The sequence below is a fragment of the Triturus cristatus genome, chromosome 12 (assembly GCF_964204655.1).
Source record: "Triturus cristatus chromosome 12, aTriCri1.1, whole genome shotgun sequence".
Lineage (NCBI taxonomy): Eukaryota > Metazoa > Chordata > Amphibia > Caudata > Salamandridae > Triturus > Triturus cristatus.
Window position 1 is genome coordinate 771,683,896 of NC_140595.1, and position 135,897 is coordinate 771,819,792.

The 135,897-nt window shown below is 46.7% G+C and overlaps 2 protein-coding genes across 2 annotated transcripts; one reads left to right on the forward strand and one right to left on the reverse strand.

The window, feature by feature from the left end:
• Positions 1-37,325: 37,325 nt before the first annotated feature.
• On the reverse strand, positions 37,326-75,798 carry CYB5D1 (cytochrome b5 domain containing 1). The gene is made up of 4 exons (XM_085639157.1): positions 74,792-75,798; positions 70,400-70,476; positions 58,172-58,390; positions 37,326-37,816 (listed from the first exon to the last, which is right to left on the reverse strand). Exons 1-4 carry the CDS (start codon positions 75,702-75,704, stop codon positions 37,586-37,588), a joined length of 1,440 nt encoding a protein of 479 aa, XP_085495283.1. The 5' UTR covers positions 75,705-75,798; the 3' UTR covers positions 37,326-37,585.
• A 158-nt stretch (positions 75,799-75,956) lies between these two features.
• On the forward strand, positions 75,957-109,787 carry NAA38 (N-alpha-acetyltransferase 38, NatC auxiliary subunit). Its single transcript, XM_085639159.1, has 3 exons — positions 75,957-76,113; positions 89,146-89,329; positions 109,315-109,787. Exons 1-3 carry the CDS (start codon positions 76,054-76,056, stop codon positions 109,425-109,427), a joined length of 357 nt encoding a protein of 118 aa, XP_085495285.1. The 5' UTR covers positions 75,957-76,053; the 3' UTR covers positions 109,428-109,787.
• Positions 109,788-135,897: the final 26,110 nt, after the last annotated feature.

Here is a 135,897-nt window from a genome sequence, read left to right on the forward strand (position 1 = left end):
AATAAGAGGTAATACCTAAAAAGGCACGCACCTCTTTTTGCGTACATGGGATAGGCATTTGGGCAATTGCTTGGATACGTTCTGGGGTCAATCGCCGTCCCTCCTTTGACAAGAGATGACCTAGGTAGGTAACGTCTTGGCAGCAATATTGCAATTTTGATGGTGAAACCTTGTGGTTGTGGTCAGTTAAGTGGCGTAGCAGTGACATGGTAGCCTTTTTACAAGTGTCTTCAGAATCTGCGGCCACCAACAGGTCATCCACATATTGAATGAGAGTGGCCCCTTGTGGTAAACACAAAGTATTGAGCTGTGATTTCAATGCTTGACTATAAATGGAGGTGCTCTCGCAATAGCCTTGAGGAGCTGGCTTGAACCGGAAGCTTCGGCCTGCTAAGGAGAAGCCAAAAATATCCCTACTTTCCTCAGCAATGGGAATGCTGAAGAAAGCATTTTTGAGGTCAATGACGGAAAACCAGGAAGCTGAGGCTGGTATCATCGTCAGCAGGGCATTAATATCCGGGACAACAGGGAATTGAGGTATCACAATCTTGTTGACCTCTCTGAGATCAATCACAAAACGGTAGACAGGTGGCTGAGAAGGGTTGGTTTGTTTAAAAACAGGCAGAACAGGGCTATTACATACATTTCCCCTAGTCTCTTCAACCACATCGTTTTGTACCAAATCATGAACTATAGTCAAAAGAGCTTTCACGCCGTCACTGGAAATTTTATACTGTGGAATGCGAGGAAATTTAGTATTAGGCTTGAGTGTTACACTGTAGGGAGGAATCCGCAGGAGGCCCACAGCATTGGGGCCGGTGGCCCAGAGGGTGGCTGGAAGAGATTGTAATTCAGGGGGAAGCTGATCTTTAGACAAGTATATCGGTGAGGCCAATTTCTTACCTAAGGTAAGACGTACACCAGGAAGGGGAACAGTGTAATGTCGCATACAATCTCTTCAATAAATCTAAGCCCAACAAATTTTCACCACAACCAGTTGTTAAAAGGAGCGGGGCAGAAGAGGAAGTTACATTTACGGAGGGAGCCGAAGGTAAGGGAGAGCTCGGCAATGCCTGAGAAAACTGTCTTTGCGGTTCAGGAACCGGTTGAGGAGCGACAGGTGACACAACAGGCGGAACAGGCGGGGCAGGTGCTAATAATAAAGGTGCATTCGCTCCGGGGGCAGGCGGTAATCCAAAAGGTACATTAGCTCCCTGCGCATAGGGCGGGGGTAATCTCAACAGATGGGACATTAAAGGATCCTTCTCAGGGTCCACATTTTTCTCCGTAGGGGAAGTTGGCAACACTGGATAACATTTATCTACCGCCATACGATGTTGCCTATCTGAGACCTCAATCGCATGATCGGTTTCATTATTTTTAAACTGTTGCACAGCTTGCAAAATAGACATCTCCCTCCTATCCCTTTTAGCTTGTTTTATTTCTTTCTGTTTGGCCTCCTTACGCAAGAGGCGAAAAGAGTCAAACATAGCCGGCCGGCCTTTTCGCTTAAACAAAGTGTTCTCCAAATTATCTAAAATATTGAGCTCAAAACTGCCGTTCTGTGGCCATCGTAAAACACCATCTTTCCTAGTACAGCGAACCCATGCCTCATTAAAAGCTATGGGGCCAATACCATGTTTAGAATATACTTCATAAGTGGGAGTTCCGGTCGGAGGAATTGGACAAGAGTCCTCCAGTCGGGAAGCCCTATCGCAATTACAACAAAACCATTATCCAAACTTACTGAAACCAGGCATCGCTACCACAATAGTTTCTTTACAAACTTCAAGGGGTTAATTAGTCACTTTATAGTACAAAACTGCACTCACCCCTCGGTTTCGGCTTTTGCAAAAGTCGAACAAAGAAAAAACAAAGACAAAGGAATGGCCACTATACTTAACTTATCCAGATGTGTCCGTACGCCAACAGAGGTCCGTCTGATGTCTCGCGATACAAAGTACCAAAGGGAGCCAAAGCGTGGCCGCAGTCAGGGCAGCAGGTCTTTTCAGCCGTTGGGAGGGAGAAGCCACACGGTAAAAACCTTCGGTCCACTTACGACATGCAGGGGTCGATCACGTGGTGCGCGTCCTCCGGAATTTCCTTGCGGGGCTCCTCACGATCCTCGGGCTGAACCCATGACCTCTGAAGCGGCCTCACAGAGGGCACCAAAATGAAGAACCGGGCTATTTAAGCCTGGCGGCGCAGGGTACGCCTGAAATCTTCTGAGTTCGCCTTCCAAATTACAGAGACACGGAACACTCTGTCTGGCATAGGAACTTCAATTTATTAGCTGCAGCTAGGTACAGTTGTCCTAGAAGTACATCCGTGGTAGGTTCTCAGGAGACTGCCACTTCAATTTGTGGCTCACAGTCTTTTGTAGCGCTTGAATCCCCTAAAGCAACAACCCCCACAAGGTGCAATAAAAATACAAATCATCCACAAGAAAACATTCTTTGTACAAGATACAGGATAATGGGTAATAGAAATTCCTTCCCTAAGGTCGTGCTCTCTCCCCGACCCTATAGGTCAGGTGGCATAGCCATTCCTAGGTTGGATTAATTTACGACAGGACGTGTTTGCATGTTGAAGATGGTGATTCGTAAAACAACTGCAGAGGCCAAGAACGGTCACCAAGGGTCAATAGATGGTTATCTGGGGAATTAGTTGCTTCGAGCCGGGTCTCAGAATGGACTTAGCTCGGGGAAAAGGAAAGGTCGTGTAATATGTGCAACAGTACAGAATGTGAAAGAAACGCTATGAATGTTGAAGGGGCCTGAGTGAGGGGAACAGCGTAGTGGTGTTTATAAGCAAAGATGGGGCTGTATTTTGAATTTCCTCAGGCGGACCTAGCCACGCCTGAAGATAGCTGCACTCTGAGCAAGCTCCTTCGGCCGTTCAGCTAATCCTTAAATTATCCTGTGTCTATAACCAGAACTTCTAGCAACTCATCACGGATTAATGCATTGGAAGGCTAGGGCTTCCAGACAATACCTTTGTTGGCCCGCTATCGAAGACTGAAAGAGCTGTTTGCATCGCCTGAGATTGAACAGGCAATGGTAAGGCCCAGCGCGTGCGCACAGGGACGCGGACGATCCCCTTGCGGCGAAGCGAGGACTCGCAGGGAGGGCAGACGAAGGACTGGTGCTACACAGCTACTCTGTAAACGCTGCTGGCATTGCCCCACATGGGCGGGACCTGGTTGCGCCCTTGGGCCCGAGTGTGGCATTGTGATGGGTGAGCCATATTAATCACTGCGGTTGAGGGCCCGTATGGTACGGCGGGCGCACGCGGGCGGAGACGCGGGTTGTCCTCCTGAGACACAGCGAGGCCGCAAGATGCTTGGTGACGAGAAGCTGGTCCTGTGTGTCTCCCCTGCGTGCCCTGTGAACATTGCTCGGAGCAGGCCTGGCTTGCTGACACCCTCTATTCTCTAGTACATGCTGTGTCGGAGGGGCCCCGGCCATTGCTGAGCTCGGTCGCCCGACCGACACGAGATCTACGAGCGCGTGGTGGACTGGCCTCACCGGGTGTGGACACAAACAGCGAGGAAGAGCGCGGAGAGCCGCAGATGTGGCAGAATAAATGTAGTAGTTTACCACACACTATAGCAGTCCCCTGCTGACACAGACGCTGTGCTGAGATCCCTACATCAACGGTAAGGTGCCTGAAAACCACTGGGAGAGGCAGCGTATGCTTTGTTCACTGTGCGCTGAGAGGTGACGGCAGACTATGCGGCTGCAAGGTGTGGCCATACCAGACAATATTGCATAAAAGCGCTGCTTTAGAAAGACTTTGGCCACTCCAGCCACGAGGGCGAAGGCACTGGTTGAGGCGGGGGCCACAGTTAAACAGGGCGCTTCACTGTGGGGGAGGGGGGGTTTGACTGATCAAACTTAATAAGTTCCACCGGCCAGATTCCAAACCCCCCCGCGTAAGCATCATAGTAGTGCAATATTCCTCAGGTCGATGACGGCAACGCTGGTACACCACTGAAAAAACACGGAGCCAGCAAATACACCAACATAATCCACAGTCATATGGTCAGGGATACAGGAATAGGCAGACGCCACTTCTAGACGCTGGGAGAGAAGCAGGTGCAGTCCCCACACGGCGCTTTCAAAACTGTGACTCACCCCTCCGAGTTGGTGGTTGCAGATCGCCGTGTCCGATACAACCCTAAAATTGAGAGAGGCCTTATTAACATCATCCTGTGTCAAAGAGACGATCACTCTCTGTCCACTGCTGCTGGGACGAGTATAAAGAGGAGTCGTTATACCTCAGAAACGGCCTGCTACATCTAAGAACTGTGCTGCAGAACTTTAAATCGCACAATCGCAGCACCACATTTATCTCCTCCACACAACTGACTCAAGGCCTCACTGTCTTTTGACTACACAATGGGGAAAACAGATAAAATGCAACCGAAGCTCCATTTTGAACAACAAAAAAAACAATGGGGACACGATCGGAGGACCAAGATACTACAGACGCGGCCGCACCTACAACTACGGAGCTAAGTGGGGATCTCATACACATCTTAACATCCATACAGACCACGCTGTTGACCATAGATGGCAAAATAGATGCATTGACGTACAGAGTAGATCGAATGTCGGAACACCTAGATAAACTTTCCAAAAGAATAGATATGATGGAGCGAAGGATAGCAGAAGCAGAAGATGCACAGCAACTGATGGGAGTAACTCAAGGAAAAATTGAAAAAACACTCCCAGCCCTCCAAGCAAAGACTGAAGACTTGGAAGCGTGCTCAAGGCGCAATAACCTGAGGATAATGGGAATTGCAGAATCGCCAAACACAGGGAACATGGAACGATATGTATAGAACTTGCTGACAGACCCCATGGGCAGAGAGACCTTCTCAGATGTTTTCATAATAGAGCGGGCACACAGATCCTTGGCACCACCTCCGCCACTGGGCGGCAGGCCACGGCCTATCATTGCGAAGGTACTAAAGAATCGTGACGCAGTCCTACGCAAGGCACGAGAACTGGGAAATTTGAGGCAGGAAGGTATGGCAATATCTATCTATCTGGACTTCTTGCCCCAAGTTCAAGAAGTGAGAAAGAAATATCTGGAATGAAAAAAAAGCTGTAGGCTCAAAATGTTCCATACGCAATGCTCTACCCTGCTCGCCTCAGAATCAAGGATGAGGGCAAGACCAAAATATTCAATGATCCCAAGGCAGTAATACAATATTGGTAGAACAGAAGCTCCCAGCAACCACGTCGACGATCACCTCGTGGTGGCCCGGACGACCATGATCAAGCTTCCGGAACAGAAGAATAAGACCGAATCTTGCACTGTGAACACTGGACATGCTCAAAGGCATGAGACAACATAGAAATAGAGAACTGACATCAACAGATAAGTGTTACTGTCTCAGATGGCTAACTTATTGTTTTCAACCCGAACTGTAGTTTTTAGACCCTACTTGGCATAAATGCTAGATCACGTTAGGTCATGATTAGGCTATTGAATAACTTGCCTTCTGATGTTACATAATTTTTAAGGTAGACACAAATGTACATTTTAACAAACTGCCCCGTGTGTCTTCACACCGGGGTATCCGGCTGGCAGCTACCACCCTCATGTGTGCACCACACCAAGTTATTGTTTATTTTGGGGAAAAGTTGGGGGGCTGGGGGACCAGGGTACACAATTGGGGAATGTCTCTGCTGTAATTGGGGCAGCAGTGTGGGAGGGGGGTGGGCAGGGCGGACAATATGAAAATACCGTTGTGAGCATGGTTGGAGAGAACATATACTACATCAGTGCTGAGATCACAGGACAATACATTTGTTTACATAGTAATTATGACAACACCAAACACTAGTGCCCTTACACTCATGACGTGGAATGTGAGAGGCCTTAATAATCTGCAAAAAATTAGAAAAGTCCTCGCTTATCTTGACCTTCATGGCGTGGACGTGGCCTGTATTCAGGAAACTCATCTTACTCAGATTTCCGCAGATAGAGTGGGCACACGCTGGGCGTCGTTCCGCATAACATCCTCCTAGTCCACGTACGCTAGGGGAGTGTTGATCCTAATTAAACGTGGAGTCCCATTCACACCAATTCATTCCACTATTGATGATCAGGGGTGCTATGCTATAATTCAAGGTAATTTTGGAGGAACGGTCCTGACCCTTGTAAATGTGTATGGTCCGAATTCTGAGGACTCTACATTCTTTATGCAAATTTGGGCCAAATTATGAACACTGACGTCAGCGGCAATCATATGGGGAGGTGATTTTAACACATGCATTGACCTCTTAGTGGACAGATCCACTTGTAATGATAAATACGGTAAACAGGCTGCAATTCTACAAAGAGTATAGAGATTTAATAATACCTCACTTAACAGCGATGTATTTTGAATTGTATGGTGAGGGTCTTTTACTCCCTTCATTGCGGGAAGCACTGTTTAATTACACTCCTTAAGCCCGACAAAGACCCTACTAGATGAGACTCCTATCGCCCGCTATCGTTAATTAATATAGATGCCAAAATATTAGCAAAAATGATCGCACTACGGATACAACCCCTAATGCAAAAACTGGTCCTACAGGACCAATCAGGCTTCATTCCAACGAGATCCACAACTCATCATCTATGGACCATCTGTGCAATGTTTCACCACTTAGACCCATAATTGCCAGCAGCTGCAGCCTTATTGGATGCAGCGAAAGCCTTTGACTCCGTGGAATGGCCCTTCATGTTCTGTGTACTGCGAAGGATGGGGTTCCCTGAACCTTTTTTCCGCTGGATAACGCTACTGTACACGAAACCGTGCGCGCGCTTACGGGTAAATGGTAATACCTCCTACCCTATCCACATATATAGAGGGACGAGGCAAGGGTGCCCACTTTCGCCGCTACTTTTCACTCTAGCGCTAGAACCACTAGCATGTAAAATCCGACAAAAACACACTGACACAGCGCTGCCTTTCGAACTCCGGGCTGTGAACATATCACTTTATGCAGACGATATGGTCCATATACACACATCATCCAGCAGATAACCTAAACAAATTCATCAGAGAATATATTCGCTTTGAACACTATGCAGGCCTTAGTATCAACTGGAGCAAGTCCATGGTGATTCCACTGACTCCTGCTACAACAGAACCCCAGCTAGATTATCCACTGAAAAAGCAAGCGGACCCGGTAAAGTATCTGGGCATATGGGTTCACTAAGACCCAGAATTAGTAATACGTGACAACTATGGTACAGCCCTTACAAAGTTAGACGGCCAAATAGATAGGTGGATCAGACTCCCACTATCGCTAGCTGATAGAATAGCAATACAGAAGATGGCAGTGCTCCCACGGTTCCTCTATCTATTCACGAACATACCAGTGCGGCTCACACAACAGTTCTTTACAAAATTACATGCTTCTATGACCAAGTTAACAAGGGTGGGAAAGTAGACAAGAGTCGGATGGAGGGAACTGACTAGACCATATATGCAGGGGGGGTTCGGAGCGCCGGATCTACAACTTTAATATTATTGTGCACAGGCACAACATGCACATTACTGGATACAACAACACGCCCACGTACCTCACATAACGGTGGAACACGAGAGTGTACATGCGACCCCTCTAGTCGCATATATACTGGAGCCTAGACAAAATACACCAAGAGCAGAAACTAACCCAGTCTGCTGCACATTAATGGCGTGGCATATGCTGGCGAAGCGTGCACACAAATTACGAACATATGCACCAGCGCTACCCCTACGTCATTATCCGATCATAAGTGTAACGCATGAAAAAAATATGCTAAAACTACTTGAATAAAGAACAAAATGATTGCCAACGCTAATAAACAATTTAAGGAATAAATAGACCGCGGAGGAACTTCAAAACAACCAAGTCTGTACTAATTAATAGTATTTACTCAAAGAACATCTTTTTTTGATTGTTCATTTGTATTTTGCATAAATAATTTAAACACACCAAAAATCAAAAACACCACGATGAATCATTACACGAATAATGTACCACAAAATTGACACCAATGACTGGACTGCCAATTTGGCAGATATCCCCATTCGCAAATTCCCTAAATCATTCATACAACACTCCTCATTCATCAAAACCACACTCATTCATACATACCGCCTTTGGTTCCCAGTGACAACAATTTTAAATGAACCAAAGGTCTAGCCAAACCCGGAAAAAGGTTGACCAATCTAATTTAATGTGCATCTATCGTATTATTGGTCAATCGTTTTGCAATTTTAACATCATTTGCAATGCACAAGAAGCTGCAAATTAAACCAGTGTTTGGTATAAAGACGAAAAAAGGTCTACGTGTTTCGAACCCACAATCGATTTAAATGAGGGGTTCTCTTCAGGACCAAGGCATGAAATCTCAGCTCACTTAAAGGTGCCCTTTTTTGTATTCTCAAATAGAAACAATATGATGATGAAGAATACTCCCTGATGGAAAAATGAGGCTAATGCCTCTGTTGATCTATTTTCATTTTGACCAAATCAATGAAAGCGCAAGCTCAAAGCTGACGTGTGCTTTAAGCAGATCTATGAAGTACCCAGCAGTCTATGGAAATCCTTACTGGAACCAGCAAATTTGTTTGATGGGAGAGACTCAGTTCGTAGAGCGTTTCTTGAAGACATGGGCTTACGCGTTATGGGAGATATATTCCCAAGGGTCAATTTATATCACATAATGAGGCCTCGTTATTACCTTAGATTGCGAGTGGCAGTGAAAGACCTCTATCCTACATTCCCCAGCAAACCGCCGACACACAACGCCCTCCAAACACTTTTAACTGCACCCACACGCCAACGACTAGTAACAAATGTGTTCAACGCAGCTCAGCGTGAACACTTTAGAGAAGACGAACAGGCTCTAGAGCGCTGGGAAGAAGCGCTGGGCAGCTCCATGTCCAAGGAAGATTGGGGGTACAGCTGTGCACTCCCACAAATGCTCACATCTAACTGCAACTTGCGAATTATACATGTTAAATTCCTACAAGTATATTATACGCTGGTTCAATTATATAAATACGGGCTGCGGGAAGATGACGAATGCACACGATGCAGTGCCCAAAGAGCGGGGTTTCTACATATGGCCTGGGCATGCCCGCAACTCCAATCCTACTGGCACACAGTTACTGGCACCCTCACAGACATGCTAGCTGAACAGATCCCTAATCTACCCCAAGTCTGCTTGTTGGGGATTCACAAAATCAAACAGGCTAGACGGCGTAAGTTCCTAGCGGTGGCACTGCTAATTCACGGAGGGGCAGATTTATGAGCCCCTTGGGCCACTTTTGCGTGACTTTTAACATGGGAAAAGTGACGCAAAAGTGGCGCAAGGGGCTCATAAATCTGCCCCGAATAACTTTGAATGGGAGAGCAGACAGACTCCACAAAGCAAACATTGGATCACAGACATGACATATTGCAAGGAACGACTAGAGACCTACACAGAGGAAGTACCAGAGGCCTCTCCACCAAAAGATTTTTGGGACCCACTTATGCAACATCTAAGATCTATGCAAACTGACGAACAAACGCACACCAGTGTGTAAATGCTATGGCCATTGTGTTGTCTTCTGGGAACTATGCAGATAGCACTGTGTGCTACAGATTGTAAATACGGGTCAATTACTACATTATGGGAATCGGTTAGTGCTGTAACAAATAAGCCTGTGACTGTTATGTACATACTGTGATATGTATATGCTTTGACTCACATATGCTATTGTGAACACATGTAAAGAAATGATGTACGATAGGTGGGAAATGTATGCCATGCTTGACCGTTACTAAATTAAAAACACATTTTTTAAAAGGCGACGTGCAGCCATCTTATACATTGTCTTGTTCCTCTCTCTGGCATGAAGCCATTTTGAGTCCAATGGAACAGGGTACGTATAACCTTAACCAGTGTGTTCGCTACTACCATAGCAAGGAATTTTACCAGAGCTAATCGGCGACATTAGCTTGTAAGAAGCGCACTCCGCCTTGCTGGTTTTTGGTATAACCACCACCCGTGCTCCATGCAAATCATATGACAACTTGCCTTTCTAGAGTGCTTGTTTGTACATTACCTTCAGACGGAGCAAGGGTAGAGGCATATCGCTTAATGAATTTGTCAGGGAAGCCATTTTGTTCTGGAGTTTTCCCAGATGGCATTTCTCTCATAGCCAGACTCAACTCTTCCTTTGATATTGGAAGATCTAGCCCCCCCCTGTCTAATCATGGAGAGATCACTTAACAAAAGGCCTCTCTGGCTCACTAGGTGTCATGGAGGTATAAAGTCTCACATAATAGCTATTACAGGCATTAGACCTGTGGGTCTGCTATCCGGGGACAAATCTAGTCTCCATTTCTCGGTGGGCCAGACAATAGATAAGCTTCTCAACCTTATCACCAGCCTCATATATTCTTGATGCGAGGCTTAGCAGAGATTAGTAATTTGCGCTTAAGTATTTCTTTAGCCATTGCCAAACACTACACCATCTATAAATACGCAACCTGCCCTTTCAGCTCAATAACCTCTGTATCCCCATACCTTTTAAGTGCTGTCGTAAACAACATTATCTCACCACAAAATATATTGTACGAGCTTTCCATGGTATCACTTTAGAGGCGACTGAGTCTTCATTTGATAGTAGATATTCCTCTATTTCCTCTTGGAGATAATCAGCAACATTAGCATCTGAGGGGAGCCAAGCGTGAAATCTCCAACCCCCTACCCAGCTTCCCTTATCCATCAAAAGGGTCAGTTCTAGCGGGGAATGGTCCGATAAGCATCTATACGATATGCACAAGTCACCTACCCCACCAAGTTCCGTCGCAGGCATGAAACAATTATCTATCCTAGACTGTGAATTGTGCGAATATGAATGACGTGTAAACCCAAGTATGCCTGGGCTGTGAACCCTCCAAACATTGCTGAACCCCAATCAGCCAACCTAAGCAGGGCTGTGACCTTAACGTGTACAGAAGAATCACTGCTGTCCAAACCTGGAGACATTGAGGGGCGCCACCCCACGTAAGGGGCGTGGCGCCTTTAGTGGCATCAAAGAGCCCGAGAAAGCGTAGGAACCCCTTCCGGGTCGCGTGACCCGGAAGGGGAAGGACACAAGCAAAGTGACCGGATGTGCGTAGGCACGAAGAGTCTTTGTTCGACCCAGGAAGCAATTCGTTTATGGTGGGGGGGTTTAAAAGTGGAAGGGGCGTGATCTTCGACCTCTTTGTCCGCGATCCTGTTAGGTGGCCGGAGGTCGCGTCGGAGTTGCCCACCCACCCATCCCTGAAAGCGTGGGGTTAGTTAGGCGGGTTCAGCGGGGTCCTGGCCAAGAGAAATGACATGGACTCCGTTTTGCGGTGACTTTTTAGTACCAGAACAGGTCTTGAAGTCTATCAGGGCTCCGGGCTGGCGAGAGAGAGGGGGCTGACCTGCTGGTGGCTCCGTACTCTCTGGCTCTACCCCAGGAAGCCAGCGGTTGTCACAAGAGGTGGCAGACTATTTACCTGCGGCTCTGTTGACCTGGGGGCGGTCAGCTTAAGGAGAGCAGGCTATCTTGGTTGGGGCCTACTGGCACAGCCCAAAGACAAAACCTAAATATGTACAATCTTACAGTCAGTTGAGTTGGAGTGCTGTGGTGTGTTAAAAATTTTATTATAAGATGTTCACGAGTAATTAAAATGGCCAATGAGTACATGGCCGGATCTGTATTAATAAAGTTACACTGTGAAGACCAAGAATGACTCAGGTGTTTCTATATGGGGAGGAAAGGAGGGAAGGTGGGTCAGTGCGCTTTGTATGCCAGCTATGAGGGGCGCCACCCCACGTAAGGGGCGTGGCGCCTTTAGTGGCATCAAAGAGCCCGAGAAAGCGTAGGAACCCCTTCCGGGTCGCGTGACCCGGAAGGGGAAGGACACAAGCAAAGTGACCGGATGTGCGTAGGCACGAAGAGTCTTTGTTCGACCCAGGAAGCAATTCGTTTATGGTGGGGGGTTTAAAAGTGGAAGGGGCGTGATCTTCGCCCTCTTTGTCCGCGATCCTGTTAGGTGGCCGGAGGTCGCGTCGGAGTTGCCCACCCACCCATCCCTGAAAGCGTGGGGTTAGTTAGGCGGGTTCAGCGGGGTCCTGGCCAAGAGAAATGACATGGACTCCGTTTTGCGGTGACTTTTTAGTACCAGAACAGGTCTTGAAGTCTATCAGGGCTCCGGGCTGGCGAGAGAGAGGGGGCTGACCTGCTGGTGGCTCCGTACTCTCTGGCTCTACCCCAGGAAGCCAGCGGTTGTCACAAGAGGTGGCAGACTATTTACCTGCGGCTCTGTTGACCGGGGGGCGGTCAGCTTAAGGAGAGCAGGCTATCTTGGTTGGGGCCTACTGGCACAGCCCAAAGACAAAACCTAAATATGTACAATCTTACAGTCAGTTGAGTTGGAGTGCTGTGGTGTGTTAAAAATTTTATTATAAGATGTTCACGAGTAATTAAAATGGCCAATGAGTACATGGCCGGATCTGTATTAATAAAGTTACACTGTGAAGACCAAGAATGACTCAGGTGTTTCTATATGGGGAGGAAAGGAGGGAAGGTGGGTCAGTGCGCTTTGTATGCCAGCTATACTGCATTCAAATCTCTTCCCATTAAAAGCCTTCCCAGGGGGCGTGTAAGGTACAGCGTAGGGAGGTCCAGCAGTGTGGCGCCTTTCATAGCAGGCAGATGGTACGTACGCACTCACCATGCTCTAACTCAACCCATCCACCATCCCCGTTACTGATGTTCAGCGGCCTCGGGAGCTTCTAAATCTGTCCTCAACAACCATGGGAAAGGCCTTATGTGGTAGAACCCATTCACATGTATCCACTTTAAGAGTTCTCTCCTTCTAGCATTTCTGGCTGGATTTGTATTTAAAGTAAATATATTGTTCCATTGGTCTTCTTCTAGCTGTATGCTCCTTCCCCTTTACAACACAAACTGAAAGGTGGATCTGTGCTCCCTTTGGGGTTTTCATAGAATATATAGATATTAGTGATAACATGGCTCATATCCTCTTGATTTCATAAGCATTTCCCCATGTTCTTGAGGTTTCTAGTTGCCCTTGCTGGATTTCTGGATGGAGTACCCAATGTTTCACTTGAGCGTATCTGAAGCGTTGGTCTTCTGCTATCTCTGCTAATTGTTTTTATTGTTATCTTCCTGTTAACAGGGTTTTAAATCTAAACAGCACCTTTACCTGTTATTTGTTTCTATCTTTTATTTTCTACTTTTTAATCTTTAATATTCAAATTCTATTTCGATGCTGTATTTTTAATCCTATCTTATTGTGCTTTTATGGCAGTAATTGCCGAAATAAAGCTTTTGACTGACTGACTGGCTATCTCAAATTCATGTTTAAGCTCCTTGAAGCTCTTCACCTGACCCTTGGAGAATTTATCTTCTAATCTGAAAAGACGGCCTGCTTCCATTTTTAAACCCGCCTCTGTTTGTCCCCGGTGTAAAAGCTGTAATGTCTAATAATGAGGTAAAAGGTGACGGGTAGGATGTCATTTTGGTCCTTTAATTTTCTGCTTCCCAGGTTCTTATGAGCATAGATATCACTGGGGATAAATACACACAACTTCCTTGATATCATGTGTACACAGCACCAAGTCACACTATGCTCCCACAGACTGGACAGCAAGAGTTCGGGCCTGGAGCAACTGTGTATGAGAAAAGCACCCATGTGTTATAAATCTGGGTAAAACATTGATGCATTAGAACTCTTAAGCGCACTGGCGTAACAAAACTTGAGGGGGCCCCCCTGCAAAGTACATGTAGGGGTCCCCTGGCGAACTCGCTCAGGAGCTCTCACGCTAGGGTACTGTGCTGAGGGGGCTCCTGAAGCTCGCCCTCCCTGCACTGCAGGGGCTGCGGGGGCCTTTGTTACACCACTGCTTAAGTGCTCCACAGCTGTTGCAAGAAAAGTGCTCCACGCTCACACAAAGAAAACCCAATGACTCAGGCAAACCAGAACGTTCCTTATGGTGGCAATGTTGGTCCCATGCCAATAAAGGCCACACTCAGTGGACCACGTCTTGCTTGGCAGGTTTCCTGTCCAGCAGCCGCTGGCAGCTAGAACTGCGACCTATGAGGATCCAGAGAATTCAGATTCTGGTTCTTCTGGCACTGCTTCGGCCCCCAAAGTCCAGATCGGAAACTCTCAGTGCATCCACCACGATTTTCATCAACCTGGAAAAACAAAGAAAGAGACAGAAAATTCACGAGTACATGTTTGGGCGCTTATTGCGCAACAATTGCTAGTGTTTGCAAAGACTTGTAAGATATTTATGAGACTTTCAGTAAAAGTACATAGGTGAACCACAGGAGCATTTCTCATACAAGTTCAGAGACAAAAGCCAAGAAAGACCTTGACTCTGATTACGAGTTGGGCGATTCATTTCAACCCATGTGTAAACCTCTGTTTACGCATGGGTTGGAATTGGGAGTTGTTAGGTATTTCACACATTCGATAATTATTGGATGCATTAAATACCTCAACCATCGTTACATTTTAGCAGCTCCAACCAGACGAAATTTACTGGGGGAAACGTACGGTATATACTGTATCATGCGGATTTTGGTGCATTAAACACAAATGGTATTCTCCAACTACTCATAATAAGTGGTAATTAACTCACTCGACAAACAACATAGTCCATGGTAAAGTTATTTATCATGTGCGATGCATACCACCTACACTTGTAATTAGGGCCATTGTGTTTTAAATTACTCTTTAGATACAAGGTGAATGTTTAGCACGGTTTCCAAGTATTAATAGTATGTATGTAGAGCATCCCCAGAAAGCCATCCTCTGTGAAGTAGAGCTGTGTGAAGAAATACACCAGGTTCTGTGCTCCTCCAGAGTGACACCGGTACAGCTGCTGTCTTCTCTCTTTCTCATCCCACCCCCATCGCCTTCTCCTTGGAACCTTTCTGTGAGAGAGGTAACAACATTCATCTGCTGGGAAAGTGCTTATCGTCCATCGCTCCTGCTGGACCAGGAACTGCGAGGTTAGGGGAATCATTTCCTGCGTAATGTGGCAATATTGTCGTCTGTGGCGTTGTTGTTTTATTCACTTTCTTTTCTTTCATGCTCACCAGTCAAATGGGGGCTACCTCATGTATCCCTTCTGTCCCTTTTTAGGTCTCGCCTGACCCAGCGCATGCGCTGGACTGGCGAGACATTTTGTGAGGGCTCCAAAAAGTGCTACCATGGCCAGCCTAGAGCTACAGTGCATGTGCGCGGGCACGCGCGCCGCGCTTGTTCGCGCTTACTTTCACTTTCGCGGCTGCTTTGATGTTTGATCGCGATTGCGATCACTTTCGCGGCCGCTTTGATGTTCTCCGTGAGGCTTCAATAGATTGCAGCAGTTAAAACAAGCATTGGCATAGCCAATAGGTCTCGCTTTTGGGACCTTATAAGTGTTTAGTTATGCACCTGTTGCATGGCTAAACACTTATAAGGTCCCAAAGGTGAGACCTATTGGCTATGCCAATGCTTGTTTTAATGTCTATACCCACCAGCTCATGCCCTTCAAAAAAGACGAGTAAAATATATCTATGCCAATGACACCCAACTTCTTCTGCATTCTTCTGTCTCTTTGTTTCATGGCCGAAACATCCTCCTTTGCCGGGTCTTGCATAGCATTTAATTTCCTATCACTTAAGCCCACCAAGACAGGGGTTCTGGTCTGTGGATCTTTGTAATCACGACCTCTGGGCTCTCCCTTTCACCCAATGAAAGCAGTAAAAATATGGGCATCATTATGGCTCTTTAGGACCTCATGTTTTTCAACTGTCAAGCATTTGCTTCGGACACCTGAAAAGTGTCATAAAAATCCTGCCTTTTATTCCTAGCTCGTCCCATAAGATAGTCATTGTTAGACCGGTCAGCCCTAGGGTGGTCTTCCCTGTATTTTTGCCCTTGCCTCATTTTTTCCACCCCCTTTTTTCGTTGGCCTTAGGTCTCCGAGCGCCTCTTCACTGCTAATCACTGTTAAGGTGCAGGTGCTCTCTTCCCCCAAGATGGCTGCCACAGGCCCCTGCTACTGCGGAGTGGCCTTTTTAGTAGCACCTTAGTTGCCAGGAGCTGGCTGGGACCCTACAACAATGTTGCAACACCAGCCCGCCTTTTTGTCCTATAGTTAGAGTGGGGAAGCTCCTGGAACTTGCTGGAACCTTCTAGAAGAAGGGTGGGGTTTTACTTTTGCCGCCTTAGAGGGTGGTCACCTGACCTAGGGCTACTTAAGGAAAGGAGGGAACATTTTTTAGTCAGTTGGGGCGACGCAGACCTGGGGGAACCTACGCAGGAGTTTTATGCGGTAGGGCCTAGTCAGGGACCTATGCCTCTGAAAGTGACAGGGCTTAGGTTCTGCCTTTTAAGTGAGTGAGGGATCCTGAACTAGCCCACTGATCTGGCCCAGTGGGAGGGGAACCCAGGGACAACCTACCAAGCCTGACTAGGAGCTATCTAGTCACCAACTCAACCTACCCCCTTCCCCCGAAGAACCAACCTACCAAGGGCGCCAGATACAACAAGCGCCAAAAGGACGAAGAAACTTACCCAAGAACTTACCACAGAAACTTACCCCAAGAACTTACCACAGAACTGCTGGGGGATCAACCAGGTCCCTGCGCTGTGCCATTCCTGCGCTCCCTGGCGTCGCCTGGACGCCCTTCCTAGCTTCTTCTGCCACTGGCGTGTGGCCTGCCACCTCCCAACCTACCTGCCCTGAGCTAGGGCGTCATCGTGAGAGAGAGGGGGTGCTGGGCGCCAAATCGATCGCCACCCCTGAGCTGCAGGCCACCCCTTAAGTTCAACCACCCCCGTCGGGGTCACCAAAACGAAGAGCTCCCGCTGCGGCCCCGGCCGTGTAGATTAACCTCTGACCTCCACGGGGCCCGCGGGGAAGACCGGGGCCCCGCCGCGACCCCAGACGTCCATGCAGTGCTGCCCGTGACGAGAAGAGGGCCGCCGTAGGGTAAAGAAGGCCTCGCTAGGCCTGGAGGCTGAAGCCAAGGACTCCGGTCACCTGACGGGGACGGACTGCCAAACGCCGCCCCCGCCGCTGTGCCATTCGTTCGTTGGGCCGTGCCCCCGCATGCCGCGCTGTCATTGGCGGCTGCGGGCGCGGGCCCCTGAAGCCTGCAGGAAGTCCCCGCGGAGCTCCCTGGCCACGTCTGGCCCGTCCGGGAGCCCCGTGCCATCCCCCTCGACCCGGACTTCGCCGAGAGGATTCCAGGAGTGCCGCTTCCCCTGCCCCGAGCAGAAGGAGCCCTTCACCGGGACCCGCGAGGGATCGTCGACCAAGGTAACCCCCGGGGGAAGAGGGCGGGAGGCCCACGTGGAGCCCGGAGCATGCCCCTCCCCAAGGGGGGAATCCTCTGACAAGTATTTGGCCCCAAAGCCCGCCGGATAGGGCCCGACACAGCGGCCATAACTATCGAGGCCAGTGGGGAAGATAGGGGGATCACCCCCCCCCCCTGCCTCAGACTGCCAGGACTCAATGGTAAAATTCAAGGCCCTAATTCAGGGCTCTGATAACACACCTCACTCCATGCGCGGATGCAGCGCTTTGTCCCCGGGCTCATAAGCAAACATCACGTGTAGTGCTTCTGTGCGGTCAGATGTTTAGCGCTCCAGGGTTATAGGCTGTTTAGCGCTTCAGAGAATTACCATGTTTAACAGTGTCATGAAATGCCATGTGTCAGGCTTCAGTGTAGTGCCATATTTAAAGCGCTATTAATTTGCTACGTGGAGCGCTACGTTGAAATGCTCTAGTTGAAGCGCTATTAATTTGCTATGTGCAGCGCTACGTTGAAATGCTCTAGTTGAAGCGCTATTAATTTGCTATGTGCAGCGCTACGTTGAAATGCTCTAGTTGAAGAGCTATTAATTTGCTATGTGCAGCGCTATGTTGAAATGCTCTACTTGAAGCGCTATTAATTTGCTATGTGCAGCGCTATGTTGAAATGCTCTATTTGAAGCGCGATTACTTCGCTATGTGCGGCGCTATGTTTAAAGGCTGTGTTTGACGCTCTCCAGGATCACCAGGTGTCGCACCTTTAATTCAAGGCCAGGTTTTGATGTTGAAATGAACTGCTAATCTATTCATAATGAACTGCTAATCTATTCATAACGAACTGCTAATCTAAGGTTGATCTAGATAAAACTGATTGGTTTTATTCAAGCTACTGTGTGGTGACAATTATTGCGTGCGTTTCCTGTCTCAGTGGATGTGTGTGCTGTATGGTCACTTTACATGTAAGCCCTTGGATGCCTACTTGCCCGCGCCACGCTACCCCCATAGGGTCTGGCGACCCCCGGTCCTACATTGGTGGCAGCGGTGGGATAAGGACCTGTGACTATACAGCACCCTCCAGTGAGACGGAGGGCGCCGCAATTGGACGCCTATTGTGTATTTTAACTCTGCATGTTTTCTTGCTGCATTAATTGACTCCCACTGTCTAGACTGAGTGTGTAGAGTCCTGGTTAGCCTAACACTGTACCTGCATCCTAGTATTTTTCCTTGATGTCTAGGTCCCCACCTGTCACAATGGAGTTCCAGTTAGCCGACCTTGAGGGGTATACGGTAAGGCAGCTGAGAGAATTTGGGCAGGGGATGGGGGTGCCTGGGGTGCGGAGAGCCAAAGGACGGGAACTCCGTACAGCCTTGAGGGCATGGGTAGAGGCCCACCCAGAGGAGAGAAGGGATGGGATGGGGGACAGGAGGGGCAGGGTGCACCTCAGGAGGAGAGCGCCCAGGAGGAGCTAGACCTGCTCAATGTTGATGTGTCTGAAAATGTGCCACCAGGGAGACGTTCCGGGGCAAGCAGTAGGACAGGGTCTAGGAGGAGCGCGTCTCCAGAAGAGTATGAGGACAGGAGGGAGGAGAGGCAGTTGAAGTGGGAGCTTGCCAAGTTAGAACAAGAAAGGGAAAATAAAAGATTAGCGATGGAATAGAGGAAGCTGGCGCACGAGCTGCAGATTAAAGAGTTGGAGCTGCGTGCTATACAGTTGAATGCGTCCAATAAGGACAATGGTGGCAGCATACCAAAGGTTCATCAGGAGCCAAAATTGTATCTGCCCAAGGATATAATTGCCAGTTACACGGTGGGGGATGACATCGCCAAGTGGCTGGAGGCGTATGAGGTGGCCTTGACAGCCCATGGGGTACCTGAAAGCAACTGGGGGGGTGGCCTGTATCGCTACATACCTCCCAATGTCAGGGACACCATTTTATATCTAGCAAAGGCGGATCAGGTCAGGTATGCCCCCATGAAAGAGGCGCTACTTAAGAAATTTGGCCTCAACCCTGAAAGGTATCGGCAGAAGTTCCGTGGCAGCCATAAGATGTCCACGCAAAAATGGGTGGATTTTTTTGATTATTCCCGTAAGGCGCTAGATGGTTGGGTGCGTGGCAGCGAAGCACATGATTACGAGGGCTTATACAATCGGTTTTTAAGAGAGCACCTCTTGGATAAGTGTTTTCCGGAGCTGCGCCAACATCTGGTGGACCGCAAGTTAACTAATCCCCGTGAGCTTGCGGAAGAGGCGGACACTTGGGTTAGCACCCAGGTGTCTCACAAGGGCCCCGGGGGAGATGGCTCGAAAGGCTAACAGGGTTTCCCCCAGAAGAAAGAGGGGGGAGATAAAAAGGTGAAGTTCTCCAGAGGCCCACAAGCCAGACAGTTTGGGAAAGGAGTATGGACCCCACCTCAGTCCAATTCCCCAAAGCCCACCTACCCTGACAAGAGTCAGCAGCCAAGGATTGTGCGGTGCTATGAATGTGGGGAGATTGGACACTACAATGGCGATCCTAAGTGTCGCAAGAGACCCCCAGCCCCAACGGGCGGGAAGAGCCCCGGGGTGGCTAGTGTAGCGCTTGGGGTGGAGCTGCCCCTAGATAGGGAAGGGGAGTGGACAGGCCTGACCCTGGTTTCACTTGGGGATAGAGAGATGGTCCCAGTGATGTCCCTACCCCCGAATACTGCTAAATACCAGCAGAGGGTGAGAGTTAACAGGGAGGAGGTGGAGGCTCTGAGGGACACAGGTGCCAGCATGACCACCGTAGTGAGGCGGCTGGTGTCCCCAGAGCAGGTGTCCCCGATGAGTTCCATCCGGCCGTGTTGGCTGACGGCAGTGTGAGTCACTATCCAGTGGCTCAAGTTCCCTTTGAGTGGGGAGGAGTCAAAGGCCTATTGAGAGTTGCGGTGAGCCCTGCCTTGCCTGTGGGGTGCTTATTAGGGAACGATCTGGAGCACACCGACTGGAAAGATGTGGAATTTCGAGCCCATACTGAGATGCTGGGGTTACCAGGATGGACTTGCGTAGTCACGCGGTCCATGGCTGCCCGGCATGGAACTCGACCCGGGTTGGAGCCTGGGATAATGGCCCAACCCAACGCTGATTTTGGAGAGGAGGAAGTGGTGGAGGACACGCCCCGTGTGATGGATGGGGAGCCTGCGGAGGTACCCCCGGAGTCCGCGGAGGTGGATGTCGTTCCCGTGGGGGACCTGCCGACCCTTGCCGACTGGCATGTGGAAGGAGGGCCTACCCGGGAGGAATTTTGTCAGGCGCAAAGGGAGTGCCCCACGCTTGATGGCATGCGGCGGCAGGCTGAAGCCCAAGCGGCCAATCAGGAGACTGGCGGTTAACACGTATATTGGGAGGATGGCCTCCTGTACAGTGAGCCTAAGGTTCCGGTGCATGGATCTTCGAGGGCCTTAGTGGTCCCCCAATGCTACCGGGCCTTCCTGTTGGAGTTGGCACACGAAAAACCCTTAGCCGGACACCTGGGCCAGGACAAAACCTTTGCGCGGTTGGTCCCACATTTTTATTGGCCCAGGATGAGAGTTGCCTCTGACACCTATTGTAAGACCTGCAAGTCTTGCCAGGCGAGTGGCAAGACTGGGACTAAACTGAAGGTCCCTTTGGAACCGCTCCCGGTGGTCGGGACCCCTTTTGAGCGGGTCGTAATCGACATTGTTGGGCCGTTGAGCTGCTCTATGGCCATCCCGTTAGAGGGCCCCTCAGCCTAGTGAAGGAGGGGTGGGAGAAGACTTCACAGAAGCTTCCCCGTGATATTGTCAGCTATATGCTGGCATTCCGCAGCCAGATGGCCAAGCTGTGGAAGGCAGCCTCATAGAATCTGGAGGCTAGCCAAGCCATCATGAAGGATTGGTATGACCGCAACGCTCGGACGGTAGAGTTGGACGCCGGACAGAAGGTGTGGGTCATGAAGCCTGGGGAGCTCAGTGCCCTCCAGGACCGGTGGACTGGTCCGTACGAAATTGTGGAGCGACGAGGCCAGACCACCTATGTCGTTGACTTAAAGACCACCCCCGTCAACCCCATCGGGTGTTCCACTTCAACCGCCTGAAGCCGCACCATGAGCGATCTGAGCTTTCTCTCCTCATGGTGACGGATGGGAGCGAGGAGGAAGAGAGTGAGGCTCTTCCTGACCTTCTGGCGGCACAGGAGAAGGATGGATCGGTGGAGGGCGTGATCCTCTCCCCATCCTTGACCCCAGAGCAACAGAGGGACTGCCGCCAGGTGATGGGGCAGTACGCCTCGTTGTTCTCACTCACGCCTGGAATCACTCATTTGTGTACCCATGATGTGGACACAGGAGACAGCCCACCGGTGAAGAACAAGTCTTACCGGTTATCTGACCGAGTGAAGAACAGCATCCAGAGTGAGGTCGCGAAAATGTTGGAGCTGGGGGTAATCGAAACTTCCAGCAGCCCGTGGGTTAGTCCGGTGGTGTTGGTGCCGAAAGCGGCCCCACCGGGCACCACACCAGAACTTCGGTTCTGTGTGGACTACAGGGGATTGAACTCTGTCACGAAGACAGACGCTCACCCCATCCCACGGGCAGACGAGCTGGTGGACCGGCTGGGAGCAGCCCGGTACCTCAGCACCATTGAGTGGCTCAAGTTCCCTTTGAGTGGGGAGGAGTCAAAGGCCTATTGAGAGTTGCGGTGAGCCCTGCCTTGCCTGTGGGGTGCTTATTAGAGAACGATCTGGAGCACACCGACTGGAAAGATGTGGAATTTCGAGCCCATACTGAGATGCTGGGGTTACCAGGATGGACTTGCGTAGTCACGCGGTCCATGGCTGCCCGGCATGGAACTCGACCCGGGTTGGAGCCTGGGATAATGGCCCTACCCAACGCCGATTTTGGAGAGGAGGAAGTGGTGGAGGAAGCGCCCCCTGTGATGGATGGGGATCCTGCGGAGGTACCCCCGGAGTCCGCGGAGGTGGATGTCGTTCCCGTGGGGGACTTGCCGACCCTTGCCGACTGGCATGTGGAAGGAGGGCCTACCCGGGAGGAATTTTGTCAGGCGCAAAGGGAGTGCCCCACGCTTGATGGCATGCGGCGGCAGGCTGAAGCCCAAGCGGCCAATCAGGAGACTGGCGGTTATCACGTATATTGGGAGGATGGCCTCCTGTACAGTTAGCCTAAGGTTCCGGTGCATGGATCTTCGAGGGCCTTAGTGGTCCCCCAATGCTACCGGGCCTTCCTGTTGGAGTTGGCACACGAAAAACCCTTAGCCGGACACCTGGGCCAGGACAAAACCTTTGCGCGGTTGGTCCCACATTTTTATTGGCCCAGGATGAGAGTTGCCTCTGACACCTATTGTAAGACCTGCAAGTCTTGCCAGGCGAGTGGCAAGACTGGGACTAAACTGAAGGTCCCTTTGGAACCGCTCCCGGTGGTCGGGACCCCTTTTGAGCGGGTCGGAATCGACATTGTTGGGCCGTTGGACCCTCCGACCTCAGCGGGACACCGGTTCATTTTGGTATTAGTGGACCACGCCACGCGGTACCGGGAGGCTATCCCTCTGAGGACTATCACTGCACCGGTGGTGGCGTGGGCCCTGTTGGGGATTTTTACCCGAGTGGGATTCCCCAAGGTCGTGGTGTCAGACAGGGGCACGAATTTCATGTCGGCCTATATGCAGGCCATGTGGAAGGAGTGTGTGGTAACCTATCGGTTCTCCACTCCTTACCACCCTCAGACTAACGGGCTCGTAGAGCGCTTCAACAAAACTTTAAAAGGGATGATCCGGAGCCTACCAGAGGACTTGAGGCGTAAGTTGGACGTCCTCCTCCCTTGCCTGCTGTTCTCATACCGTGAGGTGCCGCAGAAGGGAGTCGGGTTCAGCCCTTTTGAGCTGCTCTATGGCCATCCCGTTAGGGGGCCCCTCAGCCTGGTGAAGGAGGGGTGGGAGAAGACTTCACAGAAGCTTCCCCATGATATTGTCAGCTATATGCTGGCATTCCGCAGCCAGATGGCCAAGCTGTGGAAGGCAGCCTCAGAGAATTTGGAGGCTAGCCAAGCCGTCATGAAGGAGTGGTATGACCGCAACGCTCGGACGGTAGAGTTGGACGCCGGACAGAAGGTGTGGGTCATGAAGCCTGGGGAGCTTAGTGCCCTCCAGGACCGGTGGACTGGTCCGTACAAAATTGTGGAGCGACGAGGCGAGACCACCTATGTCGTTGACTTAAAGACCCCCGTCAACCCCATAGGGTGCTCCACGTCAACCGCCTGGAGCCGCACCATGAGCGATCTGAGCTTGCTCTCCTCATGGTGACGGATGGGAGCGAGGAGGAAGAGAGTGAGGCTCTTCCTGACCTTCTGGCGGCCCAGGAGAAGGATGGATCGGTGGAGGGCGTGATCCTCTCCCCATCCTTGACCCCAGAGCAACAGAGGGACTGCCGCCAGGTGCTGGGGCAGTACGCCTCGTTGTTCTCACTCACGCCTGGAATCACTCATTTGTGTACCCATGATGTGGACACAGGAGACAGCCCACCGGTGAAGAACAAGTCTTACCGGTTATCTGACCGAGTGAAGAACAGCATCCAGAGTGAGGTCGCGAAAATGTTGGAGCTGGGGGTGATCGAACCTTCCAGCAGCCCGTGGGCTAGTCCGGTGGTGTTGGTGCCGAAAGCGGCCCCACCGGGCACCACACCAGAACTTCGGTTCTGTGTGGACTTCAGGGGATTGAACTCTGTCACGAAGACAGACGCTCACCCCATCCCACGGGCAGACGAGCTGGTGGACCGGCTGGGAGCAGCCCGGTACCTCAGCACCATTGATTTGACGTCGGGGTACTTGCAAATTGCCATGGCCGATGGAGCGAGGGAGAAAACAGCGTTCTCCACCCCCGAGGGTCACTTCCAATTCAGAGTGATGCCCTTCGGGCTCAAGAATGCTCCGGCCACCTTCCAGCGGTTGGTGAACCAGGTGCTATCTGGCCTGGAGTCCTTCTCAGCGGCATATCTGGATGACATAGCTGTCTTCAGTAGCACCTGGGAGGACCATCTGCAGCACCTCCAGGAGGTACTGCAGGCTCTGCAACGTGCTGGTCTAACTATCAAGGCCAGCAAGTGCCAGATTGGACAGGGATCTGTCGTTTACCTGGGACACCTGGTGGGCGGGGGTAAGGTGCAACCCCTCCAGGCCAAGATTGAAACTATTCTGGCCTGGGAGCTCCCCAAGTCCCAAACTGCGGTCCAAGCTTTCCTCGGCCTCACTGGGTATTACCGCCGGTTTGTCAAGGGATATGGTACCATCGTAACCCCCTTGACAGAATTGACGTCTAAGAAGCAGCCACATAAAGTGATCTGGACGGCTGCTTGCCAGGAGGCATTCGAAACTCTGAAACATGCTATGTGTACTGCTCCGGTGCTTGCGACACCGGACTTCGCAAAAGAATTCATTGTACAGACGGACGCCTCAGAGCACGGCATAGGTGCGGTGCTCTCGCAACTCAACACCGAAGGCCAAGACCAACCTGTGGCCTTCATCTCCAGAAGACTCCTCCCTCGGGAACAACGATGGAGCACCATTGAGCGAGAAGACTTCGCGGTGGTCTGGGCTCTGAAGAAGTTGAGGCCATACCTCTTTGGCTTTCACTTCCTGATTCAGATGGACCACCGCCCCCTTCGCTGGCTCATGCAGATGAGAGGCGAAAACCCCAAGTTGCTAAGGTGGTCCATTTCCCTACGGGGGATGGACTTTCGGGTGGAACATCGGCCCGGAGTTGACCACGCCAATGCTGACGGTCTCTCCCGGTTTTTCCGCCTTAGCGATGAGAACTCCCTAGAGGTTGGGTAGCTCTCCCCTCTTTCGGCTGGGGGGGACGCGTGTTAGACCTGTCAGCCCTAGGGTGGTCTTCCCTGTATTTTTGCCCTTGCCTCATTTTTCCACCCCCTTTTCTCGTTGGCCTTAGGTCTCTGAGCGCCTCTTCACTGCTAATCAGTGTTAAGGTGCAGGTGCTCTCTTCCCCCAAGATGGCTGCCACAGGCCCCTGCTACTGCGGAGTGGCCTTTTTAGTAGCACCCTAGTTGCCAGGAGCTGGCTGGGACCCTACAACAATGTTGCGACACCAGCCCGCCTTTTTGTCCTATAGTTAGAGTGGGGAAGCTCCTGGAACTTGCTGGAACCTTCTAGAAGAAGGGTGGGGTTTTACTTTTGCCGCATTAGAGGGTGGTCACCTGACCTAGGGCTACTTAAGGAAAGGAGGGAACATTTTTTAGTCAGTTGGGGCGACGCAGACCTGGGGGAACCTACGCAGGAGTTTTAGGCGGTAGGGCCTAGTCAGGGACCTATGCCTCTGAAAGTGACAGGGCTTAGGTGCTGCCTTTTAAGTGAGTGAGGGATCCTGAACTAGCCCACTGATCTGACCCAGCGGGAGGGGAACCCAGGGACAACCTACCAAGCCTGACTAGGAGCTATCTGGTCACCAACTCAACCTACCCCCTTCCCCCAAGGAACCAACCTACCAAGGGCGCCAGATACAAGAAGTGCCAAAAGGACGAAGAAACTTACCCAAGAACTTACCACAGAAACTTACCCCAAGAACTTACCACAGAACTGCTGGGGGATCAACCAGGTACCTGAGCTGTGCCATTCCTGCACTCCCTGGCGTCGCCTGGACCCCCTTCCTAGCTTGTTCTGCCACTGGCATGTGGCCTGCCACCTCCCAACCAACCTGCCCTGAGCTAGGGCGTCATCGTGAGAGAGAGGGGGCGCTGGGCACCAAATCGATCGCCACCCCTGAGCTGCAGGCCACCCCTTAAGTTCAGCCACCCCCGTCGGGGTCACCAAAACGAAGAGCTCCCGCTGCAGCCCCGGCCGTGTAGATTAACCTCTGACCTCCACGGGGCCCCGCCGCGACCCCAGACGTCCGTGCAGCGCCGCCCGTGACGAGAAGAGGGCCGCTGTAGGGTAAAGAAGGCCTCGCTAGGCCTGGAGGCCGAAGCCAAGGACTCCAAACGCCGCCCCCGCCGCTGTGCCATTCGTTCGTTGGGCCGCGCCCCCGCAGGCCGCGCTGTCATTGGCGGCTGCGGGCGCGGGCCCCTGAAGCCTGCAGGAAGTCCCCGCGGAGCTCCCCGGCCACGTCTGGCCCGTCTGGGAGCCCCGCGCCATCCCCCTCGACCCGGACTTCGCCGGGAGGATTCCAGGAGTGCCGCTTCCCCTGCCCCGAGCAGAAGGAGCCCTTCACTGGGACCCGCGAGGGATCGTCGACCAAGGTAACCCCCGGGGGAAGAGGGCGGGAGGCCCACGTGGAGCCCGGAGCACGCCCCTCCCCCAGGGGGGAATCCTCTGACAAGTATTTGGCCCCATAGCCCGCCGGACAGAGCCCGACACCGCGGCCATAACTATCGAGGCCAGTGGGGAAGATAGGGGGGGACGGATCATCCCCCCCTGCCTCAGACTGCCAGGACTCAATGGTAAAGTTCAAGGCCCTAATTCAAGGCTCTGATAACACGCCTCACTCCATGCGCGGATGCAGCGCTTTGGCCCCGGGCTCAAAAGCAAACATCACGTGTAGTGCTTCTGTGCGGTCAGATGTTTAGCGCTCCAGGGTTATAGGCTGTTTAGCGCTTCAGAGAATTACCATGTTTAACAGGGTCATGAAATGCCATGTGTCAGGCTTCAGTGTATTGCCATATTTAAAGCACTATTAATTTGCTATGTGGAGCGCTACGTTGAAATGCTCTAGTTGAAGCGCTATTAATTTGCTATGTGCAGCGCTACGTTGAAATGCTCTAGTTGAAGCGCTATTAATTTGCTATGTGCAGCGCTATGTTAAAATGCTCTATTTGAAGCGCGATTACTTCGCTATGTGCGGCGCTATGTTTAAAGGCTGTGTTTGACGCTCCCCAGGATCACCAGGTGTCGCACCTTTAATTCAAGGCCAGGTTTTGATGTTGAAATGAACTGCTAATCTATTCATAATGAACTGCTAATCTATTCATAACGAACTGCTAATCTAAGGTTGATCTAGATAAAACTGATTGGTTTTATTCAAGCTACTGTGTGGTGTCAATTATTGCGCGCGTTTCCTGTCTCAGTGGATGTGTGTGCTGTATGGTCACTTTACATGTAAGCCCTTGGATGCCTACCTGCCTGCGCCACACTACCCCCATAGGGCCTGGTGACCCCCAGTCCTACAGTTATGACCACACCTATTTAAGTGCCCCTAGACTACGCCAATGCAATGTTAGCTGGACCTTTCCAAAAAGATAATCATAAGACTGCAATTCATTCAAAATGTTGCAGCTAGGTTAATGAGACCATTCTATCTCCACTGGCTGCCAACTGAATTTCATATGGTATTCGTGGTTATGGCTATCATGCATAGATCATTCATGGCCAACCTCTGCTTTCCTTTGTAATTCCCCCTCATTCTCAACGTTGCACCGTCAGTTTTCTGGTCATGTTTCCCAAGATGAGAACTTCTACCTAGGATCAGAAAGCTTTTTCGTTTGCCGAGGCTAGGAAATTGAATACTTTTCCCAAGAAACAAACAAACATTACTGTTCAGAGAAGCGATTCCTCACCCTTCGGCCATCAGCCCCCTTCTATCTACAGCGTCCTAGGGACCATGTGCCATGAATACTATAAAACTTCGACATATGCACGCTTTACTAATACCCCCAAACATAACATAAACAAGTATCCACGAAGCCTCCCAAAGCAGTTTCTTAGCCAAATTATGATTTACCACACACCATCCCTTCTCTATCCCACTTACATCCATTCCACCAAATTCTAAAGTTGTCCTGCATGATAATATCTAATAATGCTTGAGATTTCCAGTCCTCCGTTCCATGAATGTAAGGTGCTTTGTGGCCTATGCATTCTTTGTCTACCGCCTGCCCGACTATAATCCTCAATGAGCTTATTGGAGTCTCAACAGGTCCCTCCTTGTCTCCTATAGAAGTAGTGCTTGGAAGATGTACATCATTTTGGGATGGATAGTCATTTTAATTCCTTGTATGTGCGCGACCCAGGAGGCATTTTAGGCTCCCCAGCTTTGTGAGTTGACATTGATAGATTTATATAGTGTAATGTAGTTTCTTTGCATGGGGTGTACGGTCAACTCTTAGCTAATGTATATGCTCGCATGGAGGACCAACAAAAGGGTATAGCTTGCCTTATTTCTTCAGATATTCCCCTGTCTGGCTCAGTGGAGAAGTGTGGCTCAATGATTAGAGCGGCAGACCCTGATGCAGAGGTCTAGCCCGGGACCAGGGTTCAATTCCCCGCCTCGGCGGGTCTTGGGTTCAAAAATTCCACGGACCTGATAATTCTCGCCTCGGTGCCTATTCCAATCATGGAGTCCCACTCTGCAACTCTGGGCAATAGCTTGCTTAATCTCCACAATGGGCCCCACAATGCTAAGGGTGCCTGGCCTCCACCTTGGGGGTGCCCAGGAGTGGACGCCTCACAGGGAAAGCCAGGATGGGTTCCACAGCGGTATTCGTACAAGCGCCTTGAGACCCTTGCGGGTGAGTAGTGCGCTATACAAGTATCAAATTTAAATGTGTCTACTGAGATTAGATTAGATTTTGTTGTATTAATCCTAAAGCCTACATGCCCTTGATATTCTCCTAGCTCCCCTGTTAGGTGTTCTGTAGAAGTGACTGTGTCGATTAGGGTCAGTGGGACATCATCCACAAGCAGTGTGCATTTAAATTTGTCTATACAAATTTTATCTGGTTGTTGTGTCATACTCTGTGTGCCAAAGTTTCCATACACAATACAAACAGTAGTGGAAACGGGGTACCCATGCCTCTTTCCGCTATTAATAAAGCCAACCTATCCTGTCAGCTCTTCTCCAAAGCCCATAGAATTAAGCGTTCCCTTCGTGATGGACTAATCCTCCCTGTCAAATGCCTTTTTTGGCATCAAAGGAAAACAAAAGCAGATGTTTCCCTTGCTTTTCAGCCATATCAGTGAAATGTAGAACTTCTTTTATTGTTGTCATTGGTCTCCCACCTTAGATACATTTTAGTTGATCAGGTTGGACTAGCTTGAGCAATATGTGTTCCAGTCAGGTTTCATATATCTTATGACCAGACTATAATCAGTGCTCATGAGAAGTATCAGCATATATGAGGAGGGTGTTCCTGGCCCTTCCCTGGCTTCATGAGAATAATTTTCACAGCCTCCTCCATGCTATTTATTATGTGTTTTGTGGGTTTAAAGGAGTTGAAAAATTCCAAGAGTGGTTTCAAAAGGGTCAGGCAAATGTTTTGTGGAAGGCGGCAGAAGTAATGTATTCACTGACTCCAAGACGACTGCAGTTTGATTTAAAGTAGGCTTACACCTAATGGAAGATTGTATGGGGTAGAGCCGCCGCAGCGACGGAAGGAGAGAGATACGAATGTCTTTATTGCCATATATTTTCTTTTGAATCAGTGACCATCGTACTGAGGTCAATTGGATAACCTGTCGGACACAAGAATTTGTCCTGATTTTAACTGTCGGTTTTGATATAACCTCTCCTCTGAGTCCAACCGGCAAATACATTAGGTTGTGGCCCTGCCCACAGACAGCGCCAGCACGTTCAGGAAATAGCATTCACTGACTGGCAAGCTGCAAGCAGTGTGTGCACAATGTTTTTTTAAACCCATAGTAAAGAGAATGGCTGACCGGGGGTGAAAGTAAAGGGGGCGGAGCCCCGACGCCCTTAGCCAGAAACCGCCACTGCGCCTCCTCCATACTCACTTAGAAGTAACACTGGTCCCACTACATGAGGTAGACTTTTTGGTATTTTATGTTTTGTTTCATAACCGCTTCAAAGGATACATGAAATGTATAATTCACGCTTGATGGGTGCTTTAGTGATAGGGGTAATCTAATCAAGGGCATTAAGGAGGTTTGCTCTCTCTCTCTTTTAGATACGTGCCTGAACTTCGATGGTATCGGTGTATGCCTTTGGAGCTTCAGATTTGCTTGTCACTGACACTTTGGGCTCATAGAGGGAGCATGATGGGCTCTTTTATTTCAATGGAAGCGCAATTAGCATGTGGCACAGGTGCTACATGTGTATAACCATGCTGACAGTGTACCACCCTTGGTTTTGGAACACTTACGTGTCCTGTGAGGAGCACAATGTGCATGACAGGATAATTTCTAAATAGTATGGTTACATACAATATTTTTTTGTGTATGGTATTATAACTAGATCAGATGCTTTATGGACACTACTTACGTTAATGAAAATTATAGATGCATGGGTGTCCTCCATATGTCGATTGAATGGCCCATGTATTGGCCATGACAATTTTACCACAGGGACATTCTGTTCGCGATAGGGATATTTATTCATATTTGCAAGTGAAACTGACTGAGAGCACAGGACCAATTAAGAATGAATATGAGAAACAATATGGACTTTTGAACAATATGTGTGGAAATATATGGTTTACCTTTTAGCGAGTGATTGGAGGCTTGCTAAGTTCTTTAATTGTAAACTAACTTTTATGATTCACTTTTCAAGAAAATATTAAACAAATGTTCGTACGACAATGAAATGGTTGATTTTTCATTTATTTGCTTCTTTTCACTGTTAAGAAGGAAATTATATGCAGTTCTTGTGGTTTCATCCCACAAATATTCAACCAATAGTAAATGCTAAAAAATATTAATCCTCAATTCATTTCGGACCTAGGGTCCTTCATCAGGAGGTAATTAAATATGAATTTATATGAAAGCAGCATATTGCGGGCTGCTCATATTTACTTGGATGTCAGTATGTGTCTTCTTGCGCCAATCACGAGCGTGTTCAAACCTGGTAATTGGCAACTATTCACCTTGTGCACGTGGCAATCTCGGAGCCCCAGGTTGTCCCGCATGCGCAGTGAATATAAACATTGAGCAGCGGGCAAAACGCCATTTTCGTATTTAATAACCTCCTGATGAAGGACCCAAGGGCCGAAATGCATTGAGGATTTTTACTTTCGAGCATTTACTATTGGTTGAATATTTGTGGGATGAAACTACAAGAACTGCATATAATTAACTTTGTAACAGTGAAAACAAGCAAATAAACAAAAAATTCAACCATTTCATTGTCGTACCAACATTTAATATTTTCTTGAAAAGTGATCCATGAAAGTTTGTTTACAATTGAAGACCCCTACTTGGGACTAAAAGGAGTGCGAGGGGAGACACTATACCAGCTGAGGTACAGTGCAAATATAATGTTTTGATGATGCCCAAGATCAGTGGGTGATACCCTATCAGAACCCGACTTGATTAATTTATTGTTTCCCACCTGATTAACCGGGAGTGCACAGATAGACTAACAATATTCCTTTCCCACTAAATAACATATTATGTGGCTGGCCTCACCAATAGCATTTTTCTTGAGTGTCAAAAAGACTATTACCCTTCAGAATGATTGAAAGGTTCACCACTGACAGATCATGGTAGGTTGGTATAAGCAGTCCATTATATGAGATATAGGATTTCAGCAGGAGTGCTATCTACTGGTACTTCCAGATAGATAGAGCAAGGGTTTCCCATGGGGTGGTGGGTGGTTTAGGGGGGCACGAGGGGGTGTGTTAGTCAAAACTGAAAAAAAAGTCCTCATTTTTTGCCTATTGTTAATTTTTTTGGTAATGGAGAGTTATAGGTCCGGAGGTAAATGCTGGTATTGCCGGTATAGGTCTTTCTTTAGTTTATGGGGTGATTATTTGGATGGTAGGGAGTGATAACTGCCTCTATGGATAAGTTAAAAATTATTTCATGGAATATTAACGGCCTGCGTACTAGTCCAAGGAAGTGGAAGATTATGCAGTACCTTCGTGATTCTGACGCTCAGGTACTCATAATACAAGAGACCCATCTCACAGAAAACGAGATCCTTTCCCTAGTTAAAAAAAACAGCTGGGTCGATTTTTGTGTATCCACCACACAAACCTCTAATACTAGAGGGGTCGCGATCCTTTTTAAAAAATCACTAAAAGCAAGGCTAGTTGACAAACTTGCAGACTCAGGGGGCAGGTGGCTTATTGTCTCGGTAGTTTTAGCTGGGGCCCCAATTTCGATATCAGGCTATTATGGGCCTAACCAGGACGATCCATCAGCTTTAAGTTCTGTGTTCTCTCATCTCCTTCTATACCCGGAACCGATTATTTTGGCTGGAGATTTTAATGTGGTTTTGGACCCTAATCTCGATAAATCACCGTCTAATAGACCTATACCTTTATCTAAAACTAGGGTCTTTCTACTTGAAAGAATGAAGGAGTATGGCTATGTGGACATATGGAGATTTAAATCTGGCCTAAAACAAGGCATTTCATTCCGCAATTATAAATACCACCATCAGTCAAGGATAGACTTAGCGCTGGTCAGTCAGGAACTAGTTAAATTGGTTATATCGAAATCAGGTTGGCTGGGATAAAATGTCTCCCGGCCATGAGATTCCGTTGCGGACTACGCTATCAGCCAGAGTGGGGTTGGGTCTTTCTAGATTTAAATACCTACAGATAGCGAGTTGGGCCCATACTGAGAGCTCGGTTAGGGGTAGATTCCAATTGGGAGGAGACAGCAGTATATTGAACCTGATGATCGACAAACCCCCAGCACCTAAGGAGATCTCGCTCTGGTATAATATGCTACTAGAAGAGGTTGATGGGGAGTTTGTCTTACCTGAGACTTTGTGGAGCTCCTCTTTTTCCGGAAAAGATCTTGAGAACATTTGGTACTCCTCTTTTCAGATCTTGTGGGACATAGTGAAGCCGGCGTGGCTGCGTAGGAACCATCTTTTTACGCTACATAGGGCATATTACTCCCCACAGCGGTTATCGAAATTTTCTACTGACTCCACTGTGGCATGCCCTAAGTGTGGGCTGCTTGCAGCCTCGGACCTACACATGTTCTATGAATGTTCATTGTTGCTACCTTTTTGGGACTCCATCAGTACTCTGTTGTCAACATCTTTGGGGTATCAAATCTCAATTAACGCAATGCTTGTTATATTCGGAACATCACTGGAAGTCCAAGGTCCTGTCAAAAAACTCCTCTTTTATTGCATTTTATTAGCAAGGAGAGAGATCTGTAGAAAATGGAAGGAACCTCTACCTCCCACCTTGTTAGATTGGCGTATATCAGTACTGCAAACGTCAAAAATTGACCAGGCAAGATCAGGTAACCCTGAAAAACGAGACTTTTGGCGCCTTTTGAGTTGGGCCTAGGTGACCCCCTTTTTTTTTTTTTCACTGTCCGATGATTAACGCTGCTTGGTCGGCTCTCCTCCCTAAATTTACCCAAAATCAGGGTTTTCCAGATTTTGTATTGGGCACTTAATAGCAGCTATATTGCTCCTTTATGGTTAACATCTTGAGGCGCATCCCTTGGAGAGTATGAACTATATTGAGTGCCATTCTAGTTGGCGATGGCACTACCAGTTCATCTGTGACAGTACGGTTCATTTTTCTCTCCTAGTGCTCCTATGTGACCTTCCAAGGGCAAAATGAGGACACAGAAAAAAAAAGGGGAAAAAAACAAGAGATATAGGATTTTCATCATCACTCATTACTTATCCTCATAGTAGTGGAATCTTGCTATGATGTTGGGTAGGAAGTAATCAGATCTGCTATTGGGGGCACTCTGTGGATCCTGTCTAACTTGAATTGGGAACAATCTGGCTTCTTAAGAAGTTCCGCCATGAGGTTCTACACAAACTCTTGAATATTTTGTCCTTCTTTCCATCCTTGGATTCCACAAATTATGATATTATTCCTCCTAGGGCGATTCTTCAGTTCTTCCTGGTTTTCGTGAAGTACGATTACTTGCTCTTCCAAGGGCTGCAATCTGGTCCTGGGCTGTTCCAAGTCCAAAAATGATTTGTCTGCTCTTTCCATTAGGGTGTGCTCCCAGTTTCGAGACTTCTTTGCTAATATCTCGAAGATCTTTTTTTAGTTCTGACTTGACAGCAGTTATTTTGTTATTGACATCCTGAAAAAGTTGCTCCATGAAGCTGCACGGTATTTGCAAGTCCATATTGTCTGCAGGCTGTATTTCTTTCCCGATGTAACAGCAGTACGAGTTCTTCTTCTTTTGAAGATTAGCTTTCTTGGATTTAATTGAAGAATGGATTAGATGTTTTGGTTTCTTCCTCTCTTATTTGATGCTTCCCGGATGTCTGCTGTAGCATTTCTGTTTCTTATCTTCTGAGAATTCTTTTATTCGTAGCAGACAGTCACACTGGAGGGCTTTTTTAAACTTTCTTCTGGAGGGGATATGTGATTTTTTGAATGGCCCAGGCCAGCTCTCCTCTCTGCACAGTGCCTTGTACTCTAGTTCAGCTTAGGTTACGTTGTCTGTGTCTGCGATTCAGATCCTTGTCTCACCTCTGTGAACTTTCAGATAGAGGTGTCTTTGGAGAGCTCCTACATCAGGTGTTTTTTGCTGTACCACTTTTGCTTAATTCTCTCGGTCTTCCTGTGGAGCATTTCTTGTAGGCCCATTAACTGCATGTCTCTGCTACTATTGGAGTGATCAGTGTTTAAGGACCCACCTGGATGTTCAGATGGTGAGATCCAACTTTTTGATCTGAGTTAACCAGTTCACGGATACTTCTTGGCCCTGCATACTGCAATGCAGGGCGTATTTCCTCCATTGTGGTACAGTATCCCATGGTCTGGTTGCTGGGGTCTCTTCTGTGTTTAACTTTCCAGCTCATTTTCTTTCAGCTCCAGGCACTATTCCACCTTCCAGTGAATTTCATTGCTCCTGCATCACAAGTCACCTGAAATCTTCTTTTGGCTGTTATTGCCCAATTCCGCCTCCTGGATCCAGTTTTGGCAGGTCATGAGGAGGGGGTAGGGGCACCAGTCCCATACCTCTTCCACATTTTAAAGCTATGTGTTCCTGTGCACTTCAATATGGGCCTTTTGCTGTTCAGTTTCCACTCTGGTGCTTTCGCTGTTTTTCTGGGTGCCTCGGTGTCTGCTTTGTTAGTTAATGGTTTCTCCAGTGCTCAGGCTCCATTTTGACTCCATACACATCTTTTCTCCTCATGGTAATGCAGAACCGCCAGCTGGCCTCCTGCAACTCTGCTGCTGTTTTCATGCTGCTCAATCTGCCCCGGTTTCTTTCCATCCTCGCCGGGATAGGGGGCACTCCTTCACCATTCACTGTCATCTTCCCAGCTCTTCCTTTTTGTCCCTGTTAAATCCTTAATGTCTAGGAGCAATTCTTTAAATTAGTTATTGGCAAATTATGCAGGTACATTGGATGTAATTTACTTATTCCAATAACTATCAAGTTGCCTAAATATGACCCTGAAGGAACCATTGTTTATCCTTTAGCATTAAACATACCCAAGTTCCAAGGGGTTTTTGGATGCCCTCTCTTTATTGTAAATTTTCAACTGCCACAGTATTGGACATACCTCCTAGATGCTCCAAATTTCCATACACAGAGTCTAGATTTAAAGTCTTTTCACATTAAAACACTCTTACCTTTGGTCTGGGGGTGCTCCTTTCTCCCATAATGTCCCTAGAAAAGACTAAGTGCACCATATAGTACTACCACAAAGCTTCTGTGACTATGACAGCCCGATCTCACCTATGAACCCCTCAACAACATTAATGGTATTTATGCATGTATTTACCGCTTCTAAATCCCACTAACTGTCAGTTTGTATAACTGCCTACTTCTCGTGCACTCTCAATTACTAGTCCTTTTGCACCAGGATGGAGGAAACACAGACTCAAACCAGACTGAAAAGCATACTTCACCTAGCAGCACGACTTACCAAGAGACTAAGAAAATATGACTGTATCACCCTTCACAGAATTTGAGTGGTTCACTCTGCCCTCTTGCACTTTCAAGGTGGTAAACTCCAACCTACCACCAGTAGCGGTCCGTGGAGGGAGTTCGGTGGGGCAGAGAGGCAGGGCGGGGGAGGGGCAGGGTGGGGAAATGTAAACACCGGAATTTCGTTGCGCGCCCTGCATCGCATTTTGCGATGCAGCGTGCGCAAAGGAATTCGTTTTATTTATTTAAATGTGTACTTACCTCCGTTCATCAATATTCAGGTGTTTACATTTCCCCACCCTGCCCCTCCCACGCCACGCCTCTCTGCCCCACCAAACTCCCTCCACGGACCGCTGCTGCCTACCACTGAACCTGACAAGCAGCGTCAAGCACGCTAAAGGCCTATGCAATACACACTGCAGCAATACTGCTAGGCTTAATCAGTGCAATAAGGTGAAGAATGTTTTACTGTCCTTTTGCTGTTATGCACCCAGGACCTGGAAGTCCATCCCGACATAGATCTGATGAATCTACTACTTCCACCACTTCTGGAAGAAGCTAAATATGCATCTCATATTGGCTGACCTATTGCACCCAGGCCTACGATCCTTAGTTTAAGAGCAACCTTATATTCAGTAAGTTACACTTCACTTCACTTTCCCTTCTTTTCTCCCATCTCCTATCTGATCTCACACGTTTTGTTGCTTTTAGGCTGGGTCCCCCCTTTAAAAACACAAACACATGTGCATAATGTAATAAATATCATAGTGTTTCTTGTTAAGATGCTATGTTATAGCAAAAAAATACCAATTAAATGACAAACATGATTATTCACACAATGAATTTACAAGAGCAACCCCTAAAGAGTCTGGTGGTGTTGACACTAAAAGTGACATCTCCCTGCAGGGGTTGGGAAAGAAGTTCCAATAACGATGTCACAACTTTTTGTGTATAATAACAGTTGCCGTTCTTGCCATTTATTAGCTTGTGGGGCAAAAGCGAGTTCTATTTTCACACCAGCTTTATACCATCTTTTGTTATAAAATAAGAACACCTCAGATTGTTAGTCTTGAGAAGTTGTCACTGTACATTTGGAAGTCTGCAAAATTACTATATATATGCAGCAGTAGACCTCAAGTTCGAAAAGCGGATGCTCTGTAGCCAACAGGGGTGAGGCAGGAAGATAAATGAGGGGGAGAGAGAATTTATTTTGGAAAAATCTTATTCTATGGCACCATCTTTCAAGTAACAGGAATTGCTGGATAGTGAAAGGGTGGAACCTCTAGGTTCAGTGGTACATTTACATTCCTGTTTGCATCTTTTAGGTAAACCTTTTCTTTAGGATTTCCTTAAAATACAAAATTGAACCAAGAACAGAAACCAATCTGGTATTCTGTTGCACCAGCTAGGCATCATGACTGTGCTGGCAACCAATCACATCGATTGATTTCTAAAACTCAGTCAAGTCGTCGTTGAAGTACAGGTGCAGGGCCTGCATGTACTCGTCGGCGTCCATGCTGAGCTCCTCGAACTCCTCGTCTTCGTCGTGCACCCCATTCTCCTCAAGTGTCTTGTCCATGTCCAGGTTGACACCATTGTACTTCCAGGTGTAGCTGGCAGCGTGGCTATTGTAGGGCAGATATCGCTGGAGGATCTCCTTGATGGTCTCCTCATTGCACACCTGCACAGGAGACAAAGTCAGACATGTGATTCTACTCCAATCCTTGGCTACTGGAATGGGCAACCACAAATGTACATTCATTACAAACAGTATGTTGGCATACGCATACATCATACTGCCCTGCATTAATGATCCAAAGCCCTTCCTGTCCTCACTTTCACCAGGAAAAACTGATTGATTCCTTTTGACATAGCGACCTACTAAATCATAAAATAATAAAGAAAAAGATACGTATCAGGACTTAAAGGTGCAAGGATAGGAAGATAGTCAGATATCTTATAGCGAAATGAATATCTGATTAGCATCCTTAGGTTTTTGTTTTTGCCAAGTTTAGTCTTCTGATTAACAAGGAATAAACTCATATCAGGCACATAGTGTTGCAACCCTCATTTAGTGATAAAGGTCAAAGAAGAATGTTGATTAACAAAATCAGATTTGTAGATATTTATATCCGCATATGGCACTTACGGTCCAGGCAGAACAGTAGATTTTCTCAAGCAGTAAGGACACAGCTAGAGTTAGGGGAGAGAATAAGGGAATCCGGAGGGGCAAGGCCACTGGGATGGCAATGCATTTCCTGAGAGTTTTATCTTTGTAGATATTCAGAAGCAGTACTCACCAATAATATTTGACCTTGTTTACACGTGTAAATATCTTCTAAATACCTGGAGTAACTGTGGAAGAGTTCCCACACACATCCATGATTCAGAGGGGTGAAGGGCAGGCAATCTCACAATAGAAAAAGAAAAGATTTCAGGTGGTGACGGTTGTATAACATTACAGCACTGTAAATTACCACGCATATGCCTTTACCACGCATTCCAAGTCCATTTAAGGTAAGTATAATTAAGGTAAGTGTAGTAAATATAAATACTTTTTTTTCACACAAAAACACAAGTTACAGGGATGTTATAGTTAGGTTCTGAATTTACACACACTAAACTATAACATAACATAACCGGTGTATTTGTAAAGCACACGTTCACCCGTGGCCATCTTGGTGCTAAATAACAGAAGTTTATTGTTACCCAAATCAATGGTACTCATTTTATCGACCTCAAAAGGATGAAAGGCTGAGTGGACCTGCTGGGATTTGAACCTGTGACCATGAGGTCGAATACAGGCCCCTACACTGGACGCAATTAGTCCACCAAGCCATCAGACCCATAGAAATTCAGCAGTCATAGCTACAGTTATCTCAAGAAACTATAACTCGTGCCCTAAGATAACTATAACTCAATGCACAGTTTTCTCATCAATATTTTCACAGCAAATGTTGCAGTGATATTATCAATGACGTCATAGAAGATGTTATGAGTGATATAATATGGGTGGCAATTAGCAGTGCATGGCAAGGGCGGGAGTTATGGTTATATTAGGGCACGAGTTATAGTTTCCTGAGATAACCTTAACTATAGCTGCTGAATTTCTAAGGTTTTGTGTGTGTAAATTCTGAATCTAACTATAACGTCTCTGTAACCTTTGGTTTTTATTTTAGTAAATTTTCAAGGTTTTTAAATTCTATTTCCTAACTATAACATTCTTGTAACTTTTGTTTTTTTTAGTGAATTTCTATGTTTTTTTTTTTTTAATGCAGAAGGGGTTGGCCAGGCCCTGTGGCCAATCCCCTGCATGCAGCCAAACCAACGCCGCACTTGGCCGTAGGCCATGTGCATCATGGGGTTGGCCGCAGGGCCTGGCCCTGCGGCCAACCCCCGCATACAGCAAACGCCGCACAACAACCACCTTCAGCTATGTGCGGCTGTGGATTGGCCACAGGTCTGGCCTTCAGCCAGGCACTACGGCCAACCTCCACATGCAGCCAACCCTACGCCACGCACGGCCAAAGGCCATGCCCTGTGGCCAACCTCCCACAGGCATCCAACAAGGGAGGGGGGCATGTAGCCCGCCTTCCTCGGCCCGATTTCAGCCCCGGGATCCCATCCTCCACCACATTTTTCTAGGGGAGTGTGATACGTGGCCCCCTCCTCAGGCCATATTTCGGCCCTGGAAACCCCATCTCCCAAGGCACTGCCTTATTGTAACCTTGGAGGGAGGCACGCAGCCCAGTCACCAGGCCAATTTCTGGCCCTGGGGACCCCATCTCTCGGGGTCCAGTCATATTTATAAAATGGGAGTGGGGCAGACAGCCCCAGTCTCCAGGCCAATTTTGGCCCTGGGGACCCCATCTCCGAGGCCTCTTCTTTTATTAATTGTGGAGGGGGGCCATGCGCCCCCCAAGCCAATTTCGGCTTGGGGGACCCCATCTCCCTGGGCCCGGCCATGTTCTGATGGGGAAGGGGGGCACACAGCCTCTCGCCCTGGGCCAATATTGGCCCCAGGGACCCCATCCCCTTGGACATGGCTAGTACAGTATGGGTGCCCTGGAGCCCACCCAGGGCACCCATTTCTTCTTTGTTAAGGGCTGTGGGGGGAGACCAAATGCCCCCGCGGCCCCAGCCAGTTCCCCGCCTCCAACAGGAGCTGCATTGCTCCCGCCCACAAGGAACAGCAAGCAATACTGCTCCCTGCAGGCGGGAGCAATTTTCTCATCTGTTTCCCTGCCCTCTTCAGCTTTAAATTTGCTCCCGCCAAGCGAGATCAAGCACACTATGTCCAGGCGGTAGGCATACCGGGGCATAACAGGAGCCCGCCTTGGGTGATGGGGTGCCCAGGGCCATTAATGGCCCTTTCCTATCTACAGCCAGGCCCTGGGGGATGGGGTCCCTGGGGCTGAAATCAGCCCGGGAGGGGTGGCCACGCAGCCCCCTCCCCGTTGTAAACATCGCCTGTGCTCCTGAGGATGGGGTCCCTGGAACCGTATTTGGACCGGTAAGAGGGGGACACATGGCCCCCTCCCAGTTTATGAAATCAGCCAGGCCCAGGAGAATGGGGTCCCTGGGGCCGAAATTGACCGGGGGGGGGCACATGTGATCCCCCTTCTCCTTGATATACCTGGGGAAATGAAAAGCCAGTGCGGGAACCAAGCTTGCTTTTTTCCCCACAATTTTGCTGTGGACACGCGGATCCTCCACAAAGTCACAGCAAAATTGAAAAAACTAAACATTTTTGGGCCTTGGAGGGTTACCAGTTGGACCCCACCACCAGGATTAGATGGTTTGGATATTTCTACCCCGTGCAATTTTTTTCTTCCTCTTTTTTCTTGGAAGTCCCAAGATGGCTGCCAACATTTCCTGGTTCCTCTTCAGCCGTAAACAAATGTGTAGCCTCTCGCGGCCGGAGTCCAAGCCGCAGCCAAAAAAACCTGTTCCCACCGCGACTGGCCCAGGCAGATCGCTTGCTGCAGACTGTGAGGCTGGTCCCAGAAGCTCGCTGTAACTGTGAGAGGCACTTCTGAAGAGAACGCCTAGCATCTGAGGATCTTGGAGCTCAGAGAGTCCTGTTCGACCCCTGGAGGGGGTGTGCGGTGCAGTCACGGGGTGATGCGAGCTGTGGAGCCCTAAGGCCAGGCCCGCGAAGTGGTGTTTGGGAGACGGCGGGCCCGGAGGATAGCAACGAGGCTTAGCTGCGGCCAACCGGACCTTGCCAGTTCTTCAGAGCAGGGAGGAATGCCTGCACTGATATCAGGGACCCTGCGTGAGGAGCGGGGGGCACAGTTGTACTTTGACACATCTGTGAGCTGGGGTAACACCCCAGGATCCCCTGCAGCGTGGTGCAGGTTTTTTGTGTGCTTTTTAGCGTGTTATATAGCACAAACTCAACCCGAAGATATCAGGTATCAGAGCGCTTTACATGAGCACCAGTTTTATTACAGATGGACACATTAATTTTGGTTAGGCACGGGGAAATTAAGTGATTTGGCCAGAATCACAGGATGTGGAGCGTCATTGCTGAGACTCGAACCGGGTTCCCCAGATTCGAGGTCGCATGCTCTAGCCATAAGGCCACATCCCCATTGCGAGAAGGAGACAGGGGTTCCCGCCCAGGTGAGTGCGGCAGCCTGGTGCGCCAGCTGCTTGCTCTGCCCATTGCCCTGAAACAGAGGGGCACCCTCTAGCCTCATATCTATTCAGTGTAAAGTGCCCTGGGACAAGTCTTGGCTGGCATTGACACTGATTCGACATAGTATGTACATTGGATCTTTCAGGCAAAAGAGGCGGTGTTAGTGAGATCGAGGTGCCCTCGGGAGGAGTACTGCCCTGTGTCTGGTGACCTGCATTAGTGGTGCCGGGTGCTGCATGTGGAGCCCCGGGAGTCCTCATGAAACATTGTCTGGAGGCCTGCCTCTGTGTGGGGTGATTGGCTGGGCACAGACCTTATTTCACGTTTTGCTCCTAAATGCAGCTGGACCTGTGGCAGTGCAGACTACTCTCCCCTTACTGCAGGGCTGTGCCACTGCAAGGACCGCCCTCTGGACTGCCACCTGAGTATCTCAAAAGAGTTGGATGCCCTGTGAGGTGGGCCTGGCAGGAAGACCCTACACCATGGGTAAAGCAAACAAGTCACAACCTAAATTGCAGTTCGATATACGTAAGACCCCTCAAGCCTGTGTCGATCGCACGGCCACGTCGGAGACTGGACGAGAGGATACCGTCTCGGAGGCGGGCAGCAAGCTGTGACAGATCCTGGCTGCTATGCAGCACAGTCTAACAAAAAAGTCAGCATGATCGGCGCTGTATCAATCTGCATGGATCGCTTGTCAGAGTAACTCTACAAACACGCAGAATGACTAGACATGGTAGGTAGACATTGCTCAGAAGTGAAGGATGAACAGGTCACTGCCTCAACGGTTCAGAAAAAGATTTTTAAAGTGCTTGTCGTATTGCAGGCTAAGGCAGAGGTTCCTGAAGCCAGATCACAATGCAACAACCTTAGATTTGTGGGGCTGGCAGAATCCACTAATGTTGGCAATATGGAGTGATTTGTGGAGCAACTCCTTACTGATCTGCTGGGGCGTGAAACATTTTCAGACATTTTTGTGGTAGAACGTACCCATCGCTTCCTTGCACTGTGACCCATGCCTGGTGCGAGGCCTAGTCTTATCATTGTGGGGCTCTATAATAACAGGGACCGCGATGTGGCGCTCTGCACAGCTCGTCAGCTTAAAGTGCTGCGCTATAATGGTGCTGAGCTATCGCTCTATCCGGACTTCATGCAACAGGCCCAGGAGGCAGTTTATCCCATTCAAGCGCAAACTGCAGTAGTTGCAAATGTAGCACAGCATGCTGTATTCTGCACGTCTGTGGGTAATGGTAGACGGGAAGGCAACTATTTTAGATGACCCCCAAACAACTTCAGCAGTTCCCTAAGTGGTGTGGGACAGCCTGGGCACCGTGGCGCTCGCCCAGATTGAAGGATGGGGAAGCTGCAGCATCCCAGGACTTGGAGGAGCAGGATTAACTCTACCTGTACTATAAGCCATGGCTCCCTACCCTGGTTACGAGTCTCTGTATCCTTTGGGTAGGAGGTATCTCACTATGATTCTCTTGCAGCAGGTGGTTCTTGGCTACAAACATTGGACGATGTAGTGTCTCACAGTATTGGGGGCAAAGTCTCCGTGGACTGGTGCTGGACTACCTTCGAAGGGTAAGTGGACAATGGTCCTTTGAGCTGCCTCCTGCAGCTACTGTGGAATGGCTGTGCTTCCAATTTGTGGCATGAGTGGATAAGACATTCAAATGGGGTTGTGAGAGAGAGGCACACACTATGTTTGTTGTATGGCCCACTGTGACACAAAGTGGCAGGGGGTGACTGGCTTGGTTACATATTTCCCCATGTATGCACCACCTGGTTTTGTTTGGGGTTCTGTTGGTTGGTTAATGGGTGGGACTGGGGAGGAAAATGTATCTGTGTGTCTGTTACTGGGGTTCAAAGTGTGGGTGAGGGGTGGAGTTTATGTATTATAACTGTTCAACATGCATTGCCGTTGGTTCCAGACCGTGAGTGCCTTATTAGATGGTCTGTCTTGGCGATTTGTGTTGCATTCTGATGGAGAACGGTCTGCAAGATGAAGCAAGGGGCACCACTAGCCCCTCACTGTTGATGTTCCTTACCTGGAATGTCAGGGGTCTAAATGATTGCCGGAAGGTACGTAAAGTGGTGGCATACTTACAGAGGTATAGCAGAGACATGGCTGTCCTGCAGGAAACACAACTGCCACCTGGGAGCAGGTTAATAATTCAGCATCTCAGGCAAGGAGTCTGCTGTGCAGTCGGCTTTACCACACACGCCATGGGTGTACTGATATGGTTTTGGAGGGGCTCCAGTGTTAAAATCCAAGAGGTGTGCATGGACCTGAGTGGTAGATATGTGGTAGTGTGCCATTATAAGGAAGATATTGTGGTTCTATTGGTGGGGGTGTATGGTCACAATTATAACGATTGTTAGTTTTACCACACTCTGCACGCTTAGCTGGCTCACTTTCCTCAGATGTGGGGTGGTGACTTCAATTGTATGCTGTGCCCAGACCGGGATTGCTACCGGGGACCGATTCGGCAGCCCTCATCTGCGGCTCGTGCCCTGAGTGAGATTGCCGACCAGTGCAGCTTGCTGGATGTCTGCCCTTATAAGTTCTCCACAGGGGTGGAATAAACCCACTACTGCACTGTGCACAACATCTACACACGCATTGACTTTTAGTTGATGTCTCGGTGTTTAGAGCCACGAGTACAGCGCTGTGAAGTCCTGCAGCGCACTTACTCAGATCACTTGCCGGTGTCGCTGGAGTTAGAACTACACAGTCCACGACCTCCTGCATTTAAATGGCTGTTCCCACCATACTCTCTTATGGAAGCAGTGTTTAGGGACGAGTTGGTACAAGCCACAGATGAGTATTTTAGTACAAATATTGGTTCTGCTGAAAAATTTGCCAAGGTGTGGGAAGCCTTTAATGTTTATTTCCAGGGGGGGTCACCATTTCCAAACATGCCGGTGTGCTACAGTCACTACATGGTCGGCTGTCGCAACTGGAGGTGGAGATTGCGGATTTAAAGTGGAGGCACAGGAAGACAGCAGAGTAGGGCTCATGGGCACATAAGGGTCAAGATGGAGGAATATCCCAAAGTGGCACAAAGTGAAGTTAATAACTTTGGGAAATACGTAACAGAGATGGCATATGGTGAGGGATAGCATCCGGATGCCAAGCTGGCGACACTCCTGTGACCTCAGCATGAGGATGCCACAATTCTGGTGGTATGGGATCAGCAAGGGTTGCCCCTGTGTACGGAGGGATAGGTATTGGAATGGTTCCTCCATTATTATGCGGACCCCTATATTGTCCCACGATGGCCAGGCCATAGCAGACTATGATAATCATGAATTGGCTCATGGTGTCACATGGGGAACGCCTCATGGCCCCTTTATGTCCTGCAGAGATAGTGGCGGCACTGAAGGACATGCCGGATGGGAAAGCGCCTGGTACTGACGGACCGATGGTGGCCTTCTATAAGGCATATCAGGACAGACTCAACACCCATCTGGTCACCTTATATAAAGAGATGGTGATGTAGGTTGTATGTTGTCCTCAATGCATGAGGCTCTGCTGGTCACACTGTTGAAGCCATCAGATTGCTGCTCATCCTACAGGCCGCTGTCATTATTGAACGTAGACATGAATTTTTGGGCGAAAATCCTAGCCAATCGTTTGGGTCAATTACTCATGGGCGTGGCTGGCCCAGAGCAGGCTGGATTTGTCCCCGGCTGATCCCTGTCTTACAATCTTCAGACGCTCTTCGGTGTAATCTCCCGTATAGACCCGAAGGTGCGTACCACAGCTGTATTTTCAGATGCTGAACAAGCATTTGATTCGGTAAAGTGGGGATTTATGCTGGCATTACTGAAACATATCGGAGTAGGAGATGTCTTTTTTAAATTTGTGTTGGTACTCTACATGAAGCCGACGGCTCCTGTCAGGGTCAACGGCATGGTCACAGGTGCCATAGATATCAAGATGGGTACTAGACAAGGTTGCCCCTGTAGCCATTATTGTACACCCTGGTGGCCGAGCCGCTGGCTTGCGCACTCCAAGAATATCATGCACACAGGCTTCGATTTCCGCACTACAATCTGATCATCTCCGCATATGCAGATGACACTCTACTCTACGTGCGCAATCCCGAACATAACCTATCCCCAGTTCTGCGTCAGATTGTACAGTTCAGCAGGCATTCTGGTTTGCGCATTTACTGGTAGAAGTCCCTGATATTTCCGCTTATGGCAGTCACAACGCCGGTACAGCTGGAATACCCATTGCAATGGATAATGGACTTGGTTCGTTATTTGGGGATACAGGTCCACACGGATCAGTCTGTGGTTTTACTGGATAATTATGGCAAAGCGGTGCAGAAGCTCTCGGATGCCATCAAACTCTAGATAAGGCTGCTGATATCACTCACTGGGCGTATAGCCATCATCAAGATGGTGGTGTTGCCCCGCTTTCTTTTCCTATTTGCGAATATCCCTGTTCTCCTACCCTGAGCAGTGTATGACAACTTACGGACCCTCTTGCTCCAATTGGCATGGCCCGAGAAGCAGCAGCGGTTGAGCTGGGACATGGTGACTTTGCCTTATGACATGGGTGGGTTGAATGCTCCAGATCTGGAAGCACATTATAGGGCAGCGCAGGGTATGTTTGTCCACTATTGACTGCATGGTCCAAGGGATCTACCGCATTTGTGGCGTATTATAACACACATTCGGATACATATTGCAAACTGTTACCTGTCTGCAGCCGTCTGACAGATATATGGGGGCTCTATCAGGCTTTCCTGGCTCGACCTAGTGAGGTGGCACCTACAGATGCGAGGGAGGGTGCGCCAGCAGACTTGTAGGCGGGTCCGCAGCAGACGATAAAGAATGTAAGCGTTATTTAACGTATAGATTATTCACTGAGGTATGTGGCTAGTGGAGGAGTTGTGAATGACTGGCTGTGATTGCTGTTAGCGGGATATCTCAGGTCTGTTTAGAATTTGCACAGGAATGTAGACTCAAGTATTCACAAGAGATTGTAAGGCTTTTATTCGTGAGATGATATTCAACTTTTCATATCGAAACTCGATGGTGCCATCTTAAATGTATCTGTATTACATTTTAATCATTTCTCTCAATGCATATCGGGCAGTCATGGCCCTTCGTCAGGGGAAAATCTCTGTGCGTCCCACGAATAAAAGCCTTACAAACTCTTGTGAATACTTGAGTCTACATTCCTGTGCAAATTCTAAACAGACCTGCGATATCCCGCTAAGTGGCTTTCCGGCTGTACTCAGGGGGACGTCTCCTAACACAGGCGACGCTACCTACGTACCATGTTTGATCTGTGCCATGCCTATGAACCACAAGCCATTATTTTCTCTATGGTTATCTAAACTTTAAAATAAAGCACAAAAAAACCCTGTATGCAACCGTTTATGTTGTAACAATTCAACTCCGTTGACCACAAGACCCCTGTTCCCCTAAGATAATGCACATGATTCCTGCACAAGTGGCACAATACCATGGCCTTCTACTGAATTCAATGCTAGCGGGAAGAACTTTCCCAACACACTGGAAACATGCATCCATTCTACCTCTGCTAAAGAAGGACAACTTGAATGCACTGTATCCTAATAACTACCGCCCGATCTCGAGGCTCCCTTTTGCTGCCAAGCTGGCAGACAAAGTTATGAATCAGCAACTCTCAGAGTACTTAGAGGAAAATCTGCTTCTGGAAGATACACAACATGGTTTCAGAAAAAAACAAAGTACTGAATCGGCCTTGGTAGCAGCTATAGAGGAGATCCAGGAAGTCCTGGACAGGAGAGGGATCGCGGCCTTTATCCTGTTGGATCTTTCTGCGGCTTTTGACGCGGTTAGCCACGATATTCCAGTGGATTGTATGCGCAGCCTAGGGATCGCGGATGCAGCATTAGATCTCCTCAAATCCTTCCTGGTAAATAGACAGCATACTGTGTCAAAGGGCAACTTTACATCTAAGCCTTTCTCCTTGCCCTGCGGAGTCACTCAAGGATCATCACTGAGCCCAACACTTTTTAACCTTTATGTGGCACCACTTGCGACAATCATCAAAAGTGCAGGCTTTCACCTGACGTCCTACGCCGATGACACCCAAATCGTGGTGTCACTGGCAAAGCCCGAATACAACTCAGGCATGGCACTCAGAACTTGCATGGTCAATGTAAGTAAGTGGATGGATTACAACTACCTCAAACGAAATGCCACTAAAACTGAGGTCATCCTCTTTGGTAACAACCCATCACTCTGGATGCTGGAATGGTGGCCACCTGAACTGAACTCACTTCCTAAACCCGTAAACAAAGTAAAAAATCTAGGCGTGTTGATAGATAAAGAACTGAAGTTCAGGGACCAAGTTAACAAAATTACATCAGCCTCCTTCTTTTCGTTAAAGCTCATAAAAAAAGACTGAAAGATTCCTGCCCCATGAACTTCTGAGAACGGCTGTCAGCGCATTGGTTCTTACTAAGATATATTATTGTAACAGCCTCTATCTTACTCTCGCAGTGGGTCTTGAAAAGAGGCTCCAGACTCTGCAAAACGCTGCTGCCCGGTTCCTCCTCAAAATTCCCAAACATGAATCGGCAAGAGGAGCCTTCAGGAAACTGCACTGGCTGACGGTTAAACAACGATGCAGGTTTAAGACCCTCTGCCTGGCCTATAAGGCACTGCATGGCCTGGGACCAGATCATTTCAGAGAAAAACTCAAATGGTACATCCCAGCTAGGACACTACACTCAGGCTCCGCCATGAACTTGATTGTTCCCGCTTTCAGGAGAACCAATTTGGGTGGAAAGAGCTTCTTCAGGGCCACAGCAGTCCTCTGGAACAGTCTCCCAATGACACTGAAAGCTGCTCCCTCGCTACTCACTTTCAGAAAAGCCCTAAAGACCTGGTTGTTCCCTCAGGAGACGTAAGGCACCCGGCCCTGGCTAAACCTGATGAGGTCATCTAATTCAGCAACTTTTATTGGTTCCTACAGCGCCAAGACGCCTATCGGCATTAGTTGCGCTTTATAAATTATATAAATAAATAAAAATAAACTCTCACATCTTGGGATACTTGTTTGGCCTCTAGGAATGCTTATGCACACTTTTGGTCTTCCAGCGCCTCATTTTGATCAGTATTCCAAAAGTGGCTGCTTTTATTTTCTGCCATGCATTTGCATAATGCGGAGATAGGTTCATCGCCCAAGGGACAGTAATGCTTGCAGTATCACATCAGCTTCAGCTAGTTCCAGAGTCTAAACCCAGAGCTGTCTCAACACCCATTGCACATATTGGGCACTGACTCTTGGGAAATCCTGATTTGGTTGAGTTGTCTGTGAATGGCATCAATCTGTTCAACTCAGTTCAGTTCAAAAGCTTTTTTTCGGTTTGTATGAATACAACCATATAAGCTAAACAATAAAATACAATGAAATATTATTCCACATAATCTTAAACAGTTTAAAAAAGGTTATTCCTGAACCGGCCCTAATATCTCCTAGGGAATGGTGATACACTAATCATAAATACATCAATAAATAAACAATTATTACATCAATTGAGGATAAAATCAAACAAATGTCAATACTACATATATTAAAGTGCTCAATGAACGTTGATTTCCAACAGAGTAGAGTGCTCCACCTTACTGCAATAAAGTGACTTGTGCATAAGTGCAAATTTAGGAATGGGGGTCAGGGAACCCCTGGCCTGCGTGCCGCACTGCTGGGGGACACTGAGGTCTCTGTGTTTAAGACTGATTAATCACTCTATTGCCAACTTCTTAATGGTAGTGATACATACTATAAATACAAATAATCAAATTTTTCATTAGTCAAATCATATATTTTGTTGGCTACAAGTTGAATCAAAAAGTATGTTGTACATTCACATATTTTTGTAATCGGTTACATACTTTCATCAAACAACAATCTCATAAAAACGAAAATAACTCCCAATGCATTTCGGGTTCTGTAACAACCCTTCTTCAGGGGATATATGAGTACAATATGTAACTCTGGGTGTTTATAATATTGTCCTTAACGTCGTCTTCCAGATCTACAAACAACAATCGAAAAAAGCTCATAAGTATCAGAGAAAAGAAGCGTTTATAGTTTTTACACGTACTGTGATTAGGATTTGCACATCAATAGACCCGATTGCCAAACCAAACTAGTGCTCGAGCGAAAAAGGATCTATTGTTGAAAAAGAATTGTCGTGTAAAGTGTTAAGTAGGGGTGAGAGCGATACGAAAACAAAGTGTTTTAGATCCAAATTACTCCCATATGAGCACCGCGTGTGTGAGCTAGAATGTCGGACTGAGTGACCCGAGTTCAGAGATATATTTACCGATCAGTGCATTGTATTTCTCTCTGAATTCAGCTAACAAGTGATGATCTGTAAATAAACACGTGGAAATAAACTTAAAAACCGGAGTGCACGACCATTAAAAGTTGAGAAGTGATCTCAGGAAGCGTACTCTTACCAGCGATACAATCGCGGATGCAATATCTCTGCCTCAGTGAACCTGTTTTAATGGGGCATCGTGCGGGCTGTAGAAGTGTAAAATGTAGATTTTTAGAACTAGAGTTTATATCGGTAGCAAGAGATTAGTCGGTAAAAAGTTACGGGTTGCGAGGGCAAAACCGCGTCTTACCTAGGTCCGTTGTGCGAGAACGTCTGCGAAGTGCGAGTGAAACCTTCGAATGATTCGCGTGGGTGGCGTGGCGTGTAACGCCTGTTAGAGGTATTTGATGACGTGTTCATCTAATATGGAAATAGAAAACAGACTCGTTTTGTATGGAAGGGGCGTCACCAGATGCCCCGTGTGTTTGTTAAAAGAAAGTGCCTGTTAGATAAGTGGCTATAAAGTTTTTGGTGATGAAATGAAAAGAAAAAATGAGTGAAATGCAAAACAAAAATTTAGAAATAAGCGAAGGGGTACTGTGTGCAAATCCTTTACAAATGCATGAATCTCAGTTTAAGAAACTGATTTGAACAATACTAAGTAATTAAACAAAACATAACATCTCGTTATGATCATTAAGGCCTCCTGGGATCACAGTACCCAGGAACTTAATCCAGTGTGTCTCTCTGCATGCTAAAACTGTGTTGGTGTCTGTGTGAGTAGATGAGCAAATGCATTCAAGGATTGTGAACCTGAGTTGTGGAATTGTGTGTTTTGCTTGTACCCAATGTGCTGCTAGGGAGGAACTCAAGTTCTTATTACGAATTCGACTCTTGTGTTCTATGATCCTTGTTTTGATTCTGCGGCTGGTTCTACAGACGTATACCAAGCCGCAGGGGCATTTAATGGCATAAATTACCCCTTCTGTGTTGCAGTCCGAAGTGTGATGTAAAGGAATTGGTTTGCCTGTGTGGGTATGAGTGAAAATGTTGCCTGTAATCACATTGCCACACTGGCCACAGTTGTGGCATTTTTTCATACCTGAAAATTGTGTAATACTTGTGTGGGATCTTATTTTAAGCAACTCCTTCAAGTTTTTAGAACGAGTATGAGCAAATATAGGTGGTTCCTGAAATAAACCAGAAAAATCTGCTTCTGATTCAATGATGTCCCATCGTTTGAGGATGATGGATTTGATTTGATGAGCTTGGGCTGAAAATTTGAGTACAAACACTTCTCGTTTGGTTGGGTTCTTCTTCGTTGTGGACAACAATGAAAAATTTGATTATTTGTATTTATAGTATGTATCGCTACCATTAAGAAGTTGGTAATAGAGTGATTAATCAGTCTTAAACACAAAGAGACCTCAGTGTCCCCCAGCAGTGCGGCACGCATGCCAGGGTTTCCCTGACCCCCATTCCTAATACGTCTTACCCTGGGATGCAGACTCACATCCCACACGTGCAGGCACGCTAAACCAGTTTTTCACTTCAGTCTTCAATTAAATCTTTATTGGAAGTACAAAAACGCGAAAACAGGTGTGCAGGCTCACTCCAAACCCGCTATTTATTACAATCTTAAGTGCAAATTTAGCCATAACATCATATTATTACACCAATTTAGAAATAAAGTAAAATCAAACATATGTCAGTACAACATATATTAAAGTGCTCGCTATAGTAAAGTGACTCATGCATAAGTGCAAATTTGGCCATAACAAAACACAATTTCACATATGTTCATATTATTATAGATTTCCTAGCAGCTCTACATTTCAAAATAAAAAGTGCAACATGGAAGCAAACATCTGAACTCTGAAGAGAACATAATAATTTCGTGGCATCTGCTGTTAAACGAATATTGTATTTTAAAAGGATAGGTTTCAAGTAAAATTTCCTTAAAAATACATAAAATTTACAAAATAACAAAAAATGACAACAACTCTGTTTGGAAACATTATCACAAGGGCACTTTAAGTTAGAACCTGCCCCGATTACAGGGAAGGATACAAGATGGTGTGCAATGCCCAACCTTAGACGTACTAGTACAAATCGATGCGATTGTCTGGACACGTCCATCAAATATGTCTGGAGTCCACTCTTAAGATTTAATTGCCTATAAAATACAGAGGTCTTTTGGATCCTAAGCAGTTTATTTCTTTCTTCCCCCTTATAAAACAGAAACAAATCTTTTATTTCTTTTTTGGAGAACGGTACTACATAATCTGACTCCTTAGAAATAATAGAATCGAATAGTATGTTATACCAATGGATAATATAGTTCAACCACGGAATGCGGGAGCAGTAGTCTAACTTAAGGCAGTCTTTAATTATGGACTCAGTTCCCTTTTTATGCCAAATTGAACGCCATAATAATAAAGGGCGTAAGGCAGCCAGATCTGATATATATTTAAGACCAGTTTCTTGATGTATTAGGTCAATTGATGCTGAGGCCGGGACATACAGCATCCGTTTAAGGAAATTATTTTCATTTGTTTGGAGTTGGGCCGTAGAGGAATAACCCCATAATCCAGCTCCATACAAGGCTGACGAAACACATCTTGCGTTATATATAGTTACCATATCTTTTATTCGATGGTCCCCTATTTTCGCGGCAAAACGAAATATGCCATTGGTATTTCTAGTCACTTTATGTGTAATATTTTCTTGCTCATTAGTCCATTTACCATTACCATCAAAGCTGATGCCTAAATAGCAAAAGGTCTTAACAGCTTGAATCTTCGAGCCTTCTAAAAAGAAAGACCGCGGTGACTTTAATTTCTTGCCACATATCATGGTATATGTCTTTAGTTTATTAATTAACAATTTCCTACCGTTAATGAAATCAGTAAATGCATTAATAAGGCGTTGGAGACCTAAAGAGGTACGTGAAATTAAAACAGCATCGTCCGTATATAACAATACAGACACGACAGTATTATCAATTGTGGGGGCATCAGCCGGGATGTTATTTAAAACCATGGCTATTTGATTAACAAAAAGAGAGAATAAAAAAGGTGCCAGTACACACCCTTGTCTAATACCTCTTCACACATCAAAGAACGGGGTTCGCTCACCAGTAGACCCATATCGTACGCTGCAGGAAAGTTTCTCATATATCCTTGCTAAAAAGAACACAATCTCCTTTGGTGCCCCCGATTCGAGCAATACTGTCCAAAGGAGCGAGTGGTCCACTAAATCAAACGCACTGCTCAGATCTGCGAAGCATAAAAACAAATTACCCCCTTTCACCACTGTGTATTTATTAATAAGTAGGTCCAGATTTAAACATTGTTCAATGGTCCCTAGGCCCTTCCTAAAACCATACTGAACTGGAGTCAATATTTTTGAACCTGTGGCCCATGTTTCCAGTCTTTTTAAAAGCACCCTACTCATTACTTTTATTGAAGAGTCCAGTAGTGATATTGGGCGATAGTTACATGCTTCAGAGCGCGAACCCTTTTTATAAAGTGGAACAATTAATGATTGGGCCCATGATGTTGGGAAATTCCCCATGGCAGCAATATTAAAAATTCTTGTAAGGATTGGTGCCCAAAGGTCCATTACGTCCTTCTATAAATCAATCGGGACACCGTCCGGTCCTGGTGCTTTGCCCCCTTTGCTGTTTTCTATCCCTACCCGCACCTCCTCAACACTAATTGATAATGCTAATGTAGGCCACGTAAAATCATTGGATGAAAAAGAATTTAAAAACACCATATCCGGGTAAAAAATGTTAGAAAAGTGTTCAATCCATTCCGTACAATTAACATAAGACGTCAGTTCAGGAATATGATCATCCTTTAAAAAAGGGCTATTTACAATTTCCCAAAAAGGTTTTGTGTTGTTGGTTTCACTTGCCATGCTTAATTTGTCCCAGGCATCTGATCTCATCACCTTTTTGTGCGCCAAAACAGCTTGTTTATAATCGGTTCGCAACTTACGGACAAGTATTTGATTACGGGGCTTAGTCCTTCGTGCTGATTTTAATTTAAATAATACCTCAGTACATTCAGAATCAAACCACTTCTTTCCATCTTGTTTCAAACCTTTAGTATGTCTAGTTAGGATGTTCCTAATTACATTATTTATATTAGAAAATTCCATATATAACATTTCAGGGGTAGCCTCTTCGCTAAGACAGTAATTAATACTGTCTCTACATGTACTGACCACATCCAATTAAATCTTATGTGGGTCCACGCCATCCCACTAAATTCTCATACCATTCGGCCTAATAGGGAGGATATCTAAGATTGTATTAGCAGTATTAGTCAATCTGTTACCCCAGGCCAACAGTACTATAGAGATACTATTATGGTCACTAACCACCTGTTCTGATATCCAAACGTTCATATAAAGACTATTCTTCGAAATTAAGATATGGTCTATATTACTATTTGCATTCCTACCAGTAAATGTTGGACATTTGATATGGCCCTTTCTCATAGTAAAATCTAACAGCTCAAGATCAAATTTTGCCATTAGTGTATTAAGGGTCATACCATATTCACAATGTGGAAAATGTAGCATATCATCCTTGGACCCCACTGCAGTAGTATAGGTCTTCATAAAGCCACATGAGTTAGTATATGTAGCGGGGCACGCTTGGATATTAAAATCGCCTGCCCACAAAATAACCGCAAGTTTATTGGAAATATTCAGTACCCTATCTATCTCTTTTTCCAATGGGTCCAAAGGAGCTCCCCTATCTTTATGAAAGTTATTATTATAATGGTTAATTAACACCAAATCCTTGCCCTTTGGGAACGATAGTCGCAAAACTTGACTATGATTACCAATAAATGAATAGTTTACAGTTTTGCATCCAATCAATTTGGTGGAAATAAGCATCAGTAATCCACCCTTTGCTCTACCTATTAGGGAAGGTGTAGCATTTAAACAATATGATGTATAGCCTTCGACATAGTCTGTGCTCCATGTTTCTTGTAAGCACATTATATCGCTACCGAAAGTGATAAAATCCTGCCAAAAAGGCGTACCTAATTTTTTCCCGAGACCTGCGATATTCCATGTTGTCAGTGTATACCCTTCTTGTATTTTTGCTCCTTTAGGATTATTAGGGTTTGTGGGCACGTCCACACTCGTTGAAGGCTCTGCAGATGTACTAGTGGTTAAGTTACCAGTCTTATTAGTAACAATTGTCTTACCCATCGTAATGGGATCCATATATATGGAATGGGTATTACTTATTTCACTTCGCCTTGTTGGTAAATTAGAACTCACCATCCTCCCCAAGTCAGTGGTCCCCCCTATATTTTTGTGTCAATCATTATCCTCCATTTGGGTCAAACACTGGAATCTATTATATAGTGGTAAAGGAGATCGCACTGGACGGGTTACCGATATTATGGGCAACCAGGTGTTACTGGGATGGTAGGCCGTGTGGTCAGTGACAGAGTTATTTGCCAACGAATGTCTATAAAAATAGGCAAGTGGCAATAAAGTTGTATTAAATTCCCAGCAAGAAGGTTGAGGGGCCCTAAGCAAAGTTTTATGAGCCCAGAAGGGTGACCTAAAATTAACTATGATGCAGTCCCCATCAAATGTTTTCGTTGTAGGACCTATCCAACCCACTCTTTGTGTAAGTATAATCTGATCAGCGCCTAATGTTGAAAAGCCACAATCAAGGGTTTTATTTTTGAGGGTTTCATTAGTTTCAAATTGCCCTTCCCGTAATCTGGGAACATTACAAAGGACTGTGACATATGCTCCACATTCTGGTGGTAGATTTATTACTGGTGGTACGGTGTTACCTTTAAAATCTTCTAAGTGACGTAAGCCCTTGTTCTGGTCTGTTGTTTGGTCCCCTTGTTTCCCATTACCTTCCGTTAAAGTAACGCCATTTTCCATCAATGCTTTATCCCTTTCTCCACATCTTCCACCATCAATACGACGACTAATATTATTACTGATGATATTGGGTAAGTTATTTGGAGCTATTCGTTGTGTAACTGTTCCCCTTGACTTATCCTTCACACCCTCAGTCGTATATGGGACAGATTCAGGCACAACCTTATTTAGAGTGGATACAGATGGGGGGGCGACTGTTAAGGCTTGAGTAGTCTTAGTTAGGCAGGGAATTTGTATTATATGTTGTTCAATTAGACCTACCCTAGCTTCAATAACATTAATTTTCTCACAAATTGGCCCTAAGAGTGTTGATAACAGCGTCTCCATTCTTTCCCAAAAACCCTCGTCGCTAACCTCGATCTTCTTTTCATTAAGCTGAACATCTATAACACTTGACTGGCCTTCGCATTGTTCCCCCTTTCGGTCCAACAAATTCAATGCCATTTTATCATGTGTTCGGCTGCCTTTACCCCTATGTTTATGTACAGGCTGCTCCTTATTGGTGTAATTTTGTTTACTTTTGGCTTTTTGCCCTCTAGTTCTTACAGACGAGCTTTCAGCATTTATTCTGTCCGAACATACAATGTTAGTCAACAATTGAGTATTATTACCCTCAAGATCCGTTGGATCATTATTAGGAGGGAGTTCTACACTTAAATCCTGCGCCTGCAATACAGGTGTAGTAGAAAGTCTGCTTGCCAAAGGGGACAAATCCGAGTGCAAGATGTGGTGATTAGTAAGTATCTCATGATTTTAATCTGCCCCTGGAAGTCCGGCGTATGATGTCATTAGCATAGAATCAAAGGAATTGGCCATTACTGTAGATGAATTAACAGGCAGTAAAGGTGGGGCAGAGCCAATAGGAAGTGAGAGGCGTCTTTCTGTATTCTCTATTGCTGTGGCAACTACCCCAATAGTCTTTTGTAGCATCCTGTCTATGGCAGTTAAACTTGGAAGAGGGTTATTAGTAGATTTGTTCTGCCTGGTGTTAGGACGGGATTGTTCAGGGGCATTTTTCCCCATTTCTAATAACTACACCAACAATATCAGTAACAGTAACTAATATATATAGGATAATACTAACAACACATCCACACCGATCATTAACTAATTCCGTAACGAGTATGTTTAAACAACCAAACCCAAAGTCACTTCAGCGTACTTTACAAGGGTTGGCTGGTTACCGTTGGGTCTTATCTCCACACCGGGCCCACGTACCACATTCAGCCAAGGGGGGAGGCCAAGCCCAGCCTCTACCAGCCCCGGACGGCCACAGACGTCCCGCCCTTTGCCCAGGCTTAGCCCGGCGCTGCCCGCGCGCTGTCCCGCGACGCGGGGGCCGTGCTGCAATTTAAAGCGCCTCCTGGCGCGTGTAATTCACCGCCGGCTTCCGGCGCACTGGAGCCTGGGGATTGAAGTCCCCCTCCACACGGCGGCCGCAATGTTGAAGGATGCGGCGGCGGGAGAGAGACAGGATGGGCACAAGGAAGCGCAGGTAAGTGCAGGTCCCACTTAGATTAGCCACGGACTGGTTATGGCGCCTGGTTATCTGTTCAACTCATAGGACTCTGAGGCTGAGGCATCCTCTCTATGACCACCTGTTTATTCATACCTTTAGCTATCATCACAAATGCTTTGGGTGGCAAACAGCTGTGTCGAGCAAGAAGAGATGGCTAAAGTAAGCTTCTGATCATTTCATTTTCATATGAAGTAGAGTCTTTTAACCATGACAGGGAATACATTTGCTCTAGCCTCTTCTGAGAATGTGTGGCATTCCTCCTGATCATAGGAACTTGCACAGGTTGTGATTCCGGTCACCATATCATCCCACAAATTAAAGTTAGGCCACCAAATAATTCAACTCAGCATCTGATACCATTAGGCCGCCTCCGTTATACAGATGTTTTAATATATGTAGAGCTACTCTCCACTCAGCTGTCATCCCAGAGCAGCTTCATCAACAGCTGATTCAGGGACTTAGAGAATAAGGCCCTAAAGTAATGTGAGATGATTGAAAGTAAATGCACTTGATCCACGTACCCTTTGCGATTTAGGATTAACTTTCTTTCATAAACACTTACTCTGCATCACAAAACTATTGCTGCACCTCAGAACTTACCTCCAACACTTGCTCCTGTGACGTGAGTGTATTGATGACCCGGATGAACCTCGTCTTGGTGGACAAGATTCCCACCTCGTATGAGCTGTCCTTCCACCAAGGCCTGCCAAAGCCGTTGTCCCAGTCTGTGCGGGGCAGGGAAGGCGGGATGTGGATGAAACGGCCTTGAGGTGTGTAGTACTTCAAGCACCCCGTCATGGGGTCAATATGAGTCTTGATCTGTAATACAGGGAGATATGTTAGCAAAACCTCAGCTGTTGACGTGTGACTGTGGAAATCCAAATGACATTGCCATAAGAGGCAAACATTTACCGTTGCAGATAGTTAAATGTTTTATCATAGTCAAAATTCTAAAATTAACTGACAAAGTTCAACTGTTCAGTCCTCACTATGCTAATAGGTTACCCCTTCCACCCAGCAGTATGCCCGCGTCCCTCAGGGTATTCCAAACCACCTATTATGCATGCTAAATGTTTCTCTTTCAGCAGCCACTCAGATGTCTCTGGTCTGCGGTACCAATTCTGGTCCTGTGGATCCGAAAGGGAATGTGAAGAAAATGCTCCTTCATTCAGTGACATTTTTATTTTCAATAGCCAGACTCACAAATTATTTGTGAGACCCAAATGGCAGAGACATACAAAAGTGTTAACATTTTAAAGCCTGCTCTGCAACTTTTTAAAACTCTAATACCTCAAATACAACTGAACAGATTTACATCAAACAATGTTATGTACAGATCTAGGGTGGATCAGTAAATTAAAAAAAAGAATTGGAGTAATTTGCTACATGTACCTCCCAAAAATATTTTTAAAAAGGAACTTGGGTGGAGTGGGGGTGAGTAATGGCGAATGAGCAGGGAAAGGGAAAACAGCATGTGAGGGAGAGCAACACGGGGAGCACAGGGAGAAACACATGGGGGAGAAAGCAACATGGATGGTTGGAGGATGAAGAGAGAGAGCTTGCAGCACAAGGGAGAGAGCTACATGGAGCCTTGGGGACAGATATTTCGCATTTGGGAGAAGCACACAAGATAGAAAACTGGAAAACCCACGCAGTTTTATGTCGTTCTTGGCAAAAAATAAAAACAGATAGTTCCATAAAAGTGAGTAATGGAAGGATACAAGTCAGATAAACAAAAGTATGGTGGTAAAGAAGCTTTGTTCCAGGACAGGGACAAACACAAGCTGGGCATGGAACCATTAAGTGCTACCCACTGTAAATTCTTGGCAAGGCCACAATTTATATTTCGGAACCAGACACTTTGCGCTGTCTGGTAAAAAGACCTAAAAATGACATATAGCTACATCAGTCAAATTCTTTTGGGCACAGGGCTAATTCGTGTTTGTCTGAAAACACACAATACCTAGAGTCAATAACTATGTTGCAGCTTGTGATTATTTTAATTGTCGAATGACCAAGCATGACTTTATAAATGGGAAAGCTAATGAACTTTAAAATGATATGAAGGAATGCTAGGCTTTTTGAAATGTGCCACAGAGTCTGAGATTAGGAGTAGTGGTTGTTTGTATGACTCTGAGTTTGGGGTTACTCATAAACCATCAAGATTATGCCATTGAATTTATTTTTTTTTTGGTAAAATTTTTATTAGAAACCGTTGGTACACAATAAAATACAGACAAGGGCCTACAACCACCAGGGCCGGCCGCTATGGAGCCCGAGGGCCCGCAGTGCAGCACCACACATTCAACTGAACCAGAGGCAAAGCTCCCGGCAGTTCGTAAGCACATGTAACAGGCCGCGGCCATAGGCCAGTAGCAATCGGAATAAAATGCCATTGAATTTTAATCTTTCTGGCAAAGTGGCTAGCTGCAGTATATGGGTTCATGGTAGGAAAGCGCTTAAGGAAACCAACTAACCTCAGACAAATCTGAAAACTTGACACCTGGAGGAGTCGAGAGTGGTGTGGCTTAAGTGAAGCCCACCACATTTTTTCCCCCCGGAATGCCCTGCAAATATCAAACTTTGGCTAAAATTACAGATTCATTTTCCTCACACTTGTGAGAAGGAAAGTTCTGGAATCTGTGTGGATTTACAAGGATCCTACGAGCCAGCATTCCTTCACTTCCCTTGATATACCAGTACCCCACTAATGTTTCTGAGCCAATTGCCCATTGCTGGAAAATGCAACATGGCGGCATCAAGAATTTTCCTTGGAATTTCAGTGTTTCTGGCTAAGTAGGTAGCTGCGTATTTGTCCTCAATGCCCGCCGGCACCTAGAAATACCTTACAGCCCCAGACATTTCTGAGAAAAGACACCTGGGGAAGTCCATGTTGTTGTGTCTTACATGGATCCACCAGTTTTTCTTACCTAGAAGGCCCTGCAAACATCAAACTCTGGCTAAAATTATAGCTTTTCCTCACATTTCTCAAAGGAAAAGTTTCTGAATATTCAGGAATTCACTAATGTTTTGCCATCCAGCATTCACGCATTTCATCCCAAAAAAATAGGACCCAGTTGTGTTGGTGGACCTATTGGCTGCAACAGGAACCAGTCAAAGCACCTTTAGGTGGTTAAAGTTTTGGTCCGATTTGACGTGTGTTAGGTACACCCACACTTAGGAGGCTGTATTTAAATTGGGGTGAGTGTTGCAACACAGGGTGGTAAGACTTTGGCCTTTGGCTGAAAGAGCCAGAGTTTTCTGTTGCATACATTTAGAGAAAATTGTGTTTTTGAGCTTTACTTTGACTTTCACAGGACTTTCTCTGTAAGGAAATGTGTTAGGATTAATGATAGCCAAAACACTCTGGATTCCCATGGCTTGCTAGAGTTAAAAAATGCCCATTGTTGGCAGGGTCCCCTGGTTGTCTTTTGAACCATAGCCTGAATACTGCAGCCATTCTCCAGGGTAAGTGAGAGGAAACTGGGATTGTCTGTGGCTTAGGTTTGATGTATAGACTAGCACAGAGGGAGTAAACCTCCACCATTCTGCCTCTCCTGGGGCAGACATACAGTCTAGTATGCCAAGGTGGACCCGATGCCAAAATGTTCCAGTGCCACACCAAATTATTTTTCTTACTTTTCCCCCCTGGTAGTATGGTAGACTTTCAGCTCCCCTAGGTGGGCAGATTGGGGCATTTATTCTCTATCTACCCACCCCAGGGCAGTGCAGGGAGGAGACCGAAAGCCCACCAGAACATCGGGGAAAACGTGAGAAACAGAATGGGCTGCCGGGCTTGCCACTCCTAACACTTAGTTCCTTCACCTCCTATCTTCCTGGCACAGGAGGCAGAAAGTGCACAAGACACCGGGCGTTGGTGCAAGCACCAAAAAGGAACAGAGTGGAGCATTGGCCCATCTGACATTAGGTCCTACCCTGTGGCACCAGATAGTCGTTTGGCCACATATGGAAGACAGAATGGGGGGGGGGGGTTACCCCATACCTGCAATCAGGGCATACCAAGCACACTTATGGTGTCACAAAAACGGGAACTCTTAAATTAATCTCAGCCACTTACAATGGACTGGAATGCGGAAAGAGTAATAACCAGTGGCAGAGATTAATTCAAGCATTCTGTGCATCACTTTTTTAAATTCTTCATAATACATCACACGCCCAAAGGCAAAGTGCCCAGAGGGTGCAAGGAATGGGCACAAATAACAATTGCGATCCCTGGCTACTTTCTGTTATATAGCCCCCTCATGCCTACTGTGCTCTCTACCGCCACCCGCAGATGGCAGATTGGGGGTAAATCTCCCAAATCTAACCACCAGAGGGAGGCATGAAGATTGTTGAGACTTCAGAGATGCAGGTGCAACCTGATACTAGGATGGGCTGGCCACGCCACATTTTTTTTATATAGAAAATGTATCCATGTACCCTTTTCAACATTTAAAAGACACCACATGCCAACATCTTCTGATCCCATGGCATCAACATCATCTCCTATGCCAATGACACCCAGGTCATCCTCTCCCTGACACACAACACTAACAGCACCAGAACCAACTTCACCAACTGTATGACAAAGGTAGGAGAATAGAAGAGAACCAACTACCTGAAACTTAGCTCTGACTAGACAGAAGTACTGCACGTTGGCAACAAGATCTACCCATGTGATGCCACCTGGTGTCCAACTGAGCTCAGACCAACACCAACCAACCATCCATGCCAGAAACCTGATAATCACCCTTGACAGCAAGCTCAATATGACGGCACAAGACAATGCAGTAAGCAATGCCTTCTTCCACATCCTAAGCATGCTATGAAAGGTCTTGAAATAGCTGCCACAGAACACCAGATGACCAGTCACGCAAGCACTCATCACTAGCAGACTAGACTACGGCAGCACACTCTACAGCGGGGTGCCCAGGCAGCTCACACAGAGACTTCAGACCACCCAGAATGCAGCTGTAAGACGCATCCTCAAACTGTACCCCATCTCATCCCACCTCAGAGAGCTCCATTGACTCCCCATCCACAAACACGGCCTGTTCAACATCCTAACGCACACATACAAAGCCTTGTACAGCATCGGACCCGAATACCTGGATGGCCGAATACACTTCCACCAGCCAGCCAGACACCTACTCTCAAGCCTCACTCTCATTCGAACCCCTGTCTTTGCAAAAGTGCAGCAGGAGGATGTCAGTCTCCTACATTGCACCCTAAATTTGGGACGAACTCCCACATCACATCAGAGCCTCCTCCTTGCTTCTTGATTCTGTAAGAAACTCAAGACCTGGCTCTTCGAATAACTCAGCGGGGACAATACGCCTACACTACTGCTCAAGAGCCTGGGTGCTGATACCCTCAGGTGATTAGCGAGCTTTACAAATCAACATAACATAACATAGTGTATGGTGTGCTTTCTACACCTCACCTTGCTCCCTTGGTGAGGGCAGATTAGGGGTAAATCCTCCTATCCGCCCTACCGCAGGGAGAGAGAGCAGAAAGACTTTGTGTGCTTCAGGAGAGTGGGGGTATGGCCCTATATGAGGATGTATTGGTCCCAGTCATACTATCTCTATTTTAGTTTCACAAAACCGAAACGCTGGTGCCTAGTGTGCTTCTGGTAACCCCCAATTTGCTGCACCCAGGGGGGCACAAAGACTAGGTACTAGAGTTGGATGATGCTGCGCATCGTCAGGACAAGAGGACCCCACTCTTTTTTTTTTTTTTTAAATGAATCCCTAGTGGCTAGTATGCTTTCTGACCCTTTGGCCCCACCCCCGGGAGGGCATAAAGAGGGTAAATTTCCCAATCTTCCACTCCAAAAAAGAGAGGGGGGAGACTGCCTGTGTTGTAGAGAGGTGGGAGATAAAGACTGGTGTCTAGTGTATTTTTGTCATCCTGAAAAGGGCAGATTCGGGGTAAATGCCCAATATATCTTCCAAGGGGCAGAAAGACTATCTGTGCTTTAGGAGTGGGATCTGCCAGATGCCAGAATGGGCCGGCTACCACTATCATTCTTTCTTTTAAAAATAAACACCATGTTGCACTACATGTCACAGTAACAAAAATGCTAACACCAGAGGAAATTCCTCAATTTAGTGGAAGGATGGTAGGTTAATTCCCCCTCACTAGTGTGGATGAGTTGAGCTTCTTGTCCCATAAACAACAGGCGTTAACAGCCTACAAAAGGCTATATTGGTCAATTTTCACCTATTTACTGAAACGTGGCTCTTCAATTGACAAGGAATACCACTCCTCTGGCCTCCCTCACAGCAGAGTGTTCGCAGCCCTTTGTAAGGATCAATTTAACACGCTGTCGTCGACTGCTGTTGCTACCCAGGGACGGACTGGCCTATACGGCAACCAAGCAGTGCCTGATGGGCTGGTCTGACCTGCCAGTGTATGGAACATTTTTTCAGCAGCTTATGGCCCTGTTATATTGACAAGGGGTCAGTCTCCCATACCTTGCAAAATACTCCTACAGAGGTTTTTACAAGTTCAAAACTGGCCTGATTTGCAAATGTGGGCCACTTTTTACTAATCTGCTTTGCTACTGGGTGCCACTTTTATTTTAGTGCAGGGCCTATTTTTTGTCCCAACCCAACATTTCTGCTCCACTGCACTGCCAGTGGCTTTGCTCATCCAGTCTGCCCATCGTCACAAGCCTTGATTCTGTGGCAACAGAGCAAGAAGTTAAATGCACAAAGAAGGGCCTGAGGTGGTTTAAAGACCTGCAGGGGACAGCTCCCCTCTATCACAATTCCAAAACACTGGATAGACCCCTGGGTCTGATATGAGGAAGAGTGCTGGAGTATCCCATTCACAGGATGGTTTCCCTCACCCACCCGAAGGTGGCATGCTTCATCAAGGGGCAACCTCCTCACATTACGAACCTGGTCATATTGCAGGCTACAACCCCCTCTCGGAAAGGGAGGAGCCCAGGCATGTTCTTCGGTGTCAGGAAAGAGGTATCCTAAAACCTATAGAAGAGCAAGAAGCACAAATCGAAACCGAATTGTAATAGGTAAACACTCTTGCAGAGTCCTTGTTTGAAGTGCTCAGTGTTAGATGCCATTTTCCCTAAAGCGTGTTGAGTCTAAGCATGACCCGGGGATTTGCTTTGAAACAGTCAATGATTTGGAAAGAAAGAAATCCCTTGGTTTGTTTATATTTCTTATAACCCCAGCACTAGGGCCACTTCAACCTGTACATGCATATCATATCTTGCATACATTTTGAATAATGTTTACACCAGACGTGTGTCTTTGTTTCTTGTGGGAAATCTTGGCCGGAGTTTTATTTTACATGTATAATACACTTTGCATCATGCCTTCCTAACTCACAGTACCCGGTCATGAGTCAATATGACAGGGGCATAAATCAGAATTACAGTGTCATAAATCATTTCTGACAAGACCATAAATCATACGTGTGACATGCCATAAATCAACACTAATGGCGGGCCATAAATCCTTTTTTACAGGGTATCATAAGTGTGGCAGGTCATAAATCCCAAACAGATGACAGGTCATAAATCATTTATGACATGTGCTGCCCTTACTTCCAGAAAGTAGTTTGTGCAGGGTCAGCGCGGCGTTTATAACCATGTCCCCTTCAGTTGGCAGTGGCATCCCCTCATTGGGGGGTTTAAACGCGTTGTCCTCCATTGGCCCAGTTTTTTTTTTTACACCAACGTGCTCGTGCATTTTTAGCCTGGGGGGGCAGGAACAACCGCCCCCCCCCCCCCCTTTGTTGTTGGGCGTGCTGCAGCGGCCCAAACCAGCTTTGTTGGCGGCTGTTATGGCGCTGGCCCATAAGGCCCCTTTCGAAGGCGGCTTGTGCCAGACCAGCTGCCTAGTGTTTGTGATGAGAACCGCTCTGAAATTATGCCAGGTCAGTTACTAAGATTTCTTTAATGTTTTTATGCTTTCTTGCAGAAGACAATTTCAAACACCATTTCTCACTTTCATGTGAACGCTGATAGTGTTCTAGGGGCTTTGTGCAGATTAACATGGGGAGAGGTCAGTGCTCCGAGGCGTTTGACACTACCATCTGATTGGGTCTGTGGCACTAACATCTGATTGGGTCTGCACTGTAGCAGTGGAATCTGCTCTAACTCAACCAGCAATTCCTCCGGTCTAGGTTGTGGCAGGGTGTTCTGAGTGGCCTGCATAATTCAACTCATTCCACCCTTTACACCTTGTAAGTGAAGCTCTGATTGCAAATCTTGTTGTACCTCATAAGCATTAGCAGGCACCTTTGATCCCTCTTAATAAAAGGTGCTTTATGGTATGCTGCATGTAGGTCTATAGATGCTGTCTAGTTTATCAAAGCTACAAGACACCCTCCTACCTGTTCATTTTATGTGTATCACTGCACAATCTTCCGCATTATAAAGATGTGCAGCATGTGCCCCAGTGTCAAGTTGTACCACTGTGTGAGGCCATACGATTATGGGGGAGATATGATGGCATTTCATCAACTTCACAGCTCCTCTGAAATATGGCAGTTCCTTCCCATCTAAATAGGTAGTTACAGAATCAGTCCCATCTGGATTACTCACGCAGTGTTCCCTAACTCTCTCCAATTCTCATCCTGCAAGAGGTTCTCCTATAGACGTCATTACAACATTCAACAACACCATGGGGAGAGATACTGCAAAGCTTAACGTACCTATCTCAAGGACTCATCCAAACACATCAGCCATCTTTGAGACCCAGCACCACTATTCTTCTGCACCCGGGCCAGTGGTGGCTACCGCCAGCCCAGCAGGGGCAATCCACCTGCCATCCTCATAGGCCCCCTAGTGTCTACTGCACGGTAATGTCACTCCAATTCTCCATCTTCAAAGGTACCTCCTGAAAAGGAGGGTAAGAAAACTCATGCAGTTTCTAACAAGTTCTATGGCAGCAACTGCCATGAAGATGGAGAGTGTGAATGCCCTACTCTGCATTATGATAAATCCCTGTGGGAGACTCTCCATCGCTTTGAGAACAAGCATTTGCAATGCAACAGGTCTCGCATTTAGGCGAGTTTGAGCTATTGACATTGTAAATAACAATTCCTTTTATTTTTGTTTTTAAAACATAAATAAAAGGCATTGTCATTTACATAATGCCAATAGCTTAAACTTGTGTAAATGCGCGACCTATTGCATTGCAAATGAGTGTTCATGTGGGTGTTGCTTATTAAAAATATTTAATAAGCAATAATGAATACAATGAAATCAACATACAGAGAGAGAACACAAGTAATCAGCTATCGATAGAGACCGCCCCACCCCATGGAATGCTACTCTGTTTAAGGGGAGCCCTTCCTGCTCCCAGAAAACGTCCTTTGTGAAACATTAGACGGACACCGCATCTAACCTGCTGTGGGATATCTCAAGCTCGAGCTCTCATGGAGGCCCAAGGAGGAGCTACCTGCCCGTCAATCAAACAACGAATGGGAGGAGTTTTACCAGCTGCACCCACAGAGTTAGCGTCGGCTCACCGCAATACGTATGTGGTGCGGCTGCAAAGTCAGCCATCTTTATTCAGACTGGTGTGTGACTGCTTTAAATCAACGCACACCAAGCAACGCATTTGCTCAGTCCCCACGAAGCATTTTGCAATAGTGCTTTGGAAAAGTCCATTCAACATTTATTTCAACCCCGTTGTCCTAAACTGAAAGAAGGGTGATACAAATGACGGTTAAGGAGGTGAATAGATGAAGATGGGGAAATAGATGAAATTATAGTTGATATGAGAAGACAGGAGATATGAAAAAAATAAAGGACAAGCTCGGCCCCACTGTGTTTCCCGATTAGGTCTCTGTTATTCTGCCGCCAGCCTCTCGCCCCTACTTTGCCAATGCGGCCTCTCCCCACTGGTTATTTTGACATGAAGTAATGGCGACACGTTGGACAGCCCCGGGGACGCCCGAGGGAGAAGGTGACAGGAGGATGATGCGCCACCTGGGGTCCGAGGAAGAGGTAAGAGAGCGCCCGAGGCGCATTTTAAACAAGCTGTCAGTATTGTGAAAAAATATAGTGCGTCCGGACTAATGAAGTAGACTGTGTAACGCCGCCAACAAAAGATCCAGTCCGGAAGGGCCGTCCCAGAAGGAGACAGGGCGGTAACAAGGAGGAAATAAGAAGCCTCATTTACAATCAAAAGCCAGCGTTTAGCATGAACGATGATGCAAGCCAATGGGAAGAAGGGGCGGGGCTTCCACTCCACTTCTGAAACCTACCCTACTACTATATGCTTCGCAGAGCGAGCAGCGCATGCGCGCTGCAACGCTAGGTGAGACCTAAAAAAAGACCTCATGAAGACAGATAGGATTTCCCAGATGTATTACAAAAAAGGATGACAGAGTCCAATCAGGTGATAAGTTCTACTGCTGAGTAAACGGCCCATGGTTATAGTCATGGTCTGGTAATGCATTGGTCTTTTTGGTTCTGATAATTGCTTGCAAACACAGGAAGGATTTTAAACCTGCTATTCTCTGAAACCACTCTGCTTGGGGCCCATAAAGATGTCGAAATCTGAAGCATGAGGGCAAAGTTTGAAAACTATCTCTCCATCTAAGACGCCTTTGTACCAATGAGACTCATCCATTTGTAATTAGCACCTTTGTGATCAAAAAGTAAGTGAAACTGAGGTTTTCCCGGTTTACTTTAAGGGTTCGAAGGGAAGTATAATGTAAGAATACTGTTTAGCCTAAATGTATACCCGACTACATCAGGGGGTTAGGATGTGTTCTTGAGATCTTAAAGATGCATATTTCCACATCTGCAAAATACATAAACATCACAGATTTCTAACATGTATGGGTGGCCATGTGCACTATCAGTATAAAGTCCTTACTTTTTTCCTTAAGTTAGCATCCCAAACTTTTTCAAAGTGCATGGCTGTGGTTGTGGCACATCTCAGAAAAATTTGAGTTTTTACCCCAAAAAAATCTTTCCTAGATGTCTTGTGTTATTGTTTTCATGAAATTGTGACTTTATAAAGAAATATTATTTTAATATCATTTTTTTAAAAATACATTAAAGAAATAAACTATAGAAAAGTTATTCACTGAAATGAAAATGCCCAATGTCATCAATAATGTCATTTCAGATGTCATCAGTGATATTATCAAAGATGTTATAGAAGGTGTCATGTATTATGTTAGGTCGTAAGCACTGCATGGCGAGGGCGCAAATTATTGTTACTTGAAAAAAGCTATAGCTGGTGAATTTCAGTTTTGTTTCTAGTTTAAAATTTTAAGTTTAAACTGACAGTGTCACCTGACTATAAGGACACTTTAACCTTTGTTTTTTCAGTGGATTTAAGAGGGTTTTTTAAATGCTACGTAGGGTATTATTATCATACCTAAATGCAACGTCACTTTAGCCTTTTTTAATAGCCATGCATGGCGTGAGGAAGGCCGCGGGGTCTGGCTGTGCACACAACCCCCCTGTGGGTAGCATGCCCCTCGTGGCACAGCCTTAGGCTGTGCACAGCATGGAGTTGACCGCAGGGCCAGACCCTGCACCAAACCCTCAGAGGGAAGCCAATGCCCCACCACGCATGGGCTTTGGCATGGGTTAGCTGCAGGGCCAAACGCCCATACGCCACCAAACAATCACAGACAGTTACGCTCCAACCTGGTCTTTTTTTAATGATTTTACTCTCCCACTGGGCTTTTGTGGGAGCCGCCACAGCCCCTGAATCCTATGGTACTGGAGAGTGAGATCCTGCTGACTCCTGCAGAATCTGTGCAATCCAAAAAAATGTTTTTTTTTTTTTTTTTATAATTCTGGCCCCGGGTCGGGGGTCTTCTGGGATCCCACCACAAGGTTCAGGTGGTCAGGGTACTCCTACCCTGCCCCTTATACTTTTTGTTTTGGGGTTCCAGGACATGGGAAACGAGTCAAAGTGTCTGGAAATGGTGGCTGCAACATTTTCCATAAGTTATGTCCAGCCAATCAGAGCCCAAGTTCCCCCCAAAACTCATGGGAGCTTCTCACTTCTGCAAGAGCAAAACAGCCAATGGGAAAGAAAGCCCTCTCAGCTAATCAGACTGCTCTATTATTTAAAGTTGCAAGACTCTCACAAGAGCCTGCGGACACAACCGTCCAGTTATACATACATATTGAACCTTCATTTCTCAAAAAGTACTGAGCATATTCACGCCAAATCACAGAAAGCATGTTTTCCGTTTAAAGATCTAGCTTTTGCCAAATTTGGTAAAATTATGTTCAGCCGTTTGGGTTTTAGCGCTGTTCAAAAATCCCTATGGAAATTGAATGGGGACATGGCATTTTTGGATCCCCTCCCCCTTTTTTCCTGGCCCCTGCTTGACAGATTACTCTGAAACTTTCAAGGAAGGAGCTGAGGTTAATGAACATTTTTTGGGAAAGGTTCATGAAGATTTGTCAAAAGGCGCTAAAGTTGTTAGCAAACCATAAAAATTAAGTCTATGGTAACTAGGTGCCAACTATAAATACAAAGTGGCGTCCGCCACTGTGTAATAAAGATTGTTTTAGGTCTATTTTAGGTTTGAGTACACACAGCACAGTAGTGTTAAGTTAGATTTGAGATAATAACCTTCCTATATAACACAATTGCTAATGAACTTTACAAAGAGAAGCTTACTTTGTTTGGTGCTAAACATTCCTGCTGCCAAAGCACAGAAGAGACCGCATTACCAAGTAGACCTTTCGACTGAGGAATACCTGGACTGGGATAACTGGAGTTTGCATCAAAACCAGTAGTGGCTTTGTGCTGGTGAACTGTATGGTGCCATCAAGCTCACACTAATACATCCTATAAATGTACTCACGTCTTTGGTCTTTGGATTAAACCAGTGGCTGATGTCCTTCCCAGCTGCCTCAATGATAGGCTTCAGTAACACATTCCCTGAAATTCACAAAAGAGGGTCTTTATTTGTACGATTGTGGATTGACAGCAGACAGGGTTGTGATTTTTTTTTTTACATCTGTGGATTAACAGCAGACAGGGGAGTGCACCTCCCATCATTTTAATTTTGAGTTGTGAAGATCATCCACTTCTTCAAGTTTCCTCATGAGCTCCAAGAATACAGATCCTTGAGTGCCCAGCAAAGTCCATGAACACAACACGACACCGCTAGATGCAGTTCAGGACATTGAATATTATTGCGTCTTTAGCTGCATGTCTGTGTATTTGTGTTACTCTCACTTTCCTTCAAATTCACAAGTATTATGGCCACTTAGGTGCCTGTGTGTATATTCGAATAAACCGGAGTTTACCTTTTGTGTATGCCAATCCTTGGGTGTTTGTCATCGGTACATTTGGAGACCTGGTGTATTGATAATACTTACATTAATACAACGTGTGTGTTTATTCTGTGTATATTCACATCCCCTACTTGTTTATTCTCCATGCATTTATATCTTATTGTGTCGATCTATTCTACATTTAAATTCAGAGGTGTTTAACATGTATTATTTTGTACTGTAACATTTATACAATGCTTACTATCCCTATGTGGGGCACTAAAGCACTTACCTACACAGGTATCATGCTACATCGTGTAGGGTATGTAGTTAGAAAGGTATTATTTTATATTGAACCTATGTGGTAAGTGTTCCCATGTTATGAGTGATGCCCACTGATTTATCATGTTAACGGAGGAGCGTTTAGCACCATAACGGATAAAGAAGTGTGAGCGATGGATGTGGAGTTTTTGATTTTCAGTAAGCTGGAAGCTTTGAACAGCTATACATGCCCCTTTGAGAGTTCTTATGATCATAGCTCTCAAAGCTGGTTACTGAACTGGGATGTCAATTCTGAGATTTCTAGTTTAAAGTTTATGATCCTGGGCAGGCATAGGTTGGAAACATAGATCTGCTGGGATTGACTGTTACTGTGATCCCATATATGACTGGCATTGTGGGATGTCAAGAAGTGTTCATAGTATTGTCGGAGGGATGGCAGAAACAGAATCTAGGAGGCCTGATGGGGTTCTCAATTTTGGCTAGTTTATTGAACAGTACAACAATAGTACAGGTTTGCATCTTCTTTAGGTTTAAATCTGTTTATTTGAGAAAGACAAAATGCGTTAAACAATACAATGCCCATGCTGTGAGCCAAATAAGTGTGTAGAGCGATAAGGCATAGTATGAATAGGAAAAACAAAATACCAACTCCCCCCTGCCCCGCTTCTCCCCTCCCCACCTTATTTCGTGCCCCTCATCTCTACCACACCTCGCACCACAGGAGGGAAAGGCCAGGATTGTCGTGTGGTGTCTCACGTCGCTGGGGGCTGGGCTGGGTCCTGTGACAGCATGGGGAGTCGCAGTATGCGCTAATATCTGGGGCAGGGGAGCTCCTGAAAAATCAGAGCTCAGCAGTGCAATAAAAGGGCGCCACAAATCTGCAACGGAAGCCCCTTCTCCCTGGAGTGAAAGGGAAATGCGTTCCATGCCCAGCACGTACCACAACCTATGTAGCCACCCCTGGAGAGTGGGAGTCTGGTCTGTGCCCCAGTGAGACAATATATTCTGCAGGGCCACACCCTGGGCGATTCCCATCTGCCTGCCCCTGCGTGAATTAAGGGAAAATGTAAGCCTGAGGCCAAAGAGAACATATGCCGGGAAACATAGTATCTTAGTGTTAAAGTGCTTATCGACCTCATTAAGGATCTGTTCCCAGTATGACATAAGCATTGGACAGTCCCACAAGAAGTGGGTCAGTGTGCCCCCTGACCCGCACTGTCTCCAGCACCCCGGGGAGTGGCTGGGATCGCCCTTGTGCAGTCTGGGGGGTGAGATACCAATAGGTCACTATCTTGGTGGCAGTTTCTATGCTGAAGATGTGGCAAGCCGAGTGTCCAGCCCGATAAAAGATGTCCCCTCCATTCCTTCGGTGAGAATGTCCGCCCCAACTCTGCCTCCCAGTGCCTCGGGCCTGCGGATTTAGCCAGCTGTTCGGGAGGCCACAAGAGATGGTAAAGTTCTGTGAGACGTTTACTAGACTGTTTGGAGAGTAACCATTTCTCATAAGGAGTGCGCAATCTCTCTGCCCCTTGGCGCGTCGAGGGTTGCATCACCCAGTGATGTATCTGCTGGAAGTGATTTCGCTCAGTTTCCGGCAGGGCAAAGTCAGAGCGCAGGTCCTCAAAGGACAAGGGATCCTCCACATCGAAGTGGCCAATCGATCTGTGCCTTTCACCGTCCCAATGTTTGAAGGCTATCAGGTTGAGATGCAGGGTAAAGTTCGGATTGTTAGTTATGGGCATGATTGGCGACGGAAAAGTGGTAAGGCCGCTTCGTGTGGCTGTCGCGTCCCAGGCCTTCAGAGTTGCCCGCATGATGGGTGACCTGTAAAGCCCAGGAAGGGGGGGGGTTGAGTTTTATGAATAAAGGGGATCTTCCACAGGGACTGGCCCGCCAGGGCGCATTCCATGAATAGCCAGTGCTTTTCAGACTTGCTTTGGGACCACTCCAACAGAGCCTACAGCTGAGTGGCCTTGAAATAACGATCTAAGTTGGGGATCCCTAGGCCACCTTCCCCTGGGGGTCTATAACTCAAGTCCTTGCTCATTTTGGGTTTTTTAAACTGCCCAGACGAAAGAGAGGAACTCTTTTTGGAGTTGCTTCAAAGTTCCAGGAGGAGGCTCCACAGGCAGTGTTTGGAAAAGATATAGTATTTTCGGGAGCACATTCATTTTGATTGCTGCCACCCTGCTCAAACAAGAAAGGCCAAATGGTCACCAGCGACCTAGGTCCCAATGGGTCTGTGTCAAAAGATGGGTGTAGTTTAAAGTGATTGTGTCTTGGATGGAGTTCGCCAGCTTTATACCCAAGTACGGTATGGATTTCTGGTCCCATTGAATTGGACAGATCTGCCTAAGGGCGTCCGTGGTAGATGGCAGCAAAGAGTAACCCAGAGCCTGTGACTTGGCCACATTGACCTGGAAGGCAGCGGTGAACTTCTCTAGCTTTGTGAGCAAGGCTGGTACTGACGTCAAGGTGGCCTCAAGTGTGGCAATAACATCATCCGCGTATAAACTAATGGTGTGTCGTTCTCCCCCAAACCGGACCCCTGTGATCTGTTAGTTCTCCTGCATTCTCTGAGCCAAAGGCTCCATATACAGAGCAAATAACAACAGGGAGAGCGGGCAGCCCTATCTCGTTCCCTGTGCTATTCGGAAGGGTTCTGAGGTGAATCCGTTTAACCGTACTGTGGCTGAGGGGCTGCTGTAGGTACTTAAGACCTATTTGCGGAAACGATTCCCCACCCCAAACCAGTCCAGAGTGGCTTCCAGGAATGGCCAGTGCACCCTGTCGAATGCCTTTTCAGCATCGACAGACAGCATCACTCGCTCTACAGACTGTTGGTGTGCCTTGTCCAGGAGGTGAAGTAGCCTCAGTGTGTTGCTGCACTGTCTGGTTGCCACAAACCCGGCTTAGTCCGGTTCTATCAAGCCCGGCATCAATGGTCCCAATCTAGCAGCCAGGATTCCTGTAAATAACTTTAGATCGATGTTCAACAGGGATATTGGCTGGTGGGAAGCCCAGTACCGACTGTCCTTTACGGGCTTAGGGAGGACATCAACTGAGGCAAGGAGCATCGTGGGTGGGCTATCAGAGGTGGCTACAATCACATTAAAGAACTGGTGTATCTAGTTTAACTAGATGGATACTGGATGAGCAGCAGTCAGAAGGTCTCCAAGGACACCTCGTTAGGAATGAGAGCACGCCCTGATGATGTCCGTAGGGACGAAACGCAGTGAGTGGGCTGCGTTGACTGCTTTTGATGATAAGCATTGATTGAGTACAATTTTGGGGATTCATTGAGAAACACAAGACTCCCAAGTGATTATTTTTTTAATGGATTCATGATAATTAAGGAATGAACAGTATTAATCTTTGAATTTTGGAAAGACAAATCATGCATGGACTTTTACACACTCCTTTTCTTCTAAAATTGGAATTGATAACCCACATCATGTAAGGGAGGGTCAATTTTCTACAGGTGATGGAGTACAACTAAACAATCCCAGCAAAGTTGCTAAAAGAGATTCCAAGTTCCATGCACCTGTAAAAGTTCGAAGTGTGGGTAGAGGGGATGTTCTTTTGGAAGGGGAAGGGGGTGACTGGTGGATTAGGAGAAGTTTGATCATGTTGAGTGCTGAACAAACTAATTTGTCTGGCGACACTAGGAACAAAGAAACAGCCTCCTTCCTTACCGGAGTGCTGGGCTGCAAGCGGTGTCAGGTCGTACACCTTCCCCAGGTAGGACACCCAGAGGTCCTTGCTGATGTTGTGCATGGACACCTCTCTCGGGCTATAGAAGCGGGGTCGGTCCGTGGTCTCCACTGCACTGCCCCGCTTTTCCGGGGACCCCAACTCATGGGGCGTTTGGTAAGACACAGAGAGGTCCTTGCTGATGCTGTGCATGGACACCTCTGGCGGGCAGTAGTCGGGGGGTCGGCCCACGGTCTCCATTGCGCTCCCCCACTTTTCTGGGGACCCCAACTCATTCGGTGTGCTACCCTGCTTTTCCAGGGACCCCAACTCATTCGGCGTCAGGTCCTTGCTGATGCTGTGCAAGGACATCTCTCTCGGGCTATTGACAGGGGGTCGGTCCGTTGTCTCCATTGCGCTCCCCCGCTGTTCCAGGGACCCCAACTCATTCGGTGTCAGGTCCTTGCTGATGCTGTGCATAGACACCTCTCTCGGGCTAAACGTGGTCTCCATTGCGCTCCCCCGCTTTTCCAGGGACCCCAACTCATGATGTGTCTGGTAAGACCCCGAGAGGTTCCTGCTGATGTTCTGCATGGACACCTCTCTCGGGCTATAGGCGGGCGGTCGGTCCGTGGTCACCACTGCGCTGCCCCGATGTACCTGCGACTCCAACTCATTCTGGGTCTGGTAAGACCCCGAGAGGTCCTTGCTGATGCTGTGCAAGGACACCTCTCTCGGGCTATAGTCAGGGGGTTGGTCCGTGGTCTCCATTGCGCTCCCCCGCTTTTCCGGGGACCCCAACTCATTTGGCGTCAGGTCCTTGCTAATGTTGTGCATGGACACCTCTCTCGGGTCCGTTGTCTCCATTCCGCTGCCCCGCTTTACCGGCAGCCCCAACTCATTCGGCGTCTCCATCACCCTGACAACGACAGACCCAGCCCCTTGCCGTAGGTATAGAAACAGGACTCTTCAACACTCCAAATTCAACACCCAACAAATCTCGCGAGATCAGTTCGGCCGCCGGGATGCGCATTCCGCTGCTTCTGGGGTAAGGTAATGTCCCCAACCAGAAGTTAGCACTCTAGTTCTGACAGCGCATGATCGTCCTTCCTCTCTTTCTTAACACCGAGCACAGCTAGCTGTAGCAGGCCTCCAGGTGGGACGTTTTCCATACAGCAGTGGACTACATATCCCAGCGCCCTCGCTCATCTCGCGAGATTTGAATTGGTTGCGAACCTTGGACCTACTGAGTCTGCTTATAACAATGGCCGAGGTCTCCCTGGAGGAAAACGGATGCAGCGGGCAAGGTAGTCCGGTGCCGGAGGTACGGCCGGGGATACGAGTGCGAGATGTGGGGATCTTCATGTTGTATAAAGGAGTGGTTTATGTCGGAGGATATTAGAGTCCCCACTCTGGAGAAGCAATTAAGGTATCCCGGTGAACAGTCGTGATCTGTAACTGAGAAACAGAAGGCATGACAACTGCTATCCGTCCCTGTTTCTTGGTTATGGAAAAGTAACGTTTCCAAGCTAGAGAGAAGGAACACTTTGATTTTGTTAAAAAAGCATGGGTGGGATTTATACATTAGCTTTCCTCACTTTATTATCTCCGCAGCAGTTACCAAATTGACTTCTCTGAATAGCAACTCACACTTTCCACGAAAAAAGGGAAAAAACAGGCCTCCAATTGTCAAACTCCTTCCACTATTCGCCTTCATAAAGTCGTGTCCTCCTTCACGCGAAGTGTTCTTCACATGTGGAGCATCAGTCAAACTCCTCATCAACATATTGTGCTCTGCGCTTGTGAGGAGTTAGGGTAAACAGTGTTATCCTGTTTTTTGCCATTATTACAGTGCAGTAGCACCCCATCAAAGAAACTTGCATATCACAAAATAATAGTTGTTCCTGAGCCTGAAATCCATGAATTCTTTGCCTGGTTTATGACATGTAGATCTTTCAGGGTGGGAATGATCATTATCAAAGTGAACTTTGGGTGGGCTAATCATCACCTCCGTGTCCTTAATAGAATCATAACTTACCTTCTCAGTAGCTATTAAAGTTTACTGTCTATCTCCGAAGAAGGTGCAAGTATTATACTTGTTTAAAACTTTAATGTGTAATAACCAAATGGCTAATATGGCTAATACCCCCATTAGCATCGTAGAGCAGAAGACGAAAGTTATGTCAGCTGGCCCTCTGGACACTTATTTTAAAAAGGCGCTAAGAGTGGAGGAAATGGATAACAGCATGGACAAAAGGAGATCTGAGCGTCGTCGCTCAATAGAAAGCTTGAAGCTTAGGTCTTCTGATAACTTGAATCTGCAGGCTGCTCCCCGGCTTGTCGATAGTGTTGGCGCAGTAGTTGATCCTTTTGCACCACCGTGTGATCCCCGCTTGCAAAGGGAACCTGCTCTTACTTCAGTTTCTTTACCTTTAGAGCAGCCCATTCAAGAGAACCTTGCTAGTGTTCATCCTGACCCTCCTATAGATATAACTAGTAGTGGACAAGTACTTGGTAAACAGGTTAAGAAGTTCACTAAGCCACTTAAAGCGGTTAAGATTTATGGGCCACCCCCCATTAAGAGAAGATGCAAGAAAGGGGGAGTTACAGCTAAACCTAAGCATAATTACTCTGAGTTTGGGAAACACGAACCGAAAGGTTTAAATTTATCTAAAGGGTCAGGAGTCGAACCAACTAATTCTCCTAACCCTCCTCCTCCATCGACATCTGTTGCTCTGGAACCTGAATTGCCCACCATAACACCAGGCTTCACTCCTGTCGCCCCTTTGTCATCTCCTTCCCCTTCGGTTGTTTGCCAGGATGTTCTAGGCCAGGTGATTAAGTCCCTCATCTCACCACTAATTGAAAGCTTATTAAGAGTGGAGAAAAAACTCGCTGACCTAGAAGCTATATTAAGTAAGAAAACCAATCAAATAACAGGACAGGGGAAGGCGGGTGTTGGTAGTGGTACTGATGTTACAGCGGTGGTACCTATCTGCCATCCTCACCTCTCCACTCTTCCCCAGGATACGGGAGAGCCGTCTAATTTGTTGGCAGTGTCACAGTGTGTGTCTGTGCCGTCGTCGAGTGGGGGTTCTCAGAGTGTGTATATACGGGACGACATAGAGGGAGGGGGGATTAACCTTGCCCCAACCACTTTGCGGGAAAATAGGGAAAGCTCTAGTAATGGTTTGCCTGCATCAAAGTACATGCCACAAGTTGATCTGCCCCCTGAAGCTGTACCCTTGGTGGTTGTTTTGACGGGGGTTCCGCCTTTAACAGTTGACAAAAGAGAAGGGTTTAGCGAGTTAAAAAACAAAACCATGTTCTGGCTCAGTAATTATAGACCTATCGAGGAGAACTTCAATGGTGAGATTTTACACGTGAGACGTCTCCCTTGGTTGGGTGGTACGACGAAAAACATTGTGGGAGACATCGTGGTAGTAAATTTTAGAGACCCACGTGTAGTTAAGTATATTCTGGAGTGGCCTCCTGAAATAGGTAGTAATGGCATTGTTCCTCGTGCGCTAACCTATTTTTACCCTAGATCATCGGTGTTTCCCCTTTCTGATTTATCTAAGCAAGCCTCCCTATTGCCTATCCCATCAGGCACATTTAGGCCGAATTACTTTTCGGGCCCCTCACACACCCCCTACGCTCCTGACTTTTTAAGGTGGCACTATATCCCTCCTAGATTTAATAGGAACCATAATAGAGGTGTCATTGTGAAGCCTTCTAATCCTTTAGTGTTAACGAACAGGTTTGAAGCCCTTTCTAGCCTGGCTGATTGCGATTGAAGGTTAAAGCCCCACCAGGGCTGCGGGGGGTCAATAGGTTTACTTAGCCCCAAGAACACCGCTTGTGAGAGGAGTTTGGAAGCCCACGGAGCTGTTCCTGCAATCACAGGACTACTAATTACAAGGGGATTTGCTAGTGGCGGGAATGTATCCACCCCTCTTTCTACCCCCTTGGACAATAGTGTTGAAATCCCCTGGACGATAGTCCACCCAGTCCAACCAGAACCCAAAGATATTTAAACCAGGTTGGACTTGGACAGGCCTGTAGTTACCCCCTCAGATTTGCATTTGATAGACAATGAAGGCTTACACCTAGTTTCTTGGAATGTGGCTGGTCTGCAAAGGAAGTTGGTCTTGCCTGAATGGAATGTCTTCATCGATCAATTCGATGTATGTATATTTCAGGAAACATGGAGTGTTTCTCCATTATATAAATCGGGATATACCACTTTTTACATACCTGCCCTGAGTAAGGGTAGGGGTAGACCAGCTGGGGGTCTGCATGTATGGATCAAGATCGCCCTGAACTTGAAAGTAACTACTTATGACTCCGGATGTTGCGACATCCAACATATCTCATTTATGGGGGGAAATAGTAGGTTTGACCTATTTAATGTCTATGCAAGAGGTATCACAGGGGACTTAAATTCAAGTACCATATCTATTTTAGACCAGGCATTGGCTACTTGCCCCCCCTCCTCTAAAATTATAGTGGGAGGAGATTTTAATTGTACCTTTGAACCACTAGAAGGCGACGATCCCTTGGGTATAGAGGAAGTGGACTCTAGATGGGGTATTCCGACCCTGTCTTTGGCCCCAATCAAGAAATGGTCATCTAAGGTTATACAGATTAACTCCCTTACTGTAGAACATAACCTTAGGGCTCTCAATGGCAGGACCCCTTCTGACCTTGATGGGGCAATGACCTTTAATAGGTTAAGCAGCCCATCAAGAATTGATTACATCTTATTAGACGTGAAATTATGGTGCGACTTGGTAGATATGGTGGTGACTCCCTCACAGGATAGTGACCACAATCCCTTATGCATGTCGATAAGATGGGGGAGGCGGAATACCACAGGGAGGATATCGCACCCGAGATCTACTAAGGAGGTGATACCTTTTCAGGGAAATCGAAGACTGAAGTGGGAGAAGGTTCAGTCGCAGGCTCACAATTTGACAAAAATCAGGGCGTACGTTGAAGACCTGAGTACAGAAATGGTGGTGTTTGATCAGGATCTAGCCACTGTGCAGGGCACGCTTTTTGTCCAGGCGTACAATAGTTTAACGGAGAAAGTTGGGGAATTTTTCCTTTTAAAAGGAAATAATAGGGATAAGTGTGGTGGCAGGGTTAAAAATAAAGCTATATCTAACAGTCCCTGGTACACGGCACATTGTAAAGCTACAAGAAATGAGATTAGAATTGCCTTGCGTAACAAGAATCAATTCCGGGTTAGTGTAGCCAGGAAAGAATACGCAAGGGCCTTGGAGCAAGCAAAACGTGTTTGGGAAGAACAACGCTGGCAAGACCTCAAGACAGCTTCCCAAGGAAAGAATTCCTTGCTGTTTTGGGATCTGATTAACAAAGCCAGGTTGAACAGTTCTCGCCCTTTAGATAGCCACATAACAGGTCAGCAATGGCATTCCCATTTTTCCTCAATTTATGGTGGGTCAGAAACTCCCCTTGCCCCTTCTGTTTATGCCCCCAGCGCCCACCCCATGCTCCCGGTTAGGGAACCCTTTTTGCCATCCGAGGTGTTGCTAGCTATTAGTCATCTTACCCCCAAGAAAGCAGCAGGCCCAGATGGGATACCTGGAGATCTCCTTATGGAGGCCCCAGAGTTATGGGCTAAACTCATTGCAAAAATAATGAATCTCATCTCCCATGGTTACCCCGTCCCAGTCTCGTGGAAGGGAGCGGAGGTAATCACGGTCTTTAAGAAGGGTGCCAGAGACGACCCTGCCAACTATAGACCAATCAGTTTGATTGATGTGATACAGAAGGTGGTTGGCAGGGTAATTATATCTAGGGTCGGCACCTGGATGGAAGAAATGCATGTGTTGTCGCATCTCCAAGCAGGGTTCCGCCAAAAGGTGGGCACGATGGACCAGGTCTTTCGCTTTTCCGCGATCTATTGGAAGTCGGTTACTATCAACAAAGGTAGTTTATACCTGGCTTTCATAGATCTTAGGATGGCCTTTGACCTGGTACCACGTGAGAGGCTGTGGGAGGTTTTGGAGAACATGGGGTTTCCTGGTCCCCTCTTGAGTTTAATTGTGCATCTCCACGAGGGGAATTATGCCAGGATCAGGTGGGGTACCCAAGGGGAATTAACTGAGAAGATCCCCGTGAAGAGGGGTGTACGCCAGGGATGTGTCATGGCTCCTACGCTGTTCTCTCTGTTTGTGAATGGAGTGGTGGATTACTTAAGAGAAGAACCAGCTGATGCTCCATCCCTGGCAGGTGTTAAAATCCCCACACTCCTCTTCGCCGACGACACTATTTTAATTTCTAAGTCGCCGTCTGGCTTACAAAAGCTTTTGAATCGCTTTAGTGCATTTTGCTCTGACAGAGGTCTCACTATCAACACTTTAAAAACTAAGCTCATGGTTCTAGCACCTTCACCCAGATTTAGAAATAACCTTTTACTTAATGGAGAGCCCTTGGAGCTGGTAGACTCATATGACTATTTGGGCATTAGGGTCAATAGTCGCATGAGCTGGAAGGATCACTTGGCTAAAATGATGCTAAATTATAAAAGAACTTCTGGGGCGGTTATGAGAGAATACCGCAAATCTAAGAGCAAGCCCCTCTCACCGCTCCTAACTATTTACGAAGGCCAAGTTCTCCCGTCCGCTTTATATGGCTCAGAATTATGGGGGTTTGATAATACTGCAGAGCTGGACAGAGCCGAAAATAAGTTTCTGAGAGATGCAGTAGCCCTCCCAGTCTCTACTCCCCTAATTCCTTTACGGGCTGACATGGGCAGGCGCCCCCTTAAGGATTTAGTGCGCTTACGCCCGTTACTTTTCTGGGTTCGTATGCGCAGGACAAGGGAGCTCCAGGACTACGCTGCTGCCCTGGATGAATTAATCCAGCTAAATACCAATAATAGGATTAAATGGCTGAGCAACTTGAAGCGGCTGGTGGTGCTCTTGGGTTTGAGCGACTCATGGGCAAACCAATCACCTCCGCCCAAGTTGGTGATTAAAAAGCTCTACTGGAATCTAGTACAGCAGGAGACACTTTCTAGTAGTTCTGTGGGCTCACTCACTGAGCGTTTCTTGTCCTTTAAGTGGTCTAGGAGCTTTGAACCATTCTTGTATTACATTGAGCAGCCTTTAGATAGATCTCTTTACTTGAAGGTTAGGTTCGGGATCCTCCCAGTAAACGAGTACACCTCGGGGTGGAAAAAGCATGTCGGCAAAATGAACTCATGTCCAGGCTGTGCAGCCCCAACAGAGTCAGTGGCACATTTCTTTTTTGCTTGCCCAGCTTACAGGGTTGCCAGGAGGATCTGGTTAAAACCGTTATGTAAGAATTTGGGCGTTAGATGCCACGTATCGGCCCTGCGGATACTTAGCACCGATACCTCTTCGATTGCCATGGTCTGTGGAGTCGCAAAATTTTTGGGCAATGCTTGGCGATCCCGCATGAGGTGTTGTAAAACCCATTCTGGCCCACTTAGTAGTTAAGAGTACTTGGTTAGGACTTTCACCATGTTGATATGCGACTGTGTTTACCCTTAAGTGGACTAGAGCTTAATTGTGTTTTAATAATCTTATGTTTGGAAATTTTACACTGTATTGTGTTGCTATTTGCTCTTTTATGATGAATTTTCATCGAATAAAGAATGTATGTTTTTCAACTTGCTCGCCATCAATGATGCCACCTCACCAATTGACTTAATGTAACACTTTTTTTTACGGAGTTTTATATAGCGCGAACTTGACCCGGTATCGGGTATCCGAGTGCTTTACATAGCACCAGTTGTGTTACATGAGGACACACATTAGTATTTTTGTTAGGCACGGGGAGATTAAGTGATTTGCCCAGAATCACAGGATGTTCAGCGTCATTGCGGAGACTCGAACCCGGTTCCCCAGATTCAAGGTCGAGCGCCCTAGCCGTTAGGCCAACTCCTCTCTCCAAACGTTAATTTCAATGAACTATCTGCTGCATTTGTAATATCTTTTAGGCGCCCACCCAGCACAAAGGCCTTGGACGCCATGGAGCCTCTGGCTGAATGTACTCTGAAGCTTGCAACATTATTGTCTGCCTATTGCATAATCCATTTTATGCACTTGTTGATGAATGGAAAAGACACTGCCTTGAAAGTCTTCTTCAACGTGATTAGAACTTCCCTGCTGGTCTTGTAGGCCTTAATGCAGTTAGTTTAGGTTTCTCTGAAAAAGCCAGATGCAAAATTAACTATTAGTTTTGGGTCTTCTAGCAATAGTAAAAGGTGTCGCGCCAGCTTCCGACAACTCTGATGGAAAATTTAGTACATGCACACTTCCTATCCCCACTGAACCCGGTTCCTCGCCCCAACACCAGCCATTTCCTCAAGGCTGAGTGATACCTCTTTTTCATGCCTTTTGCCCGGCCTACTGGATAAGCCTGAAGCCAGTTCTGAAAGACCCAGGATCACTGAGTGGCCCCTGTAATCCTCCATGCTGTCACCTGCAGAGAACTTTTCAAGATCAAGGGGTGTGGTTCCCCCTTGACAATCTAGCAGATAGATCTGAACTTGGAAGAACCATCAGAGAACCCTATAATAGCTCCAGCGTCACTGCAATCCAAGCCTGAGCCCTCCAAATTGGAGTCACCAGCATCGGTTCTGTTATCTGGCATCCTCGCTGCGCTGACACTCTGGCTGTCTATGTGAACATTGGGAGAGTGTACCCCTGAGTACCATCACAGTTTTACAAGAAAGCATCCACCGCCTTCACCTACTGGATTCGGGCGCCAACTAAAGAAATCTGAGAACTGATTTTTTTTTTTTTTTTTTTTTTTTTTTTTTATTTTAAAAACCTGGAGGCAAATCTGACTGCCAGCATCACAAGTTGTCCATAAAGGAGCCTCAGTGCTTTCTTTGCTACCTTGGATAAAGATTGTTCAGACTCCTCCGGTAGTCTTTGTTCCCTATCTGCCATGTCTTTTTTTTTTTAGTAACATGGGCCTGTTAGTACCTGAAAGAAAAACAAATGCCCTTCCAAGTTATTCTGGGCTAATTCTGCCACCCCAAGTGCCTTCCTAATATGCTGGTACCAATTTGCTAGGTGTTACTGCCTCATTCATTTAAAATGTGGAGAAACATCAATTATTTGTTTTAGAGTTGGGCAGTCGTCAGATAACAGCCTTTTCAATGTCCAAGGCCCCAAAACTGTACACTCTTGCTCCAAGCAGTGTGTAGGCTACCTGATACAGTTGTCTTTGATCGCATTGCTGTGAAGCGACGCAGGCTGCCGGACACCTAAACAAAAAGACAACTGATTATGCGCCCATCTGCCATGTGCAGGGCCACCTATCTGCCGCCCATTTCTAGAAATCAATTATTAAATTAAGGGAAAGCTCCTCACTCAAGCATTCCGGTAGAGTTGGAATCCTGCTGCGCACATCACGACCACCAGCTCAGGTAGCTAGCCACCGAAAAATATCTATTAGACACCAGTATCTACTGCTATATGTACTACAAAGCTCACAGTAGAAACAGACTACAGTAACCAGGGCTTTAAGTGGATGAAAAAACTGGAGGGGTCTCTTAAAGGGGCGTGGCCGATGTAACTAAGAGCGTAGCTTAAAAACACATAAGCTAAAAAGCTATGCTTGGCCTAGTGTGCCACCCAACTGGTATTTTGACAGTGCACCTAGATATATAATACACCAAGTGACATTACACCTACAACAATCCTAGACTATTGGCTTTGTCAATGGTTGTTAGTTGCATTAGCTAAATAAGCAACAACTATGGCTTCGTTGTATATAATATTAAAAATGCTTCAGTTCTGAAATTATGAGACGGTGAAAGAACTATAGCGAGTCTCTTGAAGTTACATGAAAGGCAGTGAAGGGTGGTACTGCTGCAGAGTTAAGATTTGTTTTTCCATCCTGAGGGCAAAAATGGAGAGCCGGATAGAGATCCGTCTCAGCACCTGCTTTTTAGAACTGCCGGTACTGTGCACCGGCAGCACCCGGACCACTCAAAGCCCTGACAGCGAGTAGTAAATAACTAAATGTTGCAGGAAAGGTAGGAAAAATCAGCACTTAGTTTTGTGCTGAGCACCAACAAAAGGAAGAGGAGGCCAGGACTGCAGGGGAATCTATGGCGGAGGGAGCCTGATGATTGGGGGACTGCATTTTGGTACTTTTCTTTCTATTCATGTGGCTTATAGTTTATGGTCGTTTAGAGAAGATAACTTGGTAACTGCTGCTAAGCTCATAAAGTGAGGAAACAGCGTGCATCATTTTCACCTCCGGTCCTTACATAAAATTGTCCAAAACACATTCAAACTTTAATTTGGTACCATCATACATATATATGCTACGGCTGGGTGTTTAAAAAAGGGTTCAACATGTATGTTTATGAATGTGTATGTGTGTGTATGTATATATAATATACACACTCACTAAATAAATCACAGTTAAAGTGGTCATTAAAGTATGTGAAAAGAACCAGTGAAATTAACGGAAAAAACACACTGAGTTAAAGAGTAGTTAAGGTTACAAAATAAAAAGGGCATGGGTCTACAAGCTCGGAACAAACCAGTATGTTGTTGAGAGGAACGCAGACCTATGAAGATAATACAAGTTATGTATAAAGCCCTCACTCACCAACCTGGTTGGTGACATGCTTCATCATCGGGCTCCACTGGGTATGGCCAAATGCCATCCCAGTGTGCTGCAACGCCAGGTTACTGCGGAGCGGGGTTCATGTGAAGTGACAGTGAATTTAAAATTTCCAATTGAGTCAAAAAAGTAAATTTAATAGTTTCGCTAATTGGAAATATTAAAAAGGAGTGAAGGTCAAAAAATAGAAGACCTGTTTCACTCCATGGCTGTCAACATGTTTTTGCCTAAATGAATGTTCAACAGGCTTTCGTCAGGACCAGAGTGGGGGTGCAAAGTCCCGGTGGTATGAGACGCGCTAAGGTTCACCCTACCGTGGGCTACTGTGTGAAAAATATATTTACAGTGAAAAATCCGCCAAGTAATATCGTGGTGGAGAGAAACGAGTTTATTTAAGAGGCATATCTATTTGAAGCCTCAGGGATCCCGGGGGGGGGGTGGTTAGCAATATGGCACACCGCCCTCGCTGCTCGGCACCCGTTCGGAACCTGTAGCGCCTCTTGCCTCCCTAAGCCTACGTAAGGTAAGGGCACATGGTGTACCCCCCCCAGGTCAGAGTCCTGTGTCTCAATCCAAATCATGGAAAAGGCCTTGGTGAACACACATGATCGTTATGTGCTCTGAGGTGGCAGTAAACACTACTGCTTGTTCAGGTGCATTGGAAGTAAGGGCACACGCTCTCCCTCCCCAACACAGGAAGAAAAATGTTGACATTTTGAAACTCGCACTCAGAATTCTGTTCTCAAGTTTATGCTGTCTATCCAACTGATTTTTTTTATTTCTAGTGTTCTTTTTTTTCTGCTTGTTTATTGTGCATTTGTTTCTACAAACCACACACGCAGATTTCCGCGGTGGGAGAAATGATCTAAAGACTCAGGGGTTTAGTTTCAAACAGCCGAATTCATTGGAAGCAGACCCATGGGGAAGTCTCAGTAACATTACTGGGCCTGCCATGTTAAGTTTGGCCCCGCAACCACTCATGGGCAACACATGGTGGCCAGGCTTCGCCCTACCTTCTGTGTCCTGAATGGAGGTACTAGTGTGCCTCTACGAAGTACCGACATTTTGATGATCAACTTTATTGCAGTGGATAAGGGAGGCAATGCCGCTCTTATCCTTTTAGATCTATCTGCAGCCTTCGATACAGTCAACCACAATATTCTGATTACTTGTCTAGAGTACTGGGGATTCAAGTCGCAGCACTAGAGCTGCTGCAGTCTTTCTTGACTGGTCGTATGCAATCAGTTGCCTTTGAGGTATTTACCTCTAAACCATACTCAGTGCCATGTGGCATGCCGCAGGGCCCTTCTTTGAGCCCAACGCTTTTTAACCTTTATGTAAATCTCCTGGCAGCTTTAATCAAGTCCTTTGGGCTATTGCTGGTGTCATACGCTGACGATACCCAAACCTTGGTATCTTTGACTTAAAAAGGCCAGACATGAGTAAGACCTTTAAAAACTGTATGGTTGCAGTTGGCTGATGGATGGACCAGAAGTGTCTAAAATTAAATTCAGCAAAGACAAGAGGTCATCCTGTTTGGAAATCTTCCCTACTTTTGGTCACCTAGCTGGTGGCCTGAAGAAATGAGTACTCTTACCAAGCCAGTGCAGAAGGTAAAAAATCTTGGCGTTTTTATTGATGACCATTTATCTTATAGGGAGCAAATAAATGAAGTTGTTTCACCTGCTTTTTTCTCTCTACGTATAATTAGTAAAATTGCCCAATTTTTACCTGCTGAAATGCTCAAGACAGTGGTTATCACATTGGTTTTTAGTGCGAATAGACTACTGCGATGGGCTTTTCTCTGAACTACCTATGAAATATTTGAAAAAGCTGCAATCTGTTTAAAATGCAGCTGCTCGATTCATTACAAAGATTCCTAGACTCGGCTCAGTTTCTCTAGCCATTAATTGTCTTCATTGGTTGTCCGTTTGGAAACGTATTATCTTTAAGGGAGTTTGCATAGCCTTGAAGGCTCTGCAAGGCCGGAGCCCGAAGTAGCTGAGAGATTGGATTTGTTGCTACTTACCAAACAGGGCTCTCTGTTGAAGCTCTCGATATCTGTGTGTTCCTCGTTTCAGACGTACGTCCTAGAGTGGCAGGAGCATTACACGGTCCGTGACTCTACCTCGGAATAGCCTTCCTTGGGAACTGAAAAATGTTAGCTCTCTGCTTAGGTTCAGGAAGGAACTAAAGACCTGGCTATTCTCTCTGGACCTTTGAGTGACGTATTCTTTCTGGGAAGTGGATATTATGGTTCTTTGATCCTTTCGGTCATGGGCAGGGCCAAGACGCCTTCGGGCATCTGTTAGCTCTTTATAAAAATTAAATCAATCAATCGATTTTGTTAATAGTACAAAGACCCATAGATTGATGGAATACATCTCAGCCCAACATATGAAATGCGCCATACACACAGCATCAGTGAAAGTCAATGAGAAAAAAAGATGCATTGCCACAAGTAGACCTATTCAGCACAGTTTCACCCAGCTCACTCCATTTGACTCAGCCAATTGCCCCATACTTGTTTTTGTTGCTTCGGGCAGCCTCTCGCTTCATACAGTGGTTTGTCTTGCATCGCACACCAATCCAGTCCCTCGCACCATTGTGTCACAGTGGGGGGGTGTTTCTATTTGGTGGCTATATCCCGTTTCACCACCATAAGGGCTGTTGCTAAGAATGAGCCTTCCAAACCCTCAAAAACTCCCAGGAGGAGGACCACACTATTGACATTAAAGAGATTTCATATGAAAATACACAGAGGAACCCCATGGTTAGTGGCAGTACAGAGAATGAAAACCACCTAGGTGCCCAGAAGCAAGAGTGCTATGACTTTAGCACAGAATGGGAGAGAGAGGAAGGCTTTGGCTATTGACATTAAAGAGATTTCATATGAAAATACACAGAGGAACCCCTAGGTTAGTGGCAGTACAGAGAATGAAAACCACCTAGGTGCCCAGAAGCAGGAGTGCTATGACTTTAGCACAGAATGGGAGGGAGAGGAAGGCTTTAGCTCATGTACCTCCCTCTGATGCTTCCTATTGCCCACATATACCTTTAAAGGTGGATAGGTGTAACTCTTTTCGGTCTCCTGTTGAATGCCGCTTGTTTTAGGGTGGGGATAGACAAGGGCATGTTTACCCCCATTCAGTTACCGTGCTGCCAGCCCTCCATCCTGTGCTGCCTCTCCACCCAGCACTGCAAGGATTGTGGCAGGTTTTCAGGCAAGGGTTGGTGCTGTACAGTACTTCACAGAAGCAGACCCTGATGTGCTAATAAAACTACTAATGCCCTCTTCACCACGTAACTGGTCAGTTTTTGCCAGCTGCTCCTGCATGGAGTCTCTGCCTTCAGGCACTTGTACTTATTCAACGGGATAAAAAAAACCTAGGCATTGAAATTAAAAAGCTAGGCAACTGAACTTTATGATTCAGAAACGAGTTCTTGAATGAAATGCTAATGATTATGACTTATGGTTGGTTAAGTCCACCTCTTACACCCCTTATCCCGCTCCACCTCTCTTGTGCACATATGTACCCCAGTAGCCAATTTCCTGATTGTATGTTTTCATTCTATGACTACAAATGTATGAAAAAAGAAAAGCTCAGCCTGTCTTCGAACCTTGGCTACATTGTATTCCATGGTGATGTTGTATCTGTATGTGTTGTCTATAATAGCAACCTTTTTCCTCTCATTTATGTTTTTGCAGGACTCGGATGGCGAGAAGGAGGACTCCCCATACCTTCGTGCCCGCCAGAAGCTAGAGGAGCTACTAAACAAAAACATGAGGATTCGTATGACCGATGGGCGCACACTGGTCGGGTGCTTTTTGTGCACTGATCGGGACTGCAATGTCATCTTGGGCTCTGCGCAGGAGTATTTGAAATCCACAGGTCAGGCGCTTTTTCTTGTGTTGTGTTCTAATTTTGATTCTGGATCGGTTTTTGACACATTGATGGAATCATCATCCTATTCCACATATTTATTGGAAGAGCTGTCCTCCTCTCCGCAGTGTTGCGAGTGGGCGGGGAAAGATTTTAGCAATGGACTTAACATCCCAGTCAATAAAAGTGGCCAATGGAGGTAGGAAGTGACATTGAATGAACATTTACCTTTAAGGTCCACCATCTTGCTTCCATAGGTGTATGTATTTCTGTGATAAATAGGGCAGTGAAGGCTTCTGGTACTGCCTTAGCAGAACTGGTTCTATATAATTGGTGCTTCGAAATGAAGATCGCTATAAGAAACTTTTCCAATATAATCGTCAGTTTTCACTTGCAGTTGTGACCTGACCGCATCTATTTTTTCATTTGACTCTCACCTGATCCCTTCTATAGTTGAGCATTGTGGCATCTCAGCCCCTAGACTTGCATGTATGGGAAAGTTACAAGCAAGTCTGGGCGCGGACTGTGTGTGTAGGAGGAACCCAACTATAGCTTCAGTTTGAGGGAAGCCTCGCTTCAACTTTAGTCTTCTCTATGATCTACAAACAGGAGAGTGGGTCTTGGTCCTGCCCTAAGATAGTCATTCTCCTGAAACCAGGACTGGCCCTTCATCCCTAAAAGGATCACTTGGTGTAGAATGCCCTTGTGCAGGGGCAGACTCACCTATAGGGCAATCGGCCAGGGCCCGATGGGCTGGTCAGGATAGGTCGGTGTGTACACCGGTGTTTCGCTGTTTGTGTGTCTGCAACAAGCTCAAATCTATACACATACAAGTGTCTTTACAAGCTCTGGACTGCCTGATATGCAAACATGGCCTCTTTTTTAGCTAACTAATTCACTAACGGGGGCACCATTATTTTGTTTCCGGAAATATTTTCTGTCCCAGTCTGACCCTATTCTTTTGGACAGATAAGAGTGGAGCCAGTTTCTCCCTTTCCCCCCTATTTTAAGTAAACAATCTCCAGTACCATGATAATCACTTATAGTTGCATCACCAACTATAATATAGAAGCTGCTGGACCTTAACCCTTACATCACACCTTCATGCACTGGTGGCTCTTTAATTCCCCACTGCTTTATCAGCAGTAAGTTCCACCCTAGTAAATGGCAGCGTAAACCACCCAAACCACTTATTATAGGCTCAGTAAGGCACCATTGCTAAACACTGCTGCATTACTCCCATCTGTCTGGATTTCAGGAAGAGTATGTGTTCTGGCATTTTTTCCCCTTGAAATGACTTCTCAAATGTCTCGATGCTGACGCGTCTGCCTGCACTGAGGACCTCCATCCTCCTCTGTTCTATATTTGAGCTTCCTGTTGATGGCTGTTCCCCTCTGCTCTTGTCCAAGTGCTGCCATCAAAATCTTAGGGGCATGTTTACAGCTGAACTACTCAAGTCACAGTTAGTTGCTGAGGAAGGAGGTGAACTACCCAAGTGCAAGTTAGTTACAGAGGAGGGAGCAAATTATGCAAGGGTCTCTATGAAACAGTTCCAGGTCTCCCAAGAGCTCATGCATCATGTATTTAAATACAAATCAGTTAATAGGTTTTCTTGGTCCCTAATTTGCATACCACAGATCCTTCAATGAAGACATCTTCATATTGACTCTTTGTTCTCTAGACCTCTTCCTGGGCCCCAGCATCTCGCCCATCATCGACTCTTCCCCACTTTAGCTGCTCTCCGGACTGTCAGTGCAAGATCACACAGCAGTTATGAGAAAACTTGTTCTCTGGCAAATGTCTCAATTTTGGAGGTAGAAGTTCTTCTAAATAAATGGGCCATAGAGGTGGTGACTCTGGAGGAAAGGGGCGTGGGATTCTGCTCTCTTTAATTCTTGGTTCCCAAGAAGGGCAAATGTTTGACACCCATCCTCGACCTTTGCCTTTTTAATCTGGTCTTTCCACAGAAGTTTAAGATGTTACTCCTGAGCATGATCCTTCTGATATTGGTGGGGTCAGGACAGGGGGTGTGGGTGAGCTATAGGGTTGGGTGGGTGGGAACGGCCAGGTGTGTGTGGGGGGGTGGGGGGGCTTGGGGGGGCGGGGGTTCATTTTTCCACCAATTGGGAGTTGATCACTGGGTCATCCAGTTAATGCACAGGGGGTACAGCATATCTTTTTTGTACTCCCCTCTGGACCGCCCTCCTTTTACTAAACTTGCTCTCTGGCAAATGTCTCGATTTTAAAGGTAGAAGTTCTTCTAAATAAATGGTCCATAGAGGTAGTGCCTCTGGAGGAAAGGGGCATGGGATTCTCTTCTCTTCAATTCTTGGTTTCCAAGAAGGGCAAATGTTTGAGACCCAGCCGCAACCTCTGCTTTTTTAATCTGGTCATTCAACAGGAGAAGTTTAAGATGTTACTCCTGCGCCAGATCCTTCTGGCCCGCAAAACATGGGATTGGTTGTGGTTCCTGGACCTCCTGGATGCCAGTTTTCATCTTCCAAGCTTCCACTCCCACAGGCATTTCCTTAGATTCACTATGCGGCTCCAGCATTACGAGTGCTCAGTCCTGCTGTTTGGCCTGATGACCGCAGCGCGTGTTTTCATAGCAGCTTCACTACAGACATCCGGAATCAATGTTTTTTCCATACTTTCATGATTGGCAGGTGAATGCAGAGCCTCCAGTGCTGGTCAAAGAACATTTTCACAGCACAGTGTCCCTTCTCCATCACCTGGGCTTCATAATCAGCACCTAGAAATCTCATCTTGCATCCAGGCAGAGACTGACCCTCATATGGATCGTTCTAACATTAACAGTTTGCCTCCTGCTTTGAGGACTGCGGATATTCGAGATAGGATTCTCATGTTTCTGGCTCAGACACCACTCCCAATTCTGCAAGTCCTATGCCTGGTAGGCCTGATGGCTTTAGCCATCCTGTTGGTGTCACATGCCAGATGGCTTCAGCATCAGTGGATCCTCTGAACTCTGGTGCAGATTTTTAAAACTACCATCGCGGATCTGCTCTAATGGATGTTCCTGATCTCTTGATGGGTCGTCCCTTCAGTCTTCTGCAGTTGCAGGCTACCATGGTTATGGTTCCCTCTTTGCTAGGCTGAGGTGCCAATGTTTGCAACATTACAGTGCCGTTTGGTCCCTGCCAGAACACTGTCTGCATATATATACATATTGGTGCTGCCCATAACACCTTTCTTCTTTCCGGGTCAATGAGTGTCATTTTGTCTAACACTGTAGGAAGCTGGCTTCTTATGTAGTGTGCCAATGTAAGGGCACACCATGCAAAAAGCCCCTACGACCCTTATTGATTTACAGAGGCTTACTTTAATAATCCCAAGTGCTCTATTTGTTGTTGTGTGGTCGAGCAGCTTAGGTTTATCAGAGGGGAGTGTTAAGCATTTGTTGCACATACAGTCAATAAATGGTACACACACTCAAGAAGAAATCCGAGACCATTTTACAAAAATTACACAGATTTTAATATATTTTTAGACACCAAGATTATTGTAATCAGGTAAGTACTTTCAGAGTTATGAATTTGACAAGAAAACAGTAAAATGGTCAAATAACATTTTTTCAGGTATGAGCCTCTAACTCGACAATGTTATCCTATGGGAGGAAAACACATACTGCAAACAGATACTTGAAGTTCGAGGGTGCCCTTTGGAACCTAAGGTGCTATGGTCCAAGTAACCACTAGCAGTTTTATTTTTCCTGCCCTTGCGTGTCCTGGTGCAGAGGTGCTGGTCATGTTGATAGCCTTGATGCTACACACCTGAAAGCAAAGGCTGCAAGGGGGGACTTGAGGACAAAGTCGGCAGAACCCAAAGGGGGGCTTGGCTCTTGAGGGTCTCTGGGGCAACGGTACACAGTCTGTTGTCGTGGACCAGGCTATGGCACTCTGGGTGCTTAGGAACCTAGCTGAATGGCCAATTGTGTATTAAACTTTCTTGCATTGCAGAGGAGAGAAAAACTGGACAGCTGGGCCACTTATGTGGTGTGTCTCGCTGACTTTGAAGTCCCTCAACATGCAGGTTGGGCTTCCTCGACGATGGTGACTGGACACTGACAAACCTTGGTTGATGCATGTACTCCAGTACTCAATGTCTTGGTGCAGGGGGGGCTCTTGGAGGTTCTAGCGTCTTGAAAGTCTATGAAGAGATGGGGCTGACCTCTTAGAGCCATGAAGACCTCCTCCTGACGTGCTGCTCCCTTGGTGGGCCCAATGGCCAACAACACAGTGCACCAGGCAGATGCAGTTGGTTCCTGCAGATGCAGGGAGTGGCTCCTCCAACTCAGGAGAGATACTAGATGGTGGGCTAAGTGCTGGACAGTCCTCCAATTGTTGGGGAGGATGCACAGCTTTTGGATGAGTCGGTCTTTGCAATTATCGAGGTGTCAGCAGACTGGCAGGGTTAGGTGCTAGTTTCGGAGCAGGTCCTCTGTTCTTGTGTTGTCTGGCCCTCTCTGTCCTCCTTCTGTTCCCAGATTGATGAATTTTTCTGGTGCGGGAGACCCCTAAATACTTAATTTAGGGACGTTTAGAGGAGGGTACGGTGGTAGCCAGTGGGCTACTTACTGCTGTGGTGTCTACACCACCTATATGACCGCTTCCTGTGAGGAGTGGGCATAATCCTGACCCAGAATTCCTAATTTATCCAAAACCAAGATGGTGAAACCTTTCTTCGGCTGTCCACTTCAGGTAGCCCACCTTAGGAGTGTGCCTAGCTTGTAATTATAACACGTCTTCTGACTATCTAATTTCCTGCCTGCTGTGATGTCAAATGGGCCCCAGGGCAATGGGTGTCTTTCTCCAGGTCTGGGGGTGGGGGAAGCTGGGGTTGAGTATCAAACGCGGCAGAGGCGTTGAAGCCTCTGGCTTTGATATGCTAAATTACGAGCCATCCTGCTGGAGGAGGTGTGAACAATTTCCGCCGGAGCAAGCATTGATTCTGGCCTCTAAGAGCACAGGCTCTCACCTACAGGAGGCCAGAAACTTGTCTGTGGTGGCAGGCTGGACGATTCCAATTAGTGAACACACTAGACTGGACTGGTAGTTTTACAGGGGACACCTTTAAAGTGCCTTCTGGGTGCATGTCACTATAAATCATATACTGGCATCAGTATAGATTAATTGAGACAAGATGGTTGATCACGCCATTATTTTCAGTGAAGCCATTATGTGGCTGGGTATCTTGTAATGACCAGTGATCAGTACATACCTTTAAAATGGCTTCCTGATCACATGCAGTGTCTAGCAATGTAACTAGACATCACTGGCATATCTGCCCATGCAGATCTACCCTCATGTGAAATATAATGCACCCTACCATGGGACTTAAAGGCCTGCAGTAGGGGTGACTTACATATAGGACATACAGTGTACTAGGGCATGGCAGTGTCACGCATCCTTCGAAGGTAGTCTGCATGCAGTTTTTGTATGGGTCCCTTTGGGTGGCATAATACATGCTTCAGCCCATAGGGACCCTCTTTAGTACCCACGCCCTGGGTACCATAGGTACCATTTACCAGGGACTTATAAGGGTGATAACGTCCTTGCCATTTGGGTTACAATGTTGCAGTTTTAGGGAAAAATCACTGGCACTGGGGCCTGGTTAGCGAACAAGGGGGTGTGCAGTTCCTTTAAAGTTCAAAGGATGAACAAGATAGGGGAGTTATTTCTGTGTTCAATATGGGAGGAGTACTCCATATGGGAGCAGGTGCCCTAACACACCCCAGAGGGCGTCATGCTTCATCATAGGGTTTGCTACTCATGCGTCCGGTGCTGCAATGCCTTACGGGCACCCACAAAAGGGCTCTTTACCAGAGATCTTCTTCGTAACCGTCTGGTGAAGTGGGGGTGTTGATTTGTAGGGTGTGTAAAGTGGTGTTTTTACAAAAATTTATTTAAAATGGGTTTAGTGATGCTCCTGGTCAAATAAGTTTATTGGTTGAGCTCACTAACCTAATTAAAAAATGTGATGCTCAGTTAGGGTGCAATGGACCTAATAAGCCTCATGAATATCCTTCATTCCCAAATATTTTCAATGTGATTGTGATAATCAGTCATTTAACAGGTCACACAGGCCATACATTGTTCCTTGGCCTGGATAGGAAGTACTGGAACACAAAAGCACAAAACATTACACAGGAGATACAATTATTAAAACCAAGTGAAAATACCTTACATGATTGTTAAAGCATTTTTTTCTTTTCTGCATGGCCATGATGGTATATATAATTCATGCATAACTTCTCACCACTCAGATGACCGTGCAGTTAGTCGTTTTTTTTATATATGCGTCGGTAAAGGCATGCATAGATTAAGGGAGTATGTTGTTGTGTACACTCTGTGAGTCACGTAATTAGATCCACATGTCACTTACCCCAGATTGGGTGATTGCTGACCCCTCGAGGATCTGGCACTTAGTAGCATCCTATACACACAGGAGTGAAAGGCGGGGGGAGAGAGAGGAAGGGGAAGCAAACTGGAGAGGGCTCAGTTGGTTTCATCATATTCCTACTGTGATCTGGTAGGTCGATGTTGGGAGAACAAACTTCTACTTACATGGACGCATGCTGGTGTCCTCTGTCAAGCCTGGTTAGCCAGCTTCAGTGCACTGCCCGAGTCGAAAACCAGCATTTAGTTCAGATTGGGGCAAAAAGACAGTGGACATCTGCAAAGAGAAGTCCAGCTTCCTACAAATCCCTCCACCATTTTCTGTTACATCAAAAGACAGGACCATGTAACCTGTATTGGGAGATGATTGGCCTGTGAAGGTGGCCCCAGCAATGGGACATTTTTCCAGTTATAGGACACCATGCAAGAATCCTAAGTATTATCTCAAATTCTTTTAGTTGTCTCTCCTTAGAGGATCATGAGTGGGATTTCATCCGGAAGTGATGTAAATTATATTTTACAGCTTTGTGTCCATATGTGGATCTCTTCACCATGGTCCAGAACAGGAAGTATGCTATGGTTTGTTCCAAATATTTCCTTTTAAATGCTTCCTTAGGGGAATGCCTTCAGGTTTGACTGGTCACTGGGCCCGTCTTATGCGTTCCAACCAATCTCTTTTTCTGTCAGGAGTCCTGCAGAAGTTGTGGAAAGATCAAGTACTGCTGGCCCTGATCACCCTGGACTGGGCGAGGAAGGTATGCTGATCTGCTATAACTCCGCATTCTGTGTCCCCTCCCTCTACTGTAGAGGGTGGACCTGCTCTTGCAACATGGTTGCCAGATCCTTCAGCCCAGTCCCTAGGTGCTTTGGCTGCATATGTGGAGTTTGAGCATTGTTAGCTTGGAGTTCTTTTGCTTGCCTCCTGAAATTGCGGATGTCATCTTTTGCTGCCAGGAATCCCTCCACAAAATCCATTTATATATTTGGTCATTGATGTAAGTTAGGTATGAATCCATTTCATTCACGCCTGATGTTCTACGCTTTATGGTATCGCTTGCTTATGAGGTCCTACCTGTGGCTGCTGTAAAACGTTATATAGCCCTTTAGTTTCATGTATTTTGCTGTCTAGCCTTCTCTGCCTAAGCCGCTGCTAGATTAATGTTTTAAGAAAGGTTTGCTGTACTTTTTTCCTTTAACTTCATTTAGTTTTCATAATAGGATTTGAATATTATGTTAAAGCTATTTACAGCAGCTGTATGCTAGCAGATCACACTTCCCAATTCTACTTCTTAGTCTGAAAACGTCCTTCTGAGTCTCTGACTTAAGCTAGTATGGGTGATGAACTCCAGACCATCTCAGTCAAGCTATCATTTGTAGTTTTCTGTCTGGAAAATGTTTTTAAATACTTGTTCATCATTCGTAGCAAAAGTGGTACCTGCCTAGCTCATGGGTCAGTTCATCACTCTTCCATCTTTCTTCACTCCTCATCCCACCAAGGAGGAGCAGTGGCTGCATACACTGGAATGCTATTTGTGTTGTCTTCCTATATTGACTCTACACAACAGCAAAAAAATATTGATCATTTCTTTGTAGGGATCGCCAAGAAGGGAAAATCTGTGACTAAGTGCACCATTTCGCATTGGGTTATATTTGTACTAAAATCTGCTTTTCCTTTGCCAAAAAGACGCTCTGGCTGGCATTTGTGCCCCCTCCACCAGGCCTGTAGGTTCTTCCATTCCAATCACTAGAGGTGTTCCGGTGGCTGACATGTGCGGGCATCCACGTGGTCATCCTTTCACAGTTTTGCTAAACATTACACCCTCACAGCAAATGCGTGCTGTGACGGATAGTTTACCAGGCCATATTACTTGACTTCTTTGTTTAATCCGCACTACTCAATGCCTCGTTCCAGGTAAGTATTGCATTGGTACGCATTCATAAAGTGAGGAATCTGCTGGAAGAAGTATCAATCCGAAGAAAAAGTTACCTTCACTATCTAGATTTCTGGTGGATGCTATATCTTGCAGCAGATTCCTGTCATCTCCCACATCCATGTTCTTCTCGCCCTCCTTCCACCCCTCTGTGTTGCCTCATTCCCGCAAACCAAAAAAGCGACATGATGCGAGTTTATCCACGCTACACCACATAGCTGCAAATCTTTGCCGAAGTCAATATCCCTCATGGACTAGACCTATTGGTTTCGCCAATTCTTGTTGGTTTAGCAACTTAAGGAACTGCCCTGAGTCTTTACTGACAGATGGACTGCATGTAAAGTTTATTAAACCCAATGTATGATGACCTGCACCTTTTGAAGAAGTGATTTTCACAGCACAGTTGCAGCTTATTTATAGGACTTGAATGTGACATAGAAGTACTTAAAACATTAAGAATGCCCCAACAATCTCATTTTTAGGTATCGCCTGGCGGTGCAGCGCAAAGCGCTGCTCGCTCGGCGAGAGATCTTGTGGATGAGGGGTTTTCAGAAAGGGACTCGAAGCCCCGCCCCTCATTTCCTTTGGCTTGTGTCACCGTTTAAGCTAAACGGTGGCCTGCCATTGGAAATGGGGTATTTTGGTTGCCGCCCTTTCGCTTTTTGGGACGGCCCCAACGGACTGGATCATTTGCTTCACGGCTGTCGTGAAGTACTTTCTTATCTTTAGGGAGGGCCATCTGTTTCTAATTGGAAACAGATGACCCTCCCTAAAGATAAGGTCCGTTGTCCATGCATTTTTGCAACCCCCTCCCCCCGCCCGCACTACGCCGGACTCACCTCCATGGATGTGGCAGAGTCCTGACCCAGCATGCTGGTAGGATCAGACGTTTCCTTTCTACTGTAAGGGCTTCTTGGAGCAGCTGACCTGTCCAGGGCCGGTGCCAGTCAATAGATCTCTCAGCACCGCTCTGGCGTTGGACCCCTGAAGCGTCGTGTAGTGCTCTCCCGCAGCGGGTCGCAGGCTAGGCCGGGTCAGTTAATGCCAGCCTGAGCCGCGCAGGCGTTCTGATTTTTGGCTTCGGATAAAATGGCGGCTTTTCTGGTGTCGGAAATAGTCATCCCTTGGTAAATGCCCAAAACCAACAGGGTCAGCTGGCACTATTGCTTCTGGGTCATAATCGCGTGCCCATACGAAAGATGGTGACCGTGTCTAGCACGAAGTGGGGTGGGATCAGTGGAAGTCACTTCCTGTTATGGCCCTGCCAGAGTTAAAGATGGTGGCCGTGGGGGTGCTGGAAACGGTGGAGAAGCTGCAGGCAAGACTGACAGATGGCGGCGAGCCTGAGAAGGTAAACACCGGGACGGCACGAAGGCGAAACATAACCTGGGGAGGAAAGGAGAAGGATCGGAGATGAGAACAAGGCGAAAACGGGGCAACCTGAGGAGCGGGTGGTTAACGGGCATAAGAAGGAAGGTATTAGGATAGAAGAGAAGAGCAGTTAAGGTAGTATTGGGAGCAGTAGGCGAAAGAGATTCGATGGAAGGTTGCAGCAGAGCCAGACTGTAGAAGAGTGCATAATAGTGAAGAGGGCAGCGAAAGGTGGACAGTGGGTATCATGAGTGAGATCTCTGGGATTTTTGTGAGAAGGGGGGTTCCTGGGACATTAAGAGTACAACCAGCGATGATGCACCAGTGAAAGTAGGTTAGGGACAGAAGTGGACTTAGTAAGGTCTAAGTATGCAGCATAGTTAAGGTGGAGAGAGATCGGCGGAGGCAGATAGTAAGGGCAGTGACGCTGACAAGCGAAATGGTAATTAGTGGTGTAGTGAGTTGATGTGGGGGCAGTGAGGGTTGCCTCTAGGATAAATTGCTGGTGGCAGTGATTTGGATCGGTGGGCGTGGGTACTAGGTCGGACGGGCAGTAGGGGTGATCATGGCTGATCTCTGTTGCAGGCAGAATGTTGATCCTCTGCATTCAGATTATATCTAGGGTGATTGGGACACTACTGTTGAAACCTTGGTGTTTTTGCCGCTAGAAATCGCTTCTGTCTTTTATTTCTTTGCTCGGCCAGTTAAATGAATCCTTTCTACATCTCTTGGAGCGCGTGAAGTGTTAAAAGTGTGGAGCTTGGAAAGTTTTCATCTGATGACCTGCAACCCTCTTATCGCTCTGCCTGGCCTTCCCACTCATTGATCACCCCATACATGTTCTTGGAGTATTTGCCTGTGATATGCTTCAATGGGGTGGGGGTGATCGATCCTAGCGTATGGGCAGTGCCTGGTGTATCATCCACATATAAATAGTATGTCGATGTTCAGGATAAACGGGTTATAGGTCACGGAGCGGACTCAAGATTCGTCCACCATCTCAGTCATCTAGCCACGCCCCCAGCCAACTGAGGTTTCATAAGATAAAACAGTATATTTCCCTTTGATTAGTTTAGCTTGCATTTATTTTTCATTTGAGGTGTGTGCATGTTTTATAAGCATTTACCCGAAGGTGTAAAATGCAGAATCTTTTTTCTTTTTAGCCATGTCTTTAACATTGACTTAACACTCAATGACCCTGCCCCATATCACTCCGTAGTGCTCATTAGTATCCGCTTTCATTTTCCCTGTTTTCAAAGTGTTCAGGTGTTTGTGATTAGTTATTGAACACAAGGATTATATAACATTTATAGGTGCTGCAGCCTTGTATTGCTGTGCAGTATTGCAGTAACATTCATATGATGTATGATGTGAGTTATAAGCATTTAATCATCACTTTCACTGTAAATATAGTTAGACATTGAGACTTCATTAAAGTGCTTTGTATTTACAAAAACTCACATTTTTGACTGAACATTCACATTGTTATTGCAACTATGACAACATTGTTGCACTGTACCTAGCCTCGACCCTAAGCTCAATTGTTATGTTGAAAGGGACTAGCTTGTGATCTGTCCATGATTGGGGAGCGGGTGTACCTCGAATGGTTAGTGCAAATCCCGTCAAGGGTATGTCCTCTTAGATGGGTCGTATTTCATATTAGTTGCGGTAGGCCTAATATTTTTAAGATATCTTGAGGGCATTAGCTTAACAGTGAAGCTACCCGTAATCTTTGCCACCCGAGGACTTTTTCAAATATTAAGTTTAGAAATCGTTTGGTGTGGCTAGTTCCCTCAATACAAACTAAACCTAGGGTGATGCTTGGATTCTTTGGAGTTGGTGCCAAGCATCTGTTCTGCATAGTATTTCTATTCAAATGGACATAACTATATTTTTATTTTTTCTTTACTAAGCATTATGCTTGTTTAATTGGAGCAGTAACCAACACCATAATGAGAGAGACTTGTATAAGAGGAATTATGCTGATGTTTTGGGAACAATTGTGATAAAGTTTTGTTTTGAACATAATGTGTGTTGTGTGAGGATATGGCAATTCTATTTAAAAAAAATGTTTTGCTCCAGATACCGCCAAAGTACGGGATAAACCACAGTACAGGACGCTGGCCCTCGTTCGGGGGCCTGCTACTCATTTCTACGAGCATAAGTCAGACTTTTGCATCACGGGATCTGCGTTGCAGCAATTGCCGTTTTTTTATTAAAATTGGATATGTAACCAAGTCTCCCCAACACACTCACTTTAAGGAAATGTGCTTAAAATTCTCCGTGCCTTATTTCCCCATCTCGCGTCTCGTCCTTTCTTCTTCTCTCTCTCTGACCCCCCCCCCCCCCCCCCCAACACACTTTTTATTATTTTTAATTTTTTAAAAACTTTAATAAGCACGGCGCCGTCTTCACGGACACCGGCGCAATGCAATAGGTGTTGCTTTTGGGATTGTAAATAACAATGCCTTTCAATTTTATTAAAGGCATTGCCATTTACAATGTCAATAGCTCAAAATAATGTCATTGCAAGACCTATGGCATTATAAATGCTTGTTGTATTAGGTTTGCTGTGCATAGTATGTTAAAGGTGTAACTGTACTCCTCCATTAATTATTTATTAGAATAATGTTTCATCTCCTTTTACAAGAGTAGTCCAGGAAGCATCTTAATCTCCTAACACTGCCTTGTCCACTCTACTGGTTTGAAAATTATTGCACTTTTTTTCTCTGGTGAAACATATTTGATGGCTAAATTATTAATTATTTATTGTTGCTGGTTTGTTTGCATAGAAAATGTTTATTGGTTATTAACAACACCCACTTTACCTCTGTGAAGTGCATCCAGATTTGCTTAAGCTTCTAAATGCAGTGATATCTCCAGCACTTTTTAAAGAATCTTTCAAAAAATCATTTGTCCTTCAGGTAGTGAAAGCAATCTCGATTTTTAGATTGAGCCTACCTGCGCTGTCTGGTTGCAAAAGACCTGTTGTCAGCTTTCGAAGACCTTACAGTGGGCTTAAACATCTGCCCATTGCTTTCCATTGGTTGGGTTTATTGTCGCTCTGATTTGCTTACTTCTTGTTTCATGGCTTGCCTTGTCCAGCTTGCATTTGTCCCTCCTCTGGAGCTTAGCACTTTACTTGTGTCCTTCCACTGTTCACTCTTAGAGAACTACTGTTTCCTTCGCTTACACACTCCATGTTAGTGCATGTGTTTTCCAGCTGTGTTTCATGTGCTTCTCTTGCCACCCCCATGCTGGTTTCTCGTCCTTCTGCTTTTGTTCGCTCCTGTGCAGCTCTTTTATTTCTTTTTGCATAAGTAATCCATAGATGCATATATTTTCCAACTGTCTTCCTTGTGTGCTTCTGTCCATCCCCCGCTCTGTGTTGCTCTCTCTCGTCAGCGTGCTTCTCCTCTCCTGCTGCACTGCTCTCTTATCCACATGCTTCTCTCCCCTACCCTATGCTGAGTGTTGCTCTCGCGCCCATGTCCTTCTGTGGTGTGCTTTTCCTCTTGTTCTTCTCCGCCACAACCTGTGTTCTCAGTTTTTTTCGCTCCTTCCCCAAAAACCCTTGAGTTTTTTTTTATTTTTATTTTTTTATCTTCCTACAATATCATTTTTTTTTTTAAATTTAACACTGAAAGGGTCATCTGCCATCTTGGACCATTAATTAAATATTTAAAGTAAATGGCACCCACATCATTCGCCTGACACGTGCATGCGTTTTTGCACGTGTATGCATCAGCAGAATGAGGGGACTGCTATTCCATTTTTTTAATTTTTCATTGACAATGATGCACAACATCCCAACGCTGTACAGCACCTCTAGAAGCAACTGGCAAAGCCAATAGGTCCTAAAAGGGAGACTTATTGGCTTTACCAGTGCTTGTTTTTTCTAGGAAATAACTCCTCATCTTTAATTGATGACAATTCAGGAAACACTCCTTCCTGTGGCAGTTCGTGCCCTTTTATTTGCCCGCGTTTCTTTTGAGCTCCTAATATTCCAAGATTGCGGATTGGTTTTAAACGCTTCATCCACCCCAATGAGTGAATCGATCCCTTCTTCACCACAATATGTAGCAGAACAAGTTGAACCGCTCTAAAGATCAGTGTTACACAGTCAAACCACAAAAAGCCTAACAGGGTAAAGCGCTTCACCACCAGACTATACTCTGGAGTGTGTTAACTGTTCTGTGACTGTAGTTGTCCTTTCTCTGTTTCCTGTCTTTGACTCGGCCACACTGAGCAGTTTCAGCGCACGCTTTTAGGCCCTGCTCCGATGCGTGTAGGTGCTCCTGTATGCAGCTTGTATTTCCTCTAATGGGTACCCTTGCATGTACCTCAACCTTAGGGTCAGCATGGGAAAAATAAATGAATGAAGATTTTCTAGCTCGGGCGCTTAAGTTAAAACAGTCACGCTGTAAATTAAATAAGCGCAGCCACTATAGTTAAAGCGGGCCACGCTGGAAATGGAAAAATACATGACTAATAACAATATGAAAGGTGGCGGCTTGCTGCAACGTCGTGGGTGGAATAGGGAAGATCATTAAAGAAAATAGTGCTCCACCGACTAGATAAAGCAGATCGTGTAACAACACAAGTAAAAAGTCCAGTCATTATGGGAGGTTACAAATGCAGATCAGGCGGTAAAAGTAGGGACTACTAAGCCTATTCATGAATAAAACAAGCATTGGCAAAGCCAATAGGTCTTGCCTCTGGAGGAGCTTTTCATTTTGGCAGTCAGATGGGGGGGTGGCCAACAGGGGAGGAGTGAATAAGGGGATGGTTTAAAAAAGCACTATAAAGCGGCCAGTGCTGGATGCTTCATAGGGCTTTGTGATCACAGAGACAGTGGGAGCGGGTGAGAGGAAGGAGGAAGAAAAAGAGTACAAAAGAGGGAAATGAGACAGGGGGAAGTAGGGAAAAAGCAAGAGAGAAAGTGAGAGAAAGCACAAGAGAGCAATGATGTTAAGGGAGAAACGGAGAGAGAGAGATTGGAAATGTATCAAAGAAAGCAAAATTATAGGGAAAAGCATTGGAGTGTGGCATGAGAACAAATCAATTAAAAAAAACATTCTAACGGCAATGACATTAAAAGACACAGATACACGTGTTGGAGGAAGGGGGAGAAGAAACGGATGGTGGCAGGGGAGGAGATACGGGGGAAGGTAGCGGTAAGTTAAATAAGTTGTTAAACAAAGAGCATGGGGGAGAGGGCCACACAGAAGAGCAACAATGATGCCATCGAGTGATCAGCTATGGGCGGGTCGTAGTCCATTATTAGACCAAGTCTCACAAGAGAGAGTACATGTGCCAGAGCATGCCTTCGCAGACTCCACAAAGAAACAGGGGCACATAAGTATACTCGAAGGGTACTGCACAGCGCACCTGCAAGGGAAGTATGAAAGACAGCAGTATTTGATGAATGCCTACTTCAGTCACTGGCGTATGAGGCGAAAGAGGAAACACTTACATGTGAAAATCTAGGACATCTCATTCCAGGCGCATGGAAGGAAGTGGCAGCAGCAGCGCGGGTGCAGAGAATTCAGAAATGCTGCCAGTGTGATCCAAGTTCGATACAGAGGGCACCTCGCTACGAAACGAGCTGTGTCGGTTTACAACAGATTATATTCCGCTGTTGTGGTGGTGCCAGCTGCTTCAAGAAATGTGCGCTCCAAGAAGGAAGTGTGTATGTTCAAATCTGCAGTAACAGTTCAGGCCTTTTATTGAGCCTACATAACGAGGAAAAAGTTCCAAGAGTTGAGGCTAATGTGAGGGTGAGGCAAGGACAGCATATTTACAGAAGTCTAAAGAAAGCTGTGCTCTTGGTTCAAAGATATTATGGACTTAGAGAAGGGCATCATGCAGCATAAAGCAGCACTTGGACGCAAGCGGGAGGCTTGTCTTCATTTGAGGGCTGCATTGAGGGGCCACTTGATCAGGAAACCAATGGACCAGTGGAAGAAAGCCGCAACTGCCCTACAAGCCCAATGTAGGATGTTCCGCCAAAGACCGCTCTACCTCGGACTCCGCAGCCCAGCAATTGTGATCCCGCGCCACTAGTGCACAGCTTTACCAGAGGCAGAAGTTCTTGAAAGTCAAAGCATATGCAGTCTGCATACAAGCAGCATACCAAGGACGCAGAGCGCGGACAGCCCTTAAAACGAAAGCCAGAGCAGCCCTGACCATTCAGACTGGTCTTAGAGCTTACTGTGCTCAGAAGAATTGCCTCTTCAACTTGACAGCAGGCCTTACAGTTCAGAGGCGTACTAGGGCCGACCTCATTTCTAAATGCAGCCACTGCCTTTCTAAAAGGTGAGGAAGGCTGCAGTGGGCCTACAAGCCGTTTATGATCATGCCTAGGTTGTACGTAGCAAATCCAAAAGCAGCATACTGCTTCTGTGGTGCTCCAGGCTTCATACAGGAAGGTTTTGGCTCAAAAATAGTAATAAAGATGTATGCATTTTTCCCAAAGGAACATGTCGGAGGTTACTGCTTAGACTACGGTTGAATTGGCGAGAGGATGTGGCGTAACAGCCAGAGCTGTTGACACTGGAACTGGGGAACCCGGTTTGAGCCTCGGTGCCGTCTCAGCATCCTGTGATTCTGTGCAAATCACTTAATCCTCCCAAGCCAAAAAATCCCCCAAAATGAATGTGCCTTGTGTATTGTAACTGCTGTTCATATAAAGCACTCTAATGCCTTTAGGTCGAGTACTAAAAACTGCCCATCCTTGATCCCTAAAATCCCATTGCCACCCTAAATTCCATTCTTTCATTTCTTTTAATTATTTAGATTTCAAAAACGATATACCATATATTAAATATTGTAATAATAGTGTAATTATTATTTAACATTACATTTTTTACATTATAAATTATTTTAGAAATAACTTGCATTAAATTGAATGAATACATTATTTCAAATATATACTAAACCAATTTCCAAATTATTTGTAAATACATTATTCGAATATATAACTTTCAAAATAAGTGTCATCTTTCCTTTCCTTTATATCTGTGGTTGTTTTAAATGTGTATGTGTAAGTGTAAACATACATTTACATATCCACATAAATAAGGCATGTACCTGAGATGTAAAAGTCTAAAATTTTAAATACCTAAAAACTTACATGCAATGTAAACACTCCTGCGATGTAATGTCACAGGAGGTAAAGATCGAGAAATAATGGTATGATACCGTTCAAGTCCTTGAACTCTGGGCACAGCTCTGTCAATGCCCCTCACTCATGAGATTCTAGTCCTGGGACGTCAAAGTGCTCTTCCAGCAAAACGACAATATAGGCCATTTATACAACACACAATACAAAATGAATTGTTTGTAGATACTAACCTACACGTGTATATAATACCCAACTCGATTTCATCAGCCTCCGAAAGATGAAAGACTGAGCCAGCTGTGCTAGCATTAGAATCTATAAACTCCAGGTTACGCGGAGACCTTGCAGCAGGCGCGTTAAGACACTGAGGTATGTTCCTGGCTTCGTTCATACCCCTCCTGCACAGCTCTCACCTCTTCTCTTTTACTTACAATCAGGACGAAGACACCTAGGAACTCGGCAATGCACTCCTGGGCTAGGGAGTACTCTATGCGCAGGAGGGCCCTTATGCGGCCGCCATAATGCCGGGTGATGAATAGACGGGAAGGACGGTGACCCTTGGAAGAAAGGGAACAGCGGGCAGAGGGGGTGCCTTTATAACCCACATTCGATGGCAGGGGCAGAGTGCCGATAACAGGCCCGGCCTCCACTATAAAGATGTTTATTAATAACCCGCAGAGTCGCCGCCAAACAGCTTTGCGTGTAATGCTGCACAAGGGCACTGTAGGCCGTGCGTGCCCCCATCGGACTGGCCTGAGCGGGAGGCGCGCGTGGCCCCGTCGGTCTGGCCAGAGCGGTGAGGGTCCACTGGTGGCCCTTGCGAAGACCTGGCGCGAGAGGGCAAACCTTCCTCTGTTTCCTCAGCGGCTGATATGCGACAGGCTACCAATACCCTATCCTTGACGGAAATAAGTGACAACAAATTCTGCTGCTTTTGACGGGACGTGGGAGAGTAAAAGTATCTAATTTGCTAAAAAACACAAAAGGATGGGTTACAAAAGAGACCAGGGAGTAGTACAGTGCAACGTTGCTGCTAATAACTACGTTTGCATCGCTTGGTGATATTATCATTCCAGGTAATGTAGAGCCTTTGTTATGGTAAATCAACATTGTTTATTTACACAAGGGACAGGGTCATTCTCATGGCAGAAGGAGTGGGATCTATACAAAGGCGCGCGCCTCGCGCTCAAAGTAAAAAAAACAAGCATTGGCGTAGCCAATAGGTCTCGCCTTTGGGAACTTATAAGTGTTTAATTATGCAACAGTTAATGTTGTTGCACTAAGGATATTGTGCTGCATAACTAAATACTTATAAGGTCCCGAAAGCGAGACCTATTGGCTATGCCAATGCTTGTTACTTTATGGATGAGAGATGTGTATAATGTCAGTGCCTAATTTAATGTGTTGGGGGAGAGCTGTATGTCACCATGAGGGACAAAAAAATAAATTGTAGCAAAAACCAATCCAAGTGTTCGGGGCCTTAAGTAATTGCTTAAACTAATAATAACAGGGATACAAGAGTCCAATGAACCTGAGAGAGGGGGTAGTGCGAGCAGAGGAGTAAGACAAACAAAAAATGAAGCTGAAGGGAGGGTGTAGTGCAAGCAGAGGAGCCTGATTACAGCAATAGAAGACACAAATGAAGCTGACCAGAAGGGAGGGGGTAGGGCAAGCAGAGGCGCCTGTTTACAGCAATAGAAGACAATCTGTCAAGTTTGCCGGAGCTCGTAAATTAGACGTGGAAGCAGGTTTGAGTTTCTATTTTGGCATTGTCCTCTCGCGTTGTGAATTAAACAAAAAACTGTGCAAACACATAAGTGAGGCAATATCGGGAAGAAAGCGGAACTAACATGCCTCGCGCTGGCGCGCGCGATGGATAGAACAGGTGTGACGACAGAGAACAGCGAAGGAACAGCCCCCAGACAGCACAGGAAGAAGGTTTTAAGAAAATGCACGCTTGCCACGCTCCCTGGGGATAAGTTAATACTGTGTCACAAAAAGCCTCAAAGTAGCTAGAACGGGATTGCTGGCAATGGGATGTGTTTTTACAGAACGAGTTACTACTTTGGGAAGTTGAGTGGTTTTATTACAGCATAACACAATTATAAAAGTAAATCATGGTTGCAAATGTCATTTGTTCCTGGAGTGTATGTATAGCAGCATATAAAAATGAAACTGAAGCGGCCGCGGAAAAAAAATAAAAGTGAGCGGGAAGTGATCGCAGGACCGTGCTCTGTGGTGGGGGAGGGGCAGAGCGAGGCGCTTGGGAGAGCGCTGTGCTTTGAGCCATGACGATGACGGCCAGACAGAGGAAAGACAGATGGCGGCTGCGCGAGTGCACGCGCTGGTGAATGTAAGCTTGAGGCCAGGAAAAGCCTCTGGTAGCACTTTAAAAATCCACTAACTAAATGTCTCGCAGACAGCGCATGCGCTGGCTCCGGCGTGACCTAAAAAAGTTTGAGAGGCATGGGGAGGGGAGAGAGGAGGGGGCCTGCGCGTGTTTCCCTTGCGGGAGCGAGCAGGAACCATATGTTACTTACAAACATATGGTTTCAAAGCATGCTCCCGCAAGGGAATCGCCAAACGTGCATGCGTTGCCATTCAAAGCAATGCAATGCGTGCACGTTTTTGGCAGCAAAACTTAATCGATGGCTAAAGGTCTTTTTGCTATGCAGCGCATGCGCACTTCGTAGGCAAGACCTAAAAAGTGACTATTTCAAAAGGACAGTAATAGGAGCCAATTGAAAAGGTAGTCGGGGAAATGGGCGGAGCTTCTATGCCATACCTCAGTACAGTATGCCTTGCAGCGCATGCGCTGCCTTGGATCGACCTATAAACTGGCACAAGAATGGGGGTTAGGAACAACTGGAAGCCGCGATGGGTGTCAGGGTAACCCTGAAAGAGGTTACCTATTTCATTCAAAATAAAACGTTGTAGCTTTCTCCTCCTGAATAAGTCCATACTGCATGCAGAAGCTGATTTACTGTAGTGAAATGACCCAGAATGGTAAACTGGTAGGAGGGAAGCGGTAACCAAGAATGGTGAAATGTGTGTTGTTTTTATGCTTAACTGAACCTGCTACAGCCCTGCTGTTCGATGAAGTGCTCCTTGTGGGACCATCTCACAGATTAACCTGTTGTTTCCTGTCTCCAGATTCCTTCTCTGCCCGGGAGCCGCGGGTGCTGGGCTTGGCAATGGTGCCCGGCCATCACATTGTGTCCATAGAGGTGGAGGTGGAGAGCCTGTCCTGCCCGCAGTACCTGTAGTTGGCCAGCAGGGGGCAGAGCCACAGAGGCGGAAGCCGCAGCCCCGTGGACAAGCTGTGCTACCCCAGTCTGGAGCGAGACGCGCTCTAGTGTGTGGACTGACGCCCATTGAGCAGGGACTGCGAGACAGAGGGCACATATGCCATGCGCCCACTCCTGAACAAACTGCAATGCTGGTTGTCACACAGCTGCATGCAGGGATCGACCCTGAGATTAATAGTCTTTACAAAAGGCGATTTTAAGCCGTTTGTGTATGTTTTTTTTTATATGAGATTTTGTATGGTTGAAGGTGCTTATGTGAATATTGATGTGTCGTTACCCCCCCCCCCCCGCGCGAATATATTTGCGAAACAAAGTAAACCATTTGTGATTTTTTTTTTGTTTTTTTTTTAAATGCTTTATTTATACTTTTGTCATTGATAACAAAAAGATGAAAAAAGTGACACTTGGACAATCCCAGTATTAAACTAGCACCGTTACAACATGTACGTCAACAACCTCCGACTCCCCCTTCTTCTGTCCCCAACGTTACACTAAACATTGTAGACCAGTCTTCTAGGTCAGTGCTTCTTAACCTTTTGACTTCCGAGGACCTCCACTGAATCTCTATTGGAATCGAGGGACCCCAAAGCTATTTGTACGACTTGAAAGCTATTTTAGGAGCCAGCAACAAGCTGAACACGTCTTCAGCACAGCAAAGGTCATCTCTTGCACTTTTAAAACATTGCAACGAAAAGCAATATCAGTTTTGTGATCAATAACAGATCGGTAACAGTTGAATTATGGAGTTAGTATGAACTGACTTTATAATTGCAAAGAAAGAGGTAGGAAGGTTGTCAGCCCTGTTTGGCAGGGTAATGCCTGATGATTAGTGGATGATGTGACTTGTTCTCATGTTTATGGGAAGTGTTTTTTGTATAACTGGTCAATCAACTTTGATTTGCGCAGCCTATCTTATTACTGCATTGTGATGTCTCTTGTGTACTTAGTCCAAGACCTCCCGAGCGTTCATTAACATCGCTCACGCAAGGACACATGACCAGCATCCATCTTGGGGCTCCCTCAATCGGACGTCCGGCTGTGGTTCTACATGGAGGGGCAGTGCTTACACTATTGTAAAAACCATGAAATATGGCCAGTGAAGTAACACTGTAAGGAAAAATTAAAAGGGGAAAAGAAACTAGGCCACAGTGTCCTACCGGTTCTTTCTGCTTCAATCCAATATAGCAGCCAAATTGCTTTCCCATGCTCTACCGTACCACACGCCAGCACGCTGCAGGATTCCATTTCATAGTTTGAACTGAGGATACCATCCAGGACTGGGATGTCTCATTATGTCACAGGGACACACAGTGCTAACAACTAGACTGTCTATGCGTGTGAGACTGCCTAAATAGCAGTGCTCAGGCAGCTGAGGCGCTATAAATGCGTGACGGTGGATTTCAGTGCAGTGATGGGGACCACCACACTGAAATGCATTATTCGAACGCCTGATGCGTGGTACTTGGCAGAGCTGCTTATTGGCTGCTGTTTGTGGCAGTAAAGAAATGAGAAGCATAGTTCTCACCTCCATGTCCTTAATGGACTTGAACATTCTTAATGGGTAAGGTTAAAACTTTTCTATCCTATCCAAGACTCACTGGTGAAATCAATAGGTAACGCTTGCTCAGACAGTTCCCTTCTGCACACGAGTATTCGATCCAGGAACTGCAATCTTAAGAAATGGTCCAGGCAGTCCAAGAAAGCCCAGACAACATCAAGAGAAGCATTAGGAAAAAATTGACTCAATTCTTGTATTGCAACTATCCAAGGACAAGAGCATAGTTATAAAGCCAGCCGACAAAGGAGGAGCAACAGTCATCCAATCCACTGAAACCTACAGAAAGGAATGTTTAAGCCTGTTGGGAGACAGGAGGCACTATATACCACTGACCGACCCTACAGAGTTTCTCACAATCCGGATCACGAGTATTATTGAACAGGCTATGGCACATGACTGGATCACAAAGAAGGAAGGAGATTTCCTTAATAATAAAAATCCAGTAACCCCTTGCTTCTACGCGAACCTGAAAATCCACAAAACACTGGATAAACCACCGGGGCAACCAATAGTGTCGGGGATAGGATCAATCTTGTAACCACTTTCAAGATTTGCGGATGCCTTCCTGAGACCTATTGTCCAAAAGACTGATAAATACCTGAAGGACTTAAAGGCAGTACTTAACCTCTTAAAAAATGCACAGTTCAACCCGGACACTCACATACTTATGGGTTTGGATATTGAAAGCCTATACACCAGTTTACCACACAGAGAAAACTCTCAACATAATCGAAGAAGTCCTCTTCGAGGAGGAATGGATTTTCCAGACATCTAGGAACGTGGTGATGGAATGTTGTGAGTGGGCTCTTACCCAGAATTTCTTCAAATTTGAAGACACACTGTATTTACAACGTCACAGGACCAGTATGGGAAGCACCTTCGTCCCAAGTGTAGCTGATCTCTCATGTACATCACCTGGAAATGCACAGAATACTGTTACCTCTCAACCCCTTTTTGATACGCATAAAAATGTGGGAAAACTACATCGACTATGTATTGGTGATTTGGGAGGGAAATGAAATTACAGCAACAAACTTTCTCAACTGGCTAACTATACAAAATGAATTCCTGAAATGCACCAATATTATGGACCGGAAGAAACTGGTGTCTTGGATCTTAACATAGAAACGGACAATGGTACCTTGAGGAAAAACTACACATGAAAAGCCCACAGCTAAGAACTGCCTTCTACTGTATGGAAGTTTTCACCCTAGACATCGGGGGCAAAATGTACCTTTTGGACAGTTCCTGAGAATGAGGAGGAACAGCTCTGAGCTCGGGGACTACAATATACAAGCGCGACCACCCCTCATGCAAGTTGGAGGTCAGAAAATACCCCAAGAAGATGGTGGCTCAGGCCAAAAAGAGGGTACAGAATAACAACCGGGAAGCCCTTTTAGAACCCCAGGTAGGGAAAGACCAGGAAGAGGGGCCAATATGCATTACCACCTTCAGTAGAGCATCCAATCTAGTGACAAAAATCATCAACTAACACTGGCACATTTTGAATAGTGGATCTCACTCAATACCTCGCCTTATGTTTTCCCACAAGATGGGAAAGAGTCTAGTTATGGGCCACTACCCATGCGGGAACTGCAGTGTTTGCAACCTGGTCAAACCAACAAAAACTGTGTTTTTTAAGAGCGAAATGACTCGGCAACTGAGGAATTTTACGAACTGCAAAACACAAAGAGAAGTGTACATGATAACGTACCCCTGTAATTTACACTATATAGGGATGACAACAAGAAGGATTAAAACCAGGATCTGCGAACATCGCAGCAACGTGACATGTGGCTGTGCCACCACAAAAATGTCAACACATTATGTAGAGAAGAGACATACAGCCCATGGTTATCAATGGGTCATTCTTGAAAATATTAATGAAACAGAGAAATCTGAATTAAGATTGTTCGAAAGGGAACAGCGCTGGGTCTTTAGACTTAAAACGAGTTTGGAGGGTTTAAATGACCACATCCCTGTAACCAATTCATTAGATAGGATCATCACTACGTAGAGGCAATACACTAGACCAGAGGTCTTCAAACTTTTGGATGCCGAGACCCCCCTGTAAACATTTTCAGGTGTGAGGACCCCCTCCTGAAAAAAATTTCTAAACCTGTAGGCAGGGCTACTGGAATTATGAGGTAGATGAGGACCAAATTACACGACAGGTTTGACTAAATTGTGTGGAAAGAAAATGTAAATAATATTATGTTATGCAGCGTATTTTGGAATAGCATTGCTTCATTATTTTGACATTTTTTACACACAGTAACACTGAGGAAAGATTTCACCACATCAGTACCAGTTTATAACCAAAATACAGCAATTAACATCAGAAAGATGTCTAGTCAACATTTGTGAAGGGCCTTCCACTCCGCAGAAATACGTGCTGCCACATTAGAAGCTCACCTGGCCCTGGCCATGAGCAGCAGGGGTCCCTTAAAACCCTGGCGGTCTTGTGCAGAGTTAAGCAGTTTACCCATGCTGCTTTCCTCTCACCCCCTCCCTTCCATCCCTCTCTTCTCTCTCGTCTCCCGACCTAGGATCCCTCTCTCACTTTGCAGGCCATTTTCTTTCACCCCTTTTTACAACTTCTGAACTCTCCCCATGCAACCTCTCACTTCACCTTTAATCACCCCTTGCCTTTCTGTATTTTCACTGTCCTCATCTCTAACAGACTCCCGCATTTATCTCATCGCCTCTTTGGCCCCATCACCTCTCGTGCCCCTCAGCACTTCTCATTCACCTCAAGTCTCTCTATTCAAATGTGTGTCTATTTGTATCTTACAACTCTCCAGTCCCCCTATTAATCTTTCACATCTCCCCTTTGTTCTTCCACACCTTCTTGAACCAACGTCCCTCTCCCCTGTTACCTCAGCACCAGTGCCTAATTTGAGCAGGTGGTTTCTGGTGCGCTGCACTGGCACCTAACTGTGCGCACTGGCACTATGACCATCTGCCACATGGTGGCTCTGTCTGTGTAATTTAGAGATGAGCATAACAGCTGTTTATTAATTCAATACACATTAAAAACGATAAACTCCTGACACCCGTGCCATTCTTATAGCTTTGGGGGCTTGAAATAGTCTGAGTAGTCACACTTGTACAGTGTTATGGTTGGTAGTTGCATAGGTATTGTCATTGGCCGCGCAGGCCAGGCAATGGGTGGGTGGTTAAAGTTGCAGTGGCCGACTGGTGAGGGCCCTGGAACATGTTTTATTACAAATCAATCACTGCTCAGCACCCACCCCAGTACTCCCTCTCTTCCCCTATCGCTGCTGTCCCTCACCAATGTTGCATCAAATTATCTTTCTAGGTCACAGATCATCTCTCAGCTTACTTCTCTCAAAGTTTAACAGTAGCCCTCACCTTTTGCTCACACTCACTTCTTTCTTGTCCGCACTTCCCTTCGGCACATCACATTTCTCCTCATCCCTGACGTCTTCAATCGAATTCTCTCACTCCTTTGCCGTCCACTCTCATCCTCTCATCTCTCCTCACGGAGCATACGGGTCGGACCGGTATGCTCCTCTCGGCCTGTACCACAATGCTTATTGTTCCCTAATTCAGGAAGGCATGAATTGTCTGTCTCACTATTTTGGTGCAGGCCGCGCAGTTATGGAACTTGCACCCTCCTTTGCTTCGCTCCACCAAGAATCTACATCTAAATCTGCATATTCATCAAACTCCAGCTCTGGTCCAGGCAGCACAACAAGTTTTGGTCCCAGAGCAGGAGGGGGCAAAACGCCTGGATTCTTGGCTCTGCCAATGCCGCAGGGTAACAAGCGGTTCCCTGAGCCTACATACTCAGGGGCAGATTTACAAGCCCCTTGCCTGACTTTTGCGCTGCAGTTGAGTCACTTTTTTGACGCAGCAGTGACGCAAACAATGCGGCCTATTTACAACGTGACGCATCTAGGGAGATGCGTCACGTTGTAAAGCCCTGCGTCACATTATACCTGCGCCAGGTATAATGTATGCAGGGTGGGCGTTCCCACGCAGGAAGGCCTCGTAAAAGTGGCTCAGTGAAATCTACAAGATTTCACTGCACCACTTTTAGGACGCCACTGCATCAAAACCTTACGCCTGCTTCAAGCAGGCGTAAGTAGTGACGCAGTGTAGTGAGAATAGGCCTCAGCACGCATTGCTGGAGTTGTATCGTGCTTGCGACACGACTCCATCAATGTGTGACTTTTCCGCCAACAGATGCGTCAGAATTTCTGACGCATCTGTCAATCCTTGCCCCATAGTGCGCTGTATTGTAAATACGGCGCATCTATTGTGGCGCAAGGGTTTCTAAGGGTGGCGCAGGGAAAGTGACGCATCTGTACAGATGCATCACTTTCTTGTAAATCTGACCCTCAGTTCTTTAAAATTTTTACAACTCCAGCACATCCACAGGACCAAATTCTCACGAGTTGGAGTGCTGAGATGCAATGGGACTTGTACATAATGTTTTTATAAGATACATTATTCTTATAATAGAAATTGGCAAAAGTGGAAAACACTTTGTGTACAGGAAAAAAACCTTTTAAGATATATGAAGCCCTGGGAATTAGATGAAAGGTGGAATATTAGTGCTTTACAAATGCACAGATAAATTGTTTCATTAAGGGACAACTTGCTTATGTGCTGTTTTCAGACAAGCAGTATCAATAGTGTTACTGCACACGATCCCTGCTAAAACGGCCCTCTCTTTAATGACCTCAGATAAAGGAAAGTCTGTGCAATCCCTCCGTGATTTGCTCACGAGACTTGAAGTCTGTATGAACATTTATTCACTTATTTGTACAGCGCTATCCCACCCTTATGTCACTTCTGAGCGCTAGAGCGTTAAACGATTTTTTGTTCTTGGTTAATTTTATTTGTTGTTTAACTGTGACATTCTTAACTTCCTGGAGTTTTATTCACAGCTGAGTCTCGTAGAACTGTTTAAATGTAAGGAATAGGCAGAGTGGGGGCCCAGGGGGTACTGGAACAAGAAAAAAAACTAAGCCTCTGTAAGCTGCTTGCAAAGGCATGTAAATATACAAATGGTCTTTAACGACCTGTCAAAAACTGGGCGTTTAGGAGATAAGACTCCAGCCACTGCCCAGCCGAGCTGGGCTGAGACACACGACGGGAGGAGGGGGGCTGAAGCCCTGTAGTTCCATGGGCCTCGGCAGAAGTGTGACTGGGAATGCGCGACCCCCTTTGTATCACTTCACGCCCCCCCTGGGGGTCGCGCCCCACAGTTTGAAGACCCCTGCACTAGACGAACCCTGACACCAGTGATGGTAGGAAAATGTATCCATGAACCAAGAAGTAGACATTTCATGAAATAATATAACACCATCTGGGGGGCGAGGCATCTGATCCATAAATAAATGAAAAATTGTTTGTGACCACCTTTTGTGACCACTATTGGATGGGAAAACACTGTACCACGGAAAACACTGTACCACAGTAAACCTGTTTGCCCCGTTGTACTGAATGATCTATTCATATCCAGTCAGTCATTTTTCCACAAAGAAATTACATCAACAGATATGTGGATTAGTATATTCCTTTACATCCCCAATGATTTTGCCTGGGTATTCAATAAAGCTTTTTCAAAAACCTCAAATGGATCAGATATGTGGATTGGTATATTCCTTTATATCCCCAATGATATTGCCTGGGTACTCTTAAGTTTTTTTTCAAAACCCTCTAATGGAACCGAGCGTTTGTTCCATTTTGGTCCACCATCTTTGTTTTTGGAATAACGCTGTCTAGCACTCTAGCGAGGATGCTATGTTCCTATGACCCACTTTCTGATGTAATCAGCCGGTGAGCACTGTGTGAGTAAGATGTGGTCCCTGGTGGGTAAAACCAATAGGTAGATCTGCAGCGCTGAAACCGTTGCTGGTAAATGCGGCACATGCCGCAAGTCACCGCTCTACATCATTTACGGCCTCACTCGCTTTTTCATTTTTTCTCTGCTGTTTGTAGCTACGATCAGACTTTAAACTGAATTTTGCCTGCATTAATGTGAGAGATGTTTTTTGTTTCTCCTATGCATTTTTCCATTTAAAGAGTGTGACTACAGGCTTCGCTCTCCCCCGGAGGAACCATGGGGCACTGACAAAATGATATAAATGTATGTGGTGTCTTACACTTTATATATGTTTGTAAATGTGTGTGTTTTTATAAGGGTACAATTGAATTACCCTTCGGGAATCACAGGTTATTTTCAACAAGTCGGGATGACACAAGTTGTGCCCCGTCACGGTGTGTTTCCTAAAATCACGTCTCTCTTCACTTCTAGGTGCTAATTACGCCAAAAATGATAAGTATGAACACATAGGAACATGCATACAGCCCTGTGACTGTAAACTTTAACCCTATGTTTTTTTTTCTCAGAAACAAAAGACAACGTTCACCAGTTAGGTGGTATACGTATATACACCTTTCAGTTGCATGCAATGAGTCTATTGTTAAGTAGCAGGAGTGGTACCAGGGAACTATCATTGTAAATAATTGTTTTCCTGATGAAAAGCCAATAGAGGTACGGCTTGAAACATGTTGATCCTTTCGGAACCCAGGTACATGACACCCTATTTTCCTAAAAAAAAAACACAAAAAACCCAGTTTTTAATTAAACCGTCTAGAAGTCTGAATAAATAGGATAACCATACTAGGCAGTTATTTTTAAGACACCCAAACCCCCCCCCCCCCCCCCCCTCCTAATTTACACCTTTATCATTACATAGCCTTGAAAGGGCTCCCACGTATCCCATAGGCCGCAGCACGCCCCGCTCTGTAGCGCAATGGGTTAGACCCGATGATGAAGCATGTCACCAAGGGGTAACTGGTGGGTGAAGGTTTTACAAGAAAACAAGATTTTTTTTTCTCTTGTTGAAGGCTACTTTCCTTGGTACTGCTGGGTTTTCTATTATGTTATTTTGAAGATGTTGTTAGACATAGCTTGGTTACTGCAACATTTAATACACGTTTTGCCGTTCCTAAGAGTTGCAACAGGTGCTACTGTCTGTGCAAATGATGACAGGCTGATCCAACCCTGACAAGTTTCAAACTCCTATCTTGCACACCACCCGTGTCTGCTATGAGTGTGTAACTCACGGTGCCAGCTAGTCCGTGATCAAGGAAAACCAATTAGTAAAAGAAAATGATCACAAGCAGGATTGCAATAATTGTGTCCATACCAAATTCTCGTCCTGATCCGAACCCACACCTTTTATTAGAAACACCAGATAGTTATCAAGTGCACACACGTCAGGGTGCTTCAGTCTAAAGGAAAAGGCACACGCTCTATCTGTCTGCACCCTTGTTGCCTTCCACTATTCCTCCACTAGGGTTACAACTTCCCTTTCAAAAGCCTCCTCAAGAGTACCAAGAAGCATAGGGTCGCTAATTAACACTGCTGTCCCTTGACATGATCTGCCTGGTTGTGCTGGCGTCCTGTTTGCACATTTCACAAAAACGCTAGTTATAAATTACTCATACAGCAGTTCTGGAAACCCCCCAGAGATGTGAGACACTCATTTGTGTGTATGTGTAAAAGTGGAAATTGTGTTGTAAGTGTGGTGCCTGTTTCTTGTGAGCCAAACTACCATGTACCTCATCCATCCTCACTAGTACAGCTTGCACGATGTTTGCACTCGTGGCGGCAGTCTCGATCAAACTTTGAAAGGGGGAACATTGTTGGACTTCCTTCTTAGGTCAGGCATTAGCAAAGATCTTTTGTTTTTAATAAAAATAAATATATATGCTATCCATATTTACCTACACTGGCTTTCAGTCAGTTCTCTTCATCTATTAGTCTGCTGTCGCGTAATTCATATTTTGGTTCCTCCACCACGGCAACGGATCAGCCCACTTCAGCCATTGACTGTGAGCGATGGCATTCTGCTCTAGTACAGTGTGCACTTGTATGTAAAAAGTTGTCTCCTTGTACAGGTATACAAAAAATAATCACAGGTCTTGACAAAGTTAAAGGTTGGCAACCAACGCAAAAACCACTGTATTAGCTTGTTTCCATACGTCCCTTAGAAGCATGCAGTACCTAAAAACATAACTTAACTATATAGTGTTTCCAACACAGGGCCCATTGGTATGTTAGGGTGGAAGAGCTAGTGATCGCTGTCAAGAAAGAGAAAAGTGCTGCGTTTGTTTCCCATTTGAATCTGCCAAGTGCTTGTGAAAATATGAACTGTGGTACAGAGTCCTAACTAATTCACTGTGCATGCAAACTCATTATTATTATATTTGGGTTTGTAAAGCGCACAGATACCCGGGGGTTTCCCGGCGCTAACAGAGGAGAAAGAAGCAGGGAGACAAGATGGAAGTGGACATTAAGCAGAGAAAAGCCAGGTTTTTAGGCCCTTCCTGAATTTCAGGTAGCAAGTTTCAAAGCGCAGAGAAATGGGGAGTGTGTTCCAGAGTGATGGCGCCAGATAGGAAAAGGAACGACCACCAACTCTGGTGCGTTTGAAACGTGGCACGGAGAAGGTGCCAAGAGAAGAAGATCTGAGGGTACGCACAGGACAGTATGGTTGAACCAGAGTGGAAAGGTAGGGGGGGGAGTTGCCTGTTTTAATCCTGTGCATGTAACCGAGAGCTTTGAACTTTGCTCTAGATTCGATGCGCAGCCAGTGAAGGCTGCGCAGGGAAACAGCAGCAGAGGCAGTTCTAGGCAAATTGCAAAGCAGGCGAGCTGCCATGTTTTGCACCACCTGCAATTTGCGTGTTACTTCCTTGTTGACCCCAAGGAGGAGCACGTTACCGTAGTCTAACCTGGAGGTTACTAAAGCCTGGACCACAGTTCTTAGGATATCTGGCGGCAGCATCCATGCTATTTTTCTCAGCCATCGCATGATATTAGTACAGATGGCTGAGACTTTCACAGCATGCTGCTTCATGGACAATTGGTTGTCAAATGTAACTCCCAGGTTACGAGCCTTGGTGGATGGAACCGGCAGGGGACCCATTTGCAGAGGCCAATGCTTAGGGCCCCAGAGAGAGGTGTCAGGACCGAATAGAAGAAGTTCGGTTTTATCGCCGTTTAACTTTAGTTTATTGGTCAGCATCCAGTTGGCAATATTAATAAGCCCAGATCGAAGAGATGAAGTAGAGGCGTGTTTATTAGAAGAAAGAGAGAAAATAATTTGGGTGTCGTCCGCATATGAAAATATGGAGAGACCAGATTGTTCTGCCAGAGAGGCGAGAGGACTGACATAAATATTGAAAAAGAGAGGGCTCAGGATAGAGCCCTGGGGTACACCGTGAGGGGACGGGAGAACAGAGGAAACAGAAGTAGGGGAAAAAACCTGGAAAGTGCGTGCGGACAGAAAACTGGCAATCCAGGCTAAAGCCATGCCATGGATACCAGCGGCCTTTAGGGTGGAGAGGAGGATGTCATGAGAGACGGTGTCAAATGGCGCGCTTAAATCCAACAGGATAAGCGCCACCGTCTCTCCTCTGTCCACCTGTTGTCTAATTGCCTCTGTGACACCTAAGAGGGTGGATTCAGTGGAGAATCCAGCCCTGAAACCAGACTGGGATGGGTGTAAGAATTTGGTGGCCTCAATGTGAGAGGAGAGGCAGAGGTTAATGTGTTTTTCTAGAACCTTGGACAGACAAGGGAGTAGAGATATGGGTCGGAAATTGGAAGGATTATTGGGATCGGCGTTGGTTTTTTTGAGAAGGGGAACCACCATAGCGTGTTTCCAAACTGCAGGGACGGTGGCTTCCAACAAAGATGCGTTCAGGAGGGCTAGGATGGGTAAAAGAGCGGGAGTATCAAGAGTGCTTAAAATTTGAGGAGGCATGGCATCAAGTGGGGAGCCAGATTTGATTTTAGCCATGAGTTTGAGGAAGAGTTCCAGAGAGATCGAATCCCATTTGTCAATAGAAGTGTGCGGAACAAGGGTAGTGATATCCTGAAAGATGGTGTTGTCAGGATCAGTACTGGGCGGGATGTCTAATGCTCGTGGGGAGGCATCAAAACCGGCATAGATACGGTCTATTTTTTCCGTAAAAAATTCGGCAAGAGTATTACATTGGACTGTGTCCAAACAGGGGGCTTTTGGCGAGTTTGATTGTCCAGAGAGTTCTTGGACAGCTTTAAAAAGAGCTTTTGGGCGGTTTTGGGCTGATAGAATAAAGGTGTTAACATAGTTTGCCCTGGCAGATTTGCACAGGGAGTGGTAGTTTCGAAGTTCCATTTTATAAATTTCTTTATCGTTAGGGGAATACGCAGATCTCCATATGCGTTCTAGTTTCTTACACTTGGATTTGGCGCATTTGAGTTGGTCATTAAACCAGGGGGCAGGGGGGTGAGTGAAATTTTGTTTTCCATTACGGGCCGGAAGACAGATATCAACGGCTGAAGAAAGCCATGTGTTAATTAAACTTTCATCTTTAGTAGTAATATTGTTGGGTAGAGAGGGTAGGGTTAAGGCAAGCTGGTGATTCAGTTGTGACAATTTGAGTTTTTTCCAATTTCTATTCGGTCTGAGAGTCTGAGTATGCACTGATGGACCGGCAATAACACTCGTCAGGATGTTAAACTCGATAATGTAGTGGTCGGACCAGGTAATAGGTTTGGAAGGGAGGCAGGTAATGTCGTCAAGGTTCGAAAAGATGGGGTCAAGTAGATTACCTGCCTTGTGTGTAGGGCCTGTGTTATGAAGATGTAGATTAAGAGCGGCCAAATCTTGAAGAAGGTGTGTACGGATAGGACAGAGTGAGTTGTTAAAGTGGATATTAAAATCGCCAAGGAGAAGAAAGTTTGAGGTTTGAAGCAATAGAGGAGCTAAATTTTCCGATAAAGAAGAAGCCCATGCGCCAACAGCGCCCGGTGGACGATAGAGTAATACGCCCGACAAGGTGTAGTTAGGATTCAATCATAGTTTGAAGTAGCCAGCTTCGCAGTTGGGTAAGGCTAAATCTTCCCACTTACATGAGTAGGTCCGTTTATATATGATGGCGATGCCACCTCCCTCCTTGCCCTGTCTATTGCGGCACACATAGGTGTAGTTGTTAGGGAGAGCTGTAGCAACGTCAGGTCCCGTGCAGTCGTTCAGCCAGGTTTCTGTTAAGAACAGGGCCGCTGGACTGTCAGAAACCAAAAGATCAAAAATGTCCCTCTTGTGCTTAGGCAGGGACCTGCAATTCAAGCTCAGGAAAGTAAAATCCGTAGAATGATGAGTGGGGAAGGGAATGATTTGACATGAAGAGGGTTTCCAAAACGTAGAACTGGGAATATGGGTAAGTGAGGGTGCCGAAGTTAGAGTCAGGGAGCAAATCTGACAAGATGTAGGGGCATCCGAGGCCCGTAAGCAGGGGCAAGTATTATTCATAGGGGAACGAAGAGATCGTAAGGCATGGCTAGAATAGTAAAGCCTGGGGTTTGTGGAGCACGGTGCAGGGGGGGTGGTCCCTGGTCCCGTCTGGTCGCGGACGGGCGCAGACGGGCTTAACTTAGGCGCAACTTCGGCGCGAAGTCGGCGCCCCCGCTGCGCCCGTCCGCTGCGCCTCCGCCACTCCCCCATATTAAATAGTCCGCTGTAGAAGGCGGCTAGTCCAATCCCCTTCCCCGAATCGCTGAGGGCGGAAGTGCCGCTTCCAGGGACTCGCCGCTCTAGCGGCACCAGCCGAGGCGGATCGAGTCAGAGCGGGAAAGGATAACACAGAAGGTAATCACTCAATTCAATCATACATAAAATGTAATTTTAAAAACAACTTTAACGGAGCAAAATAGCGTGGCAGCCTGCGCTGCTTCCTAGTCTCTGAATGAGCCCGGTCACAACACGTGATTTAAATAGCCAATACTGCGCCAAGGGGTGAGGGCGGCTAGTCCAATCCCCTTCCCCGAATCGCTGAGGGCGGAAGTGCCGCTTCCAGGGACTCGCCGCTCTAGCGGCACCAGCCGAGGCGGATCGAGTCCGAGCGGGAAAGGATAACACAGAAGGTAATCACTCAATTCAATCAAACATAAAATGTAATTTTAAAAGCAACTTTAACGGAGCAAAATAGCGTGGCAGCCTGCGCTGCTTCCTAGTCTCTGTCAACCATTACTCCCACACTCAATAAATGTATTCAAGGTCATTAAACAAGCATTACCATAGCCAATAGGTCTGGTGTTGGCTGCTGACATTTTGACTTTGCCAGTGCTTATTTTGTTTCTGAATGTTTTTTGTGTAGAAAGCGCATAGGCCTCCTAATGGAGTACAGCACCAGGCCCATATACAGTAGCACCAGCAGTGCATGTGAATAAGGTCAAGGGCAAGCTAGATGCATATTAAAATCAATCTTTTTTGTGGCATCGCCTACAATGTACCTTCGGAAGTGGATTATTAGCTTAGGTGGATGGTAGTCCACCACAAAGTATAATGGCACTGTTCTTGTTATGTCCAGTAAAGGTTAGACATTTAGACTTGAGCTCAACCTATGGAAGCTATGGCACAGGGCAGACCGGTGTTACATGAAATTGTTAAAAAAATAAAATCGCAACACAATAAACATCCTACTCCAAACTATTTTTTAAAAAGTGAATATTTTTTTTAACGAAATGACACCAAAATGACAAATTCAATAAGGGAAACCAGATATATGAATTTTATAAATAAAAAAAAAACTGCCAACCACAGGCAATTGGTTGTGCTACACTGGAACAGTTGTAAGTAATTTGCAAGACCCACCGTGATGAGGCGTGGATCGAATGCAGGGACCAAGTTGGTCCTGGAAAGAGGGTTACATCCAGACATTGAACATTTTTGAGAAGTTAGAGTCCTCAGTGGGGCAAGGCAGCAGGCTGGATCCAAAGACTTAGTCGATGATGGGACGCTAAAGGGTCCTGATGAAGCCATTGATAAAGGCTGGAAAAGTTCTTTACTTTAAAAGTCTGGAGTTCGTGCCCAGAAAGCCATCGGATGGATGCTGCTCGGCATTGGGTCTGGTTAAGATTTCTACCTTTAGATTAATTCTCTTTTCTGGAAGTCCTATTGCATCAGCGGGGCAAGGCTGCAGGTTGTACCTGGAGAGGTTTGAACGTTGTCGGATGCTGACTGCTTTGGCCCGCTAAATAGTAATTGCTGCTGGAGAGAAGAGTGTATCAGCAGCTGCGGTAAAGTCTGGTCCACGGACGATGCATCCTTGGTGGATCGGCTTGACAGGTTGGTCCCTTTCTTCTGTCTGGTTTTAAGGCCAAAACCCTTGAAAAAGTTTTGAATTCCCAGGTTTTGAAGTTAAGCAGGAGGAGTACACTTTGACACCAGCCAAGGGTTCCAGGTCCTCCGGAACTGCACTTGGGAGAGGGTGGGGTCAGGACTCACTCCACATAAGCCACCAGCTGGGTCCAGGCAAATCCAGTTGTAAGAGATCAACTGGGCTCTCTCAGGAAAGTGGGATTCTTGCAGCTTTGTGTCCCTGTAGCTGAACAGGAGACTAGCCATCTGACCCTTTGAGTCCACTTCTAAGTCCTGGGTACAAGTACATGTGGGAGCAGGCCCAGCTTTTAGGGTTCTCCTCATAGGTCACAACTAGGGGTGGGCGGAAAATTCCGTTCCGCCAGCGTAGAATAAAAAAGCAAGCCACCCCGGCTCACGGGCCCGGTCCTTGCTTCTGAAAGCAGCCAGGCCGGGGAGCCTCCTCCGGGCACACGGAGCCTAGTAAGGCCCGGGGAGAGCCTCCCCGGGCCCCGGTGGACCCCCGTCCCCAGCGCCCGGACCCTCGGCTGGCTTGCGGGACAGGGGGCTCCCGCACCCCGGGACGGAGCTCCAGCACCGGGCCCAGCTTCCGGACCTCCAGCCAGGCCGGGGAGAGACTCCCCGGGCCCCGGTGGACACCCTGTCCCCAGCTCCCGGACCCTCGGCTGGCTTGCGGGACAGGGGGCTCCCGCAACCCCGGGACGGAGCTCCAGCACCGGGCCCAGCTTCCGGACCCCCAGTCTCACCCCGGGCCCCGGTGGACACCCGACCCCAGCGCCCGGACCCTCGGCTGGCTTGCGGGACAGGGGGCTCCCGCACCCCGGGACGGAGCTCCAGCACCGGGCCCAGCTCCCGGACCTCCAGCCAGACCGGGGAGAGACTCCCCGGGCCCCGGTGGACACCCTGTCCCCAGCTCCCGGACCCTCGGCTGGCTTGCGGGACAGGGGGCTCCCGCAACCCCGGGACGGAGCTCCAGCACTTGGCCCAGCTTCCGGACCCCCAGTCTCTCCCCGGGCCCCGGTGGACACCCGACCCCAGCGCCCGGACCCTCGGCTGGCTTGCGGGACAGGGGGCTCCCGCACCCCGGGACGGAGCTCCAGCACCTGGCCCAGCTCCCGGACCTCCAGCCAGGCCGGGGAGAGCCGCCCCGGTGGACACCCTGTCCCCAGCTCCCGGACCCTCGGCTGGCTTGCGGGACAGGGGGCTCCCGCACCCCGGGACGGAGCTCCAGCACCGGGCCCAGCTTCCGGACCCCCAGCCAGGCCGGGGAGAGACTCCCCGGGCCCCGGTGGACACCCTGTCCCCAGCTCCCGGAACCTCGGCTGGCTTGCGGGACAGGGGGCTCCCGCACCCCGGGACGGAGCCGCACCCTGGGACGGAGCTCCAGCACCGGGCCCAACTTCCTGGACCCCCAGCCAGGCCGGGGAGAGCCTCCCCGGGCCCCGGTGGACACCCTGTCCCCAGCGCCCGGACCCTCGGCTGGCTTGCGGGACAGGGGGCTCCCGCACCCCGGGACGGAGCCGCACCCTGGGACGGAGCTCCAGCACCGGGCCCAGCTTCCGGACCTCCAGCCAGGGCAGGGACAGCCTCCCCGGGCCCCCGGTGGACCCCCTGTCCCCAGCACCCGGACCCTCGGCGGGAACCAAGGAGGGTTAAGCCCAGGCCACGTCCTCTCCCCGACAGCCTGCCCGGGGAGCCCATTTTTACCGACTATTAAACCCCCACGTAGTGGGGGCTTACAGAACCCTGGGGGTGGACAAAAGTTCGAGTCAGCCCGGCCGGCCGGAAGGCCGGCCATCTGGTCACCCGGCCCGCAGGGCCATCTGGTCGCCCGGCCCGCAGGGCCATCTGGTCGCCCGGCCCGCAGGGCCATCTGGTCGTGCAGCCAGGCGACCAGATGGCCAGGGATCACCCAGCCCCCCAGGTGGCCTGGGAGGGTGCCGTGCCCACTCGCCCTTGCAGTCCGGCGAGGGTGGCCAGGCACTCCGAGGCAGCCGCTCGGGAGGGCTCCTTCCCCGGCGCTGCTCCCTGCGCGGGAGCGGCGGGAAGGGGAGGCCAGGCCATCTGGTCACCCTGCCGAGCAGCAAGGGACTGTGGCCCCCATCCCCGTGCCCCGGTGGGGCAGGGACAGGAGGGGGAAGCCCCCGTGCCGGAAGGCACGTGGTGGAGGCAGCCTCCCGCAGGCCCGCATTACCCCTGTTGCAGGGATTCTGCTGATACACAGAACTATGCGAAGAACCCCAGGACCTCAGTGAATTGTGGTGTACCAGAAACTCACCTCAGAACCCAGAACCCAGTATCCGGCTAGCATAAGTGTCCCATTCGTTATCCAAGATTTAGCTCAGAGATCCCAATGAATAGACAACCCAGAACAAGCGACTCAGGGTACTCAGGAATGGTGGGAATCGGAAATACCTGTTCGTATATTATTCTCACATCAGTCCACAACAATAATCAACAGAGACACGTTGTAAATAAAAAGGGGTTTATTTTTATAGACCACGTGTCCTAAGATGCAGTACTTTGGCTAATACAAGCAGACAAATGATTAATATCAAAACCAGCAACATAGTTACAATACCATAGAATATAAAAGGGGTGATCATATTATAATGACAGTGGATACTACCACCTTCCCTTTACTAAGAAGCTAATATTATTATTATGCTAATAGAAGGTCTCTTAGGCTTGAATAGGGGACCCCATACCTCAAAGATCAGCTTAGTGAAATCACATCACAGGAGCATCAGGAGTCTTCTCGCCGGAAGGCTCGTCTTCGGTCTGAATAATAAACATGATGTCTGTGATACTAAAAGCACTAATTTTCAGGCATTTGCAGCTGCGCGTGTGTTATGGCTAAATAGTGGGCCGATCAACCTAGAGCGAAAAACATGCATTGTGTAATAACCCAGACTGTTTGTCACACCATGTACAGACCAAGGTCGCTGCGCAGAGCTTGGGATAGTAACAACAGATCGCGCTTGTGTGAAGCAAGTCTCGAGTCAACAGTTTGTTTTAAGAAATAACATGTAAACGCAGTGCCGTGTGCAAAAGCAAAAAGATGGCTTTCTAACATCTAACGTGGTTATGCTAACTTAACAATGCCTGTACGTATTCAGAGAGAACTCACTACACGCCCCCTTGATCGAAGCACTATTTAGTAGGCAAGAAAGGAGAGAACGCAGAGTTCAATTTCGTCAGAGCAGAACAAGGCGTAACCAATTCAAAGGTTCAGAATGAGTTAAAGTCTGAAACGAAAAAAATTGAAAAGCAACAGGGGAAACTGTGGTGTCCGGAAAAAAAATATAATCAATTAAAAAAAACTCAAAACCACCATCATGGAGAAAGCAAAAAAAGTAAATGCCGCGGCAGGGTGCTGTCCAGGAGCGACAGACGCCAAGGACGATAGTTCAGTCAATCCATGAATGTATAGGCAGCATATGTGGCAACCGCTTCCAACAAAAAATCATTTGCAGGGCCAGCGAAAGTCTCAGCCATCCAATCCATCAACGAAAAGGAACACACGTGTTCTTCAATCAGTGGAGCTTCCAGCACGATCGGAGGGCACCCGGAATGTTCCTCCAAATAGCTCATAGCCAAGAAGTTGTAGGCAGCTGTAGAGATGTCCCAATTACCCAGGATTCCATGTGCTGCTCCACAAGCCATTATCCGGACACCAGAACAGGTCAACTCGTGAGACACTAAGGGCCTCATTAGTCGATCGAAATCCGGCACCGGAGACACCAGGCTGGTCAAGCACAAATCCAAAGGCCATTCAAAGGGGCAATCCAGGCAGTGTAGCACAGGCTGTACGCAGGTGAAGTAGCAATACCGGAAGGACAATCCATACGCCAGGCTTAATGTCGCCATCGGCAGGGTTCCATAAAAGTCAAGCATCCTATCCCGAAGAAGCTGCAGGCGGGACAGGTGCACGAGTGGCACAGATGGAGCAGCCATTTCGTAGTATGAAAAGGAAAAGCAGCACACCTGCCACTAGCGCCAGAAGTAGCGGAACACCTCCAAAGATGCTCGAGAAAAGGGAATGAAAAAAGCCCGGAACCACACCAAAAATAGTTTGGAAAGAGGTCACGAGACCCGAGCCCACAAGTTTAAAAAAATGAGCCAGGCCGGTCGTGGACGAGGCATTGAAAATAGTTTGGATCAAAGAGCCGAAATGCAGGGGGAGGTCAGTATTCAGAAGCGCCTGTACCTCTGTGCGCGTATTAGCCACGTGAAGGTCGAATGTTTCACGAGATGAAGTCAAAGACACCTCTTTTTGGGACAATAGGGCTCTTATTCTGCTCAACTTGTTGAACTCTGCTTTCAAGGTTGGAATCGAAGGCCAGATGGAAGCATCCAGCCGCCCATGCGGGGGTGGAAAGAGAACATTATTGCAGCAGACCACTTTCTGCGAGACAGTTACAATATACGGGATTCCCACTAACATCCCACAGCAAGCTTCACTATTCAAAATCAAATAACTACCGTTAGCAAGCAGTGTGAAAGAAGGCGTAATCACAGGCACTGGGACACCCCGTAGGACGCATGCTAAATTCGGTGCTTGTACATTGCATGCGCCGTGTAATTGAATGTGCCTACATACCAAGGAATGGTCAGGTGACGTGGTACATTCCTCGCCCTTCAAATAAACCTCAGTCCCGTCCCTAGTACATCTATACGTAAAGGGGAGGGACCAAACCTCATGAATGAAAGCGGTGCCCAGCGGTTCATATCTACCCAAAGCATAATGTTTCATACAAGACGTAAACTTAAAAAGCGCAAAAGGGAGAGTTATCAATCCGTGGACTAACCACGTAGCCGAATTGAACTCCGCTACAGAAAAAGGCAATGGTTCTAATTTTTCAATATGTAACAATGAATATGTAGCATCCTTCATGGACATAAATCGCTGCTTGTCAGTAAGGTTAAAGGGAAGGAATAACGATGTAGTGTTAAGATAGTCCCAAGGGACCCTCCCTGCCTTTAAAGTCTGCAATGTCCAAGCAAACTGCATAACAGAACGCAACTGGTTTTGACCATGATATAACACAGACATATCATCATGCACAATATCAACTACTGATGAAACAATATTATCTAATGTATAAATCCTAGAAGTGAGAGTGCTAATGCTGTTATCTATAACGGCTAAAACCTTTTCCATGTTGGCTTGGTCAATAGCCCTCAATCTGGAAGCCGCCTCAATCTGTGACAACTTCCAGACTTCGTTGTAAATAGCATACGCCCACCTCTTGGTTCTGCCACCCACAGGACCCTTAACAAAATCATTCAAATCTATTTTGTCATGTAATTGTGATAAATGAACTTTGACAGACGCCAAAGTGGAATGTCGCAGCCAAGATTGACATAACTTGCCCACAGAGTATGTAGTTACAGTATGTGACGACTCAAACCGAGGGTCTACGCGTTCCTGAGTATACCCCGGTTTCAGTCCCAGAAAACGTCGTTGACAGATATCTGAACTGCTTTGCCAAATTAACCAACCCTCACTATTAACTTTCGAAATATTGAAAGATGTATTTGAAACTAAGGAGTGCAAAGCAGCAAGGGACAGATCTGTGTGGTTATCCCAATTGGGATAAGCGCCCAGATCCGGCACAGAAGGTGATTTTAATTGTTTAGAAGTAGCCAATCCAAAACAGGTGGTTTGGAAGATGGATGCATTCAAAAATAAAATATGATTTGGTATAAGACAGGCACGATGTAAAGCCTCTGCACCCTGTACCTGCCACGGCTTGGAACCCCAAACCGACTTTAGATCAATAGTAGCCTTCCATACATCATAACCTTTGATTGACAACTCGTCCATAAAGGACTTGGAATAAAGTAACTTTGTGTGTGTCAGTCTAACCTTTGCGGCAGACTCAGGCAGCACCTTAAAATAAAACGCTGCCGGGTTGGAAACACTGAAATCGGTAAAATATGAATACTTGTTAACTAGTGTTTGTGAACTTCCGAATTCGGGAGTAGGACAGTGTTCCCATTGGGTAAAATTTACAAAATTTCTAAATGTATTTGCTTTATGCAGGAAATGATTGCCATAATGTTGAAAACAATACTGTTCCGCATAATTAGCCGCATTTTCGTATAAATCTTCAGCATCAAAAGCGGCATAATATTTCAAATCAGAAAACAGTGATTCAATGGCGTGTACATCCCAATCATCAGAACGTATGTTCTGCCTAACCACATCACCCATAGAAACACGAAATACATTAGGTACATTTATGACCTCTGTAGGCCCATGAATTTGGAATTTAACAGCATCCCATGCGATTCCATCCAAGACGGGCCAGGCAGTAATATTCACAAAAGTCTGGTCCCTCTTCATGATGTGGGACGAGGAGTGGGGGGCCAAAGTTCCATTGATAAGTCTAATTGTCGATCTCTCACTCAGATAGTGGCCATCCACAAGACGGAAAAAAACTATTACAAATCCAATGGACATAAACAAAAAAACACTGAAAAGCAACAGCCAAATGTAAGTCCAAGGGGCAATCAAAAAATGTCTCTTAAACCAGCTGAAAAAAACTGCAATGTTCGATGGGGGGCTTGAGGGCAATGAGTTTGTGTCAAAGGAGAAACGGGACTGTCCAAGCGCCGTAGATTGTAAAACAGGTGAGGGACCACGTGTAGGATAAGCATACTCAGTCTCTTCGGGCAAACCACCAGCCGATGGTATCAACAAGGGATCAGTAACCGATTGCATCTCGATGGCAACATCAGGCAAGGTGTTAGAAGCAAGAGTCAACATTGAATTTCTTTGCATCGTCTGGCATGAAACTGCTGGAGTCACACTAAGAAGTATCGGCCACTCGCTGAAGTTTGACATTGTCAATTGAGATGTACCTGTTTTCTTTGCGACCAGGAAGTGGAGGTAAAATGACTGTTCTTGTACCCTGCACTCCAAGCACTGGAACTGGTGCACGATAAGAGGGGCCGAACTCCTTCTTGTTCTCCACCTTCTCACGGACCAGATCACCAACTCGGGGTAGCCAGCCGACTACCGGAATCTGAACTTCAGCTTCAGATGTGGAGGGCATGTGTTCCTTCGATAGAGTGTCTCTGGCTTCTTGCAGAGTCTGTAAAACAGCACAGTGATCATCTACGTCAAAGGGTGCGGTCGACGCCGCCATGTCTAGACCATCAAGGTCTGGTACAAACATTCTGATTCCGAAGAGCATCATGTACGGGGTCCGCCCACCCAGAGACCTTCTAGGGAGATTATTAAGTGCACGTTGGACGTTATACAAATGGGCTAGCCAGTTTCGGCCTGTGCCTAAAACACGGGCTGTCAATGATTGCTTTAAGTCACGGTTCATTCGCTCCACCACACTATTACCCTCAGGTCGGTAGGGGGACGAAAATTTGACTAGGACCCCCAAATTTCTCATAGCCTCCTTGTAAGCCTTAGAGGCGAACGCAGGGCCCTGATCAGAATGGAAGGTACCACACGCAAAAGTTCCCACAAAGACACGCAAATCCCTGATGACAGTCCGCGAGTCAGCACTCCTTTGTGGCCATACCCACAGAAAACGTGTGCACGAATCCACTGCAACCAAGATGTACTTGTACGCAGTATCAGAAGAAAAAGGACCGCAGTGATCCAAATAAACACAACCAAATGGTTTATTGGATATGTACAACTGTGTTTGTGATGGGCGCGCAACAGTAGAAGGTTTAATCTGTTGGCAAATGTCACAATCGAGAACATAAGCGCGCGCTTGTTTATATAAACCGAACCACCAGTAACGTTGTTGTAGCAGAGATATAGTGGCTGACACTCCGTCGTGGGCTGACGCCAACCCCTCATGAGCAGCCAGAATCAGTGCGGGTCTGCAGTCCGCGTTGGGAATAATTCTGTCACCAACGTCTTTAATCCTCACTAATGGGACATTATCAGGACTTAAATGGTAAACGTAACGAGAAGGAAAACCCTTCGGGTAATCTCCTCCCTTTTCTGTAGCAGCAATAGCTGCCAAGATGTCATCATCAATCTTACTCTTTGATCTGGTTACTGCTGCCACTAAGTATGTAGCCACTGCTGTTTTTGCTGCCTCGTCAGCCAAGCCGTTGCCGACAGCATGGACACCAAGTCGTTGGTGACCAAGAGTGTGAATTACATTCACGAGTGGGAGACGTTCTTTAAAGTCTGCCACTCGAACCCAAAGCGTTTTATGCTTAATTGTGCCACCTTTTGTGTCTCGATAATCATTCTGAGACCAGAAGTGTAAATTGTCATTATAGGACTGGACACAGTAGAAAGAATCACTCACAATTAGAGTAGTGACTCGGGGATCGGCAAATTCCAGCGCAAGCACTAGAGCCCGAAGCTCCGCCAATTGCGCGGTACAATCGCCCAATGACTGCGTATGCACTGCATCAGATTGGAATTCACCATTTACGAAAGTACCTACGACAATTGCGCAAGCCGCCGAGTAGGCGTGCTTTGATCCAATTGCGGGCTGCGCAGACCCGTCAGTGTATATGACACAATGGTATTCTTCGAGCGGGCGCAAAGACAGAGGAGCCGGATGAACGAATTCATACTGCAAGAACTCTTGAGTCTGTAATGAGGCATCAAAGATGTAGGTGACGTCTGGCGACGTCAGTGTTGTGGCCCATTGTATCCACCGAGGATGCAAAGCTTTAGAATTTGGTACACTTGCCTTTGTCACCGCTTCTAAGGCGGGATAGGGTGTTACAACCAGAATCTGTTTCCCATGTGACAGTGCGCGTTCTTTAAGGATCGCCATCTGTACAGCAGTCAGAACTTTTTCGACCGCGGAAAAACGTAATTCAGCAGAGGTGTACAAGTGGGATTTGTACGCAATGGGGACTGTATCGCCCTCATTAAACGTCAAATACGTGAAACCCACGGCGCCTGGCACTATTCTTATTACCAGGTTGGTGCGGTTATCACGTGTCAGCAAATATTGTGAAGCAAGAAGGTCAGCCTGTAAAGACTGTAAAATTTTAGAACGTTCCAGCTGCCAGCTAGACTTCGAAAATGTGGGTTGTACCAAGGCGTAAAGCGGCTTGATACGCTGGGCATAATCAGGAATGTACGTACGGCCGAAATTCAGAAAGCCCAGTAGAGATTGTAATTTCTTTAGTGTCGTTGGCGCACTCAAGCATGCGCACTTCTCCAGAAAGTGGGGAGCTAACCCCTTTCCTTCATTATTGAGCTCGTAGCCCAAAAACAACACTGTATATTCCGCGATGTGAGACTTCGCAAAATTGAATTTGTAGCCATAGTCAGCAAAACTCACTACAATATTGTCGACTCGAGACAGATGCGGCAACAGCTCGTCATCCGTGAGGTAGATATCGTCAACATAGGAGTATGCCTCGGGGTCTATTCTTTCCAAGAGGGAAACCACGCGAGCGGAAAAGACGCCAGGGCTATTTTTGTAGCCCATGGCTAATCTCGTAAACTGTTTTTGTTTACCGCCCGAAGTAAACGCTGTCCACTGGCTACTCAGTGTGGACAGGTTATGGCTAAAAAAGCCATTGGAAATGTCAAGTGTCGTTTTAAATCGTTTACGCACGAGACTGTCGACTAGAGCCGAGCTATGTGTATTTTGTACCGCGCAGGTCCGGCAATGGGAGTTTAGGTGCCGGTAATCCAAAACTAAACGGTACGAGCCGTCAGGCTTCGTCACAGTGAATAAAGGGTTATTCATAGGGGACACACATGTTTCAATTACACCCTGATATTCCAATTGTTCAAGGATCGCCGCGACGTGAGGTCTAGCCTCACGACGCATGGGATATTGGGGCTGAGGCTGGGGCATAGACCGCAATGGAATCTCATGGCAGGGGGACAACCGGTCCCAACCCACCTGAGTACGATATACCGCTGGCGCAAGCGCCAGCGCCCACTCACCAGCGTACATTTCAGCTTGGTCCTTAGGCACCGTGTGCGCAAAGGACGGGAGGATTTTCTCCTCCCCTCTAGGAGCATCCAAAATGAAGGCCGGGGGCCAATCTGCCTCCGCTAGGAGGATATCATAGGTGGTGGTCAGATTATCCCAAAAAATCCCCTTTATAGTACGTTGTATGTCACCCTCAATTAATAAGACTATTTCATAAAGTCTGTCAGGGGGAGCCACTCTGGTGTCAGCTGTTTCAACAGTAACCAATACATCAGTTGCTGTCGCCGCCAGAAATGGACGCAGAGCTTGACGGACTATGGTAATTTCCGCTGCGCTGTCTAGTAGCGTCAGCGCCCATGTCCGGTTCTGAAGCTGTGTCCGCACTATCTGAGGCATATGTTGCCGTCAGAGCCGCCACTTTCTTCTTCTGAAACGGGGGTCTTTGTCGAGCAAACTCGTCCTGCTTGCCTTTACCCTCAGTCTGTCGGGGTTGGTCACGCTGTTGTGGAGCACCCCGACCTTTGCCACCGCCTCCGCCACCAGACTGTGTAGCCGATGTTTCCTGTGAAGAACGAGGAGAACGCGGTTCAGAAACCTGAAATCTATCAGGAGACTTAATAGTAGCACGATCTCGCAGATCATAAGTGCGTTCACTACTTGACTGTACGGGAGAGGCAGGCCGAGAGCCCTGTTTCTGCTGCTGCTTGCCCTGTTGTTTAAACGGCCACTTTTGTTTTGGAAAAAAGGGACGTTCATCCTTACCAGAAGTTCCTGCCTTACCCTGCTGCTTAGAATCGGGATTCTTGATCACAGGCTTAACTCCTAAAGAGCTACGACCCAAATCACGATATGCTTCTGCGATTATTTTAGCAAATTCCTGCGGCTTGTCCTCTTCAGCAACCTTCTTCAGTTCATTACGAACCTGAAAGTGCAACGCATCACCCTTAAGGTTTCCCATTATCATGGTAGCCACCAGGCCAAAATCTCCGAGGAGCCGCATCCCCAATTCTATCGCAGACTCCGCTCCATGGTCCTCTTGAACCTGTTTAATGATGGAGGGCAGCTGTAACATAGACGGAGTGCCGAAGCACTGCGCGTACGTCGCAGCAAAAATCTTACCCCAGGATACACAATCATCTATATGGGGAACTAAGTCTTTAGGCAAACTAATGGTGAGGATCCTGTGTTTTTCCACAGGAGTTGTATGCGGATAAACCGCCTCTATTTGGTCAAATTTTTCAGCAAGCCAAAAAGGATAATCATCCCTTGTGAGGGGGCGCTTGCCCACAACAGAATTGACCATAACAGGACTAATGACCACCGCGTGACGATCACTAGGTTGTCCCGCACTAACAGGCGCCCCCGCCTGTACAGTGCGCGACACATACTGCACTAACGCCCTATATACTGTTATAAGGGCAGTGTGTAGTACACGCAATTCATCCACCGTCACCGTGAGGTAACGGGGATGAGGCGTAAATCCGGCTAGTACCGGCCAAGTGGCCCCCGCAATTGATAAAGGGCCCATTCTCGGCGGTATAACCACATGGGGGAGGGCGCCATTAAACCAAATCTGATGTTGCCAAGCAGATATTGGTATCTCCTGTGTCCTATAAGGCGCATAGGCGGCAGGGACGGCAGTGGCAGTGTAAGAATGAAATGTATTATCATTACCACTGACTGCCGGTATCGTCACCCAAGAGTAGAACAACTCAAAGGGGTGAGCCGCATCGGCTCCCACCACAAAGATGACGTCCATGCCCGCGTCCGGCACC

Bases quoted from the DNA above. Each gene is read 5' to 3' on its own strand.
- CYB5D1 (XM_085639157.1), bottom strand. From the start codon at position 75,704: ATGGAGACGCCGAATGAGTTGGGGCTGCCGGTAAAGCGGGGCAGCGGA. The intron at 70,477-74,791 runs GTAAGGAAGGAG...TGTGAATTTCAG, and splicing joins GCTTGCAGCCCAGCACTCCG to GGAATGTGTTACTGAAGCCT. The intron at 37,817-58,171 runs GTAAGTTCTGAG...TCTCCTGTGCAG, and splicing joins CACAGGAGCAAGTGTTGGAG to GTGTGCAATGAGGAGACCAT.
- NAA38 (XM_085639159.1), top strand. From the start codon at position 76,054: ATGGCCGAGGTCTCCCTGGAGGAAAACGGATGCAGCGGGCAAGGTAGT. The intron at 76,114-89,145 runs GTACGGCCGGGG...ATGTTTTTGCAG, and splicing joins AAGGTAGTCCGGTGCCGGAG to GACTCGGATGGCGAGAAGGA. The intron at 89,330-109,314 runs GTCAGGCGCTTT...TCCTGTCTCCAG, and splicing joins GGAGTATTTGAAATCCACAG to ATTCCTTCTCTGCCCGGGAG.